Raw genomic sequence first — 130,778 nt, 5'->3', positions numbered from 1 at the left:
TATTTACTGACATGGAAAAATGCCCAAAGCATACTCTTGAGAGGAAAAAGAGCAGGCTACAAAGCAATATATGCCTCATGGATCACTTTAAAGATTAAAGGAAAAAAATGGACATGTATCTCTTAGCATGGTGCCTGCACACATGAAGAGCTGGCTGAAAGCTAGTTATGGGAGTTCCCATCATGGCTCAGCAGTTAACGAACCCGACTAGCATCCATGAGGACATGGGTTCGATCCCTGGTCTCGATCAGTGGGTTAAGGATCTGGCGTTGCCTTGAGCTGTGGTGTTGGTCACAGACGTGGCTCAGATCCCGGGTGGATGGGGTGTAGGCCAGCCACTGCAGCTCTGATTCAACCCCTAGCCTGGGAACCTCCATGTGCTGTAGGTGCGACCCTAAAAAGACAAAATAAAAAGAAAAGAAAAAAGAAAGCTACTTATGATTATTATTAATGTGAAGCATTTTTGTAGCCCAGCCAATGCTACTTTCAAACATTATCATGTGAGTTCCTGTGAAGTGAGATGATGTTTGTGATTACGCTTTGACAGTGAGTCAGAACAAACCCATGCATTCCCTTCTCTGCCTTCCTTCTGACTTACTTCAGGGGGCTGTTGTGGGCATGGCTGAAGTTGGACTTGGACCCCTTGTCTGATGTGGATTCTGGTACTTTCTTATGTGGTCCTGGAGCAAAAGCAAAGCACTGCCCTTTAGAAATGAGACTCCAAGCTTGGATAAAGGGTATTTTTTGCAGTAACAGAAGTGCTATGACAATATGTAGACCCGTGAGGGCGCTCCAATCAATCTGCAGTGGAGAAATTACAAAGGGAGTGATAATAAAAGCTGAATGCAGCTATTACATTTAACAATGGCTTCCACTTACTGCGGTTTTACTATGAGCTCCTAAAATGTGCTAAGAGACTCGCAGACTTAATCTCATTTTATTCTTCCAAACACCACATCAGTTAGATACTCTTACCAAAGAGTTTAAAGATAGGACATATTGCTCTTTAGAATTTTAAAAATATTTTTATGGAGTCACAGTTAACAAATCTTGTAAAATGTGCAAATACTAAGTGTACAGCTTCATGAATTGTTACAAGGGTACATACACAGGTGACCCACACCCAGATCAAGATATGAAATTTTTTCTTTTCTTTCTTTTTTTTTTTTTTTTGTCTTTTTGCCAGTTCTTGGGCTACTCCCACAGCATATGGAGGTCCGCAGGCTAGGGGTCTAATCAGAGCTGTAGCCGCTGGCCTACACCAGAGCCACAGCAACGCAGGATCCAAGTCGCATCTGTACCCTCACCACAGCTCAGAGCAATTCCGGATCCTTAACCCACTGAGCAAGGCCAGGGATCAAACCCGCAACCTCATTGTTCCTAGTTGGATTCCTTAACCACTGAGCCATGACGGGAACTCCTAAAAATTTTTCTAATATCCTTTCCACTCACCTCCACTCACACCCAAGGCAACTGCTACCTCGACTCTTATTGCCATTTATTCATTTTGTCTGTTTTTGAACTTCATATAAGTGAAGTCATACATATATAATATTTAGGGTTGTCAGGTCTAGCACATAAAAATCTAGAATTCCAGTTAAATTCGAATTTCTGATTTATTCTAAAAAAATTCATTGTTTATCTGAAATTCAGATTTAACTGAATATCCTATGTATTATCTAGCTACTCAAGTAGTCTTTTCTGCCTGGTTTCTTTTACTGTAGTTGTGAGATTCACACACATTGTTTTGGTTATTGATAACTTACTCTTTTACATTGCTGTGTAGTATTCCATTCCATGAGTATAAATATATATAACAACATATTTGTTTATTTTCTACTGTTGAGAGGAAGGGAGGGTTACTCTTAGAAAGGCAGCATAGATAATGTTAAGCAGTGCACTCTGGCATCAAAGACCTGAGTGATTTTTTTTTTTTTTTTTTGTCTTTTTAGGCCTGCAGCCACAGCATATGGAGGTTCCCAGGCTAGGGGTCCAATCACAGCTATAGTTGCCGGCCTACACCACAGCCACAGCAATGCAGGATATGAGCCGAGTCTGCAACCTACACCGCAGCTCATGGCAACACCAGATCCTTAACCCACTGAGCAAGGCCAGGGATCAAACCTGCAACCTTATGGTCCCTAGTCAGATTCGTTTTCACTGCACCATGACTGGAACTCCAAAAAGAGTTTTTAGAAAGTGATAAATGTACAAAATTTATGTACAAATGCCATTATTTTTTTCCTTTTTATGTTGCCATAGATTTGAGTCATTCATTCAACAATATTTTTTGAGCACCTGCTATGCACCAGGCACTGTTTTAGGCCTTGAAGGGACACGATGAGCACAACAGCCAGAGCTTCTGCCATTATGAAATATACATTCTTGAGGCGCTCCTGTTGGTATTTGCCTACCTGCACTTTATCTGAACTTCTCGTTAGTTACATGAAATGATGTCTGACAGGCACTTAGCATGGAGCCTCAGAGGCATTACTGTTCCGGAAACAACAGCTGTTAGCCAGGAAGTAGCGGTCCTGTGGCAATAGAGTGTAATGGGGCTCAGCTGCCCCATTTTACAGATGAGAAAACTGATGCTCAGGGGGGTTAAGGAGCTGGCCTGGGGTGGCACAGCTAGGACTGGCAGAACAGTAATTCCATGTCATGTCTTCCTTACTCCAAAACCCTCCTGGATTTCTCAGTGCTGGTTTCTCAGTCTTGAACTCTGCCTCTGGAGTCCAGGTGTTAGAGGTTCAAGTCCCAGAGTTTGCCTGCGACCCAGGGCCAGTTATTTGCTGTGTGTGAGCCCTAGTTTCTACACCTCTGTGCAGGATTGCCTCAGGGATCTGCAGAAAGCTCTTGGGGGCAGATATAGGCAGAGGAGGAACAGCCTGTGAAGGGATGTAGTGGGGATCTCCAGTAGAGGGGAGGCTTTTGATTTTGTTTCATTTTTTTATTTATTTCATTTTATTTTTCCAGGCCTCACCTGCCGCACACAGAAGTTCCCAGGCTAAGGGTCGAATGAGAGCTGCAGCTGCTAGCCTATGCCAGATCCGAGCTGCCACACTTGCAACCTATGCCACAGCCTGTGGCAACACCAGGTCCTTAACCCACTGAGTGAGGCCAGGGATCGAACTTGCATCCTCATGGACACTAGTCAGATTCTTAACCCCTTGAGCCACAGTAGGAACTCCTGTTTTGTTTTTTAATTGAAGTATAGCTGATTTACAATTTTGTGCCAATTTCTGCTGTGGGAGGAGGGTTTTGAATGTGTAAAACTGCTCAAGAATCCCACTACCGTAGGGTTCTAAGGTGGGTTTTTGATGTCTTTAAGAATTAGCTGTGACATAGAGAACAGACTTGTGGTTGCCGAGGGGGAAGGACTGAGCCTTAAATTAAAAGCTCAAGCCTTAAATTAAAAGCTTTCTTACGTAAACGAGCATAAAGACATGGGAAGATGCCTAGAATGTCTTGTTGAGTATATTTGAAAACCCAGTTCTAAAACCACAAGCTGGTTTAGCTTGTATGTTCCGAGCATGTGTGAAAAGGACTCACTGAGCCGTCACCTAGGCAGCAGCACTTCCTCTGAGTGGGTGCTGTCCTCGGTGCTCTGAAAATGCTTGCTTCCTCTAATGCTCCTAACGGACCTGCCTTAGACCGTTGTGCAGGTCTAGAAACTGAGGCAGAGGGAGTCACACTCTCGAGGCTGCCCAGGTGGCTTGCAGCTGCCGCCTGGACCCTTTCACTTTGGCCTCAGAGGTTGTGCCCTTGACCCCTTAGCTCTACTACCTCTACTGAAGGCTGTTTTTCTCTGGGCAGTAAAACTTCAGTGTTTTGAACTTTCTTCTTTACGCTTCTTCGCATTACTTGAACTTTGATGATATGTAAATTTTGTTTTTGTAAAAACAACACTAGGAGTTCCCGTCGTGGCTCAGCAGTTAACGCGGTATCCATAGAACGCAGGTTTGATCCCTGGCCTCGCTCAGTGAATTAAGGATCTGGCGTTGCCGTGATCTATGGGTATAGATATGGCTTGGATCCCACATTGGCAGCTGCAGCTCTGATTCGACCCCTAGCTTGGGAACTTTACATGCTGCAGGTGCAGCCCTAAAAAGACAACAACAACAACAAAAAAATCCCACTACCGTAGGGTTCTAAGGTGGGTTTTTGATGTCTTTAAGAATTAGCTGTGACATAGAGAACAGACTTGTGGTTGCCGAGGGGGAAGGACTGAGATGGATGGGGAGTTTGGGGTTAGTAGACACAAACGATTACATTTGAAATAGAAAAGCAAGAAGCCCTACTGTACAGCACAGGGAACTATATCCAGTCTCTTGGGATAGACCATGATGGGAGATAATATGAAAAAGGGAATGTGTATATATATATATATGGCTGGGTCACTTTGCTGTGCAGCAGAAAGTGGCACAACATTGTAAATCAACTATACTTTAATTTTTAAAAGTTAGATCACTTCCACCACCACCACCACCAACAGAGAATTAGCTGTGAACACTTGTAGGGACAGGCCAATCCCCATTTTTTTTGTGGTGGAGAGACCACAGTCCAGCTCTGACATCCCCCCGCCCCAGGGCACTCTGTGACTCTGGACAAGTCACGATGTCTAGTTACCACCTTCCTCCCAGCAAGGCTTGCAGCATGTAGTAGGGCCTCTGTAAACATCCACTCCTGCAGTGCCCCCTGGATCTCGCTCCACCTCTAGCATCTATTCCCTGCCATCCCCTGGGGCCCCCCAAATTAGTGAATGAACCACATCACCATAAAGTGCTAATAGTTTCTAGGTTTTTAAAAAGGCAAGTGGCAAGAGATATAAGCTCCAACCAGATGAATGACTAATGGGATGGGGGGGCGTGGCCATTGGAGAGCCACAGAAATCGATGCCCAGGCTGGTAGGAAAGTGGCTCAAGCCTCACCCCACGAAGGGGCTGCCGGGAATTTTCTGCCCATGACCCCACTTGTAACCCCAGTTCCTATCACCCCAGCCTCAAAAAGGCTGGGCCCACAGAGCCATAAATTCCTACTATCATTAGACAGTATCTCTATAGCTCGGGCTGTTTGCCAGGAGCCCTACAATTATTTTTTATCACTTATGAGTCCTATAATAATTTTTTATCACTTTTTTTCCTCACAGCAGCCTTGTAAACAGGGCTAGTTTCATTCTCTTTTGGTTTGGAGTTGGGGAGGAATCCAGCTTCCAGAGGGTTTCAGGGAATTTGAGTGGGTCAGGATTTGAACTCACAGACTTTTGGGGGCTAAGCTGGGGCTTTGTGTGAGGCCAGAGGCTTGGGAGAATTGGGAGGTGGAAACCTGGAGCCATTGAGAGCCAGGGAAAGGCTTTAGGCTTGGCTACTTCCAAAGCTGTGTGACCACAGAAAGTCACTCAGCCTCCCTGGTGCCTTTCTTCATCAGTCAATGATGAAGTAATAATAATACCTAACTCATAAGTTAGTACATACAGGTGCTCAAACACTCTTGGATTCTATTTAACCTTGAGTTAGGACCTAGATTCTAAACTGAGACCCTGGCCTACTGGATGCCTTGGGCAAGACTCTTGCCCTCTCTGAGCCTCAGATTTCTCATCTGTAAAATGGGCATTATCTTGCCTGCTTCTCACCCTGGCCCTCAGATCCCTAGTCCCATCAGCCTGTCCTTCTTCAAGTCCTCAAACCACCGTCCATTTCCTCTCTTTGGAACTGAGCTCAACCCTCCCACCCCCAGATTTGCCTGGTTAACTCTCCGTTATCATCCTGTATGTCCTTTCTTCTCCCCCCAGCCCTGCTTCTTTTCTTTACTTATTCAATAACTATATATTGAGGACCTACAATGTGTCAGGACTATGCTAAGTGATAGATAAGACAAGCAAAATCCCTATCCTTATAAATGGGACATAGACAGTAACCTAAAAAGAGATCAAAACAAAACAAAAGAAAAACCAGGACAATTACGAACTGTATTAAACACCTCATAAAGGAGAATTAGAGCATCTCAAGAGGAGGTAACTGGGAAAGGTGGCTTTCCAGAAAGGCCTCTCCAAGCAGACACTTCTGTTTAAATTAATAACTTAGCAGTTCCCTTGTGACTCAGTGGGTTAAGGAAGGATCTGTCATCATCACTGCTGTGGCTTGGGTTGCTGCTATGGCATGGGTTCGATCCCTGGCCCAGGAACTTCCACATGCTGCAAGTGCAGCCAAAAAGAAAAAAATAAGAATTTATTTGAGTCTGCACTGGGCTCAAAATTCAAGCAGTGCACAACGTCACCCAGTCGCAAGTGCTTCTCCCTGTCATCCCCCCTGTCCCCAGCTTTGCAGTCCTCCCTCAGAAAGGCCCCTGTGCTGCCCGTTTCTTGGGAGTGGATGACATTCGTGGTGATGTCCGAATTGCAAGAACCAGCAGCCACTTGAAGAAGTGAGAGGAGTCCAGGCAGAGGGAACAACAAGAGCAAAGGCCCTGAGCTGGGCCAGTGTGACCGGGGGGAGGGGAGCAGAGGCGATCACGGGTGGGGCCTGGGGGCCGTGGGAAGGAATTTGGATGTTACTCTCTGTGGCCTGGCTACAACTTTCGAGTTGGGGTAGCATAGGCGTGAGCATCCTCTTTTTTTTTTTGTCTTTTTGCTATTTCTTGGGCCGCTCTCGCGGCATATGGAGATTCCCAGGCTAGGGGTCCAATCGGAGCTGTAGCCACCGGCCTACGCCAGAGCCACAGCAATGCGGGATCCGAGCCACGTCTGCAACCTACACCACAGCTCACGGCAACGCCAGATCGTTAACCCACTGAGCAAGGGCAGGGACCGAACCCGCAACCTCATGGTTCCTAGTTAGATTCGTTAACCACTGCGCCACGACGGGAACTCCAGCATCTTCTGATTTGTGTTTTATAAAAACACGCTGGGGAGAATTGATGTAGGGGCCTGAGAGGGGCCAGGAGATCAGTGCGGTGGGGACTCTGGAGCTGGAGACAGCAAAGGTCAGGACCAGGCTGGGGAACGGAGGCCGTGAGGAGGGATCCAGCTGGGGGGTTTGGGAGCGGGGTGGAGAGCAGTGAGGGTCCAGGCCCCAGGCTCGGATGGTACTTCGCCACCGTCAGCTGTCTCATCTTTGTGATTACTGGATTAACTTGCACCCTTGTAACCTGGCACAGAGTGGGTGCTTGGGATAAGTTTGCTGAAGAGACGACTGGGATGAAAGGCCCTTTGTAAATGGAGACACACCCTTTGAGAACTGGCTGCTGAGGCCTCCAGCCTGCCCCACCCCTTTCTGTGGGCACTCCCTTCCCACCATTCCTGCCTGTGAATCACCCCCAACCCATCTTGCCATTTGGAGATTGTTTCTGATAGGCAGAATCATTTTTATTTTATTTTATATCATTTGCACCTGCAGCATGCAAATGTTCCTGGGCCAGGCATCCCCTCTGTGCCACAGCAGCAACTGCAGCCCCTTTCAGGGATAATGCCAGATCCTTAACCTGCTTGCCACCAGGAACTCCTGATAGGCAGAATTTTAGAACCTCAGCCTTAAGGTTCTCATATTTTCTTAGCTGTGAAACCCTTTTCCCATGAAATCCTGATATGTAGAAATTTATTTTATAATTTCAAACAGCCAAGAAGTTGGGTAAAAGAGATGCACAAAGTAGACGTGATTCTCAGCACAAATAGTATCACATAAGACAATCATCAAGAAAAATGAGGCTGGGGTTTCCCACTGTGGCTCAGCAGCTTCAGAACCCAACATAGTGTCCATGAAGATGCAGGTTCACACCCTGCCCTGGCTCAGAGAGTTAAGGGTCTGGCCTCGCCACAAGTCGTGGCGTAGGTGGTAGATGCAGCTCAGATCCGGTGTTGCTGTGGCTGTGGCATAGGCCGGCAGTTGCAGCTCCGATTCGACTCCGTAGTCTGGAAACTTCCATATGCAGCCAGTGCAGCATAAAAAGAAAAAAAAAAAAGAAAAATGAGGGTGTTTTATTAAACATCACAGATTCAAATGAGGGCATCCCCCGACAACTGCGTTCTTTCCATTTACCCAACAAAGAACTATCAGGGGCTTCCTGCAGGGAAGCCCAGCCTCCAGATACAGTTATTTCAGCATTTGGTTTCCTTTGTATTCACATGCAATCCTGCTTCATCCAGAGAAATATTTCCAAACAGTTTAAGTCTGTATATTTTTTCCCAAAATTTTATATAATTAAAAATATACAACATACATTAAAAAAAAAAAAAAAAAAAAAAAAAAGCACCAAGCGTAAAGGGACAGCTCAGTAATCATCACAAAGGGAACACCACCGTGTCCCTGGCACCCAGATGAAGATGGGGACCCCAGCCAGTTCCTAGAAGTCCCCTTTGTGCTCTCTCCAGTCACTCACAACCCACCCCTGTCAAAAGGAACCACGGTCTTGTCTCCTAACGACCTCAGTTATTTTGGTCTGTTGTTGAACCTTATGGGAGTGGACTACAGGATGTATTTGTTTATGTCTGGTTTATGCTTGTGAGATTTATCCATATTTTTATAGCTAGGGTTCATTCATTCTTATTTCTGCAGGGCGTTCCATTGTATAAATATACCACAATTTCAAATAGTGATTTTTTTTTCTTTTAGCAGCTCACTATGGGATAGCAGGCATGAACTAAGTTTGCTGAAAGATAAGTTTTGTTTTCTGCATGTAGTGTCTTCGTTGGTGTTACAGATGACTGTCTGGCTTCTCTTGGAAGATCTGGGCCCCCAATTTCAAGGGCCTAGAGTTGAGTCCTGGCTGTCCCTTCTCAGCGATGCATTCCATTCCTATTTTGCCACAGTCCCCACCACGCCCCTTTGCACAGGCCCACCTCACTCACCAACATTGCCCCCTTGGCCCAGTAACCATTGGAGTCCTCCTCTCCAGCTTTAATTCAGCAGAGGCGGCCCCCAAATGCTTTATTCTGTAGTCTACCCAACAGGTAGATCTGGCAGCCCAAGTTAGAATATCAGTTGTGTCCACTGGGTTAAAGTTTGGAATGCATATGTGAATGCTCAAAACATTATGATGATCATTATTACTGTCTCAAAAACTGTCCAAAAATGTATTTCCATTACTATCGTTATTACTACCTTTTCAATAGTTCTTTTAAAATATATAGTTGACCCTTGAACAACATGGTTCTGAACCGCGTGGATCTACTTATACACGAATTTTTTTCCATGATAAATACTACAGTGCTGGTTGAATCTGTGGATGCAGAACTGTGGATACTGGAGAAACCAGGGCTGTAGAGGAACCTCTTGTAAGGAGGACCAAGTAGGAGTTAAAGTATATTTTTGACTATATGGAGGGTGGGTGCCCATAACCCCCACTTTGGTCAGGGTCCACTGTATTCCAATGTAGAATAGAAGTCGTAATTAAATATGGACCCAGATGACTTAGAAATCAAATCCTGGCTCTATTACTCAGGGGCTGTGTGGCCTCAAGTAATTATGGTACCTCTCTGTGCCACTGTGAAAAGAGGATATTAGTATTTACCTCACCAAGTTCTTGTGAAGATTGAATGAGCTTAAATGGCTTACAAAGTCATTAGAAAAGCACCTGGTACATAATAAATATTCAACATATGCTAGCTTTTTCCTGTTTTTAAAATTTTGTGGGCAGGCGAATCATCTGATCACAGGGGAAATTGCCCAGGTTCCCTGGGTCGTGTTTAGCCCCTGAGTCTAGTCCCTTGTTGTCTACATCTTGTTTTAAGACGTTGTGGAAGGATTTCTTGGCTCAATTGGCAAATGTCTGCTGACCTCCTCCTACTGGGGCTGTGTGGTAAATGACACTGAGACCCTGCCCTGAAAGACTCAAGTCTGGTGGGGGACCCAGCTCACCAGAGTCTCTCCTCCCTGTCCTGTTGATGATCTGAGGGCAGAGACTGGGTCTTTCATCATTTTTCCATCAAGAGGAAGCCCACTGCAAGCATGTAAGCGAATAGACCACCCCACAAGCACAGAGAGGGCAGCAGGTGTCTAGAAGCCCCAGATATGAACTGTCAGGGTCCAGGCAGGGAGCAGCTGGAATCTCAGAAGTCTAAATCAGGGGTTCTCCACCTCAGCACCATTAACAGTTAGGCCTGAAAAGCTCTATGTTGGGGAGGGGAGCTGGTTTGTGCACTGAAAGATGTTTAGCAGCATCCCTGGCCTCCACCCACTAGGTGCCAGCAGCGCCCCCACACCACTCGTGACAGCTAAAAATGTCTTCAGACATTGCCAGATATCCCCTAAGACGCAAGATCACTCCAGTTTGAGGATCACTGGCCTAACTGAAGCACATTTAATGAAGAGAGCATTACAGAGGTGTGGGCTGGCTAAGGGAATCTTCAAGGAATAGTGAAGCACCCGGAAACTAGAAATGTGGGGGGCTGTTATCATCCCCAGTCCTGAAGGAGTGAGAGAGGGAACAGTGTCACTGCTCCTGGAAGGAGCTGGAACCGTGGAAGTGAGACCATGGAGAAATCGGCCCCTGCCAAGAATAAAGCAAAACAGGGAGGGGGCAGGTGGCATAAACACCCCCACTTTTCTCCCTCATCCTGCCCTTTAATCTCCCGTTGGCTCCTCCCTTTGGCAGAATCCAACGAGAAGTCAGGAGGAAGGGGTGCCTTCTGGGGCACAGAGCAGGGAGACGAGGGTATGTGGAGGTGGTGGATGAACAGAGAGTAACCATCACGGGGAGACTGCAACAGACACTGGACATTTGAGTTCAGTCTTGTAACTTGCGTAGGAGTTTTCCAGATAGAGCAAACCAGGAAAGGGTATTTCAGCCAGAGGGAACAGCATGTACAAAAGCATGGAGTTGCAAAATAGCCTGGCTCCCTTAATTGTTTATTTAATTGTGATTGTTTGTTTGATTGATTGACTCTGTTCTATGTGCACTGGGTGAAAATAAAACATTCAAAAGGTACAAAAGGGCATAAAATTTAAAGCAGGTCTTCCTCCTACCCCTGACCCCAACTCACCTCCCCGAAGCCATCTTTCTCTTCAGTCTCTTCTCACTTCTAGAAATAGTCAGTGCAAATACTAGCCCGTAATGTATATGATATATATCACTTAAACTCCTGATTTGACTTAATTTCACTGATGTTTGTGGAGCCCCTACTGTGTGCAGAGAAATGAGTGGAGAGCTCTGGCCTCGGAATCTAAGCCCAACCCTTTACTGAACACTGAGTGGTTTAGGCACATCACTCTCAGCTTCCTACTTCCTCCTCCAAAAAAGGAGTTAACCTCCAAGGGTCCTCTGAGTTCTGCCCACAGTTGTATTGTTCAACTGATGTTTTGTGGATTCAATGGAATTAAAGCCGAACCACTGGAGTTCCCCTTGTGGCTCAGCGGTAACGAAACTGACTAGTTTCCATGAGGACATGGGTTTGATCCCTGGCCTCACTCAGTGGGTTAGGGATCCAGTGTTGCCATGAGCTGTGGTGTAGGTCGCAGACGTGGCTCAGGTCCTGCATTGCTGTGGTTGTGGTGTAGGCCTGCAGCTGCAGCTCTGATTCGACCCCTAGCCTGGGAACTTCCATATGCCACGGGTGTGGCCCTAAAAAGACAGAAAAAAAATGAAAAAAGCTGAACATGGCAAGGAGCAAATTGTAGTACAGGAGCACACATAAACCTTGGGTCTCTCTCAGGCCCATGTATTGTCATTTTGTGGAGATGAGTGAGGTTTCTGTCTCCAAAGATCTGCTCTTATTTAAGCCAACGCAATAGTTGTCTAGGAGGAGAATGCTGATAATATAACCTTGAGAATGGGCTAGGTTGGGAGCAGGTTGGCGCCAACCAACTGGGTGGCACTTGGCTTGGCTCAAACCTGCCCAGGCAAGACCAGACCCCGCCTGGCTACCTCTAGTTGGTGTCCACCACTCTTGGGGGAGTTTAAGACAAGAAGGAGGAGCTGGGAGCCTGATGGCCAGCTGGTAAACATGATGGTGCCTGGAAGCAAACACCAAATCTGAGCACCACATGCCCAAGTAGAAGCCCAGAAGCCAGAACAACCCAGGTCACCAGGAGCAGATAACAGGGCTGTTCCTTACCTCTGCTCTTCCATTCTGCTCTCTCTTGTCATCCTAAGACTTGGTTCTTTCCTGACAATGCCTGTATGTCCAGCACTTGGGGCCAAGGGGTGTACCATGGATGGACCACTTGCCTTGTTCTAAGTGCTGACCACACACCAGCTCTCACCTCCTGCCTACTCTGCAAGGAAAGTATTAATGATTCCCCACTTTCCAAACAATGAAAACTGAGGCTCAGAAAGGAGAGATGATGTGAGATCGGGGATTGTAAACGTACAGTGATACCAACAGGCATTTTGTGTGGAAGAATTATGGGGTTTTGAGCAACAGAATCAGAGAATCTTAGAATCACAAAGTCTGGGAGTCCTGGAGTCTCAGGTTACCGGTATAATCCACAACACCCATCTGTTCGCCACACTGCAGATGAAACCTCTTTCTTGGGCCCATCTCCCATCCATTCAGGCCTCTTCTTCTCTCACCTGGAGTCTTGTTCCAGCCTCCTCCTCGGTCTCTCCTCTTTCCAAACCCGCAAGCAGCAACCAGAAGTGCTTTTCTAAACTCTAAGCAGACTGTGTCACTCTTCCTCTTAAAACCCTTCATTGACTCCCCTTTGCCCTCAGGATAAAGTTCAAACTCCTTGACATGGTTTACTAGGTCCTCTGTCATGTGGCCATAGTCTCTTGCTGCTCTGCCTCTCTCCGGCACCCCCCCCCCCCAACTCTGTACCAACTCAAATGGACCTTGGTTAAATTCACCAGATATGCCACGTGGCCTCTTTCCTCCAGCTGCTGGACCTTCCCACTTGGACCGCAGTGTACACCCCCTTCCTCTGGGTGGGATATTCGCTCTCTCTTTCTCCCTAGCTCCTTTGGGAAGCCATTTCTGCCCACACCTCTCCCAAAGAGGCTGGGTTGGTACCTCCTTCCCCGCCCCCACCCACAGTTCCTTTGCCCACCTGCCTGATGGACCATAGATGCCCATTTGCTGGCCCGTGTCCCTATCTGCTCGTGACCCAAAGGAGGGCAAACACAGGGGGTGTCTTTTCTCTACTGAACCCCAAGCTCTGGACATTGTGCCTGATAGAGAAGAGTTTCTGAACAAAGATATGTATTAATAAATGAGTCACAATATGTCAGAATCATAGAATCTCAAAATCTTAGAATCATGGACTTGGTGAAACAGGAACCTAAAATCTCAGAGTCATAGGATTGTAAATGTAGAGAGTACTAGAAACACAGAAACCAAGATGCCCAGAAGCTTAGGATCTCAAGGTTGGAAGAATTCTCATATAGACACCTTGTCCAAGGATAGTTAATGGAGTAGGAAGAGTCTCGATTGTACCCTTCTATAGTCTTGAGTTTATATTTTTACATATATGTACATAATATTACATGTATGCCTCTCAAATATTTATTTCTATAATGTGTCCTTCTGTATTTATTCAACACCTAACTTTTTTTATTAACCAGTATTTATTGAGCACATACTATATAGCAGACACTGTACGGGGCAACTATATTTTATTTATGTCTGCCTAACATATTATCCCAATTTATTTTATCTTTGTTGTTGTTGTTGTTTTTTAGGGCTGCATCTGTGGCATATGAACGTTCCCAGGCTAGGGGTTGAATCAGAGCTACGGCTGCCAGCCTATGCCACAGCCACAGCAAGTAGGATCCAAGCCGTCTCTGTGACTTACAGCACAGCTCTTGGCAATGCCGGATCCTTCAATCCACTGAGCGAGGCCAGGGATCGAACCCACGTCCTCATGGATACTAGTTGAATTTGTTACCACTGAGCCGTAACAGGAACTCCCCAAATTATACCAATTTAAAACAGCAACCATTTCTTATCTCGCAGTTTCTGTGTGGTAGGACTTCAGGGGTGGCTTGGCTGGATGGTCTGGCTTAGGGTCTCTCATGGGGTTGTGGCCAAAGGGTCAGCCAGGGCCACGCTTACCTGAAGGCTTGACTGTGGCTGGAAGACCCACTTCCAAAATGGCTCGCTCACATGCCTAGCAGTTGACAGGAGGCTTCAGCCCCTCCCCATGTGGACCCCACCACAGGGCGGCTTGAGTGTCCTTACCACATGGCTGCTGGCTTCCTCTGAGCAGGTGATCCAAGATGGCGAAATGGAGGCCACTAAGCCTTTTATAACCTAGCCTTGAAAGTCACACTCCTTAACTTCCACAGAATCCCAGTGATCACACAGGACTGCCCTGTTCGGTTTGGGAGAGGACTACCTGACCGGGAGAGGACTACATGCCTGGGTGAATTCCAGGGAGGGGGGTTCCTTGGGGGCCATCCTGGAGGCTGGCTACCGCCGCAGCGTTCAGTCTGACCACAGTCTAGAGTCTGTGGGGAAAGGATAGAGGACGATAAGAAGTCAATGTACAAAAAATAACTTCAGATAGTTGTCAGCACAGTGACGAAAATCAAAGAGGACAATAAGTTAGAGCAGGGGTCAGCAACTTACGATCAGTGGCCAAATCTGGCCTGCTGCCTGCATTTGTAAATAAAGTTTTATTGGAACTTAGCCGTGCCCATTCGCTTACACACTGTTTATGGCCGTCGTCACGCTGCAACGGCAGATTTAAGTTGTTCTAACAGAGACCAAATGGCCTGCAAAGCCTCATGGATTTAGCTAAGTTGATCAGAGGAGGCCACTCCAGGTGGCAACATGTGAGCAGAGAAATGAATGGTTCAAAGGAAGTGGCCATGGGAAGAGCTGGGAAAAGAATGTTCCAGAAGAAAGGGAACACTGGGGTAAAGGCTGCAAAGCTGTGAAGTGAGAACAGCTTTGGTGTGTTGAGGAACAGAGGGGAGGCCAGGGGAGCCAGAATGGAGTGACCAAGGGGCAGAATAGTAGGAGATGACCTCAGAGAAGTGGTCAGGGTCTTGGGGGCCCAGTGAGGGGCTTGAATTTTGTTCTAGGAATGAGGGGAAACCATTGCAGGGTTTTAAGAGGGAGAGGTAGGATCTGATGGCTGGGGGAGGTGACTCCTGTAGTTTGGCCCCACCCCTGAGGAGAGCAGCACCTCCGCTGCCCCCCTCAATGCCACTGTCCCAGAACTTGTCGGCCTTAACGAGGACCAGGTGAAGGCCTTTGGCGTTTCTGCTTGACTACATGTTCGGGACTCAGCAAACCCTCTGGCCAGAAAGTTCTTTCTTTTGACCCACTTAGAGTCCTTGCTCTCTCATCCCAGCCTGCCTCCTCTGGAACTAGGAAATCTGTGAAGTTGGAAAGAGCATTTGATTTTGAGCCCCGGATTCCAGACTCTTCCCTGACGCTGACTCACCGATGACCGTGAGAGAATCAGGCAACCCTGCTGGGCCTCAGTTTCCTCATCTGTAAAATAAGGTGAGAGTCCCATCTGCTTGGGGCAAGACAGGTGATTAAAGGTGAGGTTGTGCTGGACACATGCCCCCATGGTCCTAGGGAGAGTCCAAGAAAGTGTGATGCCCGGACTAGGGTGGGCTTGACCAGGCCAGGCTCGCTGACCTGGGAGATGGGTAATAGGGGCTGTTGGTCCACTGGGCAAAAAGCTTCCTGCAAACGCTCTCCTGCTTAAATTTTGAACAGCCGGGAAGCTCACTGCCTTCTAGAGCCCTTTGTGTCGGCAGGCTGGAGTTGTTTGTGGGCAAAACCTTTGGGGGAGATGGGAAATCAGTGTTTATGTACAAGTCAGCCTTGGGTATTAGAAAGAGCACAGGATCTTTCTAAGAAGCCTGGCCCCACCACTTATGTGCCCCATGCCCTCTGTGTCCTTAGTTTTTTCATTTAAGAAATGGGTAGAATCCAACCTAAGATGCTTCAATTGTTAACAGGCACTAGCATTTTGTGTACCATCAAGAAAGAGAACACACCATGACAAGTTATGACATGGTGCTTTCTTGTCTCAGAATTTTTAATTTAATTTTATTTTATTTCATTTGGCTTTTTTTTTTTTTTTTTTTTGCCTTTTCTAGAGCCGCTCCCGTGGCATATGGAGTTTCCCAGGCTAGGGGTCTAATCGGAGCTGTAGCTGCCGGCCTACACCAGAGCCACAGCAACAGAGGATCTGAGCCACGTCTGCAACCTACACCACAGCTCACGGCAACACCAGATCCTTAACCCATTGAGCAAGGCCAGGGATCGAACTTGCAACCCCATGGTTCCTAGTTGGATTCGTTAACCACTGCGCCACGACGGGAACTCCTAGAATTTTTATTTTATGTTCATTTAAAGAGCTCTGAGACTTACTGAGACATTGTTTTTAAAATCATACAGCACTTTTGTGTATAAATGTAAAGGAAAATAGAAGTGATTATTTCACTTATATTTGGGAGTTCTGGAAGCTCTAAAACTTCTTCCGAATCAGCATCCAGCTCAACTAGATGTCTTTTCCACCCGGAATCTCCCTTGTCCGTGTTTTTTCATGCAACGCTGTCCTCCATACTGCTAGAAGGTTTGGTCTCGCACCATTTTTTGAAAGAATGGTCCACTACGGCCTCCAGCACCAACACGCCTACTCTGATTCTGCAGGTTTGACCCTGGTCCTTTCTCTCTCTTATCAGAAGGTTTTCACGAAACAACCAGGACTCGAGTCCCTCCCTCAAAATGGTCCTTAAATCGTTTGTGAGGAAATACACAGGAGATGCAGTTGACCAGTCAGGCCACCAGAACTAATGACCAGACCAGCCAAACCAGTTATGGCCGCCACCCCATTTAACCAAGTGTGATTGTAGGATGCTGTCCATTTAAAGACACATCTTTTTTTTTTTTTTTTTTTTTTTTTGGTCTTTTTAGGGCCGTACCCACAGCATATGGAAGTTCCCAGGCCAGGGGTCGAAACGGAGCTGTAGCCGCTGGCCTACACCACAGCCACAGCAACTCACGATCTGAGCCGCATCTGCGACCTACACCACAGCTCATGGCAATGCTGGATCCTTAACCCACTGAGTGAAGCCAGGGATCAAACCTGCATCTTCATAGATACTAGTCGGGTTCGCTACCACTGAGCCATAACGGGAACTCCTAAAGACACATCTTAATATCAGAGATACAGTGTGGAAAAAAGGTGCATTGTAGAATTTTAAAAATATCCCAATCACTGCCGCCTCTCGGGGTTTGCAGGGTTGAAGGGTGGGAAGTGTGGGATGGGCTCTGCAGGGGCTGCCCCTCGGCATTGCTCAACTGTCCCCTGACTCTCGAGGCCCTGGGCATCGCCCTTCCACAGCCGCTCGAGTTTATGGCGACAATCGCTGCCGCTGCCAGACGTGATCTCAAAGCCATAAAGTCTTTTACGGTTTCACTCTCCCCCTGAGATAAGCCCGAGGAGCCCTTCTCAAGGCCGGGGAGCAATCTCAGAGCCGCAGGGGGAGGGGCAGGCATTGCACAAGTCGGGAAATGGCACAGGTTTTATGGCCCCGACTTCTCTAAAAAGACCACGTTCTCATATCCTCAGTTTGAACCTGCTGGCGACACCTCAGCACCTGGGGCCCAGTGATACTCATTCATTTGTTCATTTATTTGTTCCCTCATTCGTTCATTCACTCGACCAGCAGGAAACCCAGTTTGGGGCACACCACTCAGATGGTCTGATGCACCCAGGGCAGATCACTTCATCTCACCTGTAAAACAAGAACAGTTCCTTTAACCTACTTCCCAGCTCATAGATTCGGCTGCATAAGACAAGGAGTGCCCTTGGCACATAGTAGGCCCACAATCAACTTCGCTGTACTCCCTCTCCCTCACCATCGACATCTGTCTCATCTGTTCTTGCTTCCTTTCCCCTCTCCAAGCTGGGAGCTGGACGGTGAAGTGCCCCAGAGTGAAGGCCCGCCCACGTCTCTCTGCTGCCTACGCTCCCTCTTAAACGGGCTCAAGGAACTCTTTGGCCTTTTTTTTTCTTTCCTTAAAAAAAAAAAAAAATTAAGGTGTTTTCAAAAAGTTTTATTGAAGTATAGTAGTTTTGCAACATTGTGATAATTTCTGCAGTGCCACAAAGAGGCTCAGTTATCCATGTGCACACATCCATTCTCTTTTGGATTCTTTTCCCAGACAGATGATCACAGCATGTTGGGTAGAGTTCCCTGTGCCGTATTATGCTGCAGGTCCTGTTGGCCAGTCATTCCACATACCTCAGTGTGCATATACCAATCCCTAACCCCCAGTCATCCCTCCCTACCCCCTCTCGTCTCCTTTGGTAACCATAAGTTTTTCAGTCTGTGAGTCTGTTTCTGTTCTTTTGTGTCCTTTTTTAAGATTCCACATATAAGTGATATCACATGATGTTTTGTCTTTCACTGTCTGATTGACTTCACTTGGTATATAATCTCTAGGTCCATCCATGTTGCTGAAAATGGCATTATTTCATCCTTTTTATGGCTGAAAAAAAATTAAGTTATGATTTCCATGTTCTAACACCCACCCTTTTCAATGTGTGGCTCTACCGATCTTGGACAAATGTATATGGTGATGTGACCCCCACAATAGTCAAGATACAGAATATTTCCACCACCCCAAGGCCCCTCACCTATGCCCTTCTGTGTGACCCCCACCCCAGCCCTAGTCCCTGGCACCTGCCTTTTCCAGAATACCCTATAGATGGAATCATAGCATGTGCAGCTTTGGGGGTCTGCCTTCTTGCACTCAGAATGATGCATTTGCCATCCAGCCTGCTTGATCAGTAGTCCTCTGCTTTTTCTTGCTGAGCAGTATTTGGCTTTCAAATCACATCTTATACTTGTGACCTGGCCTTTTCAGATGGGGTTCTCTGCCTAGGGTCTTACACAGCTGAGGTCAAGGGCTGAGTTCCTATCTGGGGAGAGATCTGCTTCCAGCCTTGTTCAGGTTGTTGCCTGAATTCAGTTCTTCATGCCAGTTGGACTGAGGTTACTATTACCTAGCTGGTTGTCAATTAGGGGGGGTCACTCTCAGCTTCCAGAGGATTGCCAGCATTCCTTGCCACGTGGTCCCCTCTGTCTTCGAAGCCAGCCACGGAGAATCTACATCGACTCCCTCTCCTGCTTCTAATTTTATTGGTCAGGAAGAGCCCAGACCCACCTCCAAGGACTCGCCTGATTAGGGAAGGCCCACCAACATTAACCTCTAATATCACGAAGTCATTGGTGCGGGACTTTCATTACATCTGCAGGATCCCATCACAACAGCACCCAGGTTCATGTCTGATTGACTAATCTAAAGACAGTGTGTATAGACCGTGGGTAGGAGTATTAGAATTCTGCCTGCAACACTGCTGTAGTCCACGCTGCCATTGTCTCTCCCCTGAACCAGCTTGAAGACAAGCTGCCATTGTCTTCTCCCCAGAAGACCACCCTGGGCTCTTCTGCTTCCACTCTTGTTTCATGTAGTCCGTTCTCTACACAGCAGAGAGTGACCTTTTAAGAACATGAATCTGGAGGTCCCTGGTGCCCTAGTGGTTAAGGATCCAGCATTGTCACTGCTGTGGCAAGGGTTCAATCCCTGGCCCAGGCAAACAAACAGTCATGAATCAGATCACATCATCTCCCTATAAAAATGTCTAAGAGTTTCCCGTTTCACCAAAAATGAAGTCAGTGACTTTTCTCTTGGCCTAGAAGGCCCCCCGGTCCTTCCTCTGCCCATCCCGACTTCACATCCTCCCAGTCTGCTCCCGCCACACTGACCACTGCGCTCAGCCTCCAAAATGCTCAGCTGGCTCCCACCTCGGAGCTTTAACACTTGCATTCCCACCACCTGGCCTGCCTCCCCCACCCCCTACACCCAGCTCTGCAGGACTAGCCCCTTCTCAGCTTCAGATCTCAGCCTAGATTCTCCTTCTCAGGGAGGCCCTCCCTGAACTCCCAATATAATGTTATCCCATCCTTAGCATTTTCAAATTAACCTATTTTATTATTTTTATTTCATGTTCACACTTTCACAATACCTTGTTTTACTTTTAATAACTTGATTGGGGGTTCCCGTCATGGCTGAGTGATTAACGAACCCGACTAATATCCACGAAGACGCAGGTTCGATCCTTGGCCTCACTCAGTGGGTTAAAGATCTGGTGTTGCTGTGAGCTGTGGTGTAGGTCACAGACGCGGCTCGGCTCTGGCATTGCTGTGGCTGTGGCGTAGGCTGGTAGCTGCAGCTCTGATTCGACCCCTAGCCTGAGAACCTCCATAGGCTGCAGGTGTGGCCTTAAAAACCAGAAAAAAAAAAAAAGGAAAAAAATGGGGAAAAAAGAACTTGATCATTTGAGAGTCTGACTGGACTATTTGAAATTATCTTTATTTATTCAAACGTTGTCTGCCTGCTCCCTCTAGTCAGGAACTTTGCCTTGCTCATCTGTGTACCCTGGTACCCAGAGAGGGGCACCGCACAGAATGGGCTCCCACTGAGTCCTTGTCGAGTGGGTGAAGGAATGAATGGACGTCTTTTGGATCGGGCCCCTCCTCTGCATCCCTCCTGCCTCCGTTGGTCCAGACCTCACCTTCGCTCACCTGCTCCAGCACATGACCATCTTCACCCATCTCCCCGCTTACAGTCCCACCATGTCCAACCCATCTTCCAGGAAGCTGCCAGAATGACCCTTTAAAAATGCAGATCTGGGAGGTCTTACTGTGGCTCAGCGAGTTAAGGACCTGACATTGTCTCTCTGGCCTTGGGTTCTTTGAGGACACAGGTTCGATCCCTGGCCTCGCTCCGTGGGTTAAGGATCTGGCATTGCTGTGAGCTGTGGTGTAGGTTGCAGATGAGGCTCAGAGCCGATTTGGCTATGGCTGTGGTGTAGGCCAGCGGCTATAGCTCTGATTCGACCCCTGGCCCGGGAACTTCCATATGCTGCAGGTGTGGCCATAAAAAGACCACACACACACAAAAATACGGATCTGGCCATAGCCTTCCCCTCGTTTCTAATCTCCAGTGCTTTTCTGTTTCCCCAGAAGAATTTCTGGTTGCCCAGTGTTTGAGGCCCCCACCACCCGGGCCTGACCAGCCATGGCATGCTTCTAGGTGTGGGTTGAGGACGTCAGTGGCATGCTGAGGGATTTTTAGAGCTACACAGGAATGGCACTGAGTGACATTGTCACCAAAGCCCGTCTCTTTACAGGTCTTACTTCCTTCCAAAAACTTTGCAGAGAAAGTTCTCCATTGGATAGCATGTGCCTTTCACATCTCTCTAAATGCTTGTCAGCTTCCCATTGGAAGAAGAAAGAGCAGAGCTTTCCCTGGGCAATCCTATCTGGCTCCACCTTAAAAATATTGTTTTCTTTTCACTCTAATTTTGCAGTCACCTATTTATAGCAAGTGACACTGCTTTCCCATTTAGGTCAGTGGTCCGTGTAAGGAGAATGTTCACGAATTGATTTAAAGAAAAACCATAAATAAGGGAAGGTGCAGTGGTACTTGGTGTGGACAGGAGCAGGGGGTGTGGACTATGACTGCAGCTTGGGGCTCCCTCGTCTCCATCTTCCCTCTCATCCACGGGCTGCGCTTCCTCTGCCAGCCCTGACTTCCCGCTCCATCCCTCGCCTCAGCCGCGACTGCATGTCTGTCTGACTATTGCTTCTGAATCCTCCAGCTAGTGAGACTTTCCCAGACTGCAGTCACCACCACCCCCCAAACTACCATCTCCCCCACTGTCTCTTTTGCTCCTTTGACTCTAAACATTCAACTGTTTGTAATTTTTCTCTCTTCAAGTGATAATTGTAAACTTTAAGAGGGAGGCACCTCATGGTATTGCTTCTCCATAACCCCCAGGATGCTTTGGCACAAGGCTTTGCCCATCAATATTTGTCAAATGATGAGCTTTCCGTGGTTCACACAACCTCTGTGCTCGCCACACAGTGATTGAGTCATCTGCGTCCTCCCCTGTCCCATCTTGGTGGCCCCTGGAGTCAGAAAATGGGCGTTTGGGTCTCAGCTCTTGGGCCAGCAATGGACGTTGGACAAGTCCCTTCCTCATTTGTAAAACTGAATAGCAAGAATACCAGACTCGGGCAGTTGTTGTGGGGATTAAATTGTGTCCAGCAATGTTTGGCATAGAGGCTGTCAATAAATGTGGTCCTTGGAAACAGGATCTGGTTTTAGCTCCACCATCATCAAACAGCTTCATGGGATCCCATGATTCAGGTCTCTTAGATCATGCCTTGGAATTTACATGTGAAACACTGATTGGAGAAATATAGGACAAAGGTGATCTGGGTTCCACAAAAGAGGAAGTAGGGCGATCCCACCAGTTTGGGGTGATAGGTCGTTCACACTGCGTGGAACTTCCTTTGGATCCTCATTCAGCCGTCACCCAGAGTCCCTCCTTCTCCTTCCTGTTTATTGAGCAGAGAGGCTCCATTTGGGATAAAGAAATAAAAGCATCTAGTATCATGGCTGGGGAAGCAATCTTTGCAGGGAGGGAGGCGAATCCCCGATTGTTAGTGAGGCCATGTGGTTTGGTAGAAGCATGGGTTCAAGTCCTGGTTCGACTGCTCCCTGGCTCTGTGCCCTGGACAAGTTCCTTCATCTCTCTAAACCTCAGTTTCGTTATCTCTAAAATGGGAATAATTGGATGTGCTGTTTGTCATGTTGTTTGGGAACTAAAATGGAAACCAAACTTGCAGCTCTGGCCACCCACGCAGAGATTTGAGATTAACTGGGGCAAAGGGCTGATGAGGTGGAGGAGCCAAGGCCAGAGGGATTTATGGCAGCCCAGGGTTTATGGTTTTGATACAGATTGATTAAGCACATTCTAGGACCGCAATAGCCTCCTTTGGCCCCCACCCCCATGTCCGTGCTGGCAGCAGCGTGGACAAAGCTTCTGTTGCAACATTATGCAGATTATTTCCTGGTGCACAGGAGTGGAGGGAAGGCATGAGGGACGATGGGGGTGGCCCAGGGATCAGGCAGGCAGCCAGAGGGTGCTTTTGAGGATGGAGAATTTAATGGTTAGCTTCTCAGTAGACGGGGCCATACTCAGGGAGCCCCCCAGTTGGGCACTCTGTACACCTCATATGCACGGCAGCTCTCATAGCTGCTATGATCTCATTCAGTTCAATCCTGACAACACCCCCGGAGAAAGCTATCATTTCTGTTTTACAGATGAGGCTCAGAGAGGTGGAGTGACCTGACGGGTTACATCAATCACTGAGCTGTGTGACTCCCAGGCCAGAACTTCTGTCACTTCCCTTTGGGAAGTGAAAAAGGTCACTCTGCTCTACCCTCATCTTCGAGTATCTCCACACCTAGGCATCCACCATCCAGTCATCAGCAAGCCCCATCCACATATCACTGAATGCCGTGGTGTGCTGGTGAATTTTTAACAACTGGTCCATCAGGAGAAGCCTTGAGTTGCAGTGGTTGCCACTTCTTGTGGTGTAAATGCTCCCACAGCTGCTATCAATGTGGCATCGCTGAACACAGAGTTGGAAAGAGCAGCTAAAAACTGTGTCTCACAAGCCATCTCCAACACACCCCTAAGGGAAAGCAAGGCTGTGGTCTCTGGTGGCCAAGGCACAAAACTGTCCTCCTAGGTTATCAAGGGAAAAGACCAAGGAATTACCAACCTGACTGGAGATTCTCAAGTGCATCCCTGCTTTTATTCTTTTTTTAAAACCACTGCTCGCTTCTGTGACATTTCCCTATGCTTACTTGTCCCCTGTTGCTGGCAGGTTGACCCACTTCCCTGGAAGTGACCCAGAATAGGGTTTCATCTTGGACCCTGATGGTAAAGACAGACCCTTGGAACCTCTTGCCATTCTTCTAGATCTTTCCATCATCTCTTATCCCTCCCACACTCTATCTACTAAGTAGTTGGAATCAAGAGACCAGATTTGAGTCCCACCTTTCAAGGAAAATTGCTTCCCCTGAGCCTCAGTTTCCTCATCTGTAAAGAGGGAGGTCATAACATTTACCCTGCATCCCTTGATGTGAAGGTTAACGAACCATTAAGGGCTGTGAAAGCATCTTGCCTGTTATAAAGAACTACCCGATTATTCTCATTATTTCTAACACCTGAAGGGGGAAATAAAAGACACCCATCCAAGATCTTAGAAAACATACGCGCCATTTATTTTGTTTTATAAACTTTTGTTAAAACACATAAGAGTAAGAAATGTTTTTTGCTTCCTTGCCCCATTGGGCGGCAGTGACGGGCTCAGGGGACGCACAGAACCCAATGGCATTCACACCCACAGGAAGATGCTGATCAGTCTGGTGGGATGCAGCCCACTTCCAGAATTGCTTGATGTGAATATCAGAATCCATGACAATCAGGGCAAATCACAGAGCAATCTGGTGATCATAATTGGTTTGGTCATCACAAGAAATCAAGGAGCACCCATTTCCGACGCTCTGCTCCCCTTTATCCACTCTTGGGAGAGCTGTGTAGATTCTGGAAGCTGCTGAGAGCTGCCTAGGGAAGGGGTGGTCTCAGTGAAGGAATTACAGGGTCTGTGCTTGCCTTCCCATCCCTCTTTTTGTCTACTAGATCTTATGTTTCGGGACCACGACTCGGGTAGTGGAAAAAAAATTTTTTCTCCAATGTGGTGTCGTGTCCTCAATAAATCCTCTTTGTTTTGTGTTCCCTGCATTGCAATAAAATTGTGAAAGTAGAAAGGATTTTTCCTCCAGGGAGGTTGATTTGGGCCTGAGAACTGGCTCCCTGGCTCAGAAGATCGCTACCTTCAAAACCACTGCTATCCCACTCCCCTCCATGGGAAATTCTTACCTCAGCTTTACTCCCACGACAGACAGAGGCCTGGGAGACATTCTAGCGGGGTTGGAGGCAGGGGCAAGCAAAGAGTGGGAATGACAAGGACCAGGATGATTCCAGCTTCTCTGCCTTGCCCCCGGCCAGTCTGAGTGCCCTGGCTGGGATTTCTGGGGAAGTGCCCCAGGAGTGAGGGGTGGCTGAGGTTGGCCGGGGTACCTTGCCCAGGGGGACATTCTCTCCTGCGACTGTGGCCTTGGCTTAGTGGAGAGGCAGCAATTGCTCTAGGACCCAGTACCCTTCACACCACCTTCACAAAGAGAAATGAGCACTAATGGTGGGATTTGAGGGCACTGGGGTGCGGCCCCCCCATCCATTCAGAAGGGTCAGCTTGAGGGGGTGGGTAGGTAGTCAGTCTGACTGTTTAGTCTCCCACCTAAGCACAGGTCCAGTTCTGGGACACATCTCTTTAATTCCCACTGGACAGTGGCATTTTCCAGAATTTTCCCCAGGCCTCCAAAATTCTGCATGGATGAGGTGCTAGCTGTTCCATCCTGGGGTTTAATGGTTCCAGAAGGGACCCTGAGTGATGGTCCCCAGCACAGGTCTCAAACCCAGTCCTTCTTACCTCGCTCCTCCCCCCGCCCTAGCCATCCCATTTCCAAAATACCAGGTCACATTGGTCCATCTCCCAGTGGACCACTAAATGCCCCTTCCCCAGATGTAGGGAGTGAAGAGAGAAAAGGGGTACAGGAGCCATGAATTCTCCTTGTTTATCAGCAAACAGGATTCTGGACCCTAACTGGATTCTAGTGCAGCCTCAGGCCAATCTTAGCTCCCAGTGTGGGCAGGGGTCCTGGAAAGAACGAGGCTTTGGCTTCTAAGGCTGGTGAAGAGGCAGGGAGTCCCTTAACTTAATCACAGTGAGGGCAGAAGGGCCTTTTCAAGGGACATGTTCGGCCAGGTGTAGAGCTCCTGATCCAGGCAGACCTGGCACCTCTCTTGACTTGGTCACTTACTAGCTGTCTGAGTTCCATAAAAATGATTTAACCTCTAAGATCTCAATTCCACCTTCGGTAATCTCTGGGTAGTAGGGAGGATGAGAGGAGATGGTACACATCAAGGGCCCGGAGACAGTGCCAGGAGGAAGCAGGAGACAGGCCCTGTGGGATAGTTGCTCCCAGGTATCACTCTGAGAGTCCCCCATCTGCCTCCTCCATCCCCAGCTTCATCTCTCTCCTCCATCCTCAGCCTCATCTCTCTCACCTGGAGGACCTCATTAGGCCCCATCTGATCTCCCCACTCCCTCCCAAACTTCCAACCTACGTAGGACGGCTGTCTTCAGCTTCTGAAAGCCCAGCTCACTGTACATCCCTCCCCAGCTACTCAGCCTGGGAACCCAGGTCGCCACGCCTCCATCTGGCATTCAAGGCGGTCCAGCATGCCCACTCTGCTCCAGGCAGCCCCATCTTTCATCACCTCCCTCCACACCCTCCTTCTGACCCCCCAGGCCTGGCCCAGGCTGTTTGCTCCTCCTTAGAACATCCTGTCTCACCTGCTGCATCAGCAGGAATCCAGCCCTTCCCCAAAGGCCTGGCACCTAGCCTGCCCCTTTCTGGATGCCTTCTTGGACCACCCCCAGCCCTCTGGGTTCCAGTGGCAACTGTCCACCTTGGACTGTTCTCTCCCTGTTGGCAGCCTGTAGGGATCATCTCTCTGACTCAGAGAATCCATCCAAGTCCCCGAAGATGGGTTAGAGGAGAAACTGCATCTTCTTTCTCAACAACCTCCTGCACTCTGCCTAGCCCCCGTCAGTGCTTTCACAGTGCTCCCGGGATGGCTGGGGAGTTGTCTGCAAGTCTTTCTCAACCTCTGGAGAGGAGGCTTTGGAGAAATGAACAGGGCTGGGGAGGGTGATGGTGGCAAGAGGAGAGGAGCCTTGGCGGCTGGGGCAGCAGCATAGGGATGGGTGAGGTGCTGCCGTCTGACCCAGCCTCGACGTGCTCTGTGTCTGACACAAGGGCAGAATGTGGGGCAAAGTCCCAGTCTGAGTGGGAGGGAGCCATGTTTAATCAAGGTCCCCTGTTGTCTCCAGGCAGCAGTCCTTTGGGGGTGAAGAAATTGGGGCGAAGAATGGGGAAGGCAGTGGCTTTGGCAGGAGAGAAGTTGTCCAAGGCAGCAGAGCACTTTCCAGCAGGGGGCTCCCCAAGTCACAGCCCCATCATCCCAAGCAGATGGTGAAGGGTGGCATTGGCGGGTGGCCCATGGCCTGAGTTCTAGGGCCTCACCCTTTCCACTACCACTCTGGGACTGGCCCTGTTGTCACAGCTTTCTTCACTGTGACCAAGTGACCCTCAGGGGCTGTCTGAGGGGGCTGGGGGGTCATCAGAGCCCCCGGCCCCCTGGTGACTTGCTAGATGACTTCCTGCTTGGTGATGGTCGGCTGTGGGATTGCAGAGGGGGGCTTGACGATGGTGGCGATGGCTCCTGGCAGGAGCTTGTAGGGCTCAGACCCCGAGCCACCTGGCGGCGAGGGCTGTGGAGTCTCAGGGGTGGCTGGAGGGATAGAGAGACAGACAAGGGCTGCTCAGAATTCCAGCCTTTTGAGGAGTAAACGAAGAGTCCTGGGAAAGTTCTTCCCCTCTCTGAGACTTTGTTTCCTTCCTCTTGTACAGAGAATTAGACGGGATATCTCTAAGGTCTCCTACAGCCTAACCCTTCTGAGTCCCAGGTCACAAAGTCTGAGTTCCCTGAGATCTGGAAGCCTGTGACTGGGCCCAGGTCCCTACAACGCCCATCTTCTCCACCATTTGACGTGGAGACTTTGCAGCTGCTTCTCCCAAACCAGGGCCCAGGGTCGTATGACAGGAACACCCTTTCTTGGAGAAAAAGAGCGGCAGTAGATGAGACCCAAGGGTCTGGCTAACTGGCTCAAAAAAAGACCATTTCTTTGATATTTAGGTAGATGAGTGTCAGAAACTAATGGCCCCACTCCAACTACAAGTTCAGAAAGTAAATTTGACCAAGACATACTTGGCCACCTTTATTAAATGGCCACCCTTCTCAAAGCACAATCTCAACGACATGCGATCCCATTGGAGTGCACCACCACGTCCCAGTGACAAGCGACGAAGAACTTTGGCCCGTGACAAACATACTCTTGGGCGATTTCCCCTCAGAGGGCGTCTAGCCCAGTGGGGGTCCTTCGCCAGTGAGAGCCTCACCCAGTTGTCTAATAGCCTCTCCTGGTTGGGTAGCCCCCCTTCATTGAAGAATTTGACCTAGAGGACATGCCCTGATGGAGTTCTCACCCCAGTGGACGTCCTCCCCCAAGTGGGCCGCCTCCCTCGGTCCAGGCTGTCGGTCGCCTCACTGTATCAACAGCCTTAGCAAGTGGACAGACTCACTCCTCCTTCCCTACCCCGGAGCCCAGAGAACTGTTTTAACCCATTTCCCATCTTCTAGACCCAGCTGTCTCCAGATTCCCATGTAGCCCCCAACCTCACCCCTTCCTGGGTAGAGCCGAAGTTGCCCACCTGCCTGCCCTCTGGGCCGGGGCCACTCACACATCTGTCCGTTGCTGAGGTGAGCAGGCATTGTGTTGGCAACAATGACATTGGTGCCCATGTGTTCCTGCATCAGGTGAGGGTGCAGGGGGTGGTGGGCATGAGGTGCATCGCTGGAGGACCCTGCAGGCAGAGGAGGTACTCAGTGAGGATGGAGAGTCTGCGATAAGGGCCACAGGCCTTGAGGCACCATCTTCCTCAAGTCTGGCCAAGAAGCCTACCCATCCAACACCAGTGGGGCCTGCTGAGTTCTAGTTTCTGGGTTAGTGAATTCCCATCCACGGGCTTCCTGAAGATACTGAGAGGACCAACAAACCAAGAGAACAAAAGTGATTTGAAAGAAACAAGGAGCATATAAGGAAGCTGTGAGATCATTTAAATATTGCAATAAGTAGTGTGTTGATTGCATGTTAATACAATGGCTCCCAAATTTCCTTGGTATGTAAGTCCTTCAACCATCCTGTCCCAACTCACCTTTCAGCCTCATCCCCCATACCTTTAGCCCAACTGACCTACTTATAGCATCTCTGTGTCCCCTGTACTTTCCTAGCTCTGTGCTTTTTTTTCTTTTTTGCTTTTTAGGGCACACCCACAGCGTAGAAGTTTCCCAGGCTTGGGGTCGAATCGGATCTGTAGCCAGTGGCCTACACCACAGCCACAGCAATGCAGGATCCAAGCTGCATCTGTGACCTACATCACAGCTCAGGCCAACACCAGCTCCTTAACCCACTGAGCAAGGCCAGGGATTGAACCCACAACCTCTTGGTTACTACCAGTCGGGTTCGTTTCTGCTGCGCCGCAATAGGAACTCCCTAGCTCTGTGCTTTTGCTCCTGTGGTGCTTCCACTGAACATGCCTTCTCTACCCCAGTGTCTACAAGTCCAAATTCCAGCTCACATATTTCTTCCTTTGGGAAGCCTCTCCTGAATCTTCCCATTCCAGTAGCAAGTAAACCACTCCTTCCTTGGAATGCTCATAGTTATTTATCTGTAACCCAGCTTTTGGAACAACCCCTCTGTCTGTGAGCATTACAATTGCAGGTGTATTTTTCATCTCTCTTTGAGGTCCTAGCAAACTGTCTGGAACACAGTAACTGCTTCAAAAAATGTGTCAGTGAATGATGATACCATATATCTAGGGTATGGTTTGATAATAGGCTATAGTTACTAATATGCAATGATAGAATTTTAGGGCTTGCAAGGGGTCTCTAAAGTACACCTGTTTCAATGATAACTATCACTTATTGAGCACCTATTATATACCAGGTATTGTTTTATGGCACTTTTCATGTTTGACATAATTTAATACAACAATCCTGAGTGTGGGTATCATTATTAACCCATTCTACAAATGAGATTACAGGGCTCCAAAAGACTATTTATCTTACCCAAGTTTATCTGGCAACAGAGCACAAGCTCTTTCCTGAGCCTGATCTCAGTGACACCTGCTTCATTACGACCCCATATTCACAGGGTCAAAGTGAGAATGAAATAAGTTACCAGATGACAGTGGGTTTCAGCTGGGGGTGATTTGGGCCCCGCAGAGAACCTTCAACAATATCTGAATATTTGTCACCACTGAAGGAGGGCTGCTGGCATCTCACGGTAGAGGCCAGGCATGTGGCTATACAAGGTACAGAACAGCCCCCTCAGCCAAGAATCAACCAGTCCCACATACCCGCTGAGATTGAGAAGCCTTGCCCTTGGCCATACCACCACCAGAAACTGCATCACCTCCAGAATCTTGAGTTCCAGCATCCTCAGTTCCATCCTGCCTCCGCCCCTTCCCGCTCACTTCCTTCAGCCCTGCCCATGGAGGCTGTCAGTTCCCTGACCCTCACCTTTCACAATCTGTTGCCATTGTTACTTTCTGTTTAGTCCAGCCAAGGTCCCCGGGCCCATCATTATAATCGCTCCCTTGCAGTCGTCCTCAACTCTCTCCCGGCTCTCCTTCTTAGCAAAACATTTCCAAAGGGCAGCCTACTCTTGTCCCCATTTCCCAACTCGCTCACCCTGGAACACCCCCAGTCTGGTTTCCTTTCCCACGATCTTCTGACACTGCTCATAATTCAGTTGCCAAGAGCCTCCAGGTCGCCAGTCCAGTGGACGGCTCCTTCCCTCCCCTGTGGAATTTAACACCGTGAAATGCTCTGTCCCCACTAAAACATACTCTTTTCTTGGACTCTGGGACTTTCCCCGGCTTTGCTCCTGTCCCCCTGGCTGGTCTCCCTCCATCTCCTTTTGTGGCACCTTGGTTTTGGGACACCACGAAGTTGCCTCATCCTCAACTTTGGGCTTATTTGAGCAACAGACTCAAGCATCCAACTGCCTCCTGGATAACTCAGCTTGGATATCTAACAGTCCTCTTGAGCCTAACTAAAGTCGAAAATGGATCTCTTGGTTCATCCCTTATCTCCCCGCAGCCACCCCCAGCCTTAGACTGTTTTTTTCTCAATCTTCTCCATCTCAGTAAATTACTCTCCTACCATCCTGTTCCTCAAAGCAAAAATGTAGGTTTCATTCTGAACTCTTCCCCTCCCCCTCACTGCCCAATCTGATCAATCTGCAAATCCTGTGAGTTCTTCCTCCAAAAAGATGTTCAGATTTATCTCAGTCCAGGCCTCCTGTCCTTCCCCTGCTTGGAGATGTTAACGTTTCTCGGGGTCTCCTGTCTCTTCTTTGCCCTCCTGAAATTCACTTTCTAGTCGATTTAAACAATCAGGATAGTTTAAAACATTAGTCTGATTTTCACTCTTCTTACAATAGTTGCAGTGAAAATAAAATGCGAATTTCTGACCTTAGCCTCCAAGACTATGTTTATGATGTGGTTTCTGCCCCATCTCCATCTTCATCTCATGCAGCTCCTCCCATCTCGCAACCTTCTCTTTCTTTTCTTTTTCTTTTTTATTAAAGGATAATTGACTTAAATGCTGCACAGTAAAATGACCCAGTCATACAAATATACACATCCCCTTTCTTATGTTATCTTCCATCATGGTCTATCCCAGGAGACTGGATAGAGTTCCCTGTGCTGTACAGCAGGACCTCCTTGCTTATCCACTCTAAATGCAACAGTTTGCATCTCTGAACCCCAAACTCTCTGTCCATCCCACTCCCTCCTCCTCATAGTTCTTGAACACACAAACCTCCCCTGCTTCAGGGCCTTTTGCACTAGTTACCCCTGCTCCCTGCTCAGAATGTTTCTCTTTTTTTTTGTTTTTGTTTTTGTCTTTTTTGTCTTTTCCAGGGCCACACCTGCGGCATATGGAGGTTCCCAGGCTAGGGGTCGAATCGGAGCTGTAGCCGCCGGCCTACGCCAGAGTCACAGCAATGCGCGGGATCCGAGCGGCGTCTGCAACCTACACCACAGCTCATGGCAACTCGGGATCCTTAACCCACTGAGTGAGGCCAGGGATCGAACCTGCAACCTCATGGTTCCTAGTCGGATTCGTTAACCACTGAGCCTCTCTTGGGTTTTAAATGTGTCTTTCCTTCCATCAGGTCCTCAGCATAAAAGTCATCACTTCAGAGAGGTCTTCCTTGGCCAGCCTATCTAAAGAGGCCCCTTTTCAGTTATACTCTAATCATATTACCAGGTTATTTCAAAGTCTGCAGCTGCCTTCTTTATTATCTACTTGATTATCATCTGATTCCACAAGCGTTTAAACACAGTGGCACATGCACACGTGCACTCGTGCACACACACACACACATACACTCATACACACACTCATATGCAACCTCCATGAAGACAGAACCTTGTTCTCTGCTGAACTTCCAGCATTTAGAACAGTGACTGGAACAGGCTAGCTTCTCAGTGACTGAATAAACAGACCATTGTCCCCATTTTCCTGATGAGGAAACTGAGGCTCAGACAGGTAACAGCGTTTGCCCAAAGCTACAGAGCGAAGAAGTGATGGAGCTGAGAGGTGAACCCAGGTCCACTTGAGCCTTATCCCTTGACGAGAGCCTGCCCACCCCACCCACCTCTCAGTGCCCCCTGGGCCCAACACCCACCTCCCAGCAGCATCTCCTGCAGCAGGTTGTCAATCTTGGCCATGCCAAAGAGCTTGATGAACTGGATCTGCTCGATCATCTGCCAGGTGATGCTCTGTAGGGTGGGCAGCAGCAGCAGCAGCTCGCCGAAGCGGCCGCGCGAGTCGTACTGGCGGTCGTTGATGTAATCCTCCAGGCTCACCTGCACCTGGGAACGCAGCCTCTTGATCTTGCCCGGGTCGCTCAACCCCTTGGCATCTGCAACAGAAGGGATCACACAAGGGGTGGGGCGCAGCTGGAGCATCTGGGGAGGTGGGACCCAGGTGTCCCCTTACTCCTGGGGCCCTGATGCCCAAGGTCACAGAGGGAGTCCTCAGCAGTGCCAGGATGAGGATTCTGGATCCTCAAGAACCAGGGTACACTAGGGCAAACTGTAGCTTCCTGGACTCAGGCAAAAAAGAGTTTTCTGTCACATTTTTTAAGACGCAGACCTGGGAGAGGGGAGGGCAGGGTGGAGAGCAGGACTGCAGGAACACACCCAAGAGGGAACCTGGCAACCTCCTCATTTTACAGAGGGGGAAACCTAGGGGGAAACCGAGGCAGGGAGCAAGCTCCAGGTCACACAGCCGCTTGTCGGCTGCGCCATGATGTGGAATTAAGGGTTCTTGACTCTCGGTTCAAGTCCCACCGTCCCGACCTCAGCACGTGCTGCTTCTGCTGCATTGGAATAGTCTCCCCTCTCCCCTGCTCCCTTGCCTGTGTCATCTTGGGGTCTCAGTATAATTGATGCTTCCTCCAGGAAGCCTCCTCTGTTCCACCCTCCCAAGTCTGAACTCTAAGTGTCCATCTTGTCCCCAGATTTCTGTGGCTCTTCCATCACTGCTGACCACAGAGGATGTAACTGTCTCTCCTGCTAGACTCTGAGCTGTCTACAGGCAGGCACACGTCCCTTCTGTCCTTTTAAACCCACCGTCTAGCACCATGTGTTGTCAGTATTTGCTGAATAGATAACTAGATGAAGGGATGGGTACCTGGATAGAAGGATGAAGGAATGAAAAAATAGTCAGTGGATACATTCTAGAGCCTTAACCTAGAAGGTGATTCAAGTGGTCATCCAGTAATTAACCTCCATGAAGGAGGTCACACATTTAACTCCTCTTTTATGGATGAAATAAATAGCAGAAAGAGAATTTTACCCACATTTCCAGCCCAGGGCTCTCTCTCCTGGGCCATATTTGTGCATTCTTTCGTTCAGTTAGGAAACATCTGTTGAGCGCCACCAACATGCCTGGCCCTGTCTGAAGTCGCCTGCCCCTCCAGGGCAGGTTGCTGACTTTGACCAGGCATCAGGAATCCTGCATGTTGTACTGAGCCGTTGTTATCTGACCAGCCCCGTGTGGAGCACTGGGGGAAAACAGCCTGGGCCAGGCTCTTGAGGAGACTAGAACTAGAGATCTTAGCCCCTCAAGAAATGAGGAAGAGCGTGTGGTAGGTAGGAACATGAGCTAGAGAGCTGGTTGGTCGGAAGTTCACATCCAAGCTGTGCCATTTCCTGATTGTGTGACCTTGGGCAAGTTCACCGATCTCCCTGGGACTCAGTTTTCTTATCTATGAAATGGGGGTAATAACAATTCCTACCTCACAGGTACCGTGTTGCAAGTAACAAGTGAGATAACCCACATGGAGCACTGAGAATGGTGAGTGCTCCATCGATGGTGCTCATTTGCTCTCCATCACTGTTATTACTAGAGGCCCTCTCCAAGCAGGGAGGGCCTGGCACTAAGCCCAGTGCCTGGCAGGCAGTAGGTCCTCTCTAATATGGAAGGAGAGAAGCAAGCAAGCAGGCTTTCAGAGCCCAGATGTCTTGACATTATGAAGTGAAATCAGGCTTTGCACGAAGGCAGAACTACAATGAGCTTGTGTGAAAATGCAGGTGGAGGGGTTCCCTGGTGGCCTAGTGGGTTGAGGATCTGGCATTATCACTGCTGTGGTGCAGGTTCAATCCCTGGCCCAGGAATGTCCATGTGCCATGGGCACAACAACAACAACAACAAAAACCAAACAAAAATGCAGGTGGAAAGTCAGTAGATGGAATGGGGAGAGTGGGGAAGCAATATTTTCATCCTGCTAATGCAGGGTTAGGAGATACTGCCTACAGTTGATAGGACAAAAAATAAAAGCATAAGCCATGACATTATAAAGGCCATCAGTAGAGATACTGAAATAGCAAGAAAAATATATTAGGGGGATAGGGGAGAAAAGATGGGAGTGTGATAAAGAAAAGTGCGATCCTCAACCATCATAGGAGGAACAACTATGTTCTGAAACAGATAAATCAAGAACTAGAAGGCTTGGCATTTTATTTAGAGCTGGAGAGGTCACTGGCAGAGGAACAGGAAAAGTAAGCGGAAATTGTGGAGCTCCCACTGCGGCTCTGCAGTAATGGACCCAACTAGCATCCATGAGGATGAGGGTTCAATCCCTGGCCCTGCTCAGTGGGTGAGGGACTTGGCATTGCCATGAGCTGTGGTGTAGGTCTCGGATGCAGCTTGGATCTGGCACTACTGTGGCTGTGGTGTAGGCCAGCAGGTGCAGCTCTGATTTGACCCCTCGCCTGGGAACTTCCATATGCCACAGGTGTGGCCCTAAAAAGACAAAAAAGAAAAAAAGGGAATCGGAAATTGTTCCCTTTGAGGAGGAGATTCTGGACAGGAAAAGTGGGGTGGGGGAGTGTTTCGATTTCAAGTATGCGTCGGGTTTTTTTTGGTTTTTTGGTTTTGTTTTGTTTCTTTTTGGCTGCACCTGCGGCATTTGGAAGTTCCCAGGCGAGGGATCAAACCCGCACCACAGCTGTGACCTGCACCATAGCTGTGGCAATGAGGAATACTTAATCCACTGTGCCGCCAGGGAACTTCGTGTAGATATTATTTTGATTTAAAAATTTTTGAGAGGAGTTCCCCTGGCTCAGTGGTTAAAGAACCCAACTATTAACCATGAGGTTGTGTCTTCGATCCCTGGCCTCGCTCAGTGGGTTAAGGATCTGACATTGTTGTGAGAGGTGGCTCGGATACTGTGTTGCTGTGGCTGTGGTACAGGTCAGCAGCTGTAGCTCCGCTTGGACCCCTAGCCTGGGAACCTCCATATGCCACAGGTGCAGCCCTAAAAAGACAAAAGGAGAGAAAAGAAGGGGGTAGAAAGTAAGGAGCAGAAAGTGGAGAGGAAAAGAAAGGAGGATAAGGTGGGAAAGAAAAAACCAAGCCTCTGGAGTAAGTGCGCCCTGTCAAGTCCTATCAGCCTTAATGTTCCTCATCTGTTAAATGGAGCTAATAAGAATGGCCTCTCCTGGTTGTCGTACTAAAGAGATGAGGTGGTAAACCTGGGGTATGTACCCCAGTAGGAGGAGTTTGATAGGGCATCTGGAGCATCAGGGGGAGGTGGCAGGTGGGGGCAGTACCTGGGTCAAAGAAGATGATGGCTTTGAGGCAGGCGTACTCGTTGTCATCGACCTGCAGCTCCTGAAAGGGCAGCACCAGCTCATCCAGGATGCGCACAGACACCCGGTTCATTTCTGCCAGCTCCGGGCAGTGCCGAGGGATGATGTAGTCATTGCCTGGATGGGTTGGGAAGGTGAGGGCATGGGTGGACCCCTTCCTCTAGCTTCGGACTGGCCCTGCCCTTTGCAGCAATGAACTGGTGCCCATGGGAGGACTGTAGGGACTGTCACACCCATTTTACAGATGAGGAAGATGAGGCCCAGATGAAAGGAATGAATTGCTTGAAATCTCTGGACTGGATGGGGAGTCTGGCTTCCTGGGACCCCTTTTGCATCACCCAAGCTCCATTCTCCAGTGTGGCAACAGACCCACGAGACTGTTGACATTCAAGGCCACTGGAGAGGCATAAAAGCACTGAGGATAAGGGCTAAGATTCTGGAACTAGACTGCCTGGGTAGAATCCTGCTTCTACCACTGACCAGTCAGATGTAATTGGATAAATTACTTTCTGTGCCTCCGTTTTTTTCCATCTGTAAGATGGGGATGAATTATAGACTTCTCATAGGCCTGTTGTATTAAAGGAGGTAATATTTGTAAAGTACTCAGACTAGGGCCCATGATGTGTCCTATATAAGCATGTAAAATAGTGAACAAACATGCTATGAAGGGCTCGGTGACATAGGCTTGGGGGTTTGTGTCATTCCTGGCTGCCTTTTTCTCTGACTCCAACAAGCGCATCAGAATGCATAGGTTATTACAGATCTGACCTCGACTGTGCTCTAATTTAATGCTGGGGGATTTAATTCCTTGCGTTCATATTTCCTTGCATCTAAGTGGGGTGTTCAGTTAAGAATACTGAGGACAGGCCCATTCTTGATCTGTCGCCCTTGCCCCTGCACAGCTGTGTTAATGTCCCATGCCTGGGTGTGCTCCGTGCTGGGCACGCCCTCTGTGGAACCCTGGCTGGGCAGACAGCATCCTCACCGAGAAGCAGAACATCCTTAAACACCATAGAGCGCTTGGTGGCTCCCAGCAGCAGGTGCTCGCCGGCGTGGGCTCTGAGCAGGGCCACCTGGAAGAGAGAAGGAATGGCGTCTGAGGTTGGCACCCCTGGGAAGGCCTCTCCTGGCCAACTCAGTGACCTTGGGCAAGTCAGCTTCTTGCCTTTACCTGCTTGAACTGTAAAACCAAAGGATGCTGATTATCGAACCCTTGCAGGCACCATGCAGACTTCTGTCACTCACCCCAGTGCCTTTCTGATCGAGAGGCAGAAGACCTGGACTCAAACGCCCAGCTCTTTGACTGCCTTGCTGCGTGACCTTGGGCAAATCACTCTTTCTTACCAAGCCTCAGTCCCCGTATCCAATGCTACCCAGCCTCCTAGGTTTCAATGGGGTGGTGTCCAAAACAAATCAAGACGCAAACAACTTGGAAGGTGGTTCGTGGGACGGTGTTGACAGACACAGGGCATTCATTGGCGGGCAAACCCCCCCCCCACTTGTGCTTCATTCATATTGGACAAGGTGAGCTCCTTATGCACCATGAGTGGGGAGCTGGGAAGCCTTCTGGCCCTGGGTCCAGCCCCCTAACATGGCACCTGTTCTGGGGGGTGGGGGTGAGGATGTTAATGATTGTCCTGTGTTACTGTCCACCCATCACTGCTCTCTGAGAATGCTCTGAGCCCCGGCCAGGGAGGTTTGGGTGGGAAATCGAGGTTAACAATTGCTCAGCTTGGGGGGATCTTCTTGCCCTGCCGAGCCTCTGGGAAGGCACAGGAGGGATTAAATATTAATGCAGACTCTCCAACAGAGGGGACCAGGGCCAGAACATAAGGAACAGGGGAGAAGGCAGGGGCAGCTCGGCCAAGATCCCTGTCCTGTCATCCTTCCCAAAGCAGAGAGGAGTCCGTGTGAGAGGATGTGTGACCTAGCCTGTGTCGGGGTGAGGGCCAGCCAAACCAGTGTTCTCACAGCATGTCCCATCATGGCCTACGCATATTATTCCAGGAGAGCCTGGGCATCAGAGGGCTTTGAGGAGCCCTGGGCTCCCAAAGTTCAACAGCTGCCTTCCTTGCCTGTGAGGTTCTCAAAACTTTAATAGACAGACATGTAGCTGATCTTTTGTACAACTGTGCAAAGCAGAGAAGCAGATGCACCAGGAACTGGTGTCTGCAACACTGTTCCTGGGGGCCCCAGCTTCCCTCACAGCTGAGAAAGGGACCCAGTCCTGCTCCTCTTCCCCAAACAAGGAAAATGTCTACAGAGGCCTGGAGTGCCCTGGGCAGGAGCTACCATTTGCAGTATCTAAGAAATTCCCTTGTCCTCAGCTCACACCTCTCAGCACCCCCACCCCGCCCCTTTCCCCTGGGATGTCTTTGGTATTCCAAAGAATGTACTTTTTTTTTTTTTCTTTTATGGGCTGCACCTGCTGCATATGGAAGTTCCCAGGCTATGAGTCAAATTGGAGCTGCAGCTGCCGGCCTACGCCATAGCCACAGCTGCGCCAGATCTGAGCCACCTCTATGACCTATGCCACAGCTCAGGGCAACGCCAGATCCTTAACCCACTGAGCGAGGCCAGGGATGGAACCTACATCCTCATGGACACTATGTCAGGTCCTTAACTGACTGAGCCACACATAGCAGGAACTCCCAAAGAACATACTTTGGGAAATACAAGGCTGGGCTAAACCATCTTGGTGGGATACAAGGTGACATCTAGGGAGCCCCCTGTGGCCCGGGACCCTGCAGGTGCCCCAGTACATGCTTTATGCTTTTCAAGTGGTATTGACCTCAATCCTCCCAACAACTTTCCGAAGCGGATATTACAGGTCCCACTTTACAGATGAGAAAACAGAGGCTCAGAGAGAGGAAGTCATTTGTCCAAGATCCCATAGAACATTTACGTTAGAGCCAGGGCTCAAGCCCAAATCTCCAGATCCCTGTCGCTGAGCCCCTGCCAACATCCTCCCCTGGGGAGCTGACTGGGGCAGCAGCGAAGGGGCGACTCGCCTGGACTTTGAAGCTTGCCTGCCTGTTCCAATGCTGGCTGCATGACCTTGAGCGAGTTACTTAATCTCTCCGTTCCCCAGTTTCCTCCCCATAAGATGGTCATCATAATAGTATTCACCCCTTAGGGTTGTTGGAAGGATTAAATGAACTAATGTTTGTAAAGTGATTTAAACAGCTCCGGGCACATATGAGCACTTTGTGTGTGTGTATAAGTACAGTCAAATCAGTCCAAGGCTGTATCCCGGTGGGCTAGCAGCACCCACTTGCCCAGGGCCTGCACTGCCCACAGTCCACGTCCATCCTCACCTGGTCGTCCAGGGGGAGCTCACAGAAAGCTGGGATGTACTTGGCCCACTCGACGAGCACCAGCAGCTGCTCCTTCATGGACTCGCACACATCTGCGATGCTGGCGATCTTCTTCGCCCGGATGTCCCCGTTGATTCCAGAGACAGGGGAGGTGATCTGGGGCAGATGGAGGAAAATGCTGGGGACCACCGGGCCCTCTCTATGTAGTCGGTGCCCTGCACCGAGCCCCCGCCCCAGGCAGTTTCCCTGTCTGGCAAAGAGGTGCTGGACTATGGGTGCCTTCTCAGCTCTGAAGGAGGCTCAGGGAAACCCGAGAGGGGGGACGCCGAGGGGGCAGTTCGGAGAGGAGGGCTGTCTCTGGGCCCATACCTGCCACCTTCCCCCTTCCTCCTCCTCCACCAACTCCTTAGAACCCTAACGGACCCCTCAGCCCTAGAAGGGAAGCAGGGCAAAAATCCTCATTGGATAAGTGAAGAAAGCCCTCTCCAGAGAGGTCCTGTGACTTGCCCAAGGTCACACAGCAAGGGATTGGCTGAGGCCCGGTTTGCTGCTCTGTCCACTTGTCCACTCGTCTGCTCTCTCAAGACTAAGTGATCTCAGGCCCTCAGTGAGAGCAAAAACTGCTTGGCTTCCAAGGTGCAGGCCCCGCAGGACCCCCCCCACCCCCAGCACCAGATGTGGGTTCGAATCTTTGCCACTAAACTGGCTGCATGACCCTGGACTCAGGTTTCCCCTGCGTGATATCCAAGGGTCCTTCCATCTGTTGCTCCAGAGCTTGGCAGGGCAGGACAGGGATGGAGCTGAGATTCTCTTTTGGAGCAAGAGATCCCCAGGTGGGTGGAGGGTCCCCCGGTACCTGCTGGGACAGGACCTCAGCCTGCAGGAGCGCGTTGATGGAGGGCAGGCTGCTATCCTCGTAGCTTGACCTGCGAGTGCTGATCCGGTCCCGTTCGTTCTGGACGGCTGGGAGGAGGCAGAGAGAGGTGAGGGGGGTGGAGGGCAGGTGGGGAAGAGGGGGTCTTTGAGACAGCAGATGGGGGGTGGCTGAGGAGCACAGGGAGAGTTAAACCCAGAGAAAAGTACTGCAGGGCTGTCCTGGAACAAAGGAAGCACAATTGAGGGTGGGAGTTGGGGGATGGGGGTGTTCAGGGGACAGAGCTCTGATCAGCATGTGGGAATGAGGGGAGATGGAAGAACTCGCCAAGGGTCACAACTGTCCCCACCCACGCATTGGGGTGACTGTGGGAATGATCCACCCATCACGGGAGGCATGCAAGGTAGTGATGACTTGGCAGAGGGCTTAAGGGGGGGTCTTGAGCATTGAAGAGAAGAGCTGACTAAGTGACAGGCTTTCAGCCTCTGTTTTGGAAAAGGGTCCGTTTCCTTCCAGATGAACGTGTAAAACAGGCAGAATGAATGGCTCCAGGTGACCTGGAGGTGGGCAGGGATTCCCAAGTTCGGAAGCAGAAGCCCTTGATGGGGGGCGGAGGGGGGGGAATCTGGAGGCACCACCCGCCCTGGTGGTCTCAGCCACCGCAGGAAGTGCACATGTTCTAGAGTAATCTCAGAGATGGCTCAGGAAGGCTCTGGCTCTCTCCTGCCCCACCCCCGGGCTCCTTCCCAGGAACTCAGAGATCCAGGTCGTCTGTCCACCAGGGCCCCGCCTGCTGCATGTCCCCCTCCCAGTCAGCCCTGGTCTAAGATGCAAGATGGTTCCTCTGCTGCCCTGACCCTGTCCCTTGGAGCCTGGGAGGCCTCATTGTGGAGTGACGCTTCGCTGAATCTGGGAGGAGGGAGGACGAGGTGGGAGGAGACCCGGCTTCCTTTCTGTCTGCATGCTGGCGCCGGTCACATCCTGCCTCTGGGCCTCTATAAGCTTTTCCCTTCCAAACCTGCTCCTCTGAGTCTTTCCCGTCTTAGAACAGGCAGGTTTATTCTTCCTCCCAGCCTGGTGTTCATTTCTTTCTTTCACTCTCCCCCGAGGCTCACACCCCAAATGCTGTCCAAGCAAAGTCCCTCTGCGGCTCCCACTCGGGCTGGGCCCTGGAGTAGTTCAGACCCTCCTCACTGGTCCCTTTGCTTCTGGCCTTGCCCCTGCGGGCTGCCCACCTCGCGGAAGACAAAGGGATCCGGTAAAACCCACCTCAGGTCACACCCCTCCTCTGCTCAAAACCGGGGCCTCACCGTCTCGTGTGGGGTGAAGTCACACCTCCTCGCGATGGACTCTCCTCTCTCACTTCTACTCTCTCTGCCCATCAAACCTGCTTCCCTGCTGTTCCTGGGACTCTGGGACTCCGCCACTCTGCCTCAGGGACTTCGCCGCTGCTGTTCCTGCTGCCTGGATTCCCCTCCACTCCCCTGAGCTAAGCTGCTACTTCTGTCTTTACTCGTGTCTGCGCGCCAGTGTCACCTTCTCAGAGACACCCTCTCTGACCACCCTGCGCGCAGCACCATCCTCCCCGCAGGCTTTCTCCTGCTTGACTTTGCTTCTTGGTCCTGATTCTCTGTTCCTTTCTTCACTCTCCATCTCGCTAAGGAAAGCTCCAGAAAGCCAGAACATCATCTCTCTTGTCCGTAACTGTAGTTCCAGTGACTAGAATGGGGCCCAGTGCACAGTGGGTGCTCAATAAATATCAGATGAGCGGCTGAAAGAAGGTGCCGGATGAGACAGCCTCTGATTCTTAGGCACGTCTTAGGTCCTTTTTCTCAGTGGAAATTGACATCCCCGCTAAGGAACTCTCTCTCGAACTCACACATTGTTGCAATCAGAGAATGAAAGTCAGTGTAAAGGGTGCCTCGTGGTTGGTGGGCTATAACAGAGGTCCCAAGGTGGGAAATCTCCTCTCTGCAGACCCAGTGCCCAGACAGAGCCGGCTCCCAGCTCAGCTCCCTTGCAGAGCCCCGCCCCACCCACGACACCCCTCCCACAGCTGCCAGCCCGCACCCACAGGGCGCCAAGTGGCGGCGGGCCTAAGAAAAGGGCTGCAGTCAGCAGCTGGGGATTGGGCTCCTCAAGGTTAGGCCGGCCTTATCAGTGCCGGGCGCGAGCTCAGTCACGGAATGATGTTTTCCAAATGTTTGCTCAGTATTAGCAGGGTCGGGGACCTAATGTAACTTCTATTGAATATTAACCGGCCCAGGCAGAGGCGGAGAGGAGGACGAGCCTGTCTTCCGAGAGAACCCCTGAGTGGGGGGCCTTGGGGGGCAGGGCCGGGGTTCCCAGGAAGGGCCCATCAGACGGCCCCTGGTGTGCCACCAACTTGTACCTCCTGCATGTCTGGCCCTGCTTCCTGGGCTGGGTTTCGGATCCCGGGGGCTGGACATTTGTCCTGAGTCAGCCAGCGGAGGCCCAGGTAGGTGTACAGGAAAGAATGTGAGGCCTGCTGCTGGGCCCTCTGACCCCTGGGTTTCTCTCCCCACCATGGGGGTCTTTGTTCTTTGAGGAAACCCACTTCTGACCACTCTGGAATATCCTCTGACCAAACTTAGAAGACTTTGAGCCTTTTCCTATGGTTGAGAGGAAGTTTCAGGAATCTAGACCAAGAAGGTACCCCCAAGGCCATCTCTCCTATTTTTCATCCAGGGACTTTGGTGTCTCTTCAGCTCTGGGGAGCCTGAGCTCTCGTCCTGACTGCCACACCCCCTCCCCCTGACCCAATCCCATCACCTCTCTGGCCTCAACTACCCCATCTGCAAAACGGGGGGTTGGGGAGGGTCGATGACCTTGTGTGCATCCAGCTGGTCTGTAAATGCTGTGTTTGCGGCCCATGGCTCCCCATCCTCAGGGACAGCTGAGTTTTAATCCCCAGATCTTGCAGAGGCCATTGAGGGAGAGAAATAAAACTGGTCCCCACATTTCCAATCACTGGGGCTTCCATCGAGACTTTCTTCTCTCTTGGCCTTGAAAACCTCCCCAAGGCCGAGGACGGGTGTTGGGTCTCTGAATCTTAGGTAGAGCTAGGAATGCCCTTACTTCCCAGCGCCTGACCATAGTAACGATGGAACACTTCGCTGCCCCGGCCTGTTCTCAAAGCAGCCAAGCAACTGCATGTGTCATGATCTCCCAGTTAACCCGAGCCTATAAATAAGCATCCACCTTTACTAGCCCACAGTCACTGGCCATCAGCCGATTTGCCTGTCCTCCTTGTGTAATTCTACTTTCTCTGAGAGAGGAAGCAATCGGCTATTTTCAAGGCTAAGTTAAGGCAGAATGGCTAGGGGTGGGCATGGGGGGCCTTCCAGGGGCCAGGATCTGGGACTGATGCCGCTATGGCAGCTCAGTGGGAGGACCAGGGAACAAATACACTTGACTGGTAGGCGGTGTGTACTCATGCAGGTGGACCAGTGAGCGTGAAGCTAGACTGACAGAGCTGGAAGGGTTCGTTATCCACCACTGTTATTTTATAGATGTGAACACGAGCCCAGATGAGGCAGAAACTTCCCTGAAGTGACCCCCGTGAAAGGGACTCTGGCTGTTTAACAAGAGACATCTAGAAAGACCAACCAGATGCAGGACCAGGCCACCTACAACCTAGGAAGGTAGCCATCTGCTCAGGTGAGTTGCCCAACTTTCTCCAGCCTGCCTGTCACAGGGCCTGGAATTTGAACACAAAGATTCATTCTCTCAAAGCTAAAATCTGATGCCATCATGGTAAGAGAATCAGTGGTTCTTAGAACCCTAGACTGTGTGGCCCCTAGACTGTGGCTCTTAGTCTTTTTCTTGCCTCCGGCTGTTCACACATGTACATCACATTCCCATTTATGACATTTCTCATTCCACAGGGTCATTCTCAACCTCAAGGTGAGAGTGGCTCAATCCCACTGAAAACAGGGTAGGGGAGAGAAGGAGGGCACTTGCCCTTCAAGAAAGGCCCTCTGTGACCTTGAGAACCACTGTGGTCTGAGTGAGAGAGTCATGGCGCTGTGGGCAGGAGGGGGCTTGGGGACCACCCACCCCTTCATCAGGACCACAGGCCCGGCTTTCCCAACATGGCTCATGAACTCAAAACCCACAAGATATAACCCAGAGAGGGAGGCAGAGAAAACAGGGGCTCAGAGGTAGAGTCAGGGAGGGGACACCGCCAAAGCCAAGTTCCCCTCCTTTCTAATTGTCCCAGGGAAGGCTAGGTCTCAGGATCCTGCTGTGGGGTGGGGTGGGGTGTGTGTGTGTTTGTACAGAACTAGACCAAGGGTTTTGGCTGGTGTGCCACAGCAGCAGGCTGGAAGTGAAGGTCTGGAGGCCAGTCCCAGGGCTGGGAAAGCCGAGTGGAGCAGAGGATACAAAGAGATTTGAAAGCGCGCTCAGGTTACTCAGAGAAACAGTTAAAAGACGTTTACTTCCTGAGCTTGGGCTGAAAAACTTTTAAATGTTCTTGGGGTCTGGAGGGCCTCGGAGACCACACCGAGGTATTGTCCAAACAGCAGTGAATTCGAATCCAGAGCTCTGGGTTCAAACCTGGAAGCTTGTTTTGAGCAGCTGTGGGGCCTTAGGAAAGTTGCTGAGCCATCTTGGACCTCCGTTCCCTCGTCCATGAAAAGGGGGGTAGGGGAGGTGATAATGTGCCAGCCACACAGAGTTGTCATAAGAATGGAAAGCCCAGCCAGGTAATCAGTGTCTGCTGGTGGCAGGAGGCCGGGAGAGACCCGAATAAATGATGTGCCCCACTGTCCCCACTGCACCCAGGGAGAGTCTGGTACCTTGTTCCCATTCCCTGAAATGTGAGAACCCTGGATCACCTGTTACCCAAGAACGAAGACTGAGGAACTGGGGTGCCTGTTCCTGGGACAGGAGGCTCAGGAACAGCGCCCGCACCCTGCCCCCATTCACATTTGCTGACTCTGGGTGGTGGGTCCACGGATGTTTATAACCCTGTTCTCCACACTTTTCCTGATGGTGGAAATAGTGCGTTAAGAAAAACCCCCCAGCTCGGTTGCCTCGTGGCGGTGACGGCAGGCAGGGGTGGTGGCGCCGGGAACCTGAGTAGCTGAAAGTGGGAGCTTATCTCTTGGAATCTTTCTCAAGACCAAGCCCAGCCCCTCCCTATGGTCAGACTTTCAGGCCCTCCCTCCTCTCAGCCATTAGCCAGTGTCCTGGGGCCTGTCACCAAGTCATAAAATTGTAGTCGCTGTTGTAAATGGCTGTCAGGAGTTTGCGGGCGCGGGTGGGGCAGCGGGGTGGACGGGGGAGGGCCGAGGCTCACCTTCCTTCTTCATGCCAGCCCGGAAGCACTTCTTGAGCCTGCAGTAGCGGCACTGGTTCCTCTTGTCTTTGTCCACCACGCACTGCCGACTAAATCTGGGGAGGGCTTTGGATGGTTGGTTGGAGAAGGGACCACCCTCCCTCTCCCGGGACTGAGCTAGAATCCTGGCTGGCTCCTTGAGCCCCCTGCCCCCCTGCCTCCTTGCCCAAACCCATCATCCCAGGAGTTCTTATGCTAACCAACCAGGAGCTGGAAAGGCCCTGTGCACGCCAGGAGTTCAACCCTGCCCCACTAAACAGAGAAACTGAGGCTCAGAGAGGTGACAATGGCCTCAGATCACTCAGCTGCAAGTCCAGGGCACTGCTGTTTCCACTATATCCCATAACCGCCCAGAGTGAGCTCCTGGTTATGGATCAGAATCAATACTCGGTCCACATAAGCTGCTTTCTGGAGGGGGTTGAGAAGTAGAGGCAGGACCCACAGTGGCTAGGGATGGGGAGTCCACCCAGGCCCTGCCATTGATTCAAGCTGGGTGACCTTGGGCACATTCCAAGCCACATCTATAAGATGAGAAGAACAATGGTAACCAGGGCAGAGGGGTGTTGACTGGTGAAAATGGGATCACACCCAACTGGGCCTTGGCAGAGTATCGTTCATAGTAAGTGCTCATAACTGACATCTGCTGTTATTTTATTATCGTGTCACCTAGAATGAGAGATGCTCTCGAAGAGAGAGCTCCAGGGTCTTGAGAGAGGTGGGAAGACCTGGGATCAGTGCCCTCTTTGCCCCAGAAAAAGCCCCAGGTTGGGGGACGGGCCTCATCCTCTGAGGCCTCAGAGGAGGCTTGATCCTAAGCTTCAGGGGTCCCAGTTTGCTAAATGAGGAAAAATAATGGGGAACTGGTGGGAATAATTAGCACCCGCAAAGACTTAATATGATGCCTAGCACATAGTAAGTGCTCAGTAAAAGGCAGTTGATAGCTTTATGATCAGTAAATGAGGTTTCTAGAATAGACATTCCCGTCTGGGTCTGCAAGGACTAAGCAATCAGAAGAGGCTTGAAGGCCTTGAAAGGCGGATGCCTCTGGGACCTGGGCAGGGAGAAGACAGACCCTGGGGGACATCAGCCCAAATATGCCCGTTTCCCAGCTGGAGAAATCGAGGGTCCTCACCTGCAGGAGTACATGTGGTTCTTCCTCACACTCCTCCGAAAGAAGCCCTTGCAGCCGTCACAGCTCGAGGCCCCGTAGTGTTTGCCTGTGGCCCGGTCCCCACAGATGGCACACAAGGCGCTGACACCCAGGCTGTTGGGCGCATTGAGGTTGGCACCTTCTGATGGGGATGTGTCTGTACCAGAAAAGAAAAGAGTGAGGACGCAGGAGGAGCAGCACGTCACCTCCTGGAGGCCTTGCTGTCTTGGTGGTTTAAATTCAGAAACCAACATGCCGCATCGTGGGGGTCTCCCCAGGGCTTCAGCCTCAGCTAGACCCACATGCTGCTCCTACTCCCTCAAAGACCTCGGGCGAGCCCCAGAGCATTTTGGAACCTCCATTTTGCATCTGTAACTTATGGAGGGTTGTGACATTGACTTTGCAGCGTTGTTATGCGGGTCTGCTCTTCTCCATGGCAGAGACCTCTAGCCCCAGCTTTCTCTGGGAAGTGACAAACACCTGGCTGGCTCCTAGGATGCATCCAACCCTTATAGACCCCGATTGACAGGGTGGAGGGGGCTGTGGGGAGGGGGCTGTGTTCCCCCAGCATCTGCCCAGAGCCTCTCTGGGTGACCAGGACTGGGTGGGTCTCAGCTTGGCACCCAGGGGCCTGCAAACTCCCCCAGGGAACAGAAAGACATACATCAAGGACAATGGCTTCTTTGTCCTCCTGGGAGGATCATGTCAAGGATCTGGGCATCACGGTAAAAGCTGCTGCATCCATATAAATGTGAGGAGGGGGAGAAGAGGCAGGTGGCTGGGGTCCTGGCTGCTAGTGCTGCCACTAACTCTCCTGTCACCTTGGGCCAGTTCCTTTTCCTTGTTTCAATTTCCCCTGGGCCTCAGTCTCCCTAACTATAAAAGAGGGCAGTTTGACTGGTCCAATTTATTTTTCAATTCTTAAAGAATTTTCAGCAGCCAAACCCTCTTTTTTGTAAGCGAATCTTATGCCAAGGAAGATGAAAACACTATGAACCATCTTCCCGGAAAAATGCCCGCATACACAAACCACACAAAGTCAAAAACACACACGCAATGTCATAGAAACTCTGCATCCGACCTTGAATTCCTAGGGAACATCTAGCTGAGAAGTGGAGAGGGGAACAGGGCTGTAGGTCAGAGCCCAAACTCCGTAGCCCTTTTGCCAGGGCGAAATCCCAGCTCGCCCTCTTCTTAGCCGTGTGGCCTTGGCCGTGTTAGTTTACCTCTCCACATCTTCATTTCCTCACTTATAAAATGGGAAACGAAATAATCCCTAGGGCTGTTATGAAGATTCAGTGAATCAGTCTATGGGAAGCGCTTGGCACGTATCGGCATTTGTGAAATGTAAACTTTTCCAACGCAGGGGGCAGATGACGTCCAGCCTCCATGCGCAAGCAGCCACCCCGCCACATCTCATTTCTGCAGTGGCCTGGCTGAACCTCTCCTAGCCTCCCGAGGGTGCCCAGGAGCGCGGCCCCCTCCACTTGGTGAATTATTCCTGGAGATGGGGGTAATTGTTAAGCTGTGCTGGTGCCCTTTCTCCCTGAGCCTTGCCTCCTCCAAACCCCGGGAGGGCTTGACCCCACAACTAAGGCAGAGGCTGGGGGAAGGGGCTCCCGTATCCTGGGCAGGATAGGCTGGGTGCTGCCAAGTATGTCATCCCACCCCCAGGTTAGCTGATGGCCCCCATTCTCCAGGGGACAATGTCAAGTCTCGGAGAGGACAGGACTGGCCCAGAGCCATCACACGACTGTTAAGTAGAGGAGCTAGATTTGTGGTCCAGGGGTACAGGCCAGTGCTGTCCTCCCTCCTTGGGGTGTCTGTTGGCATGTCTCATAAACAAGGACCCCCTGCTGCTTCTGAGTCGGGGGAGAGAGACAGGTGGGGGGCTATCCCTGGAGGCTTTGAGCTACCAGCCCAGGATGTCTGCAGAATATAAGCCCAACTCTCAGTCCACTTCATCTCTCAGTCCAGTGGGGAATGTAGATCTTCCTACAGATGCTCAGAGTTCCTGAGAAGACTCACATGGGGCCAGGATCAGTTATCCGTGCTAAGCACATGGGTGCCTTATCTATTGAATCCTCTGGTTAGCCCAGGGAGGCAGGTGCTGTGATTTATTCCCATTTTACAGAGGAGAAAACTGAGGCTCAGAGAATAGCTTGGCAAATTCACACTGGTAGGAAGGATCTATGCCAGAATATGAACCCAGATCTTTCTGGCTCCAGAGCTGGAGGCTCTCCTGTCTTCAGCACACCCAGTAAGGAGCTTGGCCTCTGCCTCGGGAACACACAGCTCCCAGGAGCTAGAGGTGCATGCTCTGAAGGGTGACGGGGCCGGGCCCAGGGAGCAGTCCAGGGCTGGGCGGTGGCCTGGTATAGCAGCACACCCTGTCCCTCTGGGTTCACACACACCCTGCCTCGTGCAGCGGTGTGTTGTTTACCACTTCCTGCATCTTTTCCCCTCACTGCCCTCACGTGATCCGCGGACACTCCTCAGAGCCGGCCAGCCAGCGGGCCTCCAGTGACTAAGCCCATTTTGTAGAGGATGCAGGAGAGGAGAGGCGACATACCCAAGGTCACACAGTGAGTGGGTGGCTGGGGCAGGTGAGCAGCTGGTGAGACTGACCATGGGCAGGGCAGACGCCTCTTTCTGGCTGAGCTGAGCTGACCCGAGTTCTGTAGCCCTCAGCTGAAGCCACGGGGCCATGGAAGGAAGGCAGGTGGAGGCTGGCCTCGGCCAGCTGCCCCCTCTCCTCTGAGGCTGGCCTGCGACCAGTTAAGTCCTGGCATCCTGGCTTCCCAGGCCTCCTCCCTCTCCCCACCTCCTTGTGGAGACCCCCCCCCCCTGCTTTCAGATGTGCCCTCGGTGATAGGGGAGCAGACGTATAAACCCGGGGAGAGACACACAGGCGACACAATCTGCTCTGAGTCAAATGGACATGTTGCTGATGTGAATTGCGTTGTCCAATGGCCATCCTGCACATCAGGTCTATACAGTCACGTGTGCGCTGGAGAGCGCTGACCAGCCAGGGCAGGATGCACATGCGTACACAAGCGGTACAAACAGAGGCACAAGATGACAGGATGCCCAAATGGGACACACGTCCAGGAAGCCCAGGGCACCCACGACAACCCACATCCACAGCATAGGTGTGCAAACATGCACAGACAGTTGTACACACACTCGTCACCGCTCCTGGACCTAAGCAACAAACACAGGCGTCCTCAGAGACATCAACAAACACAGACCTGCTCAGTGAACAAATGAGAATAAAAACGAATGCAGAACACACACACATACGTACACACAGGGGAACACAGATGTGCAAATGGATTCCCATAGACACACATTTGCAATATAGTCCACTGCCCACCCACACGCATTATGTGGAAACTCATACATGCAAGCCCAGAGGAGGTCATGATCACACACACACACACACACACACACACACACACACACACAACTGCTGATCTGTCTCATTTAGCAGAACCTCTCTAAGTGGGGCTTCTCCCCCAAAAAGTCCCAAAGACACCCTGAAACACAGTTGTGCTCCATCCACCGTCTCTGGGGACAGGACATACCTTGCCATTTCTCAGCACCTGGGCCTAAGGGGTTCAGGAAGGGGCCAGGTTGGGCCAATGCCTGGAGCAGGACGCCAAGAGGAAGCTCACCATCACTTTCCCGCCCCCACAGGCTGAGCGGGAAGAGCTTTGGTAACAGGGTCACCCTACCTGGGCATATTTGCTTTTCCTGGCAACACCTGGGCTCAGCTATGGGACCACCGGGCTCGTCTGTCATTCTCCTCCCAGCCCCAAACTGAGCGCCACAGACTCGCTCCCGTCCCTGGGCAGACCTGCCCCCAGCGGGCGCGCCTGGACACGGCCGCCCCCACCTACCATTGCCCATGGTCAACACCTGCACATTCTCGAATTCCAGGGTGGTGTAGGCTGGGTCCAGCGCAGCACTGTAGTCGGCCATGTCCATGTCGACCAGGGTTTTGGAGAGGCGCATCCTCCCCTCTCCACACCTCGGCCACTTGCCCTGCCCAGGATGTCCACCCCGAAGGCTCTGGGCTGAGCCCCGGCCCCCGCCCTCCGCCCTCCCACTGCCTCCTCCCAGGTGCCCCCTCTGCCTTCCTGGGTTTCAAACCGTCCTCTGGGAGGATCTGCCGGGAGTCCTGGCCTAGCCTCTCCGAAGGGGTGGAGGCTCTGCGGGGAGGGGTGGGGGTTAATGGTTAATCGGCTCCCCCACTGGTGGACGGGCTGGGCGGGGCTGCGGGGATTGGGCTGTTTGTTGGTTTCTGGCTGACACCCGGGGGTGCTATTACAATGGATGGGGCCCAATATTGTGTTATCAATTCTATAAGACGGGCACTAAGTCACCAGCGCTCATTTGACCCTGACTCAGCCACCCTCCATGTCACCGTCACCCCACGTCAGGCTGACAGGCTAACATATACCCTCGGACCCTGACAGCCCACCTCCACGATGCCCTAATTCAGTAACCTCCCAAATCTTTGACGTCTGCCCTCAATGCTCTTGCAGGGATAAAGCTGCCTCCTGGCTCAGAAATCAAACATGTAAATCCAGGCCCCAGATACCAATCTTCTAGATCTCATTCTGGGAGCTTCCTTCCAGTTTCCTGCCTCACCTGGGAACAGGAAGGACTGAGAGGGCCAGACTCCTGACCGCCTCTCCTCCCCTGCTCCCCATGACTCTGCTCTGGCCTCCACCAGCCCCCACAGCGCCCAGCTGCTCAGGCCCAGACGGACTCCATCTCCCTGTCACCTCCTCCTGCTCTCCTCCCCCACCCCCACCCCCCAGAACAGACCGAGACAAGGCTTCCAGCCCCACAGAGCTGGATTAACATTCAGGCGCCTAGCACCTGCTAATCGTGACTTTGGGTAAATGATTCTCCTCTCTGAGCCTCAGTTTCCTCTTGTAGAAAATGCACAATCAACTTCAAAGGGTGGTCTGAGTATTAAATGAGATGGCACTAGGAAAACAGCAGGTGGTGCCTCGTAAGCATCCATCCCCCTTCTCCTCCATGCCCCCTTGGCCTCCCTTTTCTAGCTCCCTTGTTTCTCCCCATCCTCATGCCCCGGCCAGCGTGGGCTTTGTGGGTCAGCCACCTGAGCAGGGCACAGCGCTCCACACTTAGGCTCCTGTGTTTGGATCAGTGCTATTCTGAGCAAGGGGCCCTGCATTTCTGTTTCAGACTGGGCCCTGATAATTATGTGGCTGGTCCTACTTGCCTTCAACTCCTGGCTCACTTCTCTCTTCCTACACCCTCCAGGCCTCAGTGCCCGCTATAGCGACACTTTCAAGAGCTCCTGATCTCGCTGGGGAAGTAAGGTCACAAGGTAGACGTGGAAAGTGCAGGCCACGGTGGAAGGACCTGGGACTCCAGAGACCTGGGAACCTGTCTTCTGCTGGCCGGAAGGGCCAGGCAGGGGGATTTGGTTACAAGAATGGGTGAATTAGCGAGTGAGAAGGTGAGTGAGTTGAAGACTGAGCAAATTAATATGCGAGGACGGGAATTGATGAGCAAGTGAATTACTGCAAGTGTGAATGAGTGAATGAGGAAATGAGTGGGTGAAGGGACGAGTGGGCAAATTGGTGGGAGAGGCAGCCAGTGTTTGGGGGTGCGGAGGCAGCCTCTGCATATTCTCCCAACTATCAGTAGCCCTTTCTCTGCCCCATGCCGATCTGTTCTCCTCCCTCCACCTTCCTCCTGGAGCTGAGATATCTGGGGAGGGGAGTTGGGGGGAGAAGTTGTTCTGGAGGAGAAGAGAGACTGAATTTGGCTTCAGGAAACCTTAGGAACTACCTCTATCACTATTCGGATGACATTGTTTAACTCACATCTCTCTAAGGGCCTCAACTTTCCCATCTGTAAATTGGAGTGAAGATCCTGGGCCAGTTGTTTGTTGATCAGGACAAGACCCTAAGGAGTTCATGGCGCAGTGGAAACGAATCCGACTAGGAACCATGAGGTTTTGGGGTTGATCCCTGACCTTGCTCAGTTGGTTAAGGATCTGGCATTGCCACGAGCTGTGGTGTAGGTCGCAGATGCAGCTTGGATCCCATGTTGCTGTGGCTCTGGCGTAGGCCAGCAGCTACAGCTCTGATTGGACCCCTAGCCTGGGAAGCTCCATATGCTGCGAGTGCAGTGCAGCCCTAAAAGGACAAAAGACCGAAAAAAAAAAAAAAAAAAAAAAAAAAGGCAAGACCCTGAGAGAGGGAGGGAGGAAGATTCCACAATGGTCTTTTTTTTTTTTTTTTCCTTTTTGTAGTCACACCTGCAGCAAATGGAAGCTCCCAGGCTAGGGGTCGAATCGGAGCTGCCGCTGCCAGCCTACACCACAGCCACAGCAACACCAGATCTGAGCTGCATCTGTGACCTACCGCCGCAGCTCATGGCAATGTCAGATCCTTAACCCACTGAGCAGGGCCAGGGATCAAACCCGCATCCTCACAGACACAATGTTCGGTTCTCAGCCTGCTGAATCACAGTGGGAACTCCTTCACATGGGTCTGATGGAGAAACTTCAACTCCTGGAGGTTCCCTCCGGCGCTTTGCCAGGGACATCTGAGCCTGGCTCCAGCAGCCTTGGAGTAAGGCTGAGTTTGGCGGGAGACCCGACTAAGGGGTAAACATGGAGGAGAAGGAGGGGCAGCCCTGGGACGGGCCCCCAGTGCTGGTTCTGGGTGCTGCCACCTGTCTGACACCTGCAACCAGCCACACACAAGCCTACACATACAGAGTCTCATTGAGTCTAAGGGGCACAGCTCCATATTTTGAAAAGTGGGGGAGTTCCCCTTGTGGCTCAGCAGTAATGAACCTGACTAGTACCCATGAGGATGCAGGTTCAATCCCTGACCTTGCTCAGTGCATTAAGCCATGAGCTGTGGTGTTGGTCACAGATGCAACACGGATCCTGTGTTGATGTGGCTGCAGCATAGGCCAGCAGCTACAGTTCGGATTCGACCCCTAGCCTGGGAACTTCCGTAGGCCACAAGTGTGGCCCTAAAAAGAAAAACAAACAAACAAACAAACAAACCCCCCAAAAAATCCAAAAGTAAAGGAAAAGAAAAGTAGGATCGTTGGTATGTCAAAGTTTAGTCAGCAACAGAAATAATTTTTCAGTCTCTATAGTTGGCATCTTAGATGAATTAAATAAGGTCAGTGATCAACTAGGGTCAGCCATGCCATGCCACCTGCATGCCTGTTATACATAAGAATGGCACACAGTAAGCTACTCCGTACACAAATTGTGACATACGTGCTTTACCAAGTGCACAACCCACGTGACCCCACTGCCTGTGAGGCATGTTCCAGAAACTTATTTCATACCCCATCCATGTCCCACCAATCACAACCTACCCCATAAGTAAATCTACCCACCTATGAACTAGAACTCGCATTGTCTATTACATACACAACTCACCCAGCTCTTAGCTGACCCCAAACAGTATCTTTAATTACACATCCCTCATGTAAATGACCGCCGTTTCTAAGGTCTGCTGGCTCTGTGGTGTCAGGCATGTTACTTCAAAGCCTCAGTTTCTCCTTCCAGAAAATGGGCCTAACTCGAAGTTTCTTGTGAAGAGGAAATGAGATAATATTACAAAGTTTTTAGCCCTTCTCTCACCTGCCCCAACATTGCCCCACCCTTAAAAAATAAACCACAGACCTTGAAATCGGAAAGACCTGGGTCAAAAGTCAGACACCGCCAAACTGTGTGACCCCAGGTTTCAGCTTCCCCAGCCTTCATTTTGGCATCATGTGGGTTGATGCCTTTTCTACGGGGACAGTGTGGGCATTAAGTGACCGAGTATAGGCACACAGTGCCACAGCAGTGGCTGCTGTCCTCAGTGGTTGACTCCTTGACCTTGGCCTCGGAATCAGTTGGAGGCAGGATCCCTACACAGGAGAACTCCAGGGACAGCTCATCCAGCCCTGAGCAAACCCTGGCCTCTGGGCCATTCACCCTGCAGCCCTTCTTCATCTCTGCCCTGCCCCTCCCTCCCAGGGCTGTCAGACCCCAGTTCAACCTACTCCAGCTCCAAGGGGCTAATGGAGAGGCCTCAAGTTCACCTGCAGGTCCCACTCATTCCTGTTATAGATGGAGAAGCAGGGACCTTGGGAAGGGAGGGAGGGGTGTTTTGATAGCACTGCCCGGGGTAGCCAGGGGTCGGGCAGGGGCGGCCGCAGACCCAGCTATGGGCTGGGTGCTCAAGCCTCTGGCGTGGACGGTAGTTAAAGAAGCTGGGGCTCTGGACCAGGTGATCTTTCTTCTTCTTTTTGTCTTTTTAGGGCCGTACCCAAGGCACATGGAAGTTCCCAGGCTAGGGGTTGGATCAGAGCTGTAGTTGCCAGCCTACACCACAGCCACAGCAATGCTGGATTCTTAACCCACTCATCAAGGCTAGGGATTGAACCCATGTCCTCATGGATACTAGTTGGGTTTGTTACTGCTGAGCCATGTTGGGAACTCCAGGTGATTTTTCTTCTAAATTACAATAATGGCTAATGTTTCTGGAGAGACTCTGTGCCAGACCTGCTGCTGGCAGGTCTGTTTATCTGTCCTGCTTTGTACCTGAGAAAACTGAGACTCAGAGAGGTGAAGTGACTTGCCTAAGGCCATACAGATGTCCTGGCGGGGGAGGGCGGCTGTCATTTGAACCTGGGTCTGACTCCAGAGCTTGAGGGCTTCACCCCCTCCCATGCTGCCTCCCTCCTGGAACCCTGGAAAGAACCCCGAAATTCTAGAGCGCTGGCGTCTGCTGGTTCTGTCATCACCTTACTGCAGGGGAGTTCAGGCGTCTGAGAAGCCAAGGAGCCTGTCCCCAGGCATGTGCAAGTTCAGAGGCATCCTCCAGACACCGGCTGCCCCCGGCCGCCTTGAGTCTTCACCTCCCCACTATCGCCTGTCTCTCCTCCCACACCCACCACCAAGGGAGCAGGTGCAGGGAACCTGGGACTTATCAAGACAGAGAACAAAAGTCGTGGGGGAAAGAAGCCAAGAGCCATCTCCACACTGGGGTAGGGCCCTTCAGTTTCGCCCCTTTGAAATTTCAAATTCCAGTTTGTGGACAAAGTCCTAACTTTCTCACAATATAGGTCCCCAACCACTGACCAAACTCCAGTCCAGGCAGCCAGCAGGCCCAGGGCTGGTGTGGCCTGGCCGCTTCCTTTGGCAGCTCTCAAAGTCTAGGGGGAGGGGTCCTGGGCCCACCGGGGTCCGTCAGGCCATCCCTGCGGCCCCACCTGAGAGGACGGCCCTCTTCATGGAGCTGGGATCTGACACTGGCTGGTGCCGACAGCAGACACCAGGTAGGCCCCTGCCCTGTCCTGGGCATCTTCTCGCCCCCTGGAGCTCCTAAAACAGGGCTCATTCCACCCTCCTTATCCTGGGTGCAGGCCAGGCCATGGTGGCTTAATCCGATCATGACCTCATAGGACTTCAAGGCCGGGATAAGGGTGTCTCAACCAACCCATCCATTTGGCAGATAGAGATACTGAGACCCCCAGGGGAGTGGCCACTGTAGGCTGCACCTGGGAGAGAGACCCAGGGCCCCTGACTGGGCCCTGAGGATGGCAGATGCATGCTCCAAGCCAGGCCGAGGCAGCGGGGGCGGCGGGGGGGGGGGGGACATTGGCCCTGACAGGAAGACCACCAGCTTGGTGAGGTCCCCTTTGCTTCATCACAGCCCTCAAGGGTCCTGGCAGTGCTTCCGACAGACCCCAGCAGGGGAATGTCTGATCGCTAAGTGACTGATGGCCATTCCCCAGGATGCCATGGAAGTACTTCCGAGAGGAAGATGAGGAAGCTCGGAGCTGAAGGCCAGTGGGTTTGGAAGGAAACATTTATGTGGTTAACTGATAACTAAGCCCCATCCTTGGGCCCCTGGAAGCTTCCTTCCTCCCTCTCCTCAGCATGATTAAGACGAACTTACCTACCTGCTAATCATTGCTGAACCTGTTGATTTTGCCTTAAAAAATTAACTGGGCATGAGTTTGCGGTTTGCTTCACCCCTAACCCTGCAAAGCAAAGGCCTGGGTGGGCAAGAGGCCGCCGGGTTATGCAAGAGGCCGTTGGCCTCCCCGCACATGGCCAGCGCCTCCTCCGCTGCTCTCCAGAGTCAACAGTCTGCTTGTTTCCCTGCTCCGGGTCCTGAGCAAATTTGCTGTGTTGCCAAAGAGAGATAAAAGCCGCTGGGGGAGCGCGTTCCAAACGGGGATGCGAAGCGGCAGCTTTGAGCTTGGGGTCCTAGAATCCTGCAGTGTCAGAGCCAGGAGAGCCCTTTCGGAGGATGCGGCCTGGGGCCTTTCAGACTAGGTTCTGAGGTCCCAGGAGCCAAAGGGGTGTGTGCACAGGCACCGCTTCACCCAGAGGGCACCGTTCCTTAGCATTTCCTTTGAGAATGGAGCCCGCTGCTGCTAAGGAGAGCCAGAAAATCACTGGTCCAGCTCAGTGCCCTTGCTCACTGCACAGATGGGGAGCTGGAAGCCGGAGTGGGGCAATGACTCGTCCAGGGACAGAAGGTCACCGGGTGTCCTGAGTCTCCAGCTAGGCTGGACAGACAGGAGTTGTCTCTGGGACTCAGTGATGTGTTCTGGATGTTAGTGAACAAGACGGTACCGAATAAGGCCTCCTCGGCTGTTCACCCTCCCTCCCAGGGCCGGAAGCAGAGCCGTGCCTCAGAGCTGCCAGAAGGCCCAAGTCAGGGAGTCGGGGGCAGAGAGGGGTCTCACCCAGCCCTGTGTCCTGTGGGCCTTCTGGGAAGCAGCCACGAGCTGCAAACCAGAGGCCTAGAGTTATAACCCATCTCAGCCATGTTCTCTCTCTGGAGGCCTCTGGCTACAGAAAAAGATGCAGGGCCCTGGCCTGACTCTCTTGACCTCTCTGAGCCTCAGTTTTCTTACCTGTAAATTGGGAGTACGCATACCTAACTCGGAGGGTCGGCATGAGGATGAAATGGAGTAGGATATATGCCGTGATAACCCTGGCCAGTGTTTATAAAGCTGTTCTGAGGGCTTTCCATGTGTTGACTCATTTGTCCTCACAGCCTCTCTGTGACGTAAAGCAGTGTTTTTTTCTTTTCTTTTTTTCAGGAATTATGATATTTTAAGTTATTTAGTTGACTCATCAGTTATATTAGTTTCAGGCATACAACGCAGTGATTCAATACTGTTGTAAATTACATACCATACCAAGTTTTTATAAGGGGCAGTGTGTTTATCACGATCTTATAGACCTGGGGCACGGAGGGGTTGAGTCATAACACAGCTTGTAAGAAGCAAAAGCTGGGATTCCAACCTGAGCCCTCTGGTTCGAGTCTGTGCTCCTAACTCCAGGCCATCCTGTCCGCCCCTGCCCCTCCAGGGCTGGCACACAGTAAGTGCTCACTGAAAAATGGCCAGTAGGATGATAACATAAGCTCCATCCCAAGGCCCAGGTGGGCAGTGTGTATGGCCTGGGAGGGCTGGAAGGTGGGAGGAAGAAGACCTATCTCTGGGCTGGAGTGGTCAGGGAGGGACTCCTGGAGAAGGCAGCATCCTGGGCAGAGGGGACATCTGGCAGCGGAGAGCAGGATGGGTGAGGGTGAAAGGGCATGGAGGCCACCTCTCTGGCTGGAGAGCAGGGCATGATGGGAGTTGCTGACTGCAAGGCTTAAGGGGTAGGCTAGAGAGTCTGGGCCAGAGAATGATCGGGAAGAAAGCCAGGAGGACTTGGGCCTCCCTGCAGGCTGCCTTCTGCCAGGTGACTTGTGACTTCTGGGCGAGGCCGTTGCTGTTCTCCTGTGTATGTTCCTCCCTACTGGTTACATTCCTGATTTCATCAACAGAAGTGACTTTGGGCGTTAGATGGGGTCTGCTCAGCCCCTGCTGGGTCTGAAGGATCACAGGACACCTTGCCTTGCCCAGGCCCTGGTCTTCAGGTGAGGGATGAACCCACAGCCCAGGAATCACCCTTGGTCGTCCCCATATTCTTGTTATGAAGGGCACCAGAAATCTGCCTAGAGGTCACTGAGATGGAGTGTTTGGGATCCTGAGACTCAGGCAGGCCAGGGCTCCTGTGTACGGTTGTATAAGTTGTTCACTGCACAAAGGTTCTCCTGTTAAGGGGGCAAATGGAGATGGAAATCCAGCCATGGTTCCACTTACCCAGCCAATTGCCCATGGAGATTTGCCTGCCCAGTAGGGGGCACCATTCACTTATTTTCACAAAGGATCCGTATGAGCCCTGTCCCAACTCTGCTTCCAGCCACTGTGTGACCTTGGGCAAGGTCATTTCCCTCCTGGGCCTTGTTTTCCCATTTGAAAATTTGTCTAGCGTCAAGCAAAGACTCAGTCCTGATGGTGACCTTTAAAAAAAATAATAATAATAATGCCCAGGCTCTATCATAGTCCAATGATCAAATCTTAGGGTGGGGTGAGTGCTAGCTATGAGGTTTTTTGTTTTTGTTTTTGTTTTCTTTTCATGGTTGTGCCTGTAGCATGTAAGTTCCCGGGCCAGGGGCTGAATCAGAGCTGCAGCTGGGGCCCACGCCACAGCACACCAGATCTGAGCCACATCTACAACCTACACCACAGCATACAGCAATGCAGGATCCTTAACCCGGTGAGCCAGGCCAGGAATTGAACCTGCATCCTCACAGAGACAGCGTCGGGTCTTTAACCTGCTGAGCCACAATGGGAACTCCTATGGGTGTTTTTTAAAGTTCCCACGTGGGAGTTCCCTGCTGGCTCAGTGCTTAAGTACCCAGTGTTGTCACTGCTGTGGCTCTGGTTACTGCTGTGGCAAGAGTTCAGTGACTGGCATGGGCACTTCTTTATGCTGTGGGCGCAGCCAAAACAAAACAGAAAGGTACAAAATCTATGTCTATCTGTGATCTGAATTTCATAAAACAAATATCTGTAAATATAGCAAATAAAAACAAAGGATTTTTTTTTTAAAGTTTCCAAGTGCTCCTGATATGCAGCCAAGGTTGAGACCCATTGTAGGAGGACTTGAAATATAGGGCTGGAAAGACTTAGGTGTACATCTAAGTTCTTCACCTTCTACATCTAGTTGCAACTTCAAGGAGGCTCCATTTCCATCTGTAGAATGGGACCAGTGATAATTTCCTCATAAGGTCAGAATGGGAGTTCCCGTCGTGGCGCCGTGGAAACGAATCCGACTAGGAACCATGACGTTGCAAGTTCAATCCCTGGCCTCGCTCAGTGGGTTAAGTATCTGGTGTTGCCATGAGCTGTGGTATAGGCCCACAGCTGTAGTTCCGATTAGACCCCTAGCCCGGGAACCTCTATACGCTGTGGGTGCGGCCCTAAAAAAAAGCAAAATAATAATAATAATAAGGTCAGAATGCCAGATCAGACAGTGCTTGGTGGGCATGTAGGGAGCTCCTGACTCTTGGTCTCAATGACTTATTTTGCTATTGGCAAAATGAAATTGGCTGAAAATAAAACACCCCTCCAGGTCAAGGATTCAGAGACTTGGAGTTAGGCTTCCTCTGTTCCTATGTCAAGTCCTGGTACATGGGTCTCCATCTTGCCTGCCTACCTGTCAGACTAGTGCAATATGAGTGATGATTCTTATGGTTTGATATTTGACCCAGTCTGCTAAATAACTTAAATTTAGTTTTTTGTTTTTTGTTTTTGTTTTTTTGTCTTTTTGCCATTTCTTGGGCCGCTCCCGCGGCATATGGAGGTTCCCAGGCTAGGGGTCTAATCGGAGCTGTAGCCACCAGCCTACGCCAGAGCCACAGCAACACGGGATCCGAGCGGCGTCTGCAGCCTACACCACAGCTCACGGCAATGCCGGATCGTTAACCCACTGAGCAAGGGCAGGGACCGAACCTGCAACCTCATGGTTCCTAGTCGGATTCGTTAACCACTGTGCCACGATGGGAACTCCTTAAATTTAGTTTTGAATCAGCTCTACAGTCACATGATTCAAAAATCAAAACCATATAGAAGGTGCACTTGAGGAGCCTTGCGTTCCCCCCCCTCCACCTCCTGCCCACCAGTCTGCCCCCGTCTTCACCATAGCCGACCACTCCTCTTAACTTTCCTCTGCAGACCAGGCAGCATGTGAGATCATCCGGCATCATCCCCCACGGCTTAAACTATTCGGCGTCTTGCCTTATCCACTTAATAGCCTAACCTGGAGATTTTTTTCCATATTGATTGAAAGCAGGCTTGCCCTAGCAATGGCGAGCAAGCTCTTGGCCCCACCCCCCACAGGTGAGGAAACTGAGGCTCAAACTGCTGAGTCAAGAGCGTTTGAACTATTGCTACTTTGCTCCAGAGCCAGTGTTTGTTCCCCTGCCCCGGTGTGGCCTTCCTGGAAGCCTGGTCCAGAGAGCCTTGGAGCCTGGCCTAAATCTCTCCACTGCCGCCCTGGCAGGGATGGGGGGGCAGGGGGGCTGGGGCTGGGCTTTCAGGACCCCCACTGTATCCGGGCCCTGAATCTCAGAGGGGCTGAAGCGTGGAACAAAAAAACATCCATAGTCATCCAGACAGTAACCCAGTAAGGGGATGTCCCCTAGATGGGACAGCTAGGGCCTGGTGGCCATGCCCTCCAGTGCGGTGGAGCCTGCCAGGAATATTCTGGCAGCCTCAGACCCTGAAGGTGGTGGGGGAGGGGAGGGAGAGGCGGGGAGGGAAGGTGAGCGTGGCTGATGGGACAGACCCAGGGGAGGGGAGACTGAGGGGACCCCATTCCCGGAGGTGAGGAAGGGGGTTTGGGGTTCATGGCAGAGAGGGCAGTGACATTTTAACCAAATGCTTTCTGCTCAGGCAACCTCAGGGCTCCCTCTGGATTCCCGACCTGCTTCAGCTCACTGACGCACTGACTTTGGACAAGACACTTACCCACCCTGGGCCTCAGTTTCCCCAGTGCAAAAGGAAGGAGATTAGGCAGCCAGCCTTTTGTTACCTTGGCGCACCCCTAGGAGACTCTGTGAGGCTCCCCTTGCCTTGTTAAGGGAATCTGGACCTTGCCTGGATCAAAATGGGGTCTGCCCATCAAGGCCCTGGAGTGACAGCGTCTCTACACGGCTCCAAGATCTGGACTCCTCCCCCTGGTCCTGTGTCTCTCTCCCACCACCTCATCCTCCTCTCCAGGTAGAGGCGGAGTCAGGGTCATACCTGGGGGGTCCCGGGGGAAGCCCTGGCCCCAGTCTGACATCCTCCTCCCGGTGCTATGGGGTCGCATACCTCTTCATCCTTGAGGGAGCTCCCGCAGCCACTCTGGCACCCGAGACCCTGTGAGGGCTGCCGGGCAGAGTTAATCTCTTAATACTGGTCACAATGAGATTTCAGAGATGGAGGGAGGCGGTCTCCATGGAAACTACAGACCAGCCCAGGACCCATGCAAGGAATTAGCCACAGGCCTCAGTATGGGACTCCCAGAGACCCAACCCAAATAAGAGACACAGTGACCTGAATTCCCAGGTCCTGCTCCATCCCTCCTGCTAGCTCTCCAGAGGGCTTGGGACAAACCATACCCCTCATACAGCCTCAGTGTTCTCTTGCGAAACTGGATTGAGCCACCCTCACAGGGAGAGCCCTGTCACCCTTCTGGGCCTCAGCTTCTTCATTCTCCAACTGGAGTTATAATCCTTAACCCGGGGGCTTTTCTGGAAGATTCAGGCTTTGGAGTCTGCCAGACCTGAGTTCGTAGCTAGGCCTTTCCCACTCAGCCTGTAAACCTAGGCCAGGCATTTCACTCCTCCCAGCCTCAGTTTCCTCATCTATACAATGGGCACAGTCACAATTGTGCCTGACTGGTAGGTACTGATGCCCAGTAGCTGTGAGCCTCCTTCCCACCCCTTTCTGACTGCACATTTGCCCTCCACCCCAGCCACTTGTAGCTTTCAGAATCCGGTAAGTAGCCCCTGCCTTGTCTCTGGCCTTTGCACAAGCTTCTGTCCAGAACACCTGTCAAACCTCTCTTTTCACCTTCTCATCCTCCAAGTCCCACCTTAGTCATCTTCCTCCAGGCAGTCCTGCTGTATCAGGCAGATCAGGGCTCCCCCTTGGAGCTCCCACAGCCCCCATGTTTGGCATCATCAAAGTTTAATCAAATGGTGGTTACTGGTTCCTCCCTTGGACTGTGACTCCTTTTACCCTTAAAGTTCCAGGACCCAGCTGGCACTCAGTATATTGAGTTGGATGAATGAATGAAGAAATTTGCCCATCCAGTCGTTCAACATTTATCCAGCACATTCCATGTGCACTGCTGTGGGTGCTGGAGATACAGCAGTGAATAGGTAAGACCCCCTGCTCAACAGGGTTGCAGTTTTACCAAACAAAATCACAGGATGCCCAATCAACTTTGAATTTCAGGTAAACAACGAATAATTCTTTGAATACAAGTATGTACCAAATAACACATGGTACATACTTACTCTTTGAAAAATTCCTGTTGTTTATCTCTAATTCAAATGTAACTGGGCATTCTGCATTGGATCTGGCCACTGTATTGTCCCCCTTACAGAACTTGTATCTTGGTGGGGAGGCACAGAGGAAACAGACAGTGAGGAAGTAAATCAATAAAAGAGTTTCAAATAGTGGTTAAGTGCAGTGAAGACAATGACAGCACAATGTGATAGCGACTGCGGATGGAAGGGGCCATCTGTGGATAAGATGATCACCAGCTGGTAGCCTTTACCTTCGTGGGACAGTTCTAAGCTCCGGTGAAATGCTACTTTGGAAAAGTCCTTTGAGGCTCTTAAAGGGAGTGGAGGCTGTAAAAATTGACACAGGGCTCAGAGGCGAGCAGAGGGCGCAGCCGGGGGTCGCTGCGGAGTCTCACTTGACAGATTCCGTAATTTTGCGGTTCTTATCTGGGCCTTCATAAACCTTCAGGAACTCGCAGCCCCACCCCCTCGGTCAGCCAAAGTTCCTTTGCGGGGCTGAAAGCCGGAGGAAGGAGGCAAAGGGGCTGTGTAGATAAGCGTAGCCACCTGGGCCGGAGCTGGGAGCTCTGTCACCGTCCCCCCGCCCCTATCCCACCACCCTTGTCCCTGGTGGGACCCAGGGCTCAGGTCCGAACCTGCGATGCGCACAGCCGGTGGCCCTGCTGGAGGAAGCAGCTCGAGGCGCCCCAGCGCAGCGCTTTGCGTGTCCTGGGCTCCTCCTAGTGGTCAACGCAGGAACTGGCGTATAGAAACTTTTAAATAACTACGCGGGCTTCACCAATCACAGAGGTCGTATTGTAATCCCACCAATCAGAGGCCCAGCAACCTATGATTCTCTAAACTCCGCGGAAGGCAATTGACATGATCACCAATCACAACTCGCTGGGTTTAGTTATGGACGAGCTAACTTTCCTCCTATCACACACCAGCACATGGTCACTACGCCAATCAGAACGCAATATCTAAAAACCGGCTCCCTAAAGCGGGTACCGCGCGGCAGTTATCATATAGGAAATTTTTGTTCCCAACCTTCCGTCGCAACGTGCAAGCACCTCTAGGGAGCGTTCCAGTCTTTGTGCGGGCTGCATGTGGAAGCCCATGTTTGCATTCATGGGTATTTATATATCTTAGCAGTTATTGATAGATCATTAAATATCCTCCTCCCCTATAAAAATTTGTATGTGGGTCCAGGAGAGTGGGAAGCATGACCTTTGGAATTAAACACACTTGAAAATTGGAGTCCGTTTACTATCTTTGAAGTAGGACAATACCTACGTTAGTTGTCTGTAATCCATCAGCTCACCCCCATCTCAGTTATTCAAGCCAAAATCCTAGGATTTTTGTGACCTTCCTCCCATTCCTCCCACCTAATCAGAAAATCCAGTTCTTGCCACTTCCAACAGTATCTCAAATTTTCACCTTTTTCATCTCCACCACAGCCAACCTCGTCCCCATCACCATCCTCTCTCTAGGTCTGCAAAATTAAAATTAAAATCAGTCTTTTATCCTGCTGCTCTGGAACTTCTACCACTCACTCTACACTCGGGGGCAAGGGATGATTTTCCACAGACAGATTGGATCAGGTGCCTCCCTTACACTGTTCCAGCTTTCTGTGCATTTATACTAAAACATAAAATTCAGAACTCCTATGGACTGTGAGGCCTGCATGACATTGCTTCAATAGCCTTACATTTCCAACCTATTCCACTCATTCCCATCCTAGTGGCTCCAGCCACTCTGGGCTTCCCCCACCCCTCTTCCTGTCTCAGGTCCTTTGCACATTCTTTTCTGGTTGCCTGGAAAATGGTTCCTTGGTTCTTTGCATGGCTGGCAAATAAAGATCTTTCGGATCTCTGCTTAATTGTCTTGGAGGACTCTTCTATGTATTTAGGTAGATTCTCCACATCCTTCACCCCTTTATTCTCTGTCCCTGTACCTTTTTTCTTCTTACCACTTCTCACAGTATGAAATTACACATATTTCAGTTTATTTATGTATCTCATTCTATCTCCTCCACCCCTATGGAGGAGATGATCCTTGTCTGTTGTGTTTCCCAGGGTAGATCCCACATCTTGAACGGTTTAAAGGCAAACATATAACAAGTGCTTAATAGATATTTGTTGGATGAATAACTGAAGAGATTTGGGGGGAGAAACTGATATCATGTACATGAAGTGCTTAGTACATAGTATGTATTCAATGAGAAGGATTCCATGCTTACAGGGAAGTAAAATAAAAAGAGGAGATTAAAAATCACATTTGTTCCTATGTTTGTAGACTCTTAATTGTTGACCAGAATTTCTCGACCTCGGCACTATTGACATTTGAGGCTGGATAATTCCTTGTAATGGAAGGGCATGTCCTATGTATTATAGGATGCTTGGCAGCAACTCTGGAATCCACCCACTAGCACCTGTTCCTGACCCCCAAGGTATGACAACCCACATTATCTCCAGGTATTTCTAAATGCCCCCCCCCCCAGGGGGGGTGTCTCAAAGTCACTCCCCATTAAGAACCACCATGTTAGGCCTCTAGCATTATGGAAATTTTCTGCCCAAAAATCAGCGTTTCTCAAATTTCAATGACCATAGGACTCATCTAACAAAAATTCCGATGCCTCAGGTCCCACCCACCTCCAGGTTCCAGGGTCAACAGCTAACCCAGTACATGTTTAATGAACTTTCAGGTGCTTCTGATTCAGGAAGCCCCCAGGAAAACGCCTCCAGGAAGTCTCCCTGATAGCCTGATAACCAAACACTGTGTAAGACTCCCTACCAACCTGGACCCTATCCTTGAATTCCTTTCCTTTCCGATTATCCTTTGCTGGATATATTTTCAGAGTAGTGGCGGAACCAAATCCTCGCTCAGCCAAATCCCAAACTGCCACATCTACCTTCAGGGAAGAAACAAAAGCTGAACCACAGGGTCCAGCTAAAACCTCTTATGAAATGAAGGCACCTCAACCAAAGGAATCCTGAGTCACCGCCTGCAAGGAGAATCAACCTAATGGTGTTGCCAGGCTGTCTTCTCCTGGTGGACCAGAGTGCCTTTCTGAGAACAGGAGCCAAAGGCCGCTTGGGAGGGTTGGCTTTTGTGGTCAGACAGAGCTTTCCAGACCCATCTTTCAGGCTCCTTGACTCATAATCTACCTGTGGGCTGACTTTTCCTTCTCCCTCTTTTCAGGCACCTGGTAAGATTACCCTTTCTTGCTGCCTTTGAAGTTAAATGTGACCATGTGACTGGTCTCAGCCAATGAAATGTGATCAGAAACAATCGGCATCACACCTGGGCGGAAGCTTTAAGAGTCAGTGCCGTGGCTGGTATGGAAGCAAAGGGAAATCTGCAGTCATGAGGACAAGCACAGGGACAAGCCGACTCATGTTAGTAGGGTAAGTGAGGGATAAATAACCATTGAGTTAAGCCATTAAGACTTGAGCCTTTTTTTTTTTTTTTTTTTTTTTAATTGCAGCGTTGCCTTTCCTGACATGACTGAGTGTGGTCTTTTCAAGGCTTCACTGACTTTCCTGTGACCATGATGATTTTCAGTGTATCTGAAAACCACCTGTTCTATTACTTAACATTTTACTGACATCAACTCACTTATTTTTACTTAGATTTAATGTAAAAGGAACGTTATTACCTCCAAATCAAACACCAGTGTCATAAGTAGAAAGCAAGGGGAAAATAAGCAGAATAAAATAAACTATTTTATGTTCTGAATTAATACTGTTGCCTTTCAAGCCTCTGGGCCCTGGGTCTCTTCTCTCTTTGCTTAAAAAAAAAGAGGAGGACAATTCTGTGTGTCAATCTTTTGGGCGCCCAAAGCTGACTGAGATCATCAGATGTTTAGAGGAAGCCCCGTATGGAGGCTGGAGAGCACCAATTCTGACTTTCTGGGCTTGAATTCTGGTTCTGCCCTGGACTGGCTGTGTGACCTTTGTCGAGTTCCTTAACTGTTCTGTGACTGCTTCCTCATTTGCAAAATAGGGATGACAATGACGTGTATGTCTTTGGGTTGCTGTGGGGTTATTTCTGTCAATACAGAGAAAAGGCTTAGAATTCTGCCTGGCACGGAGTACCTGCACAGGGGTTGACAATAAACTAATGGCAGGATCAAGATCAGGTGGGTTTGGAGAAATGTTTGAACTCAATGAAGAAGAAAGAAAAATCCTCGGTGTTGGCCAAAAATAAGTCACCTGGACAGTGTGGATGGGCAGGAGAATGCCTCAGCAGCAGGTGACATGATGAAGTTCTAGAGGTTTCACTTGGAAGCAGCTGCCTGAACCTCTAACCCAGCCCCACGTGCCATTAGTGAAGACCTAGTGCTGTAGGAAAAAAACAAAACAATGGAGTTCCTGTTGTGGCCCAGCAGTAATGAACCCAATCAGTAGCCATCAGGATGTAAGTTTGATCCCTGGCCTCGCTCAGTGGGTCGGGGATCCAGTGTTGCCTTGAGCTGTGGTGTAGATTGCAGATGTGGCTCAGATCCCGTGTTGCTGTAGCTGTGGGTGTAGCCTGGCAGATGCAGCTCCAATTCGACCCTTACCCTGGGAATTTCCATATGCCGCAGGTGCAGCCCTAAAAAAAAAAAAAAAAAAGATGGAGTGCTCCAGTCCAAGGAGCTAGGAAGCCCACTGGGATACATGAACCATACATGAAAAGTTGTGTTTGAATCGAAGTTTAATAGAAACACTCACCATACCCTTTAGAGAATAACTGAAAGATCCAAAAGAATTCTGGGCTGATTGTTGGAGAAGAGGAAGGGGCAGTGTAGCAACAAGGTTGCCCACTGTGGCAGAGGCTGCAGTTTGTCCTGTATTATGTAGTCTTCCTGTCTTCCTTTGTAATAGAACCTCCAATTTTCATTTGAGCACATGGATGCCCCCTCAAAAGACTTATTTCAAGCTTCCCATAAAGCTAAGTGAGGCTAGGAGTTCCTGCTGTGGCGCAGTGGGGTAAGGATCCAGCATTGCCGCAGCTCAGATTCAATCCCTGACCTGGGAACGTCCATATGCTGCAGGTGTGGCCATTAAAAAAAAAAAAAAAAAGGCTAAGTGAGACCACGTGACTATGTCCTAGCCAATGAAGTATAATCAGAAATGTAATGTGGCAGCTTCCAGGAACTTTTCTTGAAAGAAAAGCTAGAAGAGGGAACTTGACTTTCACTCCTTTTTCTTCTTTGTTGCTTGCTCCATCTTTCTGCTAGTAACATGGCTGTGTGGTTGGAGCTCTGGCAGCCACCTTGAACCATGAGGATGAGGCCCTCACAGAGGTAGAAGGAACCTGGGTTCCTAAGCACTGCCTTGGAGAAGAGCCACCATCCTAACCTTAGGTTGCCTACCCCTGGACCTTTATAAAACTGAGGAATAATCTATCTTGTATAAACTACTGCTATTTTACATCTCAGCTACTCATAGGCAGACTAAACCCTATTTGAAATACCCATTATTACTGCTTCTGTTTGATATTTTACTAGAGACCCAAGCAATACAATAAGTTAAGAAATTAAGGGAGTTCCCATTGTAGCTCAGCAGGTTACAAACCCAAGTAGTATCCATGGGGATATGAGTTCCATCTCAGGCCTCGCTCGGTGGGTTAAGGATCTGGCATTGGGGTGAGCTGTGGTATAGGTCGCAGAAGCAGCTCAGATCCCACATTGCTGTGGCTGTGGCGTAGGCTGGCAGCTGCAGCTCCAATTAGACCCCTAGCCTAGGAACTTTATGCTGCAGGTGAGGCATTGTTCCTCCCCCCAATTACTTATGATAGCAACAGCAGTTATTGCTAGGATAATTTTTTTTTTCTTGTCTTTTTGCCTTTTTGTTTCAGGGCTGCTCCCGCGGCATATGGAAGTTCCCAGGCTAGGGGTCTAATCGGAGCTGTAGCCGCCGGCCTACACCAGAGCCACAGCAACGCGGGATCCGAGCCTCGTCTGTGACCTACACCACAGCTCATGACAATGCCGGATCCTTAACCCACTGAGCAAAGCCAGGGATCGAACCCACAACCTCATGGTTCCTAGTCGGATTCATTAACCACTGAACCACGACGGGAACTCCTTCTAGGATAATCTAACAAAAGACCTTTATGTATTAAAATTGGCTAACCTTATTTTGAAAAAACATAAGCCAACCTATATAAATGAAGACCTATATAAATGTACCATGTTCAGAAAGAAGGCTTTCTGAAAATTAATCCAGGGAAACTTCATTAAAATGAAGTCAGAAGCCCAGAAGGGGGAGCTGTCATGCATGTGCTACTGGATGTCAGTACATATCCCAACAGGAAGACCTATACCTTACATCTCTGGAAGGAAGCGACGCTATCTTACTATTGGCAGCAGGAGGAAGAAGGATTTTCTACTTGCTTGGCAACAGCTCAGCCAATAACTCAGCTAATGAAAAATCACTGTGCTTCAAACTCCCAGTTTCCTCTGATGGACTGTTTATAGCAGCTCATCCCAGCTTCCCGCTCTCCTCTATAAAAGAGTTCTCTCTCCTTTGCTTTCTCAAACTTGCATGAGGTTTGCCGTCGTTGCTTGTCCTAAATTGCATTTCTTTGGTGCTCCCAAATAAACCCAGTTTTGCTGGTAAAAATAACTGGCTATTTTGCTGTCTTAGGTTGTCAGATTCATTATGCAGAGATGAGAGTTCTTCCCAAATTAGCCAATACATTCAATGTAATTTCAATTAGAAGATCAACAGCACAAAGCCACTTAGCACAGTACTTGGAAAATTGCAAGCAACTGAAATATGGAGTTTCCTTTAGTGAAATTCAGTGGAGACAAATTGGCCATTGGCCTCTAAACTCGTTCTGTCCTGTTCAGTCTCATCTTAAAATGTATGTAAATGAGAAAAAAGAACAGTTTTTTAAAAATTATAATAGGAGGACATGCTCTCTAATACATAAAATTATAATTTCACTGTCTAGTGTTGTAATCACTAGCTGCGGGTGGCAATTAAGCATTTGAAACATGGCTAGTTCAAACTGAGATGTGCTGTAAGTGTAAAATCCACATTGTATTTTGAAGACCTAGTATATAAAAGAAGAAAAATAGCTCATGAATTATTTTTATTGATACTGAAATAGTATTTCAGCTATAGTAGGTTGAATAAAATATTATTAAATAATTTTAACTATTTCCTTTTTTTTTTTTTTTGGCCACACCCAAAGCATATGGAAGTTCCCAGGATGGGATGGCATTTAAGCCTCAGCTGCCACCTACGCCACAGCTGCATCAACGTGAGCCTCAACAGCAACCTGAGCCGCCACAGAGACAATGCTGGATTCTTAACCCACTGTACCATAGCGGGAAATCCTTTTAGACTTTTAAAAAATTAAATGTTATAGGAGTTCCCGTGGTGGCTCTGTGGGTTACAAACCCAACTAGTATCCATGAGGATGTGGGTTCCATCCCTGGCCTCACTCAATGGGTCAGGGACCCGGCGTTGCTGTGGCTGTGGTGTAGCCTGGCAGCTACAGCTCCAATTCAACCCCTAGCCTGGGATCTTCCATATGCACTGGTGCAGCCCTGGAAAAAAAAAAAAAATTAAATGATTCCCTTTCCTATTTTCTTTTCATTGTTTCAATGTAGCTACTAGAGATAAGTAGAACAGTATAGAGAGCCTAGAAAAAGATCTACATGTGTTTGAAAATGGGAGGAGACAAGGAGTTCCCATTGTGGCACAGTGGAAAGGAATCTGACAAGTAACCATGAGGTTGCGGGTTAGATCCCTGGCCTTGCTCAGTGGGTAAAGGATCCAGCGTCACTGTAGGCTGTGGTGTAGGTCGCAGACACAGCTCAGATCCTGTGTTGCTGTGGCCCTGGCATAGGCCATCAGCTGTAGCTCCCATTTGACCCCTAGCTTGGGAACCTCCATATGCTGCAGGGGTGGCTCTAAAAAGCAAAAAAAAAAAAAAAAAAAAAAAAAAGTGATGATATTACATATCAGTCAAGAAAGGATGTCCTAGTCAGTAAATGGTTTGGGCCAGTTGGTAATCCATATGAAGAAAAATGTAATGGCATCTCTCTTTTATTCCACAAAAATCAGTTCCTATGGAATAAAGACCTATGCATGAGGAATAAAACTTTACAAATTATAGAAAACATTTAGCCTAATATCTTTATGCTTTCAGGGCCCTAAAAGAAGCAAAAATCATAAAGCAGAAAGGAAAAGTTTACTAAATGTAATGACCTTATTTATAATTTGTAAACTTCTATACAACAAAAGATATTCTAAAGAGACTGAAAAGGCAAGCCCCAGACTGATTAAAGGTATATTCCACTAATAAAATGAGAAAAGGATCTGTATCAAGAATAAATAATTCCTTCAAATTGTTAAGATAAATAATGCAGTAGCAGAATGGGCAAAGAATATGAACACGCATACTCACAGAGGAAATTCAAATGGAAAAAGGAACTCATCTCTCTCTAGCAATGTGGGGAAATGCAAATTCTCATTTTCCATTCATCATCTTTCAGAGTCAAATGCAGATGAAAATGTGGAGCAACCAGAACTAGACGCTCCTGATGAAGTGGTGGTTGGTGGGCAAGATAGAGCCATGTGCCAATAACTCATCAAAGCGAAGACGCCCGTCATCTGAGATCCGGAAATTCCAGTCCTGCACATTATCCCAGAGACACTCTCACCCACAGGTATATGAATGTTCTTTGTAGCAGTGTTTAAAATAGTGAAAAATCAGAAACACCTCCATTGGCCAAAACTGGAATGAATATCCTTGGGATGTTCATTGACAGCTTTTTATTTTATTTTATTATTATTATTTTTTTTTTGTCTTTTTGCCATTTCTTGGGCCGCTCCCGCGGCATATGGAGGTTCCCAGGCTGGGGGTCGAATCGGAGCTGTAGCCGCCAGCCTACGCCACAGCCACAGCAACACCAGATCCGAGCCGCGTCTGTGACCTACACCACAGCTCCCGGCAACGCCAGATCCTAACCCACTGAGCAAGGCCAGGGATCGAACCTGAAACCTCATGCTTCCTAGTCGGATTCTTAACCACTGAGCCACGACAGGAACTCCCATTGACAGCTTTTTAAATGAGTGCCCTAGTGTGGCTTGTCCCAAAAATAAAAGGAAGTTGCTGAAGGACACATGAGATTTGAATAAGTTTTTCAGACATGCAAAATCATATTATATCTAGTTTATGTAGAATAAAAGTATAAAAACATGGCTAGCAAAGAGCAACAGCAAATGTTTATGGGGGGGATCACCTCTGAGAAGGGTGACAGAGCAATGGCATCAGGGAGGAGTACAAGTGGGGGTTCAAGTCTAAGTGGAATGTTTCATTTCTCATTAAAACAAACAAAGAAATGAACCTAGTGAAAATATGGTCCTGCATGTAGGATTTGACAAAACCAAGTGTTGGATACATCAGTGTTCAGGGTATTAGTCTCTCTGCTTTGCTGTAATATTAGGAAACATGATACATTTTAACATTTTTTAATGAACTATAGTTCATTTGCAATATTGCATTAATATTTTTAAAGGAGATGGTGAAAAAAAAATTAACTGTCTTTCTAAATACCAGCAAGACAATCAGTAACATAATTTTAAAAATCATGCTATTTAAAACATCTAAGGGAGTTCCCGTTGTGACACAGCAGAAATGAATCGACTAGAAACCATGAGGTTGTGGGTTCGATCCCTGGCCTCATTCAGTGGGTTAAGGATCTGGCGTTGCCGTGAGCTGTGGTGTAGGTCACAGGTGCAGTTTGAATCCTGCATTGCTGTGGCTGTGGTGTAGACAGGCAGCTACAGCTCTGATTCGAGCCCTAGCCTGGGAAGTTCCATATGCCATGCGTGAGGCCCTAAGAAGACAAAAAGTAAAAAATAAAAGAAAAAATATCTATACAATTTTTTTTTCTTATATCTAGGATTGTAAGAAGCTGTAGGATTCCTTTGTTTAGGGGCAGGGAGTGCTTTAATGGGTGTTCATGCTTTCAGGGGGCTCTGTGATGCCCCTATATGAACACATGAGAGGCCTCTCTTGGAGTGAGTGCCCAAGGCATCGTCCTGTGTCAGGAGCTCTGAGGAGTTCTCTGATAATGAAATTTATACACCTTTCTTTAGTCCAGCATTTTTCTTATCTTTCTTTTTTCTTCCTCCCTTCCTCCCTCCCTCCTTCCTTCTTCCTTCCTTCTTTTCTTTTGACGGCAGTGCCTGCAGCATATAGAGGTTCCCAGGCTCAGGGTTGAATTGGAGCTGCAGTTGCAGGCCTAGGCCACAGTCGCAGCAACACTGGATCCGAGCCGCATCTGTGACCTATGCCACAGCTTGTAGCAATCCTTAACCCACTGGGCGAGGCCAGGGATCGAACCCACATCCTCATGGGCACTAGTTGGGTTCTTAACCCACTGAGCCAAAACAGGAATTCCCAGTCCAGCATTTTTCAGACATTGCAGAATAGAATCCTTCTTGTCTGAGTTGCCTTGCCTTGGGAAAGGCTGACCTAGTCACCTCCAAGTTGCCTTCCAATCCTCACTGTCAGCATTCTAGTCCTGGCTCTGCCACTCACTTGCTGGATGACTTTGGCCAAATCATCTTTCCTCTCGGGGCCTCAGTTAATTAAGATGTTTATTAAATGGGTGTGTGAAGTTTCGACTCCAAGACCTCTTACCTGTTTCCAGCTCAAAAACCCCTTCTTTGGAGCCCAGACTTAGGATGGATGACATTTCCACTCAATTTTATTCGTCTTCCCTCAGTTAATTTTTAATGACTTAACTGCAGCAGGCTCATGGTAGAATAATTACAAAAATGCCCAGCAGTGAAATGAAAAAGAATTCAATTGACTCCACCTGCCGACGGAGGCCCTTTTTCGAAAGATATGATGCTTGCCAGCATTTACGGAATACATATGTCCAAAGTCTGTGCTAGAATAAAATTGTTCTTACCTTCAGTTTATAGATGAGGAGACTGAGGGTCAGAGAGGTAAAGTCACCTGTCCAAGGTCACACAGCTTGCCGAGCTCTAACCCAAGTCTTTCTGACTCTGCAGCACAAATTCCCAGCCACTACCAGATAAGGCCTCCCTCCCTTCAACACTACAAGATTCCCTTTCCTCTTGGCTCCTGAAGTCATTCAGAATCCTCTCCTCTCAGAGGAGCAATGGGAGGATATTAATCTCCTCCAAAAAAGTCAGCACCTTCACTGTGGAAGGACCTGTGTCACTTCCCCAAACTCAGTCTACCTTATCTCTAGAAAAATTATGACTTGCCCTGAGAAGGGGAAAAAAAAATTAATCCTCTCCCCACCCCAACTCCACCCCCCAAATCATAGGATTGGGGGGTAAATTCACAGGCTGGAGACAGAAGAATGAGTGTGTAATTAACTTTCAAATTGACTATTGTTTTATGTGAACGTCTGATAAAGAAAACACAATGGCTGCCAGATGAGGGCTGGGAGGTGAGGTTTCCCAGTGTAGAATTCTAGAAGACAGGTCTTGAGTTCTAGAGCCTGGGCCTCCTGACAGGCAGGCAACAAGGGTGGGGACACCAGAGATAACTGTGAACTGGAGAAGAGACCCAGGTCGGGACACCAGCCCAAGATGTTTGGCTAGAACTGGTCTAGTCCGAATGGGAAACAGAGGCAGGATGAGTTAGCAGTGAACTTGATCATTGCTATAGAATCCAAGGGGCTAGAGCTGCAGTGTCCAACAGAAATAGAATGTGAACCACATGTGCCATTTAAAATGTCCTAGTAGTCACATTTAAAAACAAATCTAGGAGTTCCCGTTGTGGTTCAGTGGGATAAGAACCTGATACAGTGTCCATGAGGTTGCGGGTTTGATCCCTGGCCTCGCTCAGTGGGTGAAGGACCCTGTGTTGCTGCAAGCAGAGGCATAGGTCACAGATGCAGCTCAGATCTGGCATTGCTGTGGTTGTGGCATAGGCCTGTAGTGGCAACTCCGATTTGACCCCTAGCCCAGGAACTTCCATATGCTGCAGGTGTGGCAGTAAAAAGAAAAAAAAAAAAAAAGTAAATCTATGAAATAGGAAATCGTGTGCACAAATAATGAGCTTTCTCTTGGTTTTAGCAATTAGGGGTCCTAAACTCAAGTGCCCTCAATGCCCAAATAGATAATAGAGGTATATAAAACAGAGAAAGTGTAAGCAAATTTCACTGTTTCCTATAAGAAAATTAACACAGCAAACATATGGTCTATATCTATTAATCTAACATTAGTGGAGAACACTAAGGAATGGTGGAGACTGTGGCAAGTTAGAGGAAAGCATGCCCAGTCTAAATTAACTCCAGTGACCTTTTGTCTCATGGGTATGGGAGGGGTCAGTGTTGCTAGAACTTCTGACTTTTTGAAAGAGGCTGGAAATTGGGATTTTTAAAGGTTAACAGTCAATTGAAGTGGTTTGTGTGTGTGTCTTTTTTTTTTTTTTTAGGACTGCACCCACAGCATATGGAGGTTCCCAGGCTAGGGGTCAAATTGGAGCCACAGCTGCTGGCCACAGCCACAGCAGTGCCAGATCCTTCCCACATCCACAACCTCTACCACAGCTTGTGGCAACACCGGATCCTTTAACCCACTGAGTAAGGCCAGGGATTGAACCTGCATCTTCATAGATACTAGTCAGGTTCTTAACCCACTGAGCCACAGTGGGAACTCCAATTAAATTTAATTTAAAAGCAAAACTGAGTGGTCTGGGTCTCAACCTCTGATCTCCTTTAAACTCTTGGCTGTGTTTTAGAGGAAACTAAGGAAAGAAACTGTTTCCTTTAGAGGAGGAAACTGAGGTTCAGAGTGGTTAAATATTTTCCCAACTCATAGCAAAGACAAAGAACTGGCTCTTTGGGTCATTTTTGCTACTTCCTCTAATAACCAATATTGATTTTTCACTATTCTTATTGAGAATTTACTAGGTGCCAGGTTCTTTGCTGAAAATTTGACGCCATGAAGGAAGTACTATTTATGATGGCAGATTTAGAGATGGGAAACCAAGGCTCAGAAAGGGGGAGTGATTGCCTAAGATCCCCCTGTGAGGCTTGAACCTGGGTCTAGGTTTAATTCTAAGACTTTTGCTGAAGAACCTCAGAACCCAGGAGCCTGGTGGTTTTCACCCTGGGGCTACTTTGAAGGGCCAGGGGCTGTGGGGTGGGCAGCATCCTGTACCTACCCCTTTCTTCAGCCCAGGTGTGCCTGTTGTGTCCCTCCTGAGAACCGACTTTCAGTAAGATCTGGTTTGAAGAAATGCCACTGCCATTTTTTTTTTTTTTTTTTAAGTTTGAAAACCACTGATGAACCCACAGTCTCTTGACTGAGAGGAGAGGAAACTGAGGCCCAGAGGTGGCAAATGCCTGAGGCCCCTCTACAAGCCAGCACCCGACCAGGACCAGAGTTGGGTTCTGGAGGCCAGGCCTGGCCGGCAAAGCTGCCCGCTATGTGGGCCAGGGCCTTCCTCCAGCCCCTCCGGGCTCCGGCCAGGGAAGGGCCAACTGCTCTCTGTGTCTCACCACCTCCTCCTCCTTTCCTCACGCCTGTTTGGATAACTTTTCGACCTGTTCCTTCACAAGTGCTCTCTGAGGTGTGGCTGCCTCTGCTGCTTGTCCCAGGGAATCCAAGGGCCTTGGCCGTGTGACGGCCCAGGCCTGGCCAGTCCCGTGGCAGACAGTTGTCAAACAGTGGCTGTCTGTGTAGAGGGAGGACTGTTTACCCAGGGCAGGGCCCAGGCAGAGGCTACAGCTTCCTCCCCACGTCATTGGCCCATCCTGCCCCTCAGTGGACTGACTCAGCTGTCCCCTCTGTATTTGCTCATTCCACAAATATTTATGGAGCGCCTACTGTGTGCCAAGCACCATTCTGTGTGCTGAGGATATAGCAAGACGGCCAGATTCTCTGCTCTGATGGAACTCACATTGTAGTGGAAGAGACAGATGATAAACAGATCAGTGAATTCACAATTCCAGAGCTGGAGAGGATAATAGGATGGATAGACATGGCTGGAGGAGGGGCAGTCTTAGATTGGGTGGTCAAGGAAGGCCCTTCTGAGTGGGGAACATCTGAGCAGAACCAAACGAAGAGAAGAAATCAGTTACTGGAACATCTGGAGGAAGGGTGTTCCTGGCAGAAGGAACAGCAAGTACAAAGGCCCTGGGGCAGGGATTTTAAGTGCAATTGTGTCCTGAACTTCTCCTCTAACTTATAACTCTGCCTTGTCTCTCTGTTGCTTTCTATCCCAGGACTCTCATTTTCAAGTACAGTTGAGAGTGTTGAACCGGTGTTTATTTAATTAAATGGTGTTTAGTTATTCCCTTTTCCTTTTTAAGAGCTTTGGAAAAAAAATTTTATCAAAGCTATGTAAGTACACAATTGAAAAAATCAAATACTTCTACAAAGCAGATAATAAATAGTGGCAGTTGCCCACCCACTCTTTGCTGAACCTGATTCCCATTACTCAGCAGCAACCACTAGCAGCTACTATAGCTGCATTTTTCCCCCTCCCAGTGTTTTCCTCTATATTTCTAAATAGCGTGCTTATACTGCTACTTCTTGATTTTTTTCAGTCTTAGGTGTAATGGGTTAATTTGCTAATAGGAAAGATGCTATGAACTATTTTCTAATTTGGAGATAAGCTGATATTCATCGTTTCATTTGCCTAACCACAGTATTATTACCCCTGTTCACAGCTGATGGAGTCCGTGCATGAACCAAGGCCTCTCCATGCAGTATCTCCACCTTTACAGTAACCCTACAAGGTAGGTAGGTGTTAGCCAACATGACAATGCTGCTGCCACTTGAAATCCACTGGAATTGGTTGCATTTATAGAAAGCATTGTACCCATTCCCTAGATCTGGAGAGGTGATCAGACCCAGCATTATTCACAGTATTTTTTGAGGAGGACCTGGAGCCCAGAGCGATAAAGGAAAAGCCACCTATCACAGTGGGGTGGTTAAAATAAAACCCAACTTCCAGCCAAGACGGAAGGAGCCAGGGTCCCTCTGTGAAGGAGATAAACTCGTCTATCTTACATTTGGAGTTTGTTTATTATGCCAGCTAGTATTGTCCTTACTAATACAATGCCCGGGTCTGTGTGTAGGTTATTTAACCTCTTCGTTACCTCTTCTGAGAAATGTATATGATGACAACACCTACTCAGTGGACAGTTGTAAGGATTAAAGGAAGTAATTTTTTTGTTTGTTTTGTTTTTTGGTCTTTTTGCCTTTTCTAGGGCCACTCCTGAGGCATATGGAAGTTCCCGGCTAGGGGTCTAATTGGAGCTGTAGCCACCGGCCTACGACAGAGCCACAGCAACTCAGAATCCGAGGCGCGTCTGTGACCTACACCACAGCTCACGGCAATGCCGGATCCTTAACCCACTGAGCAAGGCCAGGGATCAAACCCACAACCTCGTGGTTTTCTGTGTCTGTAGACTTTGTTTTGTGAGTAAGTTCATTTGTATCATTTGTTAAGATTCTACATATAAGTGATATCATATGATATTTGTCTTTCTGTTACTGCCTTATTTCACTTAGTATGATAATCTCTAGGTCCATCCATGTTGCTGCAAATGATATTATTTCATTCTCTTTTGTGGCTGAGTAGTATTCCGTTGAACATGTGTACCACACATCTTTATCCAGTCCCTCTGTCTGTGGACATTTTTGTTGCTTTAAAAGGAAGTAATTTTTTTAACTTTTTATTTATTTTTTTGTCTTTTGTCTTTTGTCTTTTCAGGGCTGCACCCACAACATATGGAGGTTTCCAGGCTATGGGTCCCGTTGGAGCTACAGCTGCTGGCCTACACCACAGCCACAGCAAGGTGGGATCCTTAACCCACGGAGCAAGGCCAGGGATCGAACCCGAAACCTCATGGTTACCAGTCAGGTTCATTAACCACTGAGCCACTATGGGAACTCCCAAAAGGAAGTAATTTTTGTGAAGTATTTAGAACAGTGCCTGGCCCATCATAAGTACTATATAAGAGATAAAATAAACCAGAGTTGGAGAATGAATATGTCAGGACCCAAATCTCTGTCTTCTGATGCCAAGTTCAGTATTTGACTCTAGAGCCCCAGGCATTTGCATTCCTCTTTGTGATCTTTATCATATTTGCCCACCATCTGTATCTTAATTTTTTGTAATTATTTACTTGCTAATTTTCTTTCTTTTGAAGACATACATTAATTTTTAAGGATATTTTATATTAGTGCTTGAATATGCTAGTTATAATTTTTTTCTAACCCACAGTAAAATACATTCAATAAGATTTAAAAGTTGTTTTTCCATGGACTACCCAAAATCAGTCCTTGTTCCCTGTGGGGATACTTAAGGAAAAGTAATCTATTTTTAGGTCTGTAAAGAACCTTTGGGAACATTCTGTCCAGTGGCTTTTAAACCCTTTTGACCATGACCCTCAGTAAGTAATACATTTCATGTCACATACTTTGTATACGGTGGCAATAAAAATTGTAGTCAAAACATAGACTCCGGAGCCTGCCTGGGTCGGAATCTTCATCACCTCTTAATGCGTTTGTTACTTTCACTGAGTGACTCAATTTCTCTGTGCCTCCATTTCCTCATCTATAAAAGGGTATAAATAAGAGCCCCCCTACCTCACAGGGTCATTGTGAAGATAAGGTGTTAATATGGGTACAGCCCTAGTACGTGATCTCTAAATTGTTGGTATCGTCACAACCTCACACACATCCATAAGCATATAGAATGAACAAAAGTTTCACATGCAAAATTTACTCTGACTACATGAGATGTACCAGGATGTTTTCTATTCTGTTTTACTTCACGTAAAAATGTGCTTGTCTGGAGTTCCCGTCATGGCTCAGTGGTTAACGAATCCGACTAGGAACCATGAGGTTGCGGGTTCGATCCCTGGCCTTGCTCAGTGGATTAAGGATCCAGCATTGTAGGTCGAAGACGTGGCTCGGATCCCAAGTTGCTGTGGCTCTGGCATAGGCCGGCAGCTACAGCTCTGATTCAACCCCTAGCCTGGGAACCTCCATATACCGCAGGAGCGGCCCTAGAAAAGGCAAAAAGACAAAAAAGAAACAAAAAAACAGCAACAAAAAACAGTGCTTGTCTTTGTAAAATTTTACTAGTCTATTTGTGATTTATGATTCAAAGAAAAGGCAAGAAGTGAAAGAAATTAGTTGATTATATGAACAGCAAATGTGCTGAAATTACTTTGCCCAGCACAGTGAGGGTACATTAGCAGATCTGGGGTCTCTAATAGCTTGGGCCCTGCAGATCTATGATTTCTAGTGAGGACTGTTGAATTGTACTCTAGGAATCATATATCTTAAAACCAAAAATATGTGCTTCAAAGCCTTTAAAAAATATATTCAATGTATTTCTCAATATGCAAGAGTCAGCAAATTATACCCCCTGAGCCAAATCTGGCTCACTGCCCATATTTATAAATAAAGTTTTATTGAAACATTCATATATTTATTGTCTGTGGCTGCTTTTGTGCTACAAAAGCAGAGCTGAGTAATTGCTACAGATCCCATCTGGCCTGCAAAGCCTAAAATATTTACTCTCTGGCCTTTCGTAGAAAAAGGTTGCCAACTCCTGTAATAAAGTTATAATTTAAAACCCTTAAGTTATATGCTATTTGTATTAATATTCTATCCATAAGGTAGAAAATTTTAACAATTTTGTGTCCCCCAACATTTTACCTTAAAAAATTTCAAGCCCACGAAAGCTGCAAAGAATAATCCAGTGAGCACCAAGGTATCTTTTTTTTTTTTTTTTTTCTTTGTCTTTCTGTCTTTTCCCAGGCTGCACCCTCAGCATGTGGACGTTCCCAGGCTAGGGGTCTAATCAGAGCTGTAGCCACTGGCCTGCACCACAGCTACAACAACACCAGATCCAAGCCATCTGCGGCCTACACCACAGCTCCCGGCAACACCAGATCCTTAACCCACTGAGCAAGGCCAGGGATCGAACCTGCAACCCCATGGTTCCTAGGCAGGTTCGTTAACCACTGAGCCATGACAGGAACTCCCGAAGTATCCTTTATCTAGATTCACCAACTGGTGGCTTTCTGCCACATTTGCTTTATCACTATCTGTGTATCTCTCTGTGCTTTTAATTAGAATATTTAGTGTAAAACATTGTATACTTACATATGTTATACCTATCTGAGGATGTGTGAGCATGGCCCGTGGCAGAGGTAGTTAACTGTGTACCAACGAATTCATTCCTCCTTCCATGGTTTAGAACTATTCCTGGGAAACAGCTGGCCCTCTAGGGACCCCGTAATCCAGAGTCCTTTGCATTTGGCCCAGGCCACGTGACTAGTTCTGACCAGTAGAATGTGAATAGAAACGATAAATATCACTCTGGGCCAGGGCTGCTTCTGGGGTCCCTGGGTGACTATGGACAGAGGTAAGTCAAGTTCTAACTTACATTTTAGGTTGGTTCATTTGTTCCAACAGGTAGTATCGCCCTAACTGATACAACCTGATAAATTGCTTGACCTGGTCATGGGTCAAGATTGCAGTTTGAAATGCACTAATCTGGTTCTCTGGTTCTCTAAACATTTCTGAACCGTGGAGTTCTTTCATTAAACATTTTGATCAAAAGTCTCTGGTTGAACCAGAGTTGTGGGGTCGGGGAGGCTAGGAGCCTGGTCTGTTTGAATATCGCCCCTCACCACCCCCCCCACCACTGGCCTCAGAGTGAACCCTCAGGCATCTTTCCTGACTCCTAGGGCTCCAGTGAATATTGAGGATGAGCAACGAGCCAGGCACTGGCCTTTATTTCTCAGAAGAAGAGGCAGGAAGCCAGTAGGAGAGGAACTTGACTGAGGTCACGAGCAGCTGCCTGGGGCCAGAGCCATTTCTCAGGGCTGTGGCCAAGGCAGGTCTGGTCCCCCTCTTTCCATGCCTCCATTTGCTCCAGACAAGCCAGGCCTCTAAGAACAGACCTCAGGCATCAAGAGGGCATCTGAAGGCTTGGAACTAAGCTTTGTCCAGCCAAGCAGTTGCAGCCTGGAACCAGTTACATATTCATTTCTGTTTGTTCCACAACAGCTGAAAAACACCTAGCACATAGGAAGCATTCAGCCTCTCTCACATAGTAGGTATAATAACAACAGCAGTGCTTAAAATTTCCATAGCACTTTCTAGTGCTAGACACATAACACTTCACAGACACTAACCTCATTTAATTCTCACAACTCTACAAAGTAGATGCTATTGGGAGTTCCCATAGTGGCTCAGACTAGTAACCCTGACGTTGTGGGTTCAATCCCTGGCCTCGCTCAGTGGGTTATGGATCTGGTATTGCCGTGAGCTGTGGTGTAGTTGGCTGATGTGGCTCAGATGCCACGTTGCTGTGGCTGTGGCATAGGCCTGCAGCTGTAGCTCTGATTCAGCCCCTAGCCTGGTAACCTTCATATGCCACAGGTGCAGCCTAAAAAGCAAAAAACAAAACAACATAAATGCTATTATTAATCACCCCATTTGACAGATGAAGAAACTGAGACACAGAAAATTAATTCACCCAAAGCCACATGTCCAGTAGGTGGCAACTTGAGCCTACAGTCTGATTCCAGAGTCTGAGCTGCTCACCAGCATGTTTTACAGCCTCGGATGCTATTTGTAAGAGCTGACAGTGTAGCTAAAAGAATGAAGATTTGATGCCAGACAGACTAGATCTTAATCCCTTGCTGGGTGATGTAGGGAAACTTACTTAACAATTCTGAATCTCAGTTTCCCTGTTTAAGACGTGGGAATAATACTTTCCAGCTTGATGCATTATTGCATAGATTAAAAGAGAGAAAACCTATACAGTAGCCAGCATCCTGCCCACTATATAGAAGCAGTTCATATGGAAATAAATTTCTTTCCTCTTCAGAGGTCCACCTTTATGCTAGAGGCATATGAGTCAGAAAAAAAATGGAAAGCATAGTTCCTGCACTTAAGCATCTCATAATCTTTTTAGGAACAAGATAAATCATCTATGAAATAATCAGAAAAGTTCCAAGGTACATTTAGTAAAGGATGGAATTAATTGCAAATGTTAAAAGTTAGTGCAGTTTATGGCCAGACTCTGGACCTGTGCAGCTGCTGCAGCCCCCCGCCACCCTGACTCCTGGCTGACTCCTGCTAAGCCTTCAGGTTTCAGCTTAGATACGAGTTTACTCCTCCAGGGTCAAGAGGTCCCTGACCCATTCTCCTTCACAAAGTCCCTTTGTGCTCCCATAGTGTCCTATCCACCCATGTCACGGCATTCTGTCTTTGATTGTTACTGTTTTGTCTGTCTACCCCACCAGACCAGATACTCCCCAAGACCTGAAGCTGTACTTGATTTTCCTGCATCCCCTAGTGCCCAGGAGAATGCCTTGCGTACCATGAGCCCCCAGTGGTCACTTGTTGAAGAAATGAACAGGCAAACAATGATTAATGAATGCAGAAGGCTTCAGGGTATCCACAACCTCCCTTTATAAAATGGGACAAAAATAAGGCAATGGTTTCTGACCTCCAGCTGCCCCAATCACTGAAGGAACTTAACCAAGTAAAGATTCTTGGAATCATCCCAGGAGATTCTGATACACCAGGTCTGGAGTGGAGCCCCCAAAGATGTCAGCTGAAGAAAGTTTCCCTTAGGCAGCCAGATTTACAAACTGTTAAACCATAGGGCCTGAAATCAAGCTGAGGTGGGATGAGAAGATGACGTGGACCGTGGGGAAAGGGTGAGGGAGACTATATTTTGGGGAATGAAAAGTGGGAACAGCCATGCCTTGTGTGTGACATAGTCTCGTAGATGACCAGCATCTGGGGCTTTACCCAACTTTGGGCTCATCAGCCCTTTAGGGAGACAAAGCACTTTATAGTTTATGATACCTTTTCTCCTTCTTGAGCTCATGGAATCCTCACAACAGTTCATTTGATAGATGAAGAAACTGATCAGAGATCTGCGCAAAGTGCCCGGCATTGCACAGCTCTAAGTGGGAAAGCCACTTAACAAAACTGCCTCTGACAATAGCCTCCAATCTGGCTTGAGGCTGATGCCATTAGTCAAAGGAACTAGGCCTATGTCCCCAGGAAAAATCAGGCTTAACTGACACTTAGAAGCAGTTATATTGCCCTGAAGGAGGATTGTTGACCAGTGGCCAAGTCACCCCCTGTCCCTTACAGGTACTGCTGTCCCAGCCCAGCCCATCTCCATCCATCCATCCATCCATCTGTCTTTTTATCCACCCACTCACACATCACCTCTTTCATCCGTCCATCCATCCATCCGTCAAAGCAGGCATCTTTCCAGTTACTCATTCATCCACTTACCATATCCATTCACATTTCTCCATCCATCCCATCCATCCATCCCATCCACCCATCCATCCATCCATCCATCTTCTTATTCATTCATTAAATAAACTTCCATCAAATTCTACATGGGACTAGGCCCTGTGGTAACCTAGAGTCGAACAAAAAGAACCAGACAAACATAGACCTCACCCTCAAGGAGATTTGAGATGCTTATACAAGTAACAGATTCCCTAAGAGCCAAAATAAAGAATCAGTGGAAGCTTGCTAAAGGCAAAACAAGGGCAGGAAAATAACAAAGCCAAGAATTATGTTAGCACAGAGATACACACACTATAGCATCTTATCCTCACAGTGGCTAAAGGCACCATCTCATTGCTGCTGAACCAAATGCTAGAACCCAGAGCAAATGCAACAACACAAGAGCCACACTATACTCAGTGGTGGCAGATCCTGCCCAACAGCTATTCCTGCTTCCTTATGACATGGCAGGAGACCTTTTCGGTGGGCACAACTGACAGGAGGTGTGCTACTAGCATCTATTCAGTTGAAGCCAGGAAAGCTGCTCAACATCCCACGTTGTGCAGGACAATCTCCTTACTGCAAAGAATTATCCAAGCCAACATATCAATAGTGTCAAAGTTGAGGAACCTCTCAGAAGAGAACCCGAATTTGGTTTGCAGCAGCATTGGGCCAGACCCTAAGAAAAGACCATCCTTGGGAAAGTGCTGGCTTTCCCATTTCTTTCCACTAGACACTCCCTAGCTTTTCTTGAATTAAGGAAGCTTGCTGGGAGGTTTCTGGGAAATTTTTGCTTTTAGAGAATCAAGTGCTTCCAGGAAAACCCATTCCAGCTTCATACACTTAAGTGCAAACCTGATGCCTGATGCTGTGACAGCCACCTTGGGTCTGTAATGGGACAAATCAACAACCAAAAGCCAACACAGTGAGGATGGCAGAGAAGGGGGAAGGGAAGAGCATGGACCTGGCTGGCAAGGCTGACCAGTGTCATAGGGCTCTTTCTTCCTTTTTTATTTTGTCTTTTTAGGGCCTCACCCCAGCATGTGGAGGCTCCCAGGCTAGGGGTCTAATCGGAGCTATAGCTGTCGGCCTATGCCAGAGCCACAGCAACGCCAGATCCAAGCTGCATCTTCGACCTACACCACTGCTTATGGCAATGCCGGATCCTTAACTCACTGAGCGGGGCCAGGGATCGAACCCTCAACCTCCTGGTTCCTAGTCAAATTCGTTTCCTCTGTGCTATGACGGGAACTCCAGGGCTCTTCCTTAAAACCTGCCTCAATTCATTCATCCAACAGTGAATTCTGTGCACTTATTCTGTGAGCATTGAGCACTTATTCTGGGTGAGTCACTGTGTGAGACATGCAGGGCTGAACAAAGCATTGAAGTCTGTGGCCTCATGGAGTTTAGAGTCTAGTGGGGAAGAGAGACGTGACAACGTACATGACAGTTTGATCAGAGCAGTGATGAGAACTACAAAGCAGAGTCCAGTGTGCCATGGATGCCCTGCAAGTCCAGGGAAGGGCCGAGTTCACCGTTACCACCACACCAAAGATCAGCTCATTAAAGACCATCCTACCGGCTGCAAAACCTGAGACCGCGGTTGCGATTTTTTTTGTGCTTACTCTGTGTCAGGTGCCATTCCAAGCACTTGTGTATTAATTCATGCCATCCTAACCACAACCCTGGCCTCCATCGCCTCTCCTAAGGCTCTGCCATGAACCGCGTTTCTCACCCAGCAATGTACCTCTGCGATTGCAACCTTTAGAGTTTATTATCCCAATTTCAATTGAAAATCCCAGAAAAAGGGATTTTACTCAAAGCCCTTATTGTTTTTTTTTTAATCAGAAAGCGCATCTTTCCCAGAGCCTCCCAGCAGACTTCCCTAGTTTAATTTACAGATGAGACTCAGAGAAGTGTAAGCCACAGAGCTTTAAGAAAGAAAGAAAAAAAGGCAGATCCAGAATACTAACCCAGGTTTATTTAAAAAGCCAGGTCTTTTGCCCAGTATCTCACTCACACACACACACACACACACACACACACACACACACACACACACACAAAATGCCTGGCTGTCCCAGGACATCAGTGTTCTTTTGTTGTTGGTGATGCATCCTGCAAATCTGGCCGCGAGAGCGCTCCTTTCTCTGCCTACCCAAGGGTCAGGACCAGTGGACTATATCAGCTTAAAGTCAGGTGATTTTTTTCAAAGCAATCTTTAGTTTTCTCTTCTACCCTTGGAGTGAATCATGTTTTTTATCCGAAACAACTGTTTTCAGAATTACATGAATTTATAGGCACTGAACATCCATCACCCACCCACCTGTCCATCCATCCACTCATCCATCCCCGCATCCATCCCCGCCTGACTTTTTGGGAGATGATGAGTCTTCCCCCGGCCACCGGGTCAGCCAGGTCTCACAGTTGTGTTTTAACCTTGGATGTAGCAGCTCAGTCATGCCCAGCCCTCTAGCCATGCTATCTCCTCCAACCACCGCCCCCTGTGAGATAGGTCCTGTTGTTCTCTCCACTTTACAGATGAGGAAATAGATTTGAAGACGGGAAGTGAGTTGCCCAAGGTCACACAGCTGGTGTGTGGATAGGTCCCCAGGCTGTTTTTAGTTCTGATATTCCCACGGAATCACATACTGCTGCTAGATGATGGGTCAGAGAAAGAAGCTTTCCTGGACTAGTCAGGAGACCGGTCCCTGGTTCATTGAGGCCATCTGTCCTCAGCTAATGATGATATTAAGTCATATTTATGGAGTCCCAACAATGTGAGTAGCACAGAGGGTTTACACCCGGCTTTCCTGTAGTCATGCAAGAAGCACCTAAGACACCCTATGTCCACCTCAGAGAGAAGGCAAGCAAGGCACGGAAGTGATGAGTAATTTCTCTAAAGTCACAGAACAAGAGCCAAGAAACACTGGATTCCAGAGGCCACGCTCTGCGCATGCGTGTGATTTAAATCCGTTTAAAAAATGCACCTAAGTTTTGAAAATCCAAAATATGCAAACAAACAAACAAAACATTCTCTTGAAACTCCCTCCTCAGAAACAAAACTCTGTGACCAGTCTCTTCATGTCCTTCCACTAATTTTCTATGCAAATACAAACGTGTGTGTACATACATATGCATATATCTGTTCTGTTATCAGAAATGCAACATGCTATACACTCTTCAGCTTCCTTTTTTCGCAGAATGCACTTGGAGGTCCTTCCCTCTCGGCGCACAGCTCTGCATGGTTTTTTTCTTCAACAATGGGATAGCATTCCTACCTAAAGAGGCATGTGCTTTATTTACCCATCCTCCACTGCAGGACGTCGGGTTACTTCCTGCCTGGGAATTACCCCAGAAGCAGAGTCCCAGCCCTTCCCCATCAGTAACACACTCTTTCCTTCCCCAGCATCTAAGTTTCACACAGCAAAGATCCTTCTCATTTTCCAACGCCCCGCACTGGGCGTTGCTTTGTATGGCTTCCCCTTGCGGAATTATCCTCAGCTGACGGCGCTGTGAGAGAGGCCGGCCCCCTCGCCCCTCAGCTCCCATCCCACCTAGACCAGGAGCCAGCTCTGCCCCTGAGGCCCAGCAGGCTTCTCTGCGGGCTTCCCCACAGTGAAGTGGGGGCGAGCCTTCCAGCCCCACCTTTTGTAGACTTTCAGAAGGACCCCTGGGATGCATCCTGGGCCAGCAAGTGAGCCCAGCCCCTACCCTGGGGCTGCCGCGGCCCCTGCTAGCACTTCCCAAACCGGATCCTCCGTGCCCCCATTTAGGAGTTTAGTGAAGCCGGTCACATGCCTCCCCTGGGCTTCCTACCATTCTGGAGATGCCCCTAGATGGTCTTGGGGGCCCCTAGGAAACACATAGAGGGGCATCCCATATTCTCTCAAACTTGATGGTGGTCTCACCATGTCCAGTCTTCCCGCCAAGCCCCAGTTGCAGACCCCACTTACCATAGGGACTCTCCACCGGAGCCCCGAGGGGCACGTTCACACTGACCATGGCCGAGCCCGCCCAGCCGGAGACCCGGGGGCATGGAGGAGCCGGGGCCCCACACGCAAAGGCAGCGGGAGCCAGTCCACCAGGAAGGCAGTGAGTGCAGCCAGCTGCCACCGCCTGGTTATCTTATTGATTCTTCTAATCACCCAAGGTGGGTGGATACGTTAAAGAGTAACCAGTCACTTAGGGAACCTGCGGCTGGGGACTGTCACTGTCTCCATGGCAATGACAACCTGGCCAGACCAGAGGTCCACTCAGGCCCCAGTCCTACACTCTGGGGTTGGGGGCTCCTGGAGCCAGATGTAGGGTATACTAGCCCCCTGACCCCCAACTCGAGGGAAAAGACTGGCCAGGAGGGGATGGAGAGGTGAGAGTCCAACATGGGTTGGGTTTTATGGCTCCAAACAATGGTGTGGCATGAGACAGGAGGGAGGGGCAGAGGGGAAAAGGAGGAAGCTGGGGGGCAGTATTTATGGAGCACCTACTGGATGCTGGGAGTTGCATACAGGCATTGCCACTTTTAAATTGAAGCTTGAGGAGTTCCCATTGTGGCTCAGCAGGTTAAGAACCCGACTAGTATCCGTGAGAATGCAGGTTCATCCCTGGCCTCAGTCAGTGGGTTAAGGATCTGGCCGTGAGCTGTGCTGTAGGTCACAGCTATGGCTTGGGTCTGGGTTGCTGTGGCTGTGGTGTAGGCCGGCACCTGCAGCTCTGATTCAACCCACAGTAGCCTGAGAACCTCCATATGCCGCAGGTGTGGCCCTTAAAGAAAAGAAATTAAAGCTTAGGATGAAGAAATTGAGACACAGAAGTTGTTTGCCTGGAGTCTCTCAGCTTAGAATTACAACCCACGTTCTTCCTTTCATCTATCGTGTATTTATTGAGCACCTACTGTATACCAGGCTAGGCTCCAGTGATAGAGACATGAGCAAAGTAGACATCACCTCTGCACACTTGTGGACGAATAAAGGAGATGGGCATTAATTAGTTAACGTTAAAGATGTTCTTCAAAGATACTATTGCAAAGATACAATTACAGAGAGTGAGCACTGCGAGGAATGGAGAAACACAGATCTGATTCCAGGCTTGAAGGTCAAAGGCACTCTGCCTGCTCCCTCCACTGGTCTATTGGTCTCCTTCATCACCCAGCGGAGTCTACTGCTGAACTCTGCCTTCTGGCCTCAGGATGCAGAACCATCCTGCGTCTTAGAAGTCCTGCATACGAGACTGCCATCTGGCCTTTTGGGGAATAATCCCATTTCTTTTACCCCAGTGTTGGGTCTCACCGCCTGATTTGGGATTCTGAGCTCAAGGTCTTTTGTCATATTGAGGTGGCTCAGATGAGAAGCAGTAAAATGTGGGACTCAGAAAAGTCAGAAAACTTCAGCTCTACCACCATCTTGCTTCATGGTTTGGGGTCCACTATTGCATTTCCATAGTAAAAACTGCCTCTGTGTTGCTCCACTTCTGAAATAGCCCCTTGATCTGTTCCTCTCTATTCAGTCTCTTTTTCCAGTGTTCTTGCTCAGCCACCTCAAGGGCTTGTCCCCTGTTGGTGGACACTGTGCTTGTGTCTGGTCCTTTCTTCTATTTCCTCCCTACCGGTTGTACCTTCCTGTCGTCTTTTTCTCCTGTCCCGTTTGAAGCCCATGGTCCATCATCTTAGTTTCTCCCTCGCTTCTGTTTCAGTTCCTTTCCTTCTAACCACTTGACAAAAACCCAAGCCTGGATACGTCTAAGTACCTTGCTTTCTTCATGCCTACATGCCAGCAGCCGATCACTATTAGAGAAACCAAATCATTTAGGTGAATCTCTGGGGCCACCAGAGATTCACGACGTATGGCTTTACACTGCCTGGAGCTTCTGCCCTGTTCCTCTTCTCCTTGCTTGTCTATTTCCTACCTCTATTTCAGGTCTTTTCTCTCCTCAAACCTTTTCCATCTCATTCTCAACAAGGATGGGACTTGACCTTCTTCATGGACGAAGAAGGACCTTAAACCTGGACCAGCCTCAACTCCCCACAGAAATTCACTCATGTTTGCACTCTGCTCACCTCCTTCCCTCCACTCGGGTCTGCACCCTGCCTCTTCCCACTATTCAGCAGCTGCACGTGACCATGTGTGCGTTCTCCCATATACTCAACCTCTCCCTCTTTCAACTTTAAAAATCAACTTTATTGAGGTATAATCTACATATAATAAAATGTATCCTTTTTTAGGTGCCTAGTTTTATGAGTTTCGAGGAATGTATACACCCATGTAACTATAACCTTAACTTAGGTACAGAAACCTTCCATCACCCACAGACGTTTCCTTTATTCCTCTGCGGTTGATCCCACCGCCTCCCCTGACCTCTCCCACTCCCAACAACCGCTGATATGCTTCTTGCCACTCTAGATTAGATTTGTTTCTTCTAGAATGTCCTAGAAATAGGATCAGATGGCATTTACTCTTGTGTTTGGCTTTTTTACTCCACACATTTGTGAGATTCACTTATGCTCATGTCCTTTTTTTTCTTGCTGAGTAGTATTCCACTGAATTGGCTATATTGCAATTTGTGCATCCTTTCACCTGGTAATGGATGTTGGGGTTGTCTCCAGTTTGGGACAGTTATGAATTAAGCAGTTATGTACATTCATGGAGAAGTCTTTGTATAGACCTGTGTTTTCATTTCTCTTGGATAAATCTCTAGGAAAAGAATTGCTGGTTGATATGGTATGTATACGTTTAGTTTATAAGAAACTCTAGAACTTCCCATCATGGCTCAGCAGAAAGGAATCAAACCAGTATCCATGAGGATGCAGGTTCAATCCCTGGCCTCACTCAGTGGGTTAAGGATCCAGCATTGCTGTGAGCTGTGGTGTAGGTTGCCAGTGTGGCTCAGATCTGGCATTGCTGTGGCTGTGGCATAGCCCAGTGGCTAAAACTCTGATTTGACTCCTAGCCTGGGAACCTGCATAAGCCACAGGTATGGCCCTAAAAAGGCAAAAATAAAAAACAAAAAGCCCTCCAAAACCATTGTCCAAAGTGGTCCTACCATTTTGCATCCCTGCCCGAAGCGTAGGAGAGCTCCTATTGGCTGTTGTCAATCTTTTTAACTTTAACCATGTGATGTGATCTTTCCGCTTGCTTTTTTTCTTTAGTTTTATAAATGAAGCAAGTAATACATTCATGTGCTTAAAATGAAAACTGTAAAAACAGCATATAGTGAAAAATAAGCCTTCCTCCTTCCTTAGTCTCCATATCTCTCAATATTGAACTTTTCAACAGATTCTTAATTTGTTTAAATATTAATATTCATAATTAATGTTCCCAGAAATTATATACCTATACACTATTATGGACTAAACTGCGTCCTCCCAAAATTTGTATGTTGAAGCTCTAACGCCCAGTGTGATTGTATTTGAAGATAGGGCCTTTATGGCAGTGATTAAAATTAAATGATTAAATTAGGTCATAAGGGTGGGGTCCTGATCCAATAGGATTAGTGTCCTTCTAAGAAGAGTCATGAGAGCTCCCTGTCTCTGTGCCACATGAAGACACAGTGACAAGGTGGTTCACAAACAAGGAAGGGAGCCCTCACCAGAACCCAACTATACTGACACCCTGAGCTCAGGGTTCCAGCCTCCAGAACTGGGGAAAGTTTTTTCTCTTGGTGAAGCCACCCAGTTATGGTATTTTGTTATGGCAGCCCAAGCAGACTAAGACATACACACATGTCAATGCGTAGAAATACATGGGAACATATTAAACGCAATCTCCTGCCACTTACTTTCCCCCCCTTGGTATCTAGGACTCTATACCAGTGTATCTGCCTCATTCTTTTGAGGGGCTACATATTGTATGAATGGCCCATAAGTGATTTTACTAGTGTCCTATTGCTGGATACTTCAGTTGTTTCCAGGCTTTTTCTACTATAAACAGTGAACACCTTCATAAACTTCAAATGTCCTGACCCACATGTGAGGAGTATATCTGTGGGACAAGTTTCTAGAAGCTGAGTCCTATCAATATTGAAATGTGCTACGATACCTTCTTTATTAGAGAACTAATCTTCCCTCTATAGCTTCCTTTCCCATCTCAGCAGAGACATTACCTCTCTCCTTCCTCTCAATGTTGAACTTTTTTTTTTTTTCCATCTTTTTGTCTTTTTAGGGCCACACCCGAGGCATATGGAGGTTCCCAGGCTAGGGGTCCAATCAGAGCAGTAGCTGCTGGCCTACACCACAGCCAGAGCCACACGAGGTCCAGGCTGTGTCTTTGACCTACACCACTTTGACCTACTCCAAATCCTTAATCTACTGAGCAAGGCTGGGCATCAAACCTGTGTCTCCATGGATACTAGTCGGGTTTGTTAACCACTGAGCCACGGCAGGAACTCCTCTTGATGTTGAACTTTGAAAGTAGCTGTCTACACTAGCGCCAGATACTGTTTCAAGTGCTTTCATGTATTCACGTATTTAATGCCTTGAAGGACCTCATGGGGCAGATACAATTGGAATCCCCATTTATAGGTGAGACTAGAGCTCAACTTACCCAACCAAGCACACTCGGCCACAGATTTGAATTTGTTCAGAGGCAGTCTGGCTCCAGATTCTGCGCTCCCAACCCTCTCGGTTGGTGAATGTGTGAGTGAATGAGCAATCAGAGGAGATGGGGGTTGAAGAGCTTCAAAAAGGATGAAATATTACAGAGGTTTGCAAATTGCTTCAGATTTCTTGCAGCAAAAGTTCCCGACTTCAGTTGGAACAGCCGCTTAAGCAAGCCAGGCCACTGCCTGAGTTCCAGGCTCCAGGTCTGTGGGGGCCAAGGCAGGGCAAACGCAGGCCTGCCCACCTGGCTTGTTTCTCCTTTGACAGTTTCAGAAATGGAGAACCCGGGAGGTCATGTGGAATCCCTCGTGGCACTTTTTGCTTAATCATCTCTACCTTTGCCCAGTCCCTGAGTTCCTCCCTTCTTGGCTGAGAGGCAGGAGAGTAAATGGGTTAAGACATTGGGCTTTGGGGTCATTCAGAGCATATTCAAACCCAGCTTCTATGGCCTCAGTTTTTATGTCCATAAAATGGGCACGAGAGCCATACCTACTTCTTAGGATAATTTGATAAGATTCAGAGTGTATTGGGAGTTCCCATCATGGCTCAGTGGTAATGAATCCAACTAGTGTCCATGAAGATGAGGGTTCGATCCCTGGCTTCAGTCGGTGGGTTAAGGATCTAGTGTTGCTGTGAGCTGTGGTGAGGGTTACAGACATAGCTCAGATCCTGTGTTTCTGTGTCTGTGCCAGCAGCTGCAGCTCTGATTCGACCCCTAACCTGGGAACTTCCAAATGCTGGCAGGTGTAACCCTAAAAAGAAAATAAAATTTCCAGAACATTTGGGGAATTTGACATAGGATTGGCAAACTTTTTTTCCCCAGTATAAGGACATTAATAATTTTAAAAAAAATCTAACATTTATTATCACCACTGTGTCATAAATGAAAGGATGTTTTAAAATCCACCTCCTCCGCCCCCCAAATAAGTAGGAAGCATATCATCTAATAATGACCTCAGAACAGTGTCCTTGTGGAGTTCCCGTCGTGGCTCAGTGGTTAACGAATCCGACTAGGAACCATGAGGTTTTGGGTTTGATCCCTGGCCTTGCTCAGTGGGTTAAGGATCCGGCGTTGCCGTGAGCTGTGGTGTAGGTCTCAGACTCGGCTCAGATCTGGCGTTGCTGTGGCTGTAGTGTAGGCTGGCGGCTGCAGCTCTGATTGGACCCCTAGCCTGGGAACCTCCATATGCCGTGGGAGCAGCCCTAGAAAAGGCAAAAAAAAAAGAAAAAGAACGGTGCCTTGTTTCTCTTATTCAGGCACCTCCAGCATTTGGATCTGGGCCCTTATGCAAAGCTCATTTTTCTCAGCTGTGGAATGGAGGGATGCTAGGCCTGGTGCAAAGGAGGGGCCGAGGGGCAGGGCCCCCCTCCCCTGGTCTTCCTCCTGAGCTGGTTTCCCCTCACTCCATCTCCCCTGCTCCATTTCCCTCCCTCCTCTTTTGTCCCTCCTGAGAGCTGAGACAGAGATCAGAAGGAGCCACTGTGCAGAATCTCAAAAGTCTTTATTGGGGGCGGAGGGGGGACCCTGTTGATAGCACGGGGGAGGCGGGGGCAGGGTAGCCCAGGTGGGAAGGATCAAGAAGGAAGCAAACCCACTTGGTCCAGGACCTTGTGGAGACTCTGGGGAAAGCGGCCTGTTTTCCATCCCGTCCTTTGGAGCGGAGCTCTCTCCAGCCGGGCAGGGAGTGAGCCCCAGCTGGAGGGCAAGGTCTGAGGGAGAGATTTTACTATCTCCGGAGACAAAAGGACTTTTGTGTGTTTTGATAACTGGGAGGGGTGGGGTGGGGAGAGGGGAAAGGGTTTATGGGAAGGAGAATGAAATTCCTCAGGGGATATAAAGAGGGAGAGAGAGAGAGAGAGAGACAGGGATGGAGCCTACAAGGAGATGACAGAGGCAAGACCAGAGAGTGAGAAGTAAAAAAGCCCTGCAAAGAGTCCCCTCAGCCCAGCTTTGGCTTTTGTCTCTCAGTTCTAAGCATTCCGAGAGGTGTCTGCACAGCCGGAAGGGGTTGTCAGAGCCTGAGCCTCCCCCTGGGTGCCTTTGCACACAAGCTGTGTAGCTCTCAGCAAGGCCACCCCTTCACGAAGCCTCAGTATGCCCATCTATAAAAGGGGTGCCTGGTCTCTGCAGTGGCTCCAGTAACATGCAGGGAGGGTGGAGTGTCCCCAAGCTGATTTCAGTTATTTTTCAAAAACTTGAACCCCAAATGGTCCCAACTCAGAGAGAGAGGGAGACCATAGGTCCTCAAAGGCTACCCAGGAGCTGGGTGGCTATTATTGGATGAATCAAGGGAGGTGATAGGATGAAGATGATTTAATAAATACTTTTTATTGGATGGACAAAGACTTTTGGGTTTGAGGCCTGAGAGTCACAGAACTGCTGCCACTGCTCCTTCCAGCCCTGACTCTCTGAGAACCGAGTCAATGAAAGATGCTGACCGCTGCAGTTCCTGTTGTGGCTCAGCGGGTTACAAATTTGACTAGTATCCATGAAGATGGGGGTTTGATCCCCGGCCTCGCTCAGTGGGTTAAGGATTTGGCATTGCCGTCAGCTATGGTGTAGGTCACAGACGCAGCTCAGGTCCCACGTTGCTGTGACCGTGGTGTAAGCTGGCAGCTGCAGCTCTGACTTGATCCCACACCTGGGAACCTCCTTATGCTGCAGGCACAACCCTAAAAAACAAAACAACCCTAAAAAACAAAACAAAACAAAAAAAGATGCAGGTTTTTTTCCCAAAAGCTGGAGGAAAAAAAAAATGTAACAGGTAAGAAGGCGGGGAGGTCATTTTGTTCTGGCACATGCTGGACATTTAGGAAATGGGATCAGGTGGGAAAATTCGGATTGGTAGAGCGAGCCCAGCTCAGGTCCTTTGAAAAAAAAATTCCTTGACCCGCTCTTTGGGAAGGGACTTTTGGAGGGTCAGGCCCAGCAGGAGGGCCAGCCAGAGCCCAGAGAAGATTCAGAACCACAGGAGCTTGTTGGATTTGAGCCCCGAGAAGCACATGTTGCTGTTGCAGCTGCCCTGGTAGCTGGGAGGGCAGGCGGAGCACGGCCTCCCCGTCTTGTACGGCGCCTCGCCGATCCAGTTGCCCCTGGAAGAGAGAACGTCCCAGGAAGGCGGGTTTGGGGGACCATGACATAAGCCACCTTCACACAGGTTTCCAAATCTCAGCCCTGCCCCTGACTGGCCTTGTGACCAAGTCACACCTGCAAGCCTCAGTTTCTTTGTAAAACCAAGGGAAGACTTGCCTTCCACACGGGGATGCAGCGTTAAGATGTAACGATGGAGCCCTGTGCTCGTGCCCTGAGCACCTGCCTGACTTGGCAGAGAAGCGACCCTCAGGAAAGGCGGATTCTCTCATTCCTTCCACCCCACCCCCACCCCTCCCCTCCCCATCACTGCCATACACCCCCACCATACACTCCCCTTCCCAAATAGGCAGATCTGAGGTGTTTTTTTGTTTTTTGGGTTTTTTTTGCCTTTTTAGGGCAGCACCCGAAGCATATGGAAGTTCCCAGGCTAGGGGCTGCATCTTGGAGCTGTAGCTGCCAGCCTACACCACAGCCACAGCAACGCGGGATCCAGCTGAGTCTGCAACTTAACACCACAGCTCACAGAAAAGCCCGATCCTTAACCCACTGAGCAAGGCCAGTGATTGAACCCATGTCCTCATGGATACTAGTTGGGTTCATTAACTGCTGAGCCACAATGGGAACTCCCAGATCTGAGTTCTGGTCCTCGATTCTGCCACCTGCCAGCTGCTGCCCGATCAACTACCTCATTTTTTGCGCCTTGATTTTGTTCTCTGAATAAAATAAATGAATGAAATGGTGTCCATGAAAATTATGGGAAAACATTTTGCAAGAGTGGTATGCAAATGAAAGCTAGAATAATTAAGAATACTGAATGTCATTTAATTATGGGGGATGGAGCCATGAGACCTCCTTGTGGCCCCTGCTGTACATTTATTTCTTCAACAGCCTTTTCCCAAATTCATCCTACCTGCTCCTGAGTTAATCCTCTCAAGGAACCACAGCCTTTGGGGAAGGGGGATAGGGAGCCATGCTCAAAGGTTACTGAGTGGCTCTCTGGGGTGATGAAAACATTTTGGAAATAGTGGTGATAATTGTACAAACATTGTGAGTGTACTTAATGCTGAGTTACATACTTTAAAATAGTTAAAATGAAAATTTTATGTTATATATATTTTACCATGATTGAAGAAAATGAATAGTGTATTATACGAAAACCCATTGAATTGGACACTTCAAGTGGGTAAGTTGGGGAGTTCCCTGGTGGCTCAGTGGGTTAAGGACCTTATGTTTTCACTGCTGTTGGATTCCTGGCCTGGGAACTTCTCCATGATGCTGGCACAGCCAAAAAACAAATAAGTTGTATAGTATGTGAATTACATTAAAGCTGTGTACTTTTTTAAATAAAGAATAAACCTTCATCATATCATTCTCCTGCTCAAGAATTTTTAGTGGCTTCTCATTGCCTGTGCAGGGGTTGGCAAACTTTTTAGGTAAAGGGCCAGATAATAAATATTTTAGTCTGTGTGGGCCAGATGTCTTTATTGCATGAAAGCAGTCCTAGACAATATGTAAACAAATGGTGTGGCTGTGTTTCAATAAAACTTTATTTACAAAAGTAGGCAGCAGGCCAGATTTGGGTGGGCTATTGTTTGTTGGCCCCTAGCTTATGAATCCCATCTACAGCTTTCATCAGGCCCTCCAGGCTGCTGTAGCAGCGCATGGATCCAGCTTCTCACAGCCCTCTTCACCATCCCAGCCCGCAGGTTTCTCTTTCTCCCCCTTTGTCTTCTCAAGACCTCAAATCACTCCCCCAACCCTTGCTCAAGGCTGCCTAATAATCTCACCACTGGCAATTGTGTTAGTTATCTTTGCAAGTCCCCTGCCTCATTTTCTCACACATCAAACACTCTTTGCGGGCAGAGGTAGAGTCTTTTTTCCTCCAAAAGTGATTGTTGAATAACTGTAAGTAAAGTCAACCGAAGTGCTTAGAAAAGTATGTAAATCTGGTTTCATATGGATTCATTCATTCATTCAACAAACACTTCAAGAACATCTCTCAGGCATCAGGATTTGTGTTGGATGCTAGGAGTCCACAGTTATAAAAAGGTGCTCCCTGAAGTTTGGGGGCAGGGAATGTCAGTGGTGGTGACACCAGGGGGTGATGGAATAAAAGTCATTCCTTGTTTAACCACTTGGAAAAAAGTTCAGCTTAAAAAAAAAAAAGTTTTGAAATCACTGTAGTAAAAGGATATCAGAATGAATCAGATCTATTTCCTGTCTTCAAAGACTTTATAACCGAGTTATAATCCTGGCCATGATTTATTTAGAATGTAGTCTGGGCAACTATGGACCATGATCCCCTGTGAAGCAGGTAACATTAGCCCTGTTTTGAAAGAGGGAAAGAAAAAAAAAAAAAAAGCGTTCCCTTCGTGGCTCAGTGGAAACAAATCTGACTAGCATCCAAGAGGTGGCAGATTCGATCCCTGGCCTCGCTCAGTGGGTTAAGGATCTGGTGTTGCTGTGGCTATGGTGTAGCAGCGGCTACAGCTCCGGTGATTGAACCCCCAGTCTGGAAACCTCCATGTGCCGTGGGTGCAGCCCTGAAAAAAAGATAAAAAAAAAAAGAGAGATTGAGACCCATGAGCATGAAACGACTTAGCCAGAGTCTGTGGTCTGTGTGTGGTAGAGCTGGGAATCAAACCCAGGCCTAGTAATAAGAACCAACATGCATTCCAAACTTCTTTTGAGCCCGGAGCTGTTACGTGGGTCAACTCACTAAATTCTCTCAACAATTCTCTAAGTAGATACCATTTTATTCCCATTTCGCAGATGAAGAAACAGGCATGGAGAAGTTAAGTAAAATCACAAATTCAAACCCAGTCTGGATTCTAGAGCCTAAAAATCCTAATAACGATGTGGTTAAGGGTCAATGCTTCAAAAATCCAATAGGTTAGCAAACAAGTTGGAATGGTTCCCTGAGCTGTTTCTCAAGGAATTTGCTTTGTGGCATTTTTCTAGGTCTAATAAAGCTGGGCTGCACTATGACACTTTGTCCATAGATGTCTCCATCTCACAAACAAATATCCTGACTCGAGAATTGGGGTTCCAGCTACCAGTGACTTCCAGAACATCAGGATGGTACAGTTGGCAGAACATGAAACCAAAAGACTTGTGTTTTAAAACAGCTCTGCTTTGTGACTTTTGGTAAATCACCTCTCCGAGCCTCCATTTCTTAATCTGTAAAAAGGGAAAATATTTTCCCAGTGTCCTTCCCTTTTTCCTTTCTTCTTTCTTTCATCTCTTCAGTGAGAAAATAAGGGGAAATTATGTTGAAACTGATCAAGGGCTATGAGAGACTATAAGGCAGTAATCGTATAATTTTGAAACTCTAAATGTCATATATACATAGAATTTGTTCTTGTTTTTGTATGAGGATCTGTAATATTTGCAAGTTTGCATACTATAAAGGTAGGTGGGACCTTTCATTCCCCTTTCTCTGTGTTTCCAAGGGACTTGAGTGGGAAGACTGCTCTTGATCTTTCTCCCACCAAGCTGGCTGGAGAGTCTGGCAGAAGCTGCCTCTTGCATCCTTCCTCTTTCCTATGAGATCTGCCTGTCTGCAGGGAGCATGCATTCTTCTTTTTTTTTAGAGCCACACCTGTGGCAAATGGAGGTTCTCAGGCTGGGGGTTGAATTGGAGCTGCAGCTGCCGGTCTACACCACAGCCACAGCAATTCAGGATCCAAGTTGCATCTGCAACTTACATCACAGCTCACGGCAATGCCGGATCCTTAACCCACTGGGCGAGGCCCAGGATCGAACCCAAATCCTCATGGATACTAGTTGGGTTCATGACCGCTGAGCCACAATGGGAACTCTGGATCTTGCGTGCTTGGTTGCTCTGTTTCTTGTGGGACGCTCAGAGGGGCTGGCACTGCACTTAGAAGAAGAGGCCTGTGGTTGTCCAGTGTTGCCAGTTGATGCATGTGAAGCTCTAATTCAACAGTGAGAGATCTGCAAGCCCACGTTGCTGGCAGATCTCAGCTACATTCTTTACTATTGGTTTCATCTGTGAGGCTGCCTATCCACCCACCCTGGTCCTCTGTCCATCTCCTAATTGATTCTGAAACTTCTATTAAGTAAAGATAAAGAATTCTTAATTATATCTCTAAAACTACCAAACTGCATGGTATTAAGTTTCCTTAGAATGGAGGAGGGCAGGGGGTCCTGCGTGTTTTCATTTTCTGAGAATTTTGCCCACTGCACCTCAGGGTCCACCCTCCCGCCCCAGAGCCCCCCTCTGCCACAGAGCTGCACTCACTTAATGGCGTAGTTGCAGACCAGGTACACAGCCTGGCGCCAGGTGCTGCCCCAAACGTTGATGCTGCCACAGGTGTGGATGGCACAGCCCAGCCGATTGGAAGATGCCCACACCATCTGAGGAGGGACAAAGACAAGGGAGTCTGTGAGGACTTGGGGCTGGAAGGCTCCTGGGCTTGCCTCATGCAGGGTGGATGCATTAGATGAGGTTTATCCTGGGGGAGGCTCTGTCTCAAGGTGAAGGGAAGGCATATTGTACTATGATGTTTCTCAAACCTTTTTTTTTTTAACTATAATCAACAGTAAGGAATAAATTTTTTTATTGTTACCCATTGTGCCAACACACACACACACACACACACCCCTATACACAATTGGAACAAATGTTTTCTGAACCAATATTTAATCTTATCCTGCATGACATATGCTAATATTTTCTATACCATTCTATTAGATTTCTTTTTTTTTTCCTCCCTAATGACCAATAAAATCATTATTGAAAATCATTATTTCGTTGGAAGTTAAAACGCAAACTTTGAACTTAAACAGCCTCAGATCCGAATCTCAATATCACGAGCTGTGTGACTTTGACCAACTCACTTAACTACTCTGTGCTTCAGTTTCTTCTTTGGGAAAATGGAGGTAATAGCATCTCATGGTTGTCAGGAAGGACATCTGATTTAGGCCTATACTTCCTAGACAGTCTCGAATTTCAATTTTTTAATTTACTGCAAATGAGTCATAGAATGATTGGCAGGCCTGAAAGAAGACATTTGCCCTGCAATTGAAAGTTTCTGTCCTATTTCTCACAACATGATACTGTGTTGTATTTTTATGTGTAGTAAGTGGTTACATATTCAATATTAGCACTCAAGATATATATACTACAATTTTTTGTGATCTTATTCTGGCATTTCTCTTTTAAGGATAGCTTTAGAAATTGACACATTGTAAAGCAACTATACTTTAACAAGAAAAACAATTTTCAAAGCCTTAGAAAACAGAAAACAATAGAAAATATAGAAAATATTTGGACCTATTGAAATCAAAAGCACTCTTGAACTTGTCAAATCATACATCTCCATTTTGGGGTCAAACAACATCGTTTGCCAACTAAGACACATAAACCAAGATCCAGTTCAGCTCAATTTGGCGAACACACAACTTTCCGGAAACAGGCTCATTATATAAAAGGAAGTCCATGGGGGCCTCTGTTTCATTTCTAATTTCCTTTCCACCACACTCTTTTCTTTCTGAGGTAGAGGATTTGTTTTCCCATCAGCCCTTCATCCCTGGGGTTACCTGGGTATAGTGAGAGCAGACAGGCCCACTGCAGCGCCAGGGGCAGCGCGGGGTACAGTCCTTCGGGGCTGGAAACAAGTAATGCCGCTTCTCCTCGGACCAAGACTTCACGAGATCCACTATGGAGCGGTACCTGGGGAGGCACAGAAGGTGGAAGAAAAATCTCCCGCCAAGGTGCTTGGTGACCTGTTGCAAGACCGCGTGCAGGAAGGGCAAAGGCCCACTCACCGGCCGGAATGGATGGAGAGGTTCTGGCCCACGTATCTCATCAGCTGTGAGGGTCCATGGGCCCAAATGCACTGGGAGGCCCAGGCCTCAGCAGACCTGGCCAGCCGCTCATCCCAGACCTGGGAAGAAGACAGGTCATGAAGCTCCCCTGGGGGAAAACCATCATCTCAACAGTGTCTAGAGATGCGCATATCACAGTACCAGGACTGCCCCGTCTCCTCGGAACCCCTCGAGAAATGCACTTGATAAGTGAGAACTCAGAGAAGGCCCGGGACTTCAAAGTCAACAGCAAGTCCATGCAGAGCCGGGATCCACACCTAAGTCTCTGACTCCTAGATGGATGCTTTTTTCCCCTCACTGGACTTCAAACCTGGGGCTCTTCGCTCTGAGTGAGGCCCCAGGATACTGGCCCAGGAGTTTCCAGCAGTCCCTAGAGGTGACTGAGCCCAGGGTGATGGGGAGGAAATGGATTTTTGGGGGGGTTTTCCTTATTGTATTTTTTTCTTTCTTTCTTTTTTGGCTGCCCTGTGGCATATGGAGTTCCTGGGCCAGGGATCTGAGCCAAGCCGCCTTGGGAACCACACTGCACCTGCAGCAATGCAGGATCCTTTAACCCAGTGTACTGGGTGGGAATCAAACTTGCGTCCTGGCACTGCAGAGATGCCACGAATCCCACTGCGCCGCAGCGGGAACGCCAACCCTGAAAATGTTTAATTCAAGGGTTTTTTTTTTTTTTTTTTTTTTGAATAGTGAAAACACGCACAAATTTAATATGTACGATATTGAAGGAGGAAATGTTTATTCTATACTTATCCCTCCAGCCGCCTTGACCTGGAGGCAGGCATCACTGTGAGTTTCTTGATCCTGTTCAGAAATACTCTACACCTGCAAGCATATTATGTATACATATATGTTTATATATATTACATATACATACATGTTTATATATCATATATAAATATATAATATTCTATATAGTATATAGAATAATTATATATATAGATATAAATTTTTTGGACAAATGGCAGGACGCCAGACATTCTGTTTGGCTCCTTGCTCTTTTCACTTAACCAGGTAAGTGGAGATAAGAGGTTATCTCAGTGATGGGTCCATATCAGTACATAGAACATACCCTCCTTATCTTTCTTAACAGCTTCTTAATTTTCCAATGTATGAATGCCCCAAGTTTTCCTTGAAAAAATACTAGTTCCCTTCCACTCTGACTTCCCAGGATTCCGAGATGTTATTGGTTCATTCATTTCATCTGTTCATTCAGCAAATATTGAACAAGGACTCAGAGTCTAGCAAGGAAATGAGATGTTAAACAATCATTACAATTGCGGGTGTGAGAATGTGGGTGGACCTGGACTTTCCTGGAGCTGTAGGAGAGAAGGGGCTCCTGGAGCAAGGGATGTTTAGCCAGATACCTGTCCTGTGGGGCAAAGCCACGAGCGAAGAAATGGGGGCCCCCAAAGAGGGGTCCAGACATCTCCCCAGGGTTGCGGAACTCGTCCCTTTTTAGGAAAAACTGAGAAATGTTTCCTTCATGCCACGAAGGGGCGAACTGAGGGAACGGGATGCAAACATCAAACCCACACTCACGGACCCTCCCCAGGGTCCCTGGGGAGCCGCCCGGCTCTCTCGGTTCCATAATGCATGCAATAATTAAACACCTGTTGTGGGGAGGGCCTTGCACTCACGGCTGGCGCTCAATAAATGTGTCATTGTTTGAAAACCGAAGGGCCTTCTACGTGCCAGTCGCTGTGTTAATCAATAGATGAGTCAGTTAATGAACAAATAGACGGCACCCCCATCTCTAGCTGCCTGCCCACCCCTCCCAGTACCTTATTGCTACCTGGCGTCGTATGATACATAAATTTTGTGGCTGATCTTTGTTTTCTATCCTCTCCTCTGAAATGGAAGCTCTGGGAGGAGTCCTCGTCCATCCTGTTCTTCACACTGTCCACAGGGCTTAACGTGGTGCCTGGCTCCCAGCCGGGGCTGGCCCATAAGTGAATGGACATATTACGAAAGTATAAGAATTTGCAAGCTGATGAGCACGTATTTGTCTCAGTCGGGGGGCGGGCTGCCAATCTTCTTCCCTAAAGAAGTCAGCAGGTGGGCTTGAAGCCCATCTCTACAGACTAGTTTGGGACAATGGTCCGGCGGGGAGGGGCCGTGATAAGGAGAGAGGTTCCCTCCTCCACTCTGGGAGGCTGGTGTGTGGGGGGGGGGGGGTGGAGTGAAAGCCCCCGGTTCTGCCTCTTTGAAGGAAGACAACCCAGCTTCCTTGGCTGGTTGGTTGCTATTTCGCCTCAGCCTGAGACCCCCCGCCTCGCTTCCACCCAGGTCCCAGTCCCCACCGCTGCAAATTCTACCTCCACAGGCTTGCTGAGGACAAGCGGGGGTGTGTCCAGCAAGCCCCTGAGGCCAAGAGACAACATAGCAAGCTCCAGCTACGCACTCCCCTGCAGGTCCCCCGAGGGAAGCCAGAATTCTTGGAAAAGGTATTGTGTTGGTTAAGACGACAAGCTTAGCAGCTGGCAGACGCAGGTTGGAAGCCCAACTGGATGACCTTCAGCAAATGAATTCTCTACAGCTTGATTTATTTGGAGCATGGAGGTAATTCCCACTTTGAAGAAAAAGGAGGACCCTGAGGCTTAGGGGTAGAGCCTGGCACACAGTAGATGCTCCATAAATTGCAGCCCTCTGGTCCTGCCTCCAGAAAGGACCAATATAATGGCCTTAGTTTTCTCATCTGTAAAATGGACAAATTCCTGCCCTTTTCCCCGGCCCCGGATGCTAGTGAGGGCAGGCTCATGAATGGTCCAGCCCATCTGGGACGCGCTGAGTTGGTGTTTGCCCCAGAAGGGGCCCCGGGGAAGGCACGGGGACTCACCATATATTCCATGTTGGCGGCGGGTGGGTGCACGCTGGCCCGGATGTGGTTGTGATAATCCAATAAGGCATTCATGTCCCGGGCAGAGATGTGGCGCTTCCGCCGGTACCGGGGCACCCCCAGGCCACTCAGAGACCACACAGCTGAGCCCTCGGTCTGGGCCACTGCCAGGGTGGCATTGGGCATCAAGGCATTCATTGTCTGGCCTGCCCAGAAGAGCAGACCTGCCAGGCCCACGGTGCCAGGCAGCAGGGGCATAGCTGGCTGGAGGGGTCACACGTCTGCCTTGTGCAGTCAGCGCCGGCTGCCTGGAGGGGGCGGGCAGGAGGGCACCAAACCTTGAGTGCTCTCCAGCATTCCCACCCCAGAGGATGCTAACTATTGGGAACTTGGCAAAGACCTCCAGACTCAGCTCTGGCCCAGCAGCACAACACCTCGTCCTTCCCACTCCAGTGGACTGAGTGGCTAGGGCAATGGGAAGAAATGCCCAGACAGAGGCTACATTTGGACCAGGCCCTGCGGTGAGATGATGCTGCCTCTTCAAAGCCAGGGCTCCATCCCCCCAGCCCAGGAGGCAGAACCCCAGTCCTCCCCAGCCTGGGTACCCTCTTCACCAGTCCTGTTTGAAGTGGACTCCATCGGTGCCCTCAGAGGGGGAGCGCCCACCTTCCCCAAGGCAGAGTGCAGGGGCCCTCTTGTTCCTGAGTTGCTACAATTTGGGGCTTGAGAGCAAGACACAGAAGGAACCAGAAAGCAAGTGAAAGAGGCAGAAAGAAAGAAAAAATGAGCATCAGAGAAAAAGCAAACGAGGAAGCTGCAAAGATGTTTGAAAAAAAGAGATGCCGAGAAAAGGCATGAAAGAAATAAAAAGGTAGGAAGATACAAGAGAGAATGAGAGGCGATGACAGGGGCAAAAAAGAGAAGGAATGTGGGAGCAACAGAAAGAAAGGTAGAGAAAGAGGAAAAAGCAGAGAAGATGCAGAGAGAAATAAGCGAGCCAGAGAGAGGCATCCCGGAGGCGCGTACCCAGGATGGGCAGCCCAGGCGGGTGGCAGGAGGCGGCTGAGGAGGCAGGGGACCTCTGCAGGCACCCTGGCCCCGCCTGGCAGCACTGCGACTTTAACGGTCCCCCAGCAGCTGATGGCATCTGACGTCCCAGCCCCACAGCCCCCTCCCCTTCCAGCCAGGCCAGACTTGGCCAGGAGGCTCCGCCTGCTGGTTTGTGGGCTCTTCTCTCCCTCCCTCTCCCGCCGCTGCTGTTCCACCTGGAGTGTGTGCAGGGCTGGGGCTGAGCTGCTGGGCAGGACAGGGATGTGGTCATGGCAGGGATTCCAGGACCAAATACCATCTCCCCTGCGGAGACCCCAGATCCGGAGGCTTCTCTCTGCTTCCTGGACCCCAATATCATGGCCACCTTGCACCCAGTATTTTCTGTTTTCCCCCCGAAGCCCTTTGGCCCCAGAGTTGGTGGTGTTCAAATGGCCCCATCGAACGAGCCCAGCTGAGTGAGTGCTTGACACGTGCAAGCTCAGCCAGCCCTCAGAAGCAGATACCATCGCTCCCCATTTTATAGATGAAGAAAATGATCCCCAAAGAAGAGAAGGAGCAGCCCAAAGTCAAGCCAGCGTGTCTGCAATAGACCCAGGATTCAAACCCAACTCAAAGCCCAGGGCCTTGCTAGTATGTAAAAAAGAGGCCATTTCTCTAACCAAACTAAATATAAATGCATAGAGCAAAAAGCCTATGAGAAAATTCACTGTGACTCAAACATAGCACCAGGTAGCCTAATTAATTAAGGCCATGGTGCTGGGTTCAAATTTCCATTATTTTGTTTTGTTTGTTTGTTGTTTTGGGGGGGTTTTGTTTTTTGGGGTTTTTTTGCTTTTTAGGGCCACACCTGTGGCATATGGAGGTTCCCAGGCTAGGGGTCTAATCGGAGCTGTAGCCGCTGGCCTATCCCAGAGCCACAGCAACGTGGGATCCGAGCTGCATCTGTGACCTACACCACAGCTCACGGCAACATCAATCCTTAACCCACTGAGCAAGGCCAGGGATCGAACCTGCGGCCTCATGGATACTAGTCAGATTCATTACTGCTGAGCCATGATGAAAACTCCAGGATTTTTTGGTTTTGGGGGGTTATTTGGTTGTTCTTTTTTTAAAATTTTTCTTTTCTTCACTCACTAACTGGGTATCCTGGGGCAGGTTACTCAATCATGTGTGCCTTGCCTGTAAAATAGGAGAAATCATGGACCCTACCTTATAGCAGTGATGCCAGGCTTAGAGGACTTCGCATTTGTGAAGCACTGAGTGTATGCTTGAGTGCACACGTGTACTTGTCTGTATTTATGCGATAGGTGTGTGCGCACGTGTGGACATACGCATGAGGAATTGTGTGTCCCATAGATGTGTGCAGATACATACATGACCATGCAGATGTCTGTACCAGTGTGCATACTTGCGTAGCTGTGCGGTTGTATGTAATGTGTACAAACACACATGTACATCCATATGGTTCCTGTGTCATATGTATGTGTGCACAGCTACATGTGTGAACATGCAGGGGGGTGTGTGTGTGTGTGTGGTCTGAGGCCCTTCGGTCTCTGAGTTGCTGGACTTCTGGGTTAAGAAGGAGTTTTATTCTCTCTTCTCTCATTACTTGTACTCGCCACAAATAGCAAGTGATGCTTTTGCAATGGGAAGGAACAAACTTACAAGAAAGATGTTATATTAAAAAACCAAAGTTGAAGCTTTTGTAATCTTTCCACCTCCTCTTCCAGCGACTTCTGAGAATCCCTAGGCAGAACCCAGTCTCGGGGTACCAAGCTGAGCCCTGGCCCACGTGGCCATACAGGGCTGGGGGCTGGGACTGGGCTGCTGGAGCTGGGTCCTCCCCAGACGCATGGAATTCCCACCCCAGGCAGCCGCCCAGCCTCAGCCTCCACAGCCCAGACAGTGCCTGCTGCCAAAGCACACACCTTCCCGCTGGAGCAGCTTCCCCAGCCCAGGCGCTGGCTGCTGGATGCTGGCAGAGGTGAGGCAGACAGAGGCAGTGGGGGTTGGGGGCTGCTGACCCCAACCTCTACAGGGCTTTGTCATCACGCCAGACAGACGAGAGGGACTGCCTCTGATCTAGCCCCTTCCCTGCCTCCCGTATGCTGTGTGTCCTGGGGCCAGTCCCTGTCCTTCTCTGGGCCACTGGAGCAACAGAACTAAGGGCTTTTCTGCCCAAGGTGGGCTGGGATCCACGACATACCAGGGGGAACTGTGCAGCCCAGAGGAGCTGAAACAAACAGCTTTAGTACTGACGAACTCAGGGGTGTCAGTGATTATACCCCACGCTCTCAGAACGCTTCACACAGACCTCTCCCATGTACCCGGCACTTGCAATGGTCCAGAGCATTACATCCATGACTCACTTGGTCCTCAGAGCTGCCTTTGAGGCAGCAACCCCGCCCATGGACAGATGGGGACACAGAACCTTAGTGATTTGTCCCAGGGACTGAAGCTTGTTTGTGTGGTAACTGGGGTTTTGGCGGTAAACATTCTTGCACATTAACAGAATGCACACACAGCTGCTGTGCACACAACACACGCACACACACACATACACACACACACTTGTACACACATACATATGCATACCCTCCTCCCACAAATCACAGAGACAGCTGGTTCCCCCAGCCCCTCCAATCCTTTTTGCTGGACTTTCTCTGTGCCCTCGCATAAACATACAGAACCCCATCTTTACACACTTAATCTTATTAATGCAAATAAGCAGTATGTATTTGATCTTATCTCAATGCTCAGAACCACGTCAAGCCCTTTCCTAGATGTTCATTCAATCTTCAGAACAACCCTATCAGGTCAGTACTGTTATTGTCATCATATCCATTGTTCTATATGTGAGGAAAGTGAGACACACAGGAGTGAGTCGTTGGCCTAGGGTGACACAGTCAGTGGGTGTCAGAAGTGGGATGGGCATCCGGGCAACCTGGTCACGTTGCCTCTCCCCAGAGACAGGCAGACAGACAGACATCTGAGGAAGGCACAGCCAGGTATACAATCACCACCTCCTACCCCACGTGTTCACCATCCACGGAAACCCAGCAAATCGCAGTGGCGGCAAAGCATACAGGGACACCCCCCCCCCCCCCCCCCCGGCCACTCTACTAGGTAGGACCTTTCCTGTTGTCATCGTTCCCAGGTCACTTCCGTAGGTTGCCTGTGGGTAAAAATGTTAGGGATGGAGACGAGAATGGCCCAGAGTAACGCCCTGGGCTGTGATCTCATTCTAGGGTCATACATTTTCTCGCCCCTGGATTTCATCACACTGGATTCAGCTCTTGCGTCATCCCTACCCCCACTAGAATGCTCTCTGGTCTTAGATAAGCGAAGAGAAAGTTCTTCTAGAGAGCAGTAATATTTGAGGCAATATACCTCAGTGAGCTAACATTGCTGGCTCTGGATCCAGACAGCCTAGGTTCATGGCTTACTAGCTGTGTGACAGTGGGCAACTTACTTAACCTTTCTGGGCCTTGGTTTCTCATCTATAAAGTGGGCCTGCCTTATGGCATTGTTGTGAGGATGAAATGAATTAATACACTTGACCCGATGCCTGAGTAAGCATTAAATGTTAGTTATAATAATAGCTAATAATAACAGAAATACTAACAGTTACCATTTATTTAGCACACACTAGGTGCCAAGCACTAAATGCTGTAGGGGAGTGGTCTCATTTAAATTTTAACCCAGGAGTTCCCGTTGTGGTGCAGCGGTTAACGCCGACTAGGAACCATGAGGTTGCAGGTTCGATCCCTGCCCTTGCTCAGTGGGTTAACCATCCGGCATTGCCGTGAGCTGTGGTGTAGGTCGCAGACGCGGCTCGGATCCCGCGTTGCTGTGGCTCTGGTGTGGGCTGGCGGCTACAGCTCCGATTAGACCCCTAGCCTGGGAACCTCCACGTGCTGCGGGAGCGGCCCAAGAAATGGCGAAAAGACCAAAAGAAAAAAAAATTTTTTTAATCCAGTTTTATGGATTAGGCATCCAGATGTCCATTCAACAGAGGAGGAAGTGGAAATTCAGAGAGGTTAAGTGCCGAGACCAGCTCAGCAGGATGGGGCTGAAGAGCGAGTGCTGTGAAAATTAAGGAAAAAAGTTAACATAAAACAAGACACAGAGACATTTATCTTAAGTAAAGGTGGGGACCGGGGGACTCAAGGTCTCAGGGACCAAGATCCCTGCCTCAAGAAACCACACTGCTTTTATTGTGCTCTTGAGGATGACGTCAAGTGAGAAGGGGGTTGTAGGTGCAGGATATAGGGGTTTTTAAAGTTATTTTAAAAGTCACATAGCTGGTTGCTGATTAAGCTTTTATTCTGGCCTTTAGGCATTTAACAATCATTAGCATTTGAGGAAGCTTGGCGTCAGCTATCTATGCATAGCATCTAGAGAATCACCCTTGTGCTTTCTGCAGCAACCCGGAGTGCCTAGGTTTGCACCTCGGTTCTCCTTGCTAATACATATCCTGCTAACAACCCCTCATAAACCCCTTGGGGCCATGAGGCTCCTTTTTCTTTTATTCTTAAGAGGACGTATCATGCACGTATCTTGCTGTGCAAATGGCGTGCCAATCTGCACAGGTCCGGTGTGCCTAGACCAACGCATTAAGTCCACATTCAGCTGACCCTATGAATAACTTATGCCTTTAGGTCTTTGTTCTTAAGCTTAAGTCATTTACCAGCACTGCGACTGTTTTCCAAGCAGGAAGATGGGGTAAAGTAAAGCAGGACAAGATGGAGTTTTCAGCAAAGAAGGCTAAGAAAATATTGTAGAAACATGTCTCGTGACAGTTAAGTACCTCGCCCAAGTTGACACAGCTAATCCCAGTGGAAACTGGATTCCAATGTCAGGTCTTTGATTCTTACCCCAGTGTTCTTTCACCCAGTAAAGTTGCTTTTAAGAGATGACATTGGGAGTTCCCTGGTGGCTCAACGGGTTAAGGACCCAGCATTGTTACTGATTTGACTTGGGTCACTGCTGTGGTGCAGGTTCAATTTCTGGTCTGGGAAACTTTTCATACCATGGGCACAGCAAAAAGAGAGAGAGAGAGAGAAAGACTGTTTTGCAGCACTATCTAATAGTAGCCAAGACATAGAAGCCCTAAATGTCCATCAGCAGATGAATGGATAAAGAAGATATGGAATATTACTCAGCCATAAAAAAGAATAAAATAATGCCATTTGCAGCAACCTGGATGGACCTAGAGATGATCACACTAAATGAGGTAAATCAGGCAGAGAAAGACAAATATCATGTAATATATGGTCTCTCATTTTTAAAAATGATACAAATGAACTTGTTTACAAAACAGAAACAGACTCACAGATCTCGAAATCAAAGTTACAGTTACCAAAGGAAAATATGGAGGGAAGGGATAAATTAGGAGTTTGGGATTAACATATACACATTACTAGATATAAAATCAGTTGTTAGCAAGGACCTACTGTATTGCACAGGGAACTCTAGTCAATGTTAGGTAATGACTTCTATGGGAAAAGAATCTGGAAAAGAATGAATATATAAATAGGTAAAACTGTACACCTGAAACTAATACAACAATGTAAACTGACCATACTCCTATAAGAAAGAACAGACTGTGTTGCACAACGCAAGGAATGTGACCAATATTTTATAATAACTATAAATGCAGTACAAGCTTTAAAAATTGACTCACTTCTGTAATTTTTATAATATTGTATATCAACTGTACTTCAATTTTTTAAAAAAAGAAATAAAAAGGAAGAGACTGTGGGACAGGAACCTTGGTGCTTGAGAGAGGAGACAGAAAGTTGAAAGGTTCTTGGAGATCTTCCAAGTCATTCCCTCATTTGCCAGTCGAGGAAAGAGGTTCAGAGTGGGTAAGTGGTTTGTGCAAGGTCACACAGCAACTGGCAGGCTCAGAACTGCAGCCCAGATATGTGTCATTCCAAATCCAAGCAAAGGAGAGGGGAGCTGGAGGGAGGGGAGCACATGTGAAAAACAAAAGTGGTGATCCAGGCTCTTCAAAACTCTTCAGGTCAAATGCTAGAGATTCTCCCAAAAGATAAACGGTAAGAAAATGAAAGAGATGGAAATCAGTACACTCTAAAGATATACTTTTTTAAAAAATGAGAGTTGCAACGTTTATTTCAGATTCTGTCTTGTTTTGTTTTGTTTCTTTTTTTGCCACACCCGCAGCATGTGGAAGTTCCCAGGCTAGGGATCGAACCTGCACCACAGTGGCAATCAAAGCCACAGCAGTGAAAACGCAGGAGCCTTAACCCACTAGGCCATCAGAGAACTCCCTACATCTTATTTTATTTGGGGACCTTTTTTCATGGACTCTACTGTTTAGGGATGCACACTTGGGTGGTAAAATTAAAAAGAACAAAAAGAAATACTATAAAAGTCATGCCGTGATTGGGGTGGGACATTTAAGGGCTTCTATTTTTTGATCTGACTGGTAGTTACAAGGTTCCTTATTGAGTTCCATGTTTGTTTTATGTAACTTTTGTATTTATATTTTATTTTTTACAATAAAAAAGTCTTAAAAATAACAGCAGTGACACCATCCGTCGGTTACCACCCTAACCCTGCTTGAGGGTTTTAAGCTGCTTTCAACAGTTGAGGATGTGAGGTTCAAAAGAGGAGGCAACTTCCTTATGATCACACAGCAAATAATTCCAAGAGCCAGCACTTGACTCCTGTGGTTGGTGTGACTCTGAAGCACAGTGGTGTTTGGGCTGCTGGTGGTGGTTCCTAACCCAGCAAGGGGGAGCTGGAGAGGTCTCGCCACAGATTCAGAGACACCCACTCCTCCAAAAAGGAAGCACACCCTGAAGTCCCTCTGGGTCCCCAGGTCTGACTCCTGCTGTCTCTGCACCCAATAAGCCATGTCACCCCTTTGGCAAGTTACCCAGAGGGAGACAGGATGGCCTAGTAGTGAGCAAGGGACCTGAGCTATGGCTTCAGGTTGGGGACCCCGCTCTGGGGACCTGAGGCTAGTCATGCACCCTTGCCCAGCCTCAGTTTCCTCATCTGTGTAATGGGAGCAGTAAATAGGCGCTACATTATTTGGCGATTATGATAAATTCAGTGAGATACGGGAAGTGTGAGCGCGCAAGGCAAGTTTGTTCAGGGTTAGTTATTAACATTCCCAAGCAAACACCGTGTGACTCCATTGACAAGACACTCAAGAACAGGCAACACTAATTTGATGAAAGTCAGAGCAGGGGCTGCTTTGATGGGTACCGACTGAGGGCGGGGCATGAGGGAGTTCCTCCTGAGGGTGCTGTATCTGTTTTATATTTCCATCCAAGTGATGATTACATGGGTGCGTGTATATACAAATTCACCTAGCTGTATGCTGAAGATTTGAGGACTTTAAGTTATACTTTAATAAAAGTTTATAGTTAGAGATGGTTTTAAAAATCTTTTGTTTGGAGTTCCTGTCGTGGCTCAGTGGTTAACGAATCTGACTAAGAACCATGAGGTTTCGGGTTCGATCCCTGGCCTTGCTCAGTGGGCTAAGGATCCGTCATTGCTGTGAGCTGTGGGGTAGGTTGCAGATGAGGATCGGATCCCGAGTTGCTGTGGCTCTGGCGTAGGCCTGCAGCTACAGCTCCAATTAGACCCCTAGCCTGGGAACCTCCTCATGCTGCAGGAGCAGCCCTGGAAAAGGCAAAAAGACAAAACAAACAAACAAAAAACTTTGTTTGATTTATCTTTTTTAATTTGTATTTTTTTTTAGGGCCACACCTGAGTATGGACGTTCCCAGGCTAGGGGTCAAATCTTGGAGCTGTGCCAGCCTACACCACAGCCACAGCAACGCAGGATCTGAGCCTTGTCTTTGACCTACACCACAGATCCTTAACCCACTGAGCAAGGCCAGGGATCGAACCCGTGTCCTCATGGATGCCAACCGGGTTCGTGACCGCTGCGCCACCACGGGAACTTCTCTTCGTTTAATTTAAAAGAGTTCTTTCAACAAGTATAAAATTAAAATCTGACACAGGAAAAAAACTCCCAACCAACAGAAATATACCATTTTGGTCTCCTCGTCACATACTTCCTACCCAATACACATAAATATCCTCCCCAATACACCCGCTAAAACCCCCAACACTGCACACACAGCCAAAGACCCTGACACCGACAGGAAAAGAAGTCACCGTCCAATAGAGCAGACATACCCGCACTCCCACTCAAGCCCACAACACATCCATCTTTTATTATAGATGCTTTTCCTCTCTGGCTGCGTGGCAAACACACCTCACATGCAAACACACAAACAGAGACACACACAAACCAAACCCACAGACCGAACTGACTCGGTGGGCAGATTTGTGAGTCAGACAGACGCGGGTGGGGGTTTTGGGCCCACCACTTCCTCACTGGAACCTGGGGCAAGTCATGTAATTTCTCTGACCCTCAGTTTCCTGATCTGCAAAATGGTCCCAGTAAGATCTTCACTCATGAAATAAAATCAAAAGGAAGGGAGTTCCCGCTGTGATACAGCATGTCTCTTCGGAGGCCCTGTTTCGATCCCCAGCCCAGCACAGTGGGTTAAGGATCCAGTGTTGCTACAGCTGTGGCCTAGGTCATAGCTCCGACTCAGAAGCTCACCTGGGAGCTTCCATATGCCTTGGGGGTGGTTGAAAAATAATAAATAAATAAATAATAAATAAATATTAAAAAGGAATGAGTTCCCGTCGTGGCTCAGCAATTGGCGAACCTGAATAGTATCAGGAGGATGTGGGTTTGATCCCTGGCCTTAATCAGTGGGTTAAGGATCCGGCGTTGCCATGAGCTGTGGTGTAGGTGGAAGACACAACTCGGATCTGATGTTGCTGTGGCTGTGGTGTAGGCTGGCAGCTACAGCTCCAATTCAACCCCTAGCCTGGGAACCTCCATATGCCGTGGGTGTGGCCCTAAAAAGTCAAAAAGACCAACAACAACAAAAGACCATAAGCAAAAAAGCTTATTGAGGGAAGTAGCTGTGTCATCCGTCTCTGTATCCTTAATGACTCACACCACATCGTTATTAGTAAACTTACATGTGTTGTCAATTCTCACCAAATTTTAGATTCAATACCATCCCAGCCAAAATTCCAACAAGGTTTCTGGAAGAAGTTGGCAAGCTGATTCTGAATTTTATGTGGGAGCGTCATGGCCCAAGAATTTTCAAGACACTCCATTAGTCATAGGATTAGTAATACGCGATGATCAAGAAGAAAACAGAAAAGTGAGGGGAGGGTGAAGCTGGGACATACGAGTGAGCCAAGGGGGACAGCAGTACAAGGAGAGGGGACAGCACAGGTGAAGGCCCTGAGGCTGGAGGGAATTGGATTTATTTGAAGAACTGAGAAAAGCAGGTTAGGGAAGACAAGAGGGGACAGGGGGGAAGAGGTGGTGGATGGGTGGGGGCCCAGGTGACCCGAGGCCATTTTTTGAAGCCTGGAGGCCTTGAATGCCCCTGGCAGCTGCAGAGCTGGTGAGGGCCTCCGATTCTCCTTTGCTTTGCCCAGTGCCCAGTCCTGGTGCCCTACTGGGGGTAGGGCGGTGGGGGATGAGAGGGAGGCAGGGAGACTAGACCAGGCTTAGCCCTTTGGGGCAATGGGAGCATCTCACCTCAGGATGTCCTCCGAGCAGCAGATTTCCTGCAGACTCTCAGAACCCTGACACTAGAGGGGTGCCCCTGAGGGGTCCCTCTCCATCCTCCCCCTCCCAGTAAGCACGCTGAGCAGGGTGTTCTCAGCGGCTGAGCCAGGGGGCCCCTCATGCTCCTGGGTGTCAGAGAAGACGAGCCCCCTTCCCCAAAGGCTAGGCGAAGAGGAGTGGGCTGGAGGGTGGGCTGGTCCAGCGCGCCGAACCCCAGGGGAGCGCCCGGTGCGCGGCGCCCTGGCCCAGCCATCCCGGCCCACAGCGGCCAGGGGTCAAGGCCATGCCCTGGGGGGGCCGCGGTCGGAGGACTGGAGAATCCTCCTGGTCCAGCCCAGACAGCTGCAAGGCCAGGTGTGGCCGCGGAATTTGCTGTGTCGCCGGACACAGCAGCTGGAGCGGAAAAGCCTCCGCGTCAGCGCCCCCTCCTCGCCACCGCTCGCGCCCCACATTCCTGCGCGGGGCGCGGAGCAGGGCCACATCCAGGCGCCCAACCCGAAGGATTCGACGGGGCGAGGGCAGCAAGGGACCCGCGGACCCTCTGGGACTCCTCGCTGCTTAGTGGCATGAGAACTGGGCCAGACCGCCCACCTGTTAAATGGGGACGGGACACTTGGCTTTACCTATTTCTTAGGCTACCCTGAGCTGCCAAAGACAAGCATCTTTATTTCAGAGGAGATTCCCTTGCGCCTGATACCCGGCCAATAAGGTTTCACCTGTCAGGGAAATAAAGCTGGCAGGACACCGTTCTCATTTTTCAGGTGAAAGAGAAATGACTTGCCCTCGTCACACAGGTAATGAACTCTTGAATCTAGACTGGAACCCATGTCTGTCTGACTGTATTTTTAACCAACATACGACGTGGCCTCTAAATCCTATCAACTGTGGGTAAACTTTGTTGTGACCACGTGGCCGTTACTTTTGGCAGGCAGGTGAGGTCAGACCTGGGAGGTCGTGTGGGCCCGTGGTTAAGCGCTTTGCCCCGTGAGGCCCACTGACCCTAGCTTGAATCCCACCCCTGCTGCATTGTTAGCTGTGTGACCTTGGTTAAGTTTCTTTGCCTCTCTGTGCCTGCGTGTTTCCATTTATAGGATGGAGTGGTCACAGTCCCCACCTGTGTGGTTGTGAGAAGGAAAAGAGTCAAGTACAGGTGCCACTCTGGCACCTGGTTGAGGCTCAATATGTTATAAATCAATGTTATGTCAATAAAAAACAGAAACAAACAAAACAACTAGCTAGATGTTTAAACTAGAAAAATAGAAAATTTAATTCATGCTTAACTCAAGTTTAAGAAGGGGGGCATTCAACTGCTCTGTAAGAAAAGCTGGATTCTGTGCTGTAATGTGAAGAGAAAAACTGCCCCCCCAAAAAAAAGGCTCAAAAAAAATGTTTTTAGAATCTGAAAAATATGTATATGTGTATGACTGAATCACTTTGCTGTACACTTGAAACTAACACCTTAATAAAAATAAATAAACATTCATTTATTCATTACACCTTAATAAAAATAAATATTAGATTCATTACACCTTAATAAAAATAAATAAATATTAAAAACAAAACGTTGTAGATTCATTACACCTTAATGAAAATAAATAAATATTAAAAACAAAGCTTGTTCTTCTCAGAACCTAGGTATTTTATTCCCAGTGTGATGTTCCTTTTTTTTTGGATGCTGTTTCTTAAATCGTGAAAAATAACAAATGTATGAGATTTATAAAATATATATTTTAGTGAATATTTTCAAAGCCAATATCTCTGTGACTGTCCTCAAGGAATAAACCAGCACATGGACTACACCCCCCAAAACCCTCTGATCCCAGTGCCTCCCTCTGTCCTACAGGTAACGGCGATACTGAGGGTAGGACACTCATTTCCTTGCTCTCACCCCTAGTTTTGCCAACACTCTTTCAGGTTAAAAAAAGCCCCCACCTTCCAAGCCTCAGCCCTGTGACTGCTTCAGAGGCGAGGGTCTGGGGTCTGCAGGACACAGGGGCCAGAGGAGAAAGCAGGCCGATTCTCAAGGCTGCTGGGGGTGGCACAGGGTCCCTGGCAGCCCCTCCGGCCGCTCTCCCTGTGGCCCGAAGATGAGCAAAGCCAGATCCCTGCCCCACTGCGTCAGCCCTTCTGACCCTGTGCCCAAATGGGCCCAGAGGACGGGTGCCTGGCGTGGTGTGTTGGGGGCGCCGCCAGTAGATTTAACCTGCTTCCCAGTTAGGCAGTCAGGCAGCCTGGCCTCGGGCAGCTGCTGGCTTGGCTCAGCTGTCTCACCCTAGGGAGTGGCTAGCCGTCTCCTCTGGCCAGAGGGAGAGGTGGCCAGAGGTTAAGGATGGGGGAGGCAGTGCGGAGAAGAGCTCAGAAGGAAGGAATTGGTGCTGGAGGAATATTTCTGCTCTCTGGCCAGGAGCTGGGGACAAAGAGGGCTGCCTGCTGCCCTTCCTGCCAAACCGGGAATGAATTATTTCACACACACCAGCCAACAAGAAAGCACCTGCTGGTTGCTCTTCCTGGAATGACTGCTTCCCACTGTTCCCCTGGCCACCCCGTCGGCCAGTCCTTCAGACCTCAGCTTGGACAGAAATCATCTCTTCCAAGAACTCCTCCCTGACCCTTCCCTGATCCTACAGGGGCCTCGCCTCACGGCCCAAGCACCCTCTGTTTAACCCATTAGCATTCTACCGCTGCATCTTTTCAAGACTTTATGGACCAGAAACTCCTTTCACGGTGATACAATCTTGGGAACCCTTTACTATCAAAAAAAAAATTCATGGTTTCTTATTTTCGGTTGTTTCTCTTCTTTTTATATCAGAAGTTTAAATTTTAAAATAAATTCCTTTACATCAGCATATTAATAATTATTCTTTAATTAATTTAACAAAATAAAAATAATTTCTCGGAGTGCTTAGTAGGTGCTAGACATGGTTCTAAATGCTTGGGATGCATTAATGAACAAAACAGACAATGTTCCCTAGCCTCTAAGGCTGATATTCAAGGAGAAGGGACAGAAAACAAGTAAGTTATAAAGTATATATTTTTTAAATTTAATTTTTGTTTTATATTGGAATGCAGTTGATTTACAATGTTGTGTTAGTTTATAAAGAACATTTTTAGTTGGTACAACCACTATGGAAAACAGTATGGAGGTACCTTAGAAAACAATACATAGAACTACCATATGACCCAGCAATCCCACTCTTGGGCATATATTCAGACAAAACTCTCCTTGAAAAAGATACATGCATCTGCATGTTCACTGCAGCACTATTCACAATAACCAAGACATGGAAACAACCTAAATGTCCATCAACAGATGATTGGATTAGGAAGATGTGGTATGTATATACAAAGGAATACTACTCAGCCATACAAAAGAACAAAATAATGCCATGTGCAGCAACATGGATGGAATTAGAGATTCTCATGCTAAGTGAAGCAAGTCAGAAAGAGAAAGACATACCATATGATATCACCTATATCTGGAATCTAATATATGGCGCAAACAAACCTTGCCACAGAAAATCATGGATTTGGAGAACAGACTCATGGTTGCCAGGAGGGAGGGGGAGGGAGGGGGATGGACTGGGAACTTGGGGTTAATAGATGCAGACTATTGCCTTTAGAATGGATAAGCAATGAGATCTTGCTGTGTAGCACTGGGAATTGTATCTAGTCACTTATAATGGAGCATGATAATGTGAGAAAAACGATTGTATACTTGTATGTGTAACTGGGTCACCATGCTGTACAGTAGAAATAAACCAGCTATAATGAAAAAAAAATAAAAATCATTATATAAAAAAATTAAATTTAATTTAAAAAAGAATATTTTTAAAAGAATCTTTGAAGATACTCCTACTCCATAAAGACCTCCTGCTTTTTGCTTTTAATCAAGTGATACAGGCCAATTTACCTTAAAACAGACCAAGATCATTTTCAAAATAAAGATTCCCGGAGTTCCCGTCGTGGCGCAGTGGTTAACGAATCCGACTAGGAGCCATGAGGTTGCGGGTTCGGTCCCTGCCCTTGCTCAGTGGGTTAACGATCCGGCGTTGCCGTGAGCTGTGGTGTAGGTTGCAGACGCGGCTCGGATCCCGCGTTGCTGTGGCTCTGGCGTAGGCCGGTGGCTACAGCTCCGATTCAACCCCTAGCCTGGGAACCTCCATGTGCCGAGGGAGCGGCCCAAGAAATAGCAACAACAACAACAACAAAAGACAAAAAGACAAAAAAAAAAAAAAAGATTCCTTTTTCTAGTGGAAACACACACTTTTTTGTATTCTTCCCTGGCAGAATTTAATTATGAATCAGTGACATTGTAATGTAGTATGGTTATAAGAAAGAAAAATTCTTTATGAGAAGGCAGCTAAAGCTTACATTTTCTTTTATTTCATCTGTAGTTAACATATATTCATGTTGAACCTAGCCAAAGCCCAGTTGTAGCCTCAGATGATTTCTCTGCAACCATTCACAAATTTAGTAATTTTACATTTTTCAAAGAACTCAAGGGAGTTCCCGTCGTGGCTCAGTGGTTAACAAATCCGACTAGGAACCATGAGATTGTGGGTTCGATCCCTGGCCTTCCTCAGTGGGTTAAGGATCCAGCGTTGCCGTGAACTGTGGTGTAGATCACAGACACAGCTCGGATCGCCCGTTGCTATGGCTTAGTGTAGGCCAGCAGCTACAGCTCCGATTAGACCCCTAGCCTGGGAACGTCCGTATGCCTCGGGTATGGCCCTAGAAAAGACAAAACAAAAAACAAAAAACACTCAAACCACTATCAAAATAAAAAGACAAGGAAAAGTGATTTTCAAAAGATTCAAAAAGCACGTTTATTTGTCCAAGAGAAACTCTGACTTCAAGACAAATTCTATAACATCCAAACTCTTGCAACAAAAGTGACAGACATGTGGGGTTTCCTTATGAAATTACATTTAGCTTTCAATAAGAAAATGTTACTTTTTTGGTAACAGACATATTTTTGGTTCTAGGTCTCCATTTCTGTAGTAAACATGAAGCCCTGTGCTTGTAAAGCCTGAGCCTAAGAAACCTAAAATATAAAATTCTGAGCAAAGGTCAAAATTATGACAATCTGATTGAAAAGTTTTAAACCATATGAGATGAATTTGTAGCGATTTAGTTGAAAGTGCTTCTCAGTATGTATCAAACTTTTCTTTTTATGAATAGCTGAAAACGGACTTTTTTAAAAAGAAATGAATCTCACTCGCCAGTATTTCAAACTAACCTTTTTACTTCCATGTCTAAATCGGTCGTTCTTTCTTCATGTACTCGTTGAGAAAGTTCATTAACAAGAAATTCATCTAGGAGTTCCTGTTGTGACTCAGCTGTAATGAATCCGACTAGCATCCATGAGGATGTGGGTTTGGTCCCTGGCCTCGCTCAGTGGGTTAAGGATCCGGTGTTGCTGTAAGCTGTGGTGTAGATCCGAGACGTGGTTCTGATCCAGTATGACTGTGGCTGTGGCTGTGGCCTAGTGGCAGCTGCGACTCCAATTTGACCCCTAGCCTGGGAACTTCCATATGCCATGGGTACAGCCTTAAAAAGACAAAAAAAAAAAAAAAGAAAAGAAAAGAAAAGAAAGAAATTCATCTACTCCTTGGTTATTCAGTGGTTCATTTCCCATAGTGGAGGCAGGAAAGATGCTTGATTCTTACCCTTTATTGTCTAGTTGTCAAAATAATGAGTTGATTTCTCCAAAGAGGCCCATTACCTTTTTATTTTTTGTTTTTTGGTCTTTTTGGGGCCACACCCGCAGCATATGGAAGTTCCCAGGCAAGGGGTCAAAAAGGAGCTGTGGCTGCCAGCTTACACCACAGCCTCAGCAACGCCAGGTTCAAGCTGCATCTGTGACATACACGATAGCTTGCGGCAACACCAGATCCTTAACCTACTGATCGAGGCCTGGGAGCGAACCTGCGTCCTCATGGATGCTAGTTGGATTCGTTACAGAGGAGCCATCATGAGAACCCCTGCCCATTACTTTTTTAAGTACCACTACGAACCTCTGGATTTAAACATATAGTGCTTTCATCCACTGCAGTTATTATTCTTATTCAGGCTCAAACTTTCCCATCTTTGCCTTATGGGAGCCTTTCTAATTGGCTTCTGTGTCCTCCTGAAATGATCTTAGCAGTCTTTGCTAGCTTATGGCTTCCTTGCTTTCCGGTTTGACAAGATGGCCCAGCCTCATCTGGCCTCAAACCTAAAAAATGGTTTGCTTTTTTAACAGCGGTAAATCTACAGTCATTAAGGAAACATATATCCAGAACACTGGAGGTCTTAATATCTAGTCCAATGCTTGGTGCATAGCAAATAGAGGTGTTGGTTGGCTGAATAAATTAATAATGATTACCTTCACTAGATTTTAAGTTTCTTGAGGCCAGAGGCCATATACTTCAAATATTTGTTGAATAAATAAATGAAGGAATGAAATCCAACAATTAGGTGGTACCACTGAAGTCTCAGGCAGGGCAGAGTCCTAATATTTGTGGTCTTTTATCTCCCTCTGGTGGGGAAGGCCAAGGCATGGTCCTCCAATGCCCTAAAATCTTGTAGTGAAATGTTTTTCAAACTACAGATCCCTACGCATTAATGAGTGGTAAAATCAATTCAATGGGCCGTGACCAGTATTTTTAAAAAACTGAATTTATAATTGAATAGAAAGTATCAGATGGAGTTCCCATTGTGACTCAATGGTTAATGAGTCTGATTAGGAACCATGAGGTTTTGGATTCAATCCCTGGCCTTGCTCAGTGGGTTAAGGATCCGGCGTTGCCGTGAACTGTGGTGTAGGGCAGACACGGCTCGGATCTGGCGTTGCTGTGGCTCTGGCATAGGCCAGCAGCAACAGCTCCGATTAGCGCCCTAGCCTGGGAACCTCCATATGCCATGGGTACGGCCCTAAGAAAATATCAGAGTGCCTCACACATAGTATAGGCAAATTCTGTCACAAATTGTCATAAAACTATATTTTATAGCTGTATCTATATACTTAGTAGCATATATATTCACTTATGCTACATATATATTTTTATATGTGTATCAGATCATAACCAGTGATTTGTTGATAAGTATTTAACAACTATCTCTCTAGGGGAAAATTATATATGTACATAAGTGTATTATGAATTTCTCTTACTATAAAGAATGTGGAGCACATAATTTAAAAAAACAAAATATGAAAATACTCTTTACTGCATAATGAATTGATTCTCCCAGAATGCTTTTACTGAATTTGCTGGAGTTTTGCATCCATAATCAACTCACAGTTTCAATTCAACCATGTTTTGAATAATGGAGTTGTGGAAGTTCCCGTCGTGGCTCAGTGGTTAACGAATCCGACTAGGAACCATGAGGTTGCAGGTTCGATCCCTGGCCTCGCTCAGTGGATTAAGGATCTGGCGTTGCCGTGAGCTATGGTGTAGATCAAAGACGCAGCTAGGATCCTTCATTGCTGTGGCTCTGGTATAGGCCAGAAGCTACAGCTCCAATTAGACCCCTAGCCTGGGAACCTCCATATGCTGCGGGAGTGGCCCTAGAAAAGGCAAAAAAACAAAAAAAAAAAAAAAGAAAGAAAGAAAGAAAAATGGAGTTGCATCTTGGTCTAGATGATCAACAAAGCAAGTAAAGCCCTGATTTTAGCATCTGCCATTTACCTTAGTGTAAATACTCTCACCAGAGCTGGTTTCCAGCTACAAAAGTAACCAGTGAAGACATAGTTGGGAAGAATGGCACAATGACATACTATACAACAGATGTAAGCAACTCCAAGGGCATGGTGAATAGTGCAACAGAGTAAAATGATTAATAAATGATGAGTTTTGAGTATTTGTTTTGTTTTGTTTTTGCTTTTTAGGGCCACACCCAGGGCATATGGAGCTGTAGCTGGGCTAGGGGTCAAATTGGGACTGTAGCTACTGGCCTACACCACAGCCACAGCAACGTAGGATCCAAGCCACAGCAACACTGGATCTTTAATCCACTGAGCGAGGCCAGGGATCGAACCTGCATCCTGATGGATGCTAGTCAGATTCACTAACCGCTGAGCCATGACAGGAATGCCTTCTTTTGTGTTTAACTGTTCTCTTATATAATGTGATTTTTAAATAACAGCTTTAACAATCGGTCTGCAGAATTTAACAGTTTGTTCTCATGGGCCTGTATGAATCTGTTCCAGCACACAGCTGCACTCACGTATTTCTTAATTTTTTTTTTTTTTTTGTCTTTTTTGCTATTTCTTGGGCCGCTCCCGCGGCATATGGAGGTTCCCAGGCTAGGGGTCGAATCAGAGCTGTAGCCACCGGCCAACGCCAGAGCAACGTGGGATCCGAGCCGCGTCTGCGACCTACACCACAGCTCATGGCAACGCCGGGTCGTTAAACCCACTGAGCAAGGGCAGGGACCGAACCCGCAACCTCATGGTTCCTAGTCGGATTCGTTAACCACTGCGCCACGACAGGAACTCCCCTCCTTCTTAACCATTATGCAGCTTGCTATTATTTGGCTACCTGACAATCTTTAGGGGATAGAGATGGTTTCAGGTGCTATTCACAATCTACCTTCACAGTTAAAATATTTTCAGCTGTGTGGCTTTGATCCCCAACCATGGAAAACCAAATTAGTATAATTACCACTACATTTGCTTTTTAAAAAAATGGTATTGAAGTTGATTTACATTTGCTTTTCTAAATCTAACTCTTTGAAGATCCAGACATCTTGCTACATAAAAATTACGATCAGATAAATGCAATTTACAGGTATGAGGATCATCTTGAGATGGTTTTAAGGAATTAATACTTTCACTCTTATTAGTTGATTGACTCTCTGCATGAGAGAATTTAAACATCAATCTATCACAGGCATAAATCAGGCAAGTGTTTCCCAAAGTACGGTAGCTATCCCTGGACAGTGACATGAAATTACTTTAGGCAGCTGGAGATGATAAATATTTCAATAGAAATGTCTTTTTTTGTTTGCTTTTTAGGGCTGCATGCGCGGCACATGGAAGTTTCCAATCTAGGGGTCCAATAGGAGCTACCACTGCGGGCCTATGGCACAGCAGGATCCGAGATGCATCTGCAACCTACACCACAGCTCATGGCAACGCCAGATCCTTAAGCCACTGAGCAAGGCCAGGGATCAACCCGCATCCTCGTGGATCTTAGCCGGGTTCGTTAACCGCTGAGCCACAAAGGGAACTCCAGAAATGTCATTTTTGTAACAGAAGAAATACAGCTGGCACATAGAATCTATTATTCTATGGGTATTTCTGCTTGGGAGTCTATAAGTATTTCAGTTTTAAATGTGTATTGTCTAAAGAAAAATGTGAAGAAATAATAGTACTGGTGGTGTATGGACATGGCAGAAACAGTTCAAGTGGATACAGGGGGTTGAATGGTGACACCCCCCCCCCCCCGCGCCAAAGGACACATCAAAGTCTTAATCCCTGGGAATATGACCTTATTTGGAAATAAAGTCTTTGCACATGTAATGAAGGATCTAATGAAGTGATTATTTTGGATTTTGAGTGGACCCTAAATCCAGTGACGAGTGTCCTTATAATAGATGGAAGGAGAGAAGACACACAGACACGCAGAAGGGAGAAGACCATGGGAAGAAAGAAGTAGAGATTGGAGTGATGCAGCCATAAGCCAAGGATGCCCAGGACTGCCTGCAGCCACTGGAAGAGAGCCATGGAAGGTCTCCTTCTAGGAGCCTCCAGAAGGAACCAATCCCATCGACAGCTTGATTTCAGACTTCTGGCCTCCAGACTTGCCAGAGAATATATTTCTGTTGGTTTAAGCCAACACGTTTCTGGCAACTTGTTATGGCAGTCCTAGAAAATTAATACAGTGGCAAAGAAATGCCTCAAGGTTGGGAAACACTGAATTACACACCCAACCAGACCAGGGGATGAGAAGGTTTAACTCTGTGATAAATAAGTAACTGAGTCATCAACACCCTCATCTTATCGTCATTAACCCTCAGCATCCAGCATTTTCGCTCAATACAAGTATGTGGTTGTTTTGAAGGTGAAAATAAATCCAATAATTTTAAATGTAAATACGATGATTGTATGCATTTATATTCTCATGCAACTGTTTCTGGACACCACAATGAACCCTGAGTTCATAAATTAACTCTTGGGAAAGGCGATCTCCTCTTGTCTCTTCATTTTACAGATGAGAAAACAAAAGAGGCTGAGACCACTGTCCCAGCTCCTACAACGAAACGTTTATTCTTCCTTACCTCCAGCAAATATTCCCACAAACTCTTTTTCTTTGATCAGAGCAAGGCATAGAGGCTGAGGTTCAAACCTGCCTTACCCGGATGGAGCTAAGGTGATTTTCCGGGAGGTGATTTTGAGTGAAGAGAAAGCGACGAATTTGGAGTCAAGCGCGCTGCAGAGGCCGCCGGTGGCCAGGAGGGGGAGCGCGCGGGCTCCAGAGCGCGCACCCTCCTCAAGGGCGGGGCCTGAGGGCAGCGCGCATGCGCTCAAAGGGAGGTGGTTTCGCCGGCCGGGACGAAGGGCGAGACGGTGGCCGAGAAGGCACGGGTCGGCGGACGGTGGCCGAAGAGGTCGGGCATGGAGCACCTGGAGCGCTGCGCGTGGGTCCTCAGGGGAACACTGGTGCGGGCGGCTGTGCGGCGGTACCTGCCCTGGGCCCTGGCAGCTTCCATGCTGGCGGGGTCCCTCCTCAAGGAACTCTCACCGCTGCCCGAGAGCTATCTCAGCAACAAACGCAACGTCCTCAACGTGTGAGTGTGCCCCGGGTTTCTCCTGTCCCCGCCGTAGCTACCGCTGTCGCCTTGCCCAGACAGCTGGGGGTTGGCTGCCCTGATGACGAGTCATTGGAAGGGGAGGTCCTTCTCCCCATCGTGACAGCAGCGTCTGCACCCGGGTCGAAATGGAGGGACCCCGAAATAGCTAGTGTCACCAGCAAGTCGCGTTTGCACACCAAACAAGACAGTCTGAGCTGACTGGGCAGGGGTGACGGGCAGGGAGGTGTGTGTGTCTGTGTGTGTGTAGGAGTGGGAGGTGGCAAGAGGGGATGAACCAGCTTCCCACCCCCACCCCGATTTCCTTTGGGTTTAGGGGTTGGCCGCTGCCCTGGGGAATATGCCACGTCTCTCCTGCCTGCCGGCATCAGACGCCGTGCCTCTGCCCTAAGTCCAGTTATTACCCCCTGCACCCCCAGCGTGACAGAATCCCATCACACCTGGGTAGGGTAGAAAGACCTGCCCTTCCCCCCACCCCCTATCCTAGCCTGTGACAACCCCGCTCCAAGATAGTGTCGCAGGAGTGGAACCCTCCAGTCTATGACCTTTCCCCTGAATCTGCATGGATCTTCTTAAGCCACTCAAAGTTCCTGGCAGTGGCCCAGGAACACAATCCCAGCCAGGTTCTTTGAGATTTCTTAAGTCTACCCACCCCCTCCTTTAAAAAAAACAAACAAAAAAAAAAACCAAAAACCTCTTGGATTTTAAGGTTATTGACAACAACACTGTTGGAATAGTAAAGGGAGATTCTGAAAGATAAAAATTCTCCCTTGATGTGAGTTTTTTCTCTTCAGGATTATGGTGTCTGTGGCATCTCCCAGAAGTCAGTCCAGTTTTGGTTATCTGCTTAAAACCCTGGTTTCTCTCTCCAGCAGCTTCATCGAATACCTAACAGGTCATGGCTCTGGCCAGTTCCCTGCATATCAGTCCCAGGGAAGATTTTAGCGACAGGCTCTTGGGTAGTGTCTGAGACATTTTTGGAACCCAAGAAAGAGGCCTTCTGTCCTTGGCCCACCTTCCTCCCCCACTTACGAGGCTGGGCAGATTATGAAAGTGGTCATGGCCCCACATCTCTTGCATGTGTGTTCGCTGCAGCTGGTCTCCAGGTCAGCCACCTTTGATAAGTGCAGGGGAGGCAGACAAGGCTGTTGCTGCTTGATCTGGCCTGGGAGATGCTGGAAGCTGAGCACCCTGGTAAAGTCCCTGTGGTTTGCAGGTTGCTATGGATTCTGGTGTTCTCTTCCATACCTCTGTGCTGGTTAACTGATGAAAGGGAACTAGTGAATCCTTGGCTCTGGAGGGGATTTTAAGAATCGATTAGGGGAGTTCCCATCATGGCTCAGTGGTAAAGAACTGGACTAGTATCCATGAGGACTCAGGTTCGATCCCTGGCCTTGCTCATTGGGTTAAGGATCTGGTGTTGCCATGAGCTGTGGTGTAGGCCACAGATGTGACTCGGATCTGGCATTGCTGTGGCTGTGGTATAGGCTGGCAGCTACAACTCTGATTTGACCTCTAGCCTGGGAACCTCCGTATGCTGTGAGTGTGGCCCTAAAAAGACCAACAACAACAACAACAAAAGAATCGATTGGTCCCCCAATTCTATTCAGCATTTGAGGAAACAGAGGCCTAGAGAAGTGTGGTGATAATCAGAGTCAGGGTTCAAACCTGGGTCTTCCAGCATGAAGTGAGCTCTCTCTGACCATTTCTACCTCGTAGGAAAAAGAGCTTTGGTGTAGACAAAGCCCGGGCTTTGGGGCTGGCCAAATGGTGGTTTAATCTGCGCTTACTGATCGTGTGAGTGTGACTCTGGGCAAGTTACTGAACTAGTCTTTTTATCTGTAATATGCAACAAATGACACCTTCCTCCCAGGGTGACAGCAAGTGCTCTAGGGGAAAGTGGATGCACGTGAGAGCTCTATTTTTACTTTCCTGAGCAAACAGCATAGTGCTTAAGGTCAGAGACTTGGAGTTCCCTGGTGGTGCAGCAGGTAAGGATCCCGTGTCATCACTACTGTGGTTCGAGTTGCTGCTGTGGCACAGTTGCAGTCCCTGGCATGGGAAATTCCACATACCACAAGCACGGCCCCCAAAATAAAAATCTAGAAAGATTATAGACCCTGGATTTGAATCTCAGCTCCACCACTCATGACCTCCACTTTGGGCACGAAGCTTCTCTGTGCCTCAGCTTTCTTATCTGTAAGATGGAGATTATAGCAGAAACTACCTCCGAGAGGTGTATGAGGATTAAATGGTACCCTTATTTAGTAGGCGGCCTTGTGGTCTAAAGCTTTTATCACCTTTTCTCATTTTTCCCTCCCTTGAGAGTCGAGAAACCTGAGGCATGCCATTTATTCCCTCTTGGCCAGGCCCCTTCTCCTCACTTCCACTTTCCTCCTCTGCCAGGTATTTTGTCAAAGTGGCCTGGGCCTGGACCTTCTGTCTCCTCCTGCCTTTCATCGCCCTCACCAACTACCACCTGACAGGCAAGGCTGGCCTGGTCCTGCGGCGGCTGAGCACCCTGCTCGTGGGCACGGCCATCTGGTACGTGTGCACGGCCATCTTCTCCAACGTGGAGCACTACACGGGCAGCTGCTACCAGTCGCCAGCCCTGGAGGGGGTGAGAAACGAGCCCCTGAGTAAGCAGCAGTGCCACGGGCAAGGAGGCTTCTGGCACGGCTTTGACATCTCCGGCCACTCCTTCCTGCTGACCTTCTGCGCCCTCATGATTGTGGAGGAGATGGCCGTGCTGCACGAGGTGAAGACGGACCGAAGCCACTGCCTCCACGTGGCCATCACCGCCCTGGTGGTCGCCCTGGGCTTCCTGACCTTCATCTGGGTGTGGATGTTCCTGTGCACGGCCGTTTACTTCCACAACTTGTCCCAGAAAGTGTTTGGCACCCTGTTCGGGCTACTGGGCTGGTACGGGACATACGGGTTCTGGTACCTGAAATCCTTTTCCCCCGGCCTTCCTCCCCAGAGCTGTAGTTCGAACTTGAAGCAAGACAGTTATAAGAGATAAAAGAGGTGCACAAGGGATGACAGCAGGACAGTGGCTAATAGATCTTTCCATTTTTCTTCGTTACAGGACTAAATTATTGATCCTGCTTCCACGAGGAAGCTTACCAGGCAGTTTTGGTGGGCGGCGGGGGAGTCTGGGGAGCGAGGTCAGGCCCCCGACTGTTCTTGGCGACATTACCCTGTGTCACAAGCACCGCCGTTCCCAGTCAGGCACTTTGCGTCCCCAGCAAGACTTGACCTTAATCTGGAACATCCCTTTTGTCCCTAGAGGGCCGAGCTCGGGCTCAGCGGGAGGACAGAATCAGGAAAGCCTCTATTGTGGGCTGAAGGGGGCGGCCAGGGCCTCGGGACTCTGCCGCCACCAGACTCTCCCTGATTCTTGTCTTCTCCGTTAACGGCTGTTAAAGCTGTAGTTTAACAGTATTTCCCTCGGATCAGTTCTGCACAAGCATTTGTTTCCAGCAGGATCCTTTATAAAACAGCCAACCTCCTGAAAGACTCACTCTGGTTGTACTATTTGTTTCATTTGTGGAATGTCAAATATTGCAACTGGCTTGTGATTAGCTACCAAAACAGTTAAACTGGAGTGCCTCTGCGACGGAGTATTGGATAATTTTTTATGTAACGAACACTAATAATTTCCTGTCTATGTTGTTTATTATCTATCGGTTTCTGGAGCAATAAGGTTACTACCCTCCCCCTTCTATTTTGAGTGAATGCTCTATGGTTTTTAATGACAACCGTGGCATTTGTTCTTTGTTGACAAAACTCCTGAAAAAAACTCACAACTCCAGTGCTGCATTTTGGCACATGTGTAGATTGCTCTGAGGGTTTTTTAGAACACTAATTTACCCTTTTTTTTAATAAACCGAACTCTTGGCTTATGGTATTTAATTCAAGCTCATAGGGCTGTTTTCTTTGTTAAGTATAAAGCCGGAAAGCAGACATTTTAATAACTTGATGAATTTTAAGCTGAGTCAGAGTAGTTTTGCACAATGCATATTTGCACTGAAACTGTCCTGACCACATGTCAGTGGTGTAGATGGAACAATTCTTCAGAGTCATATGGGAATAAGTCTTCTGTCCGTTGCTGTAGCCCAAGGTGCTTTTACCTCCTGGGCAAGATTGCGAGAAGGAAGTCCGAAGTGGAGGAAAATATCCTTGCTTCTGATGGCAAGAAGCCAGCCTTTTGGCAAAAGTGTCCCTGTTAAGTGGTGGCCTGACTTTGGCCCCACCCTCCTCTTCCTCGGCCCACCACCAGAACCCAACCACACTTGTGCCTGTTCACCTGGCCTTGAACTCCACCTCTTCCTTCCCCTTTGCAACATTTGTCCATTTCCAGCCTTGGCCTTATGTGGCCCTCACCGTGAGTGTGCCTGTCCCCTCCACCCCACGAAGGCCCAGTTACCGCTCTGAGATAAGGTACTCCTTGCCCCTTTCTGGCTGTCTCCTTACACCTTTCAAGCCCAGCCCCTTGCATTTTGGATAATCATCCTGGAAACTTCTTTGATGCCCCTCCTACCCCCAGCCAAGGCTGGTAATGGCATTAACTGATAAGCACTACATTTGACTGGCTTAACTCAAGCTTAGGTTGTTAGAAGCTTGAGGTCTCGAAAATCTTGAGTGTAAATTGTATTGCGTATAAAGATGTACTTAAAATATGTAGTTCGTATCCCATCCCCACTGGTTAACCTGTGCCCATCAAAATGT

General features: G+C 48.5%; 3 protein-coding genes and 1 long non-coding RNA gene across 14 annotated transcripts; 2 read left to right on the top strand and 2 right to left on the bottom strand.

The window, feature by feature from the left end:
* Nucleotides 1-24,030: 24,030 nt before the first annotated feature.
* HNF4A (hepatocyte nuclear factor 4 alpha) lies at nt 24,031-88,258 on the bottom strand. Of its 10 annotated transcripts, none has more exons than XM_005672953.4 (10): nt 88,129-88,258; nt 46,435-46,609; nt 45,264-45,358; nt 39,920-40,026; nt 39,064-39,219; nt 36,732-36,819; nt 35,708-35,863; nt 32,275-32,511; nt 28,199-28,381; nt 24,031-27,248 (listed from the first exon to the last, which is right to left on the bottom strand). In XM_005672953.4, the coding sequence occupies exons 1-10, from the start codon at nt 88,175-88,177 to the stop codon at nt 27,106-27,108; spliced, it is 1,389 nt and encodes a 462-aa protein (XP_005673010.1). In that variant the 5' UTR covers nt 88,178-88,258; the 3' UTR covers nt 24,031-27,105. The 10 variants fall into 10 exon arrangements, with proteins under 10 accessions (XP_005673010.1, XP_020932990.1, XP_084859018.1 ...); XM_021077331.2 differs by having other exon boundaries at nt 28,229-28,381; XM_085002892.1 differs by having other exon boundaries at nt 28,259-28,381.
* LOC102159476 (uncharacterized) lies at nt 55,609-100,628 on the top strand. Its single transcript, XR_308807.4, has 7 exons — nt 55,609-55,797; nt 62,610-62,744; nt 65,172-65,325; nt 66,078-66,283; nt 71,374-71,547; nt 77,548-77,616; nt 98,821-100,628. It is a non-coding gene; the product is annotated as an uncharacterized LOC102159476 (long non-coding RNA).
* R3HDML (R3H domain containing like) lies at nt 94,249-125,685 on the bottom strand. 2 transcript variants are annotated; one of them, XM_085004025.1, is made up of 5 exons: nt 125,594-125,685; nt 101,653-101,771; nt 101,425-101,557; nt 100,124-100,239; nt 94,249-95,858 (listed from the first exon to the last, which is right to left on the bottom strand). In XM_085004025.1, exons 2-5 carry the CDS (start codon nt 101,691-101,693, stop codon nt 95,726-95,728), a joined length of 423 nt encoding a protein of 140 aa, XP_084860151.1. In that variant the 5' UTR covers nt 101,694-101,771; nt 125,594-125,685; the 3' UTR covers nt 94,249-95,725. The 2 variants fall into 2 exon arrangements, with proteins under 2 accessions (XP_084860151.1, XP_001925473.1); XM_001925438.5 differs by lacking the exon at nt 125,594-125,685 and adding an exon at nt 104,552-104,824 and having other exon boundaries at nt 95,582-95,858.
* A 159-nt stretch (nt 125,686-125,844) lies between these two features.
* FITM2 (fat storage inducing transmembrane protein 2) lies at nt 125,845-129,088 on the top strand. Its single transcript, NM_001128460.1, has 2 exons — nt 125,845-126,026; nt 128,454-129,088. The coding sequence occupies exons 1-2, from the start codon at nt 125,854-125,856 to the stop codon at nt 129,067-129,069; spliced, it is 789 nt and encodes a 262-aa protein (NP_001121932.1). The 5' UTR covers nt 125,845-125,853; the 3' UTR covers nt 129,070-129,088.
* The last annotated feature ends 1,690 nt before the right edge of the window (nt 129,089-130,778 follow it).

The sequence above is a fragment of the Sus scrofa genome, chromosome 17 (genome assembly GCF_054392235.1).
Source record: "Sus scrofa isolate SSC_HxYL_T2T_F1_AM1 chromosome 17, Sscrofa_HxYL_maternal_Yorkshire_Landrace_v2.0, whole genome shotgun sequence".
NCBI classification, from domain to species: domain Eukaryota; kingdom Metazoa; phylum Chordata; class Mammalia; order Artiodactyla; family Suidae; genus Sus; species Sus scrofa.
Note: the sequence above shows the minus strand (reverse complement) of the source record. Positions and strands in the feature narration are given on the sequence as shown.

Coding starts and splice junctions, on each gene's coding strand:
- FITM2 (NM_001128460.1), top strand. CDS start 125,854: ATGGAGCACCTGGAGCGCTGCGCGTGGGTCCTCAGGGGAACACTGGTG. Junction 126,027..128,453: donor AAACGCAACGTCCTCAACGT/GTGAGTGTGCCC, acceptor CTCCTCTGCCAG/GTATTTTGTCAAAGTGGCCT.
- R3HDML (XM_001925438.5), bottom strand. CDS start 104,809: ATGCCCCTGCTGCCTGGCACCGTGGGCCTGGCAGGTCTGCTCTTCTGG. Junction 101,772..104,551: donor CCGCCAACATGGAATATATG/GTGAGTCCCCGT, acceptor TCTTCTTCCCAG/GTCTGGGATGAGCGGCTGGC. Junction 95,859..100,123: donor GTCTGCAACTACGCCATTAA/GTGAGTGCAGCT, acceptor TCTCTCTTCCAG/GGGCAACTGGATCGGCGAGG.
- HNF4A (XM_005672951.4), bottom strand. CDS start 50,469: ATGCGCCTCTCCAAAACCCTGGTCGACATGGACATGGCCGACTACAGT. Junction 46,610..50,354: donor GGTGTTGACCATGGGCAATG/GTAGGTGGGGGC, acceptor TTTCTGGTACAG/ACACATCCCCATCAGAAGGT. Junction 28,382..32,274: donor GCAGGAGATGCTGCTGGGAG/GTGGGTGTTGGG, acceptor CTCTGCCTGCAG/GGTCCTCCAGCGATGCACCT.